Consider the following 144179-nt stretch of genomic DNA (forward strand, 5'->3'; position numbering starts at 1 on the left):
CATCACCAAGGCCAATGTCAAGGAGCTCACCACCTATTTTTTTTCTAGGAATTTTATGATTTCAGTTCCTAAATTCACGTTTTAATCCATTTTAAGTTAATTTTCATGTAAGGGGTAAATTCAGGGCCCAGTTTCATTTTTTTTGCATGTTACTGTCCAGTTTTTCCCAACACTATTTATTAAAGAGACTGTCCTTGCCCCATTGTACATTCTTGGTTCATTTGTCATAAATTAATTGAACATATATGCATGGGTTTATTTCTGGGCTCTCTATTCTTTTTCACTGATCTATGTTTCTATGCCAATATCACACTGTTTTGATTACTATAGCTTTGTAATATAGTATGAAACCAGGAAGTGTGGTGCCTTCAATTTTATTCTTTCTCAAGATTGCTTTGGCTATTCGAGGTATTTTGCAGTTTCACAGAAATTTTAGGATTGTCTCTTCTATTTCTGTGAAACTTCCATGGAATATTTGATAAGGATTGCATTGAATTTGTAGATTGCTTTGGGTAGTATGTGCACCTTAACAATAGTCATTTTGCCAATCCATTAACCCAGAATATCTTTCCACTTACTTGTTTCTTCTTCAGTTTTTTTCCAGCAATGTCTTACAGTTTTCATTATGTAGATCTTTCACCTTCTTGGTTAAATTTATTCCTAAGTTTTTTTCTTTTTATTATTTTTGATGCTATTTTAAAAGGGATTATTTCCTTAATTTCTCTTTCTGATAGTTTGTTGTTAGTGTATAGAAATGAAACTGACTTTTGTATGTTGATTTTGTATTCTGCAACTTTACTGAATTCATTTTTTAGATTTAACAGTTTTTTTGTGTGTGTGGAGTCTTCAGGGTTTTCTATATATAATGTCATTTGCAAACAGAGACAATTTTACTTATTTTCAGTTTAGATATATTTTATTTCTTTTTCTTGCCTAATTACTATGGTTAGGACTTCCAGTACTATGTTGAATAAAAGTGAGGATTGCTACCTTGTTTTGCTCCTGATCTTAGAGAAAAAGCTTTCAGCTTTTCACCATTGAGTATGGTATGAGCTATGCGCTTGTCATATACGGCTATTATGTTGAGGTATGTTCCCTTTATACCCCAATTGTTGAACATTTTTATCACAAAAGGATGTTGTATTTTGCCAAATGCCTTTTCTGCATCCATTGAGATGATATGATTTTTATCCTTCATTTTGTTGAGGTGGTGTATTACATGTATTGATTTGCAGAGGTTGAAGTATACTTGCATCCTTGGAATAAATCTCACTTGATCCTGGTGTATGATCCTTATAATGTACTGAAAGTACTGAATTCATTTTGCTAAAATTTTGCTGAGGATTTTTGCATCTATGTTCACCAAGGATATTGGCCTGTGATTTTCTTTCTTATAGTGTCTGTCTTCGGGTTTTGGTATCAGGGTAATGTTAGCTTTGTAAAATTAGTTTGGAAGTGTTCCTGCCTCGTTTAGAGTTTAAGAGCTTGAGAAGGATTGGTATTAATTATTTAAGTGTTTGATAGTATTCAACAGTGAAGCCATCTGGTGCTGGACTTTTGTTTGCTGGGAGGTTTTTGATTGCTGATTCAATCTCCTTACTAGTAATTGGTCTGTTCAGATTTTCTGTTTCTTTATGAGTCAGTCTTGGTAGGTTGTATGTTTCTAAGAATTTATCCATTTTTTTCTAGGTTTTCCAATTTGTTGGTCTAAAATTTTTCACAGTAGTCTCTTTTGATTATTTGTATATGTGCAGTATCAATTGTAATGCCTCCTCTTTCATTTATAATTTGTATTTATTAGAGTTCTCTCTCAGTTTTCTTGGTACATCTAACTAAAGATTTGTCAATTTTGTTTATCTTTTTTTTTCTTAAAAAAAACGCTCTTAAGTTTCATCGATCTTTTGAAATCAAAAGAGAAATCAAAACTATCTTGAGAAAAATACAAATGGAAACACAACATACTAAACTTACAGGATTCAGCAAAGGCAGTTCTAAGAGGGAAGTTTATAGCAATGAATGCCTACATTGAGAAAAAAGAAAGGTGTCAAGGAAACAACCTAACTTTATATCTCAATGAACTAGAAAAAGAATAACAAACTTGAAGTTAGTAGAAGGAAATAAGTAACAAGGATCAGAAAGGAAATAAAATGTATAACCTTTTAAAAATGTAAAAATTATTTTTAGCTCACAGCCTGTACACAGGCCACTGGCTAGATTTGACCCTCAGGCCATAGTTTGCTGACCCTTTTAGTTCATAAAGACTGGCTTCCTAGAGCACAGAGAGAGTCAAGTAGGGTATAGAGTGGTTCTAGAAAAGCAGATGAAAAATATCTAGACACAGTCATATTCAAAGATGGCTTATTCAAGTGAGGATCCTAACAAGAACCACACATTGCATTTAGTAGCTATGTCTCTTTATTTTATAAACTCTCCCCTCTATTTTTGATAAATACTACTGATTTTTTCTTAAACAATGCATTTTGTCCTGCAGACAAAAGATTTAATTAATTGTTTTCTTATGGTATCTTTCAATGTGTTTCTTTATCCCCTATATTTCCTATAAACTGTTAAATCTTGAAACTCAATTTGATTCAGATTCAAACTTTTAGGAAATAAAAATTCAAAGCTGGTACTATATACTTCCAATTATATCACATCGTGAGGAATATAATGTTTCTGACTATCCCACTTCTATTAATGCTAAGACTATCAGTGGGTTCAGGTGCTGTCAGCCATGTCTCCATTATTAAATTTTCTATTAAACTTATGCCTGCTGTTTTATAGTGTCCATTAATGATTATTTCCTATATCCATTATTTCATGAGATTTATAAAATGGTGGTATTTTAATTCTATAATTCCTTCTGCATTTATTAGTTGGAATTATTCTGTAAAGACTTTCATTCTCTTATTAATTTGGTTACCTTGAAATATAGAGCATATTGGAAATGCAGGATAAACACTTGATTCTTTTCCTTTATCAATTTTAACTTAATGTTCCAGCAATCCTCAGTAGCTTAAAAAAAAAAACATTATTTTGAAATTTAAAAATACATATTTATATTTATTTAAAATATATAGACAAATACATAAATTTAAAATAAAAACACATATATAGTATATAAAATCATTGCAAACATCATTCGTTGTGTTCCTTACATTACTCCTTTTTAGGCAAGTGGGCACTTTTTAATGTTAACTTCTGTGTCTTTTTTGTGTGTGGCATAAAGAAATAGAAAATTTATTCTCTTACAGTTTCTATGGCTAAAAGTCAACATGTGGGCACTGCTGCACTCTCTCCAGAGGCTCTAGGGGAAATCCTGTTCCTTCCCTTTTCCAGCTCCTGGTGGCTTTTGGCATTCTTAGGGTTTGTGGATGTGTCCTTCTAATCCCTGCCTTTATAAGGTCTTCTCCTCTATGTGTCTCTTCTCTGTGTGTCTCTTGTCATATGGACACTTGACCTTGGATTTAGGGCCCACCCAGATCATCATGTGATCTTTAACTTAGTTACATCTGCAAAGACCCTTTTTCCAAATAATATCACATTCACAGGTTCTGGGGATTAGGATGTGGACATATACTTCTGAGAGCTACCATTCAACCCACTTCAAATGTCTTTTTGTGATTTATTTTGTGATGATTGCTTGATTAATAGAAAAAAACAGTGTTTTTGAGGATTGTTTTTAATGTATTACAAACTATAATGTTGCAAATGGAGGAGCACTGATTGACATTTTCCTTTATATAAATAACAAACATAGTAAAAGTTTACTAGTGACCTAAGAAACATATCAAATCAATGGTAATAAATAACCACAACCTAGGAAAATATGTTTATGAGTGAAATTATTTTGTTTCCTACCACTCTTTTGTTCTATATTTGTATTTGTTGGGGAACAGAAGAAGGAAGTAGGACCAGAGTTAAAAAATAAAATAATGAATCAAAGGGTTTTACTCCCAATTGATAACAGGAACTTGAATAGGCTTGTCACATCTTGAAGGATTCACTTCTACTGTCTATTGTAAATTTCCTTACCCAATGGTGTCCCACCACTTTTATATAATAATAGAATGGCTTATCCATTCTGTAACAGCACAAAGAGTTGGAAGATACAGAAGCACTAGATGCATTTTCTCTGTATCTTTTGGAACAGAAAAAGTAGAGAAAATGTTAAATTTTTTGTTTGAAATCCTTATGCCTCTGTTTCAAAGAATCACCAATTCCAAGAGAGAAAATTCTTGATTGTATTACAAGCATTCAGACAAAGAGGCACTTTATGTTGTCAAAAGCTGCATTTCATCCCTCAGTATCATCATAGTGACTGCAGTGTGGGCTCCTGTGTCCTTTTGATGGCTTTCTTCCCTCCTGCCAGAGCAATACATCTCAGGCTCATCTTATACATTTCCTGCCCAACTTCTGAAATCAACAATTTCTCCCAGCAACTCTTGTTCCCGTTAGGAGGAAATGATAGCTAAAAATAGACCTACCATATGATCTAGCAATCTCACTACTGGGCATATACCCTGAGAAAACTATAATTCAAAAAGAGACATGTACCACAATGTTCATTGCAGCACTATTTACAATAGCCAGGACATGGGAGCAACCTAAGTATCCATAGACAGATGAATGGATAAAGAAGATGTGACACATATATATAATGGGATATTACTCAGCCATAAAAGGAAACGAAATTGAGTTATTTGTTGTGAGGTGGATGGACCTAGAGTCTGCCATACAGAGTTAAGTAAGTCAGAAAGAGAAAAACAAATACTGTACGCTAATGCATATATATGGAATCTAAAAAAACGGTACTGATGAACCTAGTGGCAGGGCAGGAATAAAAAAGCAGACATAGAGAATGGACTTGAGGACACGGGGCTGGAAGGGGAAGCTGGGGCAAAGTGAGAGTAGTGCTGACATATATACACTACCAAATGTAAAATGGACGGCTAGTGGGAAGCAGCAGCATAGCACAGGGAGATCAGCTCGGTGCTTTGCGATGACCTGGGGGTAGGATAGGGAGGGTGGGAGGGAGGCTCAAGAGGGAGGGGATATGGGGATATATGTAGGCATATGGCTGATTCACTTTGTTGTACAACAGAAACTAAACACAACATTATGAAGCAATTATACTCCAATAAAGATGTTTAAAAAAAAAAAAAGACTACAATATGGGTGCTAAGGATGCTCACTCTCATGTTGTCACTGTTTCTAGGCTTTATTTCCCTTAAAAGTAAGGTGTCCATTGTTTCTTTTCCATAATACTGGGTGAATTTACATCTCAGTTGGCCAGGCACAGTCTGAGTTTATGTCTATTCACTCAGCACAATTATTAATGGTGCCCCTTAAAAGTATCCCTGTTTGGATAAGTTATATGACCATCCTACTTATAAGTAGCTTAATCTATTTTTAGTGGGTGCCAAAAGGATGTTGCCAAAAGTCCTTTAGTTTCACTAAAATATGCCTTGGTGTTGATGTCTGGGTCAATTTTCTCAAATACATGGTGTCCTCTTTCAATACACAGGCTTCTTTTATTTCAGGAAAGCTATCTTGTTTTATAGTTTGTAGGACTTGTTCTCTGCCATTGCTTTGAATTTTCCTTTGGGGATTCTAACCACACATATTAGTTTCTTTGTTCATATTCTGTATCTATTGTTTTCTTTTTTATAGTTTTATTTTTCTTTCTTTTTTGATTTCTTTAGTTTCTCCCTTCTGTCCTCTATTTCTCTTATTTTCCGATCTCTCTGTTGTCTGGTTTCTCATGTTTCTTTTGGTTTAGTCTTCATGCTAAAGTGGTTTTTGGCGCTTCCCTGGTGGCGCAGTGGTTGAGAATCTGCCTGCCAATGCAGGGGACACGGATTCGAGCCCTGGTCTGGGAAGATCCCACATGCCGCGGAGCAACTGGGCCCGTGAGCCACAACTACTGAGCCTGCGTGTCTGGAGCCTGTGCTCCTCAACAAGAAAGGCCGCGATAGTGAGAGGCCCGCGCACCGCGATGAAGAGTGGCCCCCGCTCGCTGCAACTAGAGAAAGCCCTCGCACAGAAATGAAGACCCAACACAGCCATAAATAAAAATAAATAAATTAATTAAAAATAAAAATAAAGTGGTTTTCTTTTTCTTTATTTAAAAAATTTTTTTTCCTGAATGCTGACAGAACTTTTTCATATCCTTTTGGCTTTTACTCATCTAATCTCTGAGATTTTACTTCTAGGTTATATTAATTTTTCATAGCTCCTGTACTTCTTATTTTTATCTTAGCTCTCTTTTAATGTTAAGCTGTAGTTTTCATCAGCTTTGTGGTCTTATTTTGGGGGGGTGGGCAGGGAATGCCTTCAATAATGATTATTTTTCTCTTTTTTTTCATACGATGTCCTTATATGGGGTTTAACTGAAATCCTTTTCATTTTCTCTTGTTAATTTGAGATGCCACTTCTATTTTTTTAGGAGATTCCTGTGGAGTCAGGTTGGGGTGGTTTTCCTAGAGGAATGGTTCTAAGGCTCCCTCCTCTGTTGTTACCTGGACATATTGAAAATTACAGCCCAACAGTTCAACTGTCCTGTTTCCTTTAGACTCTCTTCTTTCTAAAGTTGAATCTTCTCTCTATTTTTCACCATTGTTTCTACAGTGCTCACTTCTTTTCTCTATAGCCGCAGTACATTTTTTTCTTTCCCTCAGAGTAAGTCTCTCATTCCGGAGGGAAAGATCTTGTTGGATATTTGAGCCTCTTGAGGGTATAGGCTGCCTTGGACCTTCTGATTTTCTCGTGGGTGCTTAGTATGTCTTTTTTGACTCATCTGCTCACTAGAGTCTGGGTAGCTTTCCTCCAGTTTTACCAACTGCTTTTTTCCACGTTTTCTTGCTGAGGATTCCACTCAGGTTGTGGTTCTCACTTGTTGGGAGTGAGCGTTTGATGCAGTTTCTGCGCTTCAAGTCTCTTAAGGCCATTGGAACTCTCTTTTCTCCTCTTCCACCACCTCCACAGGCCATAACCCCAACACGTGTCCTGAGCAGATTCTGCTGTGGATGGTGGTTTGGCGTTAACCACGTACACTCTGGGGCCCAGTGGAATTCCTTGTCATCTCATTTTGTTGAAGATGCTGCCTTTTTATTTTTGACTTGCTAGTCTAGTTTATCTACCCATTTTCTTTTGTTTCATGGGAAGCTCTAGGGATATTTAAATAGTATGCTGCCAAAATGATTTTGTTCTGACTGGAAATTTGAGATCACTTAAAACAACTGACCTGACATAGTTAAGTTTGGAAGCATAGAAAATAAGACAGGACCTCAAAGAATTCAACCCTGTGCCACATGGTGAAAAATTCAGCCTGAATCAGGAATTCGCTTTCCACACCAGGAATGATTGTCTGCAGCTGCCGTCAGTGCTTTAGGCAAAATAGCAAGGAGGCCAGTGTGTGCTCCGGCTGCCTTCTTCCTACCTCACTCATCTCTGCATCTGGGCCAGTGGGAACCGGGGATGTCTTCTGAGCCCCACTGATGCGGGGCTTTATGGGGCAGACCCTAGGGGGTGCAGGCCATGTGCTCAGTTAGGTCAAGTCAGGCTCAGTGAGAGCAGGTAGAGCTGGAGGAAGGCAGAGGGATATGACGTGTGAGCCCAGGTCTGGGCCAAGGAGGCCACAGGCAGAGCCAGCAATGGCTTTTGAAGGGCTAAAGAAGCGTGTGCCCAAGGTCAGAGCAGCAGGAGGGCCCCTGACAGGCAGCTGTCCAGGCTGAGGCCACTCAGGCTCCCGTTTGGTCTTGGGCTTGCCTGCTAGGTCTGCTGCATTTAAAATGTTGCTCAGCAGGGCTATATGCTTGGACAACACTGGGAAACACAATGGATCATCTCTCTACCTGGAGCCTTAAAAACTGATCTTAAGTTTTGTCCCTGTCAAAGGAGCTGCTGTTCTCATTATAATATTTATTGCAATATAATAATTATCTCACACATAACACTATTTTGATTTCAAAATTCCCATGCTCAGTATCTGAGGGCAGATGAAAACCATTCAAAACAAATACTCTTAACTACCTTCTCCTTTCCTCAAAAGGGCTCCATCTCTGCATAATCTTCATCCCTCTGGGTCAGAGGAAAAAAAGGGTCTCCTTCTCACCAAGGCTAAAAACTTCAAGTGTTCTGGAGAAAAAATGTCCAGGAGATGTTCAATGGAAAAACAACACAAATTTCTACCATTTACTAAATGCAAATAATAAATTTGCTAAGCCCCAGGCATGAGCTTCACTCATATTATCTAATTTTCACAAAAAGTTGTATGGTTGGGAGTATCAGTTAAGGTTTAGTTGTGGGTAACATAAACCACCCTTATTGTTTTAAGTAAAAGGGATTTCAAATGAGGAATTAGGCAATGACAAAATCGTGGGGGTGATAGAGGAGGAGGCTCGAAGCTAGTCCTTCAGAAATGACTCCCAGAAAACACACAGAACTGACTGTCCACCAAGGAACTGCCGACTCTGCCACAGTCAGGGACCTGCTCTGGGAACGGCTGTCTTCAGGATGCTTCTCATCGGCTGTCGTCCTGGAATCAGGAAGCTGCTGCTCTAGGAATACACCGCCTTAACTGTGACCCAGGGACCAGGGTCAGCTGCCAAATCCACACCACCAAAGCACATGCCATAGATACGCCTTGCCTCCTCCTAAAAGGGAGCCAGGGAAATGCAGTGTTTGGCTTTGCAGCTTCAGTCATACAGGCAGGCACCCTAGGAAAGCTGTGGGTCCCATTCACAGATGAGGAAAAGGAACAGAGCTTTGACTGGAAGAACTACTCATCCGACAAGAACTGGAAGAGCCAGGATTCAATCCAGATCCAACGCATGTTCTCAATCACCTCACTCTTCTGCCTGCCTAACAAGGGAACTGCGGTCAAACAGGTGTGAGAAAGGCTCCTTATAAACATGACCGGGACTTTCTCATCAACAAAAATCTTTTCCTGACTATGCCACCTAATTATTTATCAATTATTGGCTCTACCCCATTCTTTTCTCTCCCATAAACTTCTCAAATGTAGGAGGAATCTTCTAGTACCTTGTAACTTATGAAAACTACTGCCTCAGCTTTCAGTCTGCTGTACATGAACAGGTTCATACTTTGAATTATACTGGGTTGTTTCCAAAGGTGACAAATTGCTTCATTTTGTCAGGGGAAAGTAGTTATTTCCATTAGTAAAAATTAAGTTGGACTTAACACAGATTAAAATGGAAGTACTGGGTCCTTCTGTAAATGGGCTCCAGAAAGTCTAATGTATATCAAAATGCTCCCAGGCATTCATTCATTCACTTCTTCACTCGTTCACTGGGCAAATATTTACTGAGTGTTTACTACGTGCCAGGAAGACAGTGGTGTATAAATAAGCACTGTCTCTCTTCTCATGGTGCTTACAGTCTAGAAGTAAGGACCAACTCTAAATCACTTTGCTACTGAATCAGTTTTTTCTTGCCCGATGCACAGCAAGCCAAAATTCTGAGACACCAAAGTTTGCAGCAAAAAGAGGGTTTATTCACAAAACAGCCAAGCAAGGAGAAGAGGCAAACACGTCTCATATCTACCTCTCCCGAGGCCAGGTGCTCAGGGTATTTATGGGATAAAGAATAAAGAAGCAGGCAGGTCTCAGGCATGGGGAGAACCAGAAAGGTGATTGGGAAAAGGTGTGAAAATCATGGCTCTGCACAGGCATAACTAAGCTGTAGGTCTCTGCACTTACAAAGGGTCAACCCTCACTCATGCCCAGTTGAGGGGTCAGTGGTCCTATCCAGTCCTAGCTAGCTTAGCTCGAACTAGATGCAGCTGACTCCAAGTTTCTAGGAAACAACTCAGGCAAACATTGTTTAGGCTATACACCATTTGGAGGACATGCAAGTCTTAAAAAGACCTTGATTAGTGAAAGCAGGAGAAATGGATTGACTAATTACCCACGGTTTCAGCTCTGTGAAGAGGGCTAATATAGGAGAATAGTGTGATGGGAGGAACAGCAGAAGGGCGAGCACATGCCTTCCTGGAGGAGTTTCATCTAAGTGGAGACCTGAAGAGTGTGTAGAGGTTAACAAGGCAAAAAGGGAAGGGGCGAGTGTTCTAGTCAGAAGGGGGCTGCAATGCCAAAGTCCTGGAAAGGAAGGAGAGAGGATGCATTTGAGATAGTGAGTGAGGAGCAGAGTGGTTGGGGTGTCGAGCAGAGAGGAGAGTGGACCAATGTGAGCTGTAAAGATGGGCAGGAGGACATCCTGTACAGACTTGCAGGTTGATTTAACAGAAGGAGATCCCTTCACTTCATTCAGTGTGGTCATTTGAAGTTGCTACTGATTGAGCCAGGTGAAAACACATGCTGAAATAGTGAGGAATGGTCAACAGTCTCATATTAGTAAAAAGAAGCAGATGCTACTGAAACATGCATGCAATGAAAGATCTCTTTGTATTATGTATATTGTACTTCTGCAGCATAGACATAAGATTTTACAAACATGCACTCTTTGCAAAACTGTGTTTCTAATGTTCAATGAATATTCAGAGCAACAACATAGAAAATTATCTTCTTTGAAAAAAGCACTCATATTTTTCAGTATTCCAAAAATCAGGCCTCCATTGTTCAATTGTAGGTGAGAGCAATTTCCATTTTAAATAATTAAAATTTTGTCTTTCGTGTTTGTTCGATTCCCTATATTCTTCATGTAAGGTGGATTATTTCATAACATTTTATTTTTCAAATATGAATATTGTAATGGTAATATTTAACTAATACTTTCAGAGAAAAAAAGGCAATGTTTCTCATTCCCCAAAGTTTTGAGTTTCAGGATATTCTAGTGGTGGAGAAGGTGCTGGTGACTGGGAATGTGGTAAAAGCTGCCCCAATTGTAGACACTGGGACAGCTGAAGGGAGACTAGCCAGGCAGCCATGGAGGTGCAAAGCCTGTGGCCATGGGGGAGCCCTGGTCCGTAAATGATGAAAGCCTGAGATTACTTCTTTGATTATCTGGCTCCTAACAGTATGGACATGACACCAGAGCAGGTTAGGAGACTTTCAGGCCTATAATAACTTTAGTTCCACATGGGTAAGAATGGAATGAATGACAGTTGAGTGTCAGGCAGGGTCAACACACAGCAAAACCATGCTGCCTGGGAAGTTTGCTTTCGTGGTCTGTCTCTGCCTTCCAGGAATTGGGTGAACTCCTGCTTCTCTCTCTTCTGTCCCAAGTCACCATTCTCTCAAAATGTATATTATGACCTCCTACTAGGTGCCAAACTCTCTGCTAGGTATTGGACCAATAACAGGTCATTCACTCATTTGACAATGATTTATTGAATAGCCATTATGTGCCAGGTAATGTCCTGGTGACTGGTAAACAAGACAGACAAGGATTCTGCATTCATGGAGTTGACATGTTGATGGGAAAGACTGAAAATGAGCTCACCCTCAATGAATATTTGAGAGTAATTTAGAAAAGTGCTGAACAGAGAATTTAAAATTGGGTGATATGATAGTAACATGGTGGCTACTTTAGTTTGGGTGGTTGTTAAGTCTTGCTGGAGGAGGGGACCTGTGTCCTGAGATTTGAATGGCAAGAAAAGTAAGTCCTATGAAGATCAGGGAGAGGAGAATTCCACACAGGGGGGCAGCTAGTATGAAGGCTCTGTATCGGAAATGATTTTGGTGTGTTCCATGAAAAGGCAAGTCCTCGTAGCTGGAGCACAGTGAAGGGGAGAGCAGTATAAGAATGGTTGGAGAGGTGGAGAGAGATGTTTGGGCTTCATAGGCAAGGGTAAGATGCTTGAGTTTTCTAAGTGCATTGGAAAACCATTGGTGATTTTTTTTCAAAATTATCTATCTATCTTCCCTTTCTTTGTCTATATACCTCTCTCTCTCTTTCTCTCATCTATCATCTATCTATCATTTCCTTAGAAAATGTAATTGCTTTGTTTTCTGTTGCACATATGATATGTTACTGTAGATATCGTTCTGCACCTTGCTTGTTTCACTTAATTATATGCCTTGGAAATCTAACACACTGAGGCTTTTTAAGCAGGGAAATGACATAATATAATTTATGTTTAAAAAGTATGACTCTGGCAGCATGGTATGTGTCAGTTTGTTCATGCTGCTATAACAAAATACAATAGATGGGTGGCTTAAGCAACATATATTTATTTCTCATAGTTCTGGAGACTGGGAAGTTCAAGAGCAAGGTGCTGGCAGACATGGTGTCTGGTTTATAGATGGCTTTCTGCTCACTGTGGCCTCATATGTGGGAGGGGTGAGGGAGCTCTCTAGGGTCTCTGTTATAAGGGCATTAATCCCTTTCATGAGGACCCCACCTCATGACCTAACCATGCCCCAAAGGCCCCATCTCCAAATACCATCACATGGAGGATTACGTTTCAGTGTGTGAATTTTGGGGGGACACAAACACTTGGTCCACTGCAGTATGGGAGTAGGATTATGGAATGTGGGGAATGGAGAATGAGTGAGGTGGGTCCTTGCCCTCAGGAGGTCACAGTCTTTCTCTTCTCAGCATGTTCATTCGTGGTGTCAGTGTGGTTGCCTGTGCACTTGCCATTGGTCTCCCACACGGAACTGTGAGATCCCTGGGGGCCAACCCAGGGTCTGTCTTGTTCATCTAACAAGGTGCCTGACATTGTTGGATGGATGGATGGATGAACAAGGCTAGGTAGTTTTGTTAATAAATCACCTTACTCCAAATAGCATGACTTTCTTCCCATGGTTAGTCAGTGTTTGTGATGAAAAGTCCAGTGTGAGATATCTTAGGGAGACATCTTTGTGTGACAACAAAATGAAGACTAATGATTAGAGAGTTTTGTATCATCTCTTTGGTATGATAGACAGTGATCAGAGTGGTGAAGCGTCCAGAAACGAATTCATATAAAATGACTAAGAATATGAGGGGGGTTGATGTTGGAGAAGAAAAGACTCAGGGGAACATGACAGCTGCCTTCAAATATGTAAGGAACTGTCACATGTAAGGAAGAGTGTGCTTGTTTTATATCACTCCAGGGAATGAGGCAAGAGCATGCGATGTCCATCTCAAACAAAGAAAAACTATTTTCTCCAGCTACCCAGTCATAGTATAGGTTCCCTTCTGAGACAATGAGCACAGGTCCCCAGAGATATTCCAACAGAAATTAGATAATAATTTGTCAGTAATGCTGCAAAAGTGACTCCTGGATTTTATATAAAGATAACAGCAGCTACCATTTATTTAGCACTTACCCTGAGCCAGACACTCCGCCAAGGGCTTTATAAACATTATCTATTGAATGTTCATAACAACTCTATGTGGTAGGAATCATCTATGTTTAGATGGAGAACCTCAGTCTTAGAGAAGTGAAGTGATTTTCACCAGGGCATACAGTTAGTACGTGGAGTCAGGAATGGATCCAGGTCTCTCTGACTCCAAAGCCTTTGTCCTTCACCATACTGGGCTCAGACAAGCCCTGAAGATTTCTAAAATGTGGCCTCTTTCTCAGTCCTTTTCAGGGTTAGATCACAGCATTTCATTCTACTCCATCACAGAGGAGAAATGGTATTCAAAGCCAGGGACATTTACTGGCCATTGTTGGTGGGTGTTCACAGTTAGATGTAGTGGGAAGAGCACTTCTGTTTCTTCTATGAAGCCGAATGGAGAGAGTTCTGGGACAGCTCTTCCTTAGAGAAGCTCCCATCATTTCTCTCTCACTTTGGCTTCCTCTAGTCCTGCAAGACAGGTCCTAGGTTGACGTCTACAAGTCCTGCCTGAGAGGGCCAGCACTGTCTATTTCCTTTAGGGATCTTCAGGAGGGACAACTGGTTGACAGCAGGATTCAGATACTCCTGAGCCCCTAGTCCTAAATCATCCTGATCTTATTTCACAATGCTCAGCATATCCTGCACCCCCTGACAGTTGAGTTTCTTCCCATTCCAAGAGTTTGATACTCTAATACTCTTGGGGTATAAGATGACTTCAGCCAAGGATGTAGAGAAGGAAAATGACAGTGTTATGGACTGCATGTTTATGTTCCCCTCAAATTCCTATGTGCAGCCCTGTCCCTCAATGTGATGGTACTTGGAGATGTGGCCTTTGGAAGCTAACTAGGTTTAGATGAGGTCATGAGGGTGGAGTCCCTACAATGGGGTTAGTGTCCTTCCAACAAATATGTAATGAATGCCTTCCAATTATCCTAGACAGTGCTAAGTGCTACATTCATAATGAAGATTAAAAATATCTTTAGATATTTTGATTTTAGTTATCAAGCATTGAGTGAGCAGAAGATAAAAAGGTTTCCACTATTCAGTGATTTGTTCAACATGTATTCAGTAAGTTTGAAACATTTTCTGGGACATTCAGAAGAGATGATTCTGTTTTCTCCAATAGCAGCTATTTTTAAATAGACAATTGTTACTTCTCTCTTTCTTTTTCTATCTCTTGGATGCTTTAGAATGTGCACAAGTCAGCAAAACTTGGGTTGCTTTTCTTTCCTATTCTCAGAGAGGTTTTATGCTAGAGGGCAGGGCCTGGCATTCCGGGGCTGGGGTTTCTGAGTTAGCATATGTTTCTTCAGCTGGTCCTGTCACTGTGAGCCCTGAGCAGCAGAGTGCCTGGCCGCCGGAATAAAGTGTCAACTGTGTTTTAGCTGTTATCATATTTCCCATGTTCAAGTAGACTAATAAATGGAGAGAGTCTTTCAACCAGCACGGTGGGCGAATTGTGAAAACAAGAACATATGAGATGAAGGAAGTAAGGATGCTTCTACTCTGTGAGTCTGTATTTACTGAGAGTCAAGGCCTCATAGACAAGGAAACAGGTCTGTTGTGGAATTGACAGTCCTGCAGAGGAGGAAAGCCATGAACATATCATGTCATGTAAGAATACTAGCAGGGAACGATGGAGGAAAAAGTAAGGGCATATTACTCCGTTTGGACTCCTAACACTTCTGGGAGGATCTGGAATAGGATGGGGATTTTTATCACAGAGTTGTATTAATAAGTTTGATAACCACAAAACAACAACAACAATAACCTGACAGCTGTTACATATGACTTCCCAGCTCTTTGAGGATTTATTGCCACGATCAGGGGGTGGCAGATCTGGAAAGCCCTTTTACTCTCATGTCTGTCACTGAGGTATGCCTTCTGAGGTCCTGAGATTTACCTTCTGCCTGGAAACCCACAAGCCACTCAGAGTTGGCCTTCTGTCTCAGCTACTTGTTACAGGTCACACTGTAAAATCACACTCAAAAATTCCACAGGTCATGCATTGAATATACGTCATCCACAAGCTGAGAGTGTGCAAAAATGGAGTTTTTATGATCCTTTCTGATCATATCACTGAACATCTTGATCAGGCCTTCACTTCATGAACCATAAAGTACCTGCAATTTCTCATTTAAGTGAGCGGATAATATCCCCCCATCCACCCCACAGCCCACTCCCCTCATCCCCACCCCTGGCCCGGCCAAAGTCAGTTTGAATGTCATTCTTGTCATTTGTAACTGAATGAGACCTAATATGGTCTTCCTGATTTTAATTTTCTGGCCCATCTTCTATTACAAGGTTGCCAGTGTTTTCTTTCTAAACCATAAATGTAACAATATCATGGCCTTGCTTAAACCCATCTGCAGGCTTTTTGGTAACTACTGAATAAAGTCCAGACTTCCTTAGGTGTTATATAAAATCGGTTATTATCTGGTTTCAGATGATTCACCTCTTACCACTTCCTTCCACCTCTCTTAAATTCTAATTTAAATGACCCTGTACCCTTTCGTTTTGAAAAGTTCTATTTCATTCTTTTCCAAACTCATCTGTTTCAACATGCTATTATGTTCTTTCACTTGAATAGCTTGTTTTAGCCTCTAGTTCGTAATTTTGTGTTATGAGCAAAATAACACAAAATAACACTTCAGTAGGAGTGCGTTTCTCTGTGCAAGTCCTATACTCTATACTAGGTTGTAGAGGCTTCTTCAAAATGGTTTTATGTTAGCTTCTTCCAGTGTTTTATGGGATCCATGAGCCTAGGACCAGATTTTATTTTAGGCTCTTTGCTTAGGGTTCTTGCACAGTGGAGATAAGGGCAAGTTTGTGCTGCATCTATTCATGAGGCCAGAGTTGGGGTTCTTAATCTCAGGGGTGCTTCTTTTCTGCCCATATACTGTCTTGGATGGGCAGAAAGTTTCCTTTCTGCTTCCCAGAGGCTGGTGGGTGGAGTTTTATCAGTTTCCTTTTCACAGTCAGGGCAGATCTCTGAGGCTCCGGTTTTATGCAGGGGTTTCTGCTCAAGTGTCCTCTCACCTTGGGTGGCCCAGATCATGTTTTGTGTCCCTTCACAGGCATTAAAGCCCTAAACCTCAGGGTCTCGAGCCAATGCACTCATCTGATACTCCCAGGCTAGAGTAATGTCAAAGCTTCTTAAATCTCCAGCTCTGAGCTCCTTTATTAATGGCTCATGGAATTCCCTTTCTTTTTCCTTTAAGCATGCCTGTTTCTTTGAAATTTTTTTCTGGAGTTTGTATATTTAACTAATGTTTTAATTTATTTGTAGCTGGAGGAGCGTTCTCTCATATAGCACTTTTTACCTTATTCTATATCTTTAGCATGTGACATTGCTCACCAGTTTTCCTAATGTATCATTTGTACTGTCTATTCATTCATTCCACAAACATTTTTTCCTTGTGTACTTTGTGCCAGGCACTGTTGTAGGTGCTTGGGATACAGCAATGAAAAACATCAGAAAAAAATTCCTGAGCTCATGAATCTTACTTTCAGAGAGAAGGAAACAGAACTAGAATTACATAGGTTAATATGAATGGATCTCAAAAACATAAATGTATAAAAAAGTAAGCTTCAAAATAATATGTACAGTACAATATCCATTTTGTAAGGTTAAATACGTGTAACCCAGTATTATTTATGGATACATCATAGCCAGTAAATTAAACTATGCAAAGGAAGGAGAACCACCATATTCAGAAAGTGGTTACCTCTGGAAGGAAGGGAGGCTGGGCCCAGTAAGGACAACACAAGAAGCATTACCTGCTTCCCTAATGCTTTAGGTCTTTTTTAAAAAAAAATTATATATGTGAAGCAAAAGTGGCAAAATGTTAAGATTTAATAAAATTGGGTTGTGGTTACACCTATGGTTATTATATAATATGCTCTGCATTTTCTGTATGATTGAAATAATTCATAATAAATTAAAAATACTAAGTGGCTTTTAAGTGAGACTTAAGAAATAATAGTAATAATGGACCTAGAGATTGTCATACTGAATGAAGTAAGTCAGACAGAGAAAGACAAATATCATATGATATCGCTTATATGTGGAATCTAAAAAAAAATGGTACAAATGAACTTATTTACAAAATAGAAATAGAGTCACAGATGTAGAAAACAAACTTATGGTTACTGGGGGCAGGTGGAGGGATAAATTGGGAGACTGGGATTGACATATACACACTACTATATATAAAATAGATAACTAATAAGGACCTGCTGTATAGCACAGGGAACTCTACTCAATAGTCTGTAATGGCCTATATGGGAAAAGAATCTTAAAAAAGAGTGGATATATGTATATGTATAACTGATTCATTTTGCTGTACACCTGAAACTAACACAACATTGTAAATTAACTATACTCCAATAAAAATTATTTTAAAAAATGAATTATATAGTGTGTTAGAAGATGGAAGTTATATGGAAAAAAAGAAGAGAAAAAGTAGAGCAGGGTAAGGTATGTCAAGAGGGTTGGGGGTGGGGGAGAGTTTGAGGTATGGTGGTCTGGGTAGTGTCCATTGAGAAGGCACTTTTGAGGTAATTGAGAGAAAATTTGAGTGAAGACTTAAAGGAGGTGACCTCCTTCTTATCCGAGATATCATTTGCTCTGCTGGAACCAAGGTGGTGGACCTAGGAGAATCCGTGTGAGTGTGTCATACCATGAGAACTGGCAGGACTTGGCAATGAAGAAATGGGGACCGTCTGAATAGAGTGCATGTCAGGTGAGTGATGGATGTGGCCACCATTCACTGAGACAGATGTTAGGAGAAAATCAAGTTCTAGGGGAAAGATAATGAGGCCTTAAGTTCTTTAGGGGAAGCAAAATTTATCCTGGAAGTTAGAGCAAAAGAAAATTCCTCTATGTGTTCTTCAGGTAAGGAACGAATAGTTATGTGTGGGACATATCTTCAATCATATTTTTCCAATCAAATACTTTTTTTTTAATGAACTATCCTTCATGTAACTTGAAAATATAATAGAAAATGAATATCTGTGAAAGTAATTCTGCTGCAGTCGAAAACCATGTCATTAAAGTAATTAGCCTTCAACTACCTCTCTTGGTCTAGGGATAAATTTTAGAGTACTTAGGCTTTAGACCCAGGTGTATAGAGTAATTTCAGTTATGCCAGTTAATACTGCTTCCATTTCCTCCCCATCACACAACTCCCTACCTAGTTCTCTCTCCAGAGCCTCAAGGGACTAAGTATAATCCATCTTCACATAGCGGATAGATCTCAGAAGTCCCCCAAGTCTCTTCTTCTGTGTAAATGACACTGGTCCTTTAAACTGTTCTTCATATGAGCCATGGTGGGTTTTTTAGAACCACCCCCATCCCCACCATACTAGCTACCTTTTTGCGAAGCTATTTCATTGTGTCACCGTCTGTTTTAAATCCCCAGATGTGGTTTAACAGCACGAAATACAGTGATCCTATATGAATGCAGTCCAAGATTATACTGATGTTTCAATTAACATCAACATATAATTTTCACATGGACAACTACCGTGCCTGGTTTCTACCATCCTATTAACCATGGAAATGGAAATGTTAGAGCCATGAATAGACCCTTTCACCCACTACTAGACACATCCAAACATTCTTTGAATGTAGTTGTTCAATAAGCAATGCATATTCCAAACCTCACTATCATCTAGGTCACATTTGCATCTTGTTTGCAAAGAATGTAAAAGAATTTATCAAATGCTTCAGTACAGTTATGTCACCCTTAGTATATTAGAATATTTTTCATAAAGCAAATAGAACAGTTTTATGAGACTCGTTCTTGGTAATCCATGTTGACTTCACGTAAAAATCCTTGCTTTTCTTTTTTTCTAAAGGTTCACATATCACATATTTTAAAATCCAGGCTAGAAGTCGATGCAAACTGATGTCATATTTAATGATCTATGGTTTATGGAATTTATTTATTGCCTCTTTAAATTCAGAAATAAATTTTTTCCAAGTTTCAACACTATCCATTACCACTGGTGTAGGAGGAAGGGCAATGCACTGGCATCCAAGGAACCAGAGTCTTAACCAGGTTTGCTCCTAGCTAGCTGTGTAACTTTGAGCAAGTTGCTTGACTCATTTGTAAAAATTAGGGGTTTGAACTATAACCACTGAGTGCTTCTTGTTTAGTTTCTTTAATATGTTTATCCTTTTGACAATAAATTACTTATAGTCTTCTGATTTTTATGTATAAGTCTTAGACTGAATTGCTTCCTCTTGTTAATAATAGATGTGCCACCCTACAGAGTACTTCAGTATCCAGGTTGATTTGTTCCTTTTGTTCTTTCCTTAAAAAAAAATCTTTCTTGAAATATAATTCACAGACCATAAAATTCATCCATGTAAATTGTACCATTCAATGTTTTCTTGGCATATTCACAGAACTGTACAACAATTACCAAAATCTAAGTTTAGGACGTTTTCAATCCTTCCTCTTAAATGGACTTGAGCATAAGCTCACCCAGGGATCTGCACATGCTAGAGTAACAGACTAAAATTCAGGGCTCAAAACCTTCTTTTGATTGTTTCTTCTATTCCTAGGTCATGTTAGCTCATTCAGAAGCAAAGCTTGGGGGTGGTTTAAGATGATGACTTAGGAAGAGCCTGAGCTTACCTCCTCCCATGAACACAACAAATATATAGCTACATATGGATCAATTCCCTCTGAAAAGAATCTGAGAACTAGCTGAACACCTGCCCCAAAACAAAGGATAAAAAAACCACATCAAGATGGGTAAGAGAGACAGAGAAATGCTGTCACCAAAAACCCCACACCCAGCCTGGTGGCACACGTAGATCGGGATCTCATAAGATGGGCGCTTCTCCCAGAGGAAAGAGGGGTTGGTGCCCCACATCAGTCACACCAACTCCTGGGATCTACACTGAAGAGAGGAGTCCCCAAGATGCCTGGCTTAGAAAAATCAGTGGGGCTGATGTCAAAGGGTCCCAAAGTGATATAGGAAACTGAGACTCTTCTCTTGAAGGTCTCATGTGTGATCTCACTTGCCCTAAGACCCAGAGAAATAATAGCAGTTTGAAAAGTGCCAAGACTATATGTGAAGGAGAGTCATTTGAGAATCTAAAAGCATCATCTGGAGGGGTGAGGGACGGTGGAAGTGCTCCCTAGAGACAGAGGGACTGACAGATGCCACTACTGTACTCCCCGTTTAACCTGCCAGCATGAGTGTGCAAGCTTGGATGTGGGGATGAGCAACAAGATCCTACCTTCTTGCTGAAGACTGAGAGCTCTGGCAGTTTCAGCACTCCCCCACTTCCAGCTGGGGTGGGCATTCATAGATGTTCACAGCATTCTCATAGCTAAAGTCTGTGAGTGTGGGGAGGAGATTATGACACTACCCATGCCCTGGCTGGGGCTGGCAAGTACAAGCAGTCATGGTGTTATCCTTCTCCCAGCCTAAAGACAACTCGACATTCCCCTGTCCCCTGGCTGGGGCTGGCAAGCATGAGTAGTCACAGCATTCTTCTGCTCCTGGCCTAAAGCCAATGGGCACACAGATGAGGCACTCTCCTGCTGTATGGCTGAAACCTGCAGGCACAAGAAGTGAAGTCATTTTCTTGCTGCCTTTCTGAAGTGAGAGAGCAGGTCCTGTCTCCTATACGCTCCAGCTGTCTAGGTAAATCCAACAGGCACAAGTGATCCACACAGGGACACCCTTGGATTGCTTGGCCCTAGTGGCCAAAGGACTGGTGTTCCTGAGCTTCACAGAACTGTAACAATCAGCAAGACAGTGTTTGGCAGGCCAATCTCCCCCCCCACCCCACCCAGGGCATGGCACAGACATCAGACTGAAACATAACCTCAGTCTTCCTGTGAAAAAGGCCTATTTCCTTAACCTAGAACTTCATCCTGAGGGACAGGCTTTAGGTTTCCCACATGTCTTGGAAGCTAACGAGGAGCTTCCAGGGAATGAAAGCAGGGAGACACCATCCTAGCACACCCTCTTGGCCTCACTACACCTTGATAATACTCCCCAGAAAGGAGCTTATATACTCATCAGGGGCCCCAATTTATGCAACTGTCACCCAGGGAACACCTCCAGATCTGGTCAGGAGCCCAGCAGAGATTACTACTGCAGATCCACAGGACCATATATATCTGCATACTTTAAAAGCTGCTGCCTGAGTATTGGGCTTCCAATCAGCCTGAAACTAGGTGCTAAATGAGATTCCTGCCCTGGAACACTGACAGGTCTCAACACAGCCTCAACAAGAGGGGCACATTAAGAATAAATTAGATTCTAGAGACAACCAAGAGCTATGGTAGGGTTGAACAAGAAAAATCATCACCTGCACGAGGTCACTCCTTCAAGAGTGAAAGAGGAAGCAGTTTTTCTTAATACATAGAAACAAACACAGATAGCCAAGCAAGGTGAGGAAATGGAAATATGTTCCAAATAAAAGAACAAGACAAAATCTCAGAAAAAGACCTTAATGATACAAAGATAAGATATCTACCTGATAAAGAATTAAAAGTAATGGTCATAAAGATGCTTACCAAACTAGAGAGAAGAATGGATGAACACAATGAGAACTCCAACAAAGAATTGGAAAATATAAGAAAGAACCAATGAGGGCTGAAGAATACAATAACTGAAATGAAAACTATACCAGAGGGAATCAACAGCAGATTAGAAGATACAGAACAACAGATCAGAGATCTGGAAGACAAGATAGTGGAAATCACACGATCAGAATTACAAGAAGAAAGAAGAATTTTTAAAAGTTACAATAGTTTAAGGGACTTCTTGGACAACATTAAGCATACTAACATTTGCATTATAGCGGCTCTAGAAGAAGAAAAAATAGAGAAAGGGGCAGAAAACTTATTTGAAGAAATAATGACTGAAAACTTCCCTAACCTGGAGAAGGCAACATACACCCAGGTCCAAAGCACAGAGAATCTCATAGAAGGTGAACCCAAAGAGATCCACACCAAGACACATTACAATTAAAATGTTGAAAGATAAAGATAAAAAGAAAATTTTAAAAGTGGCAAGAGAAAAAAAACTTAGTTATGTATAAGACTATCACCAGATTTTTCAGCAGAAACTTTGTAGGCCAGAAGGGATGGCATGATATATTCAAAGTGCTGAAAGGGAAAGAAACTTACAAGTAAGAATTCTCTATCTGTAGGTTATCATTCAGAACTGAAGGAGAGTAAAGTGTTTCCCAGACAAGCAAAAACTAAAGGAGTTCATCACCACTCAACTGACCTTAAAATATATGTTAAAGGGACTTCTTTAAACAAAAAAAGAAAAAACCATAACTAGAAATAAAATAATATATGAAAGAAAAAATATCACTGGTAAAGCCGAATATATAGTAAAAGTAGTGGATCAACCACTTATAAAGCTAGTATTAAGGTTAAAAGACAAAAGTAGTAAAATCAGCTATAACTACAGTAAGTAGTTGAGAGATACACAAATTAAAAAGATGTAAAATATGACAGCAAAAACACAAAATGTGGGGGTGGGGGAATGTAGTGCTTTTAGAATGCATTCAAACTTAAGTGACTATCAACTTAAAATAGACTGATTTGTATATAGTTATATGTGAACCTCATGGTAACCACAAACCAAAAACCTATAATAGATACACAAGAAATAAAGAAATCCAGACATAACCATAAAGAAAATCATCAAACCACAAGGGAAGAGAACAAGATAAGAAGAAAGGAGCAGAGAAGAATTACAAAAACAATAAAAAACAATAAACAAAATGCAATAAGTACATACATATCAATAATTACTTTAAATGTCAATGCACTAAATGCTCCAATCAAAATACACAAGGTGGCTGAATGAAAAGAACAAGACCCATCTACATGTAGTCTACAGGAAACTCACTTCAGATCTAGAGACACACACAGACAGAAAGTCAAATGATGGAAAAAGATATTCCATGCAAATGGAAACCAAAAGAAAGCTGGGGTAGCAATACTTATATCAGATAAAATAGACTTTAAGATAAAGACTGTAACAAAAGACAAGAAGAACATTACATAATGATAAAGAGGTCAATCCAACAAGAAAATACAACATTTGTAAATATGAATCCAACATAGGAGCACCTAAATATAAGGCAAATATTAACAGACATAAAGGGAGAGATTGACAGATATACAATACTAGGAGGGGACTTTAATATTCCACTTACATCAGTGGATAGATCATCTAGACAGAAAATCAGTAAGAAAACATCGGTCTTAAATGACACATTAGACTGGAGAGACTTAATAGATATATATAGAACATTCCATTGCAAAACAGCAGAGTATTCTTTTCAAATGCACATGGATAATTCTCCAGCATAGATCACCTGTTAGGCCGCAAAACAAGTCTCAATAAATTTAATAAGATTGAAATCATATCAAGCATCTCTTCTGATCACAATGTTATGAAATTAGAAATTAATTAAAAGAAGAAAACTGGAAAAAACACAAACATGTGGAGACTAAACAATATGCTACTAAACAATCAATGGGTCAACAAAGAAATCAAAGAGGAAACCTAAAAATAGCTTGAGACAAATGAAAATGGAAACATAATAATTCAAAATGAATGGAACCCAGCAAAAGCAGTTCTGAGAGGAAAGTTCATAGTGATATTGGCCTACCTCAGGAAACAAGAAAAATCTCAACAATCTAACTTTACATCAAAAGGAACTAAATAAACAACAAACAAAATCCAAAGCTCATAGAAAGAAGAAAATAATAAAATCAGAAATAGAACATAATGAAGATCAGAAATAAAATAGAAACAAAAAATAAAGAAAAAAATCAATGAAACTAAGAACTAGTTCTTTGAAAAGATTAACAAAATTGATAAACCTCTAGCCAGACTCATGAAGAAAAAAAAGAAAAAGAGAGGGCCCAAATAAATAAACATAAATGAAAGAGCAGAAGTTACAACCAACACCAAAGAAATACAAAGAATCATGAGAGATCACTATACACAATTATATGCCAACAAATTTGACAACCTAGCAGAAATGGATAAATTCCTAGAAATACACAATCTTCCAAGACTGAATCATAAAGAAATAGAAAATCTGAATAGACTGATTACTAGTAATGAATTTGAATCATTAATAATTTTTAAATCTCCCAGCAAAAACTAATAAGGGACTAAATGACATCACAGTTGAATTCTACCAAACACTTAAGGAAGAGTTAATACCTATCCTTCTGAAATTATTCCAAAAAAATTGAGGAGAACGAAATTCTTCCAAACTCATTTTACCAGGACAGCATTATCCTGATACCAAACCCAGACAAAGATACCACAAGAAAAGAGGAAATAACAGATCAGTACCCCTGAAGAACATAGATACAAATATCGTTGACAAAATATTAACAAACCTAATTCAACAGTACATTAAAAGGGTCATACACCATGATAAGGTGGATTTATTCAGGGATGCAGGAACAGTTCAACGTCTGCAAAATCAATCAATGTGACACTCCACATTAACAAAAAAAGGATAATAGTATAATTATCTCAGTAGATGCGGAAAAAACATTTGACACAATTTGACATCCATTTATAATAAAAACTCTCAAAGTTTGGGAGCAGCAAGGGAGAAATAACTAGTTACACATAAGCAAAACCCCCTTAAGACTATCAGTGGAGTTTTTGGCAGAAATATATTAAAAACCATATATGACAAACACACAGCTAACATCATACTCAGTTGTGAAAAGCTGAAAGCTTTTCTTGTAAGATCAGGAACAAGACAAGGATGCCCACTTTCACCAATTTTACTCAACATAGTGTTGGAAGTCCTAGCTACAAAAAAAGGCAAGAAAAAGAAATAAAAGGCATTCAAATTGAAAAAGAAGAAGTAAAATCATCACTATTTTCAGATAACATGATATATATATATATATATATATATATATATATATATATATATTATATATATATATATAAAACATCCCTAAGGACCACCAAAAATGATTAGAATAAGTGAACTCAATAAAGTTGCAGTATACAAAATTAATATACAGAAATTGTATTTCTGTACACTAATAACAATCTATCAGAAAGAGAAAATAAGCAAACAATTCTATTTACAATCACATCAAAAAGAATAAAATACCTAGGAATAAATTTTTAACCAAGAAGTTTTACCTGTACTCTGAAAACTATAAGCTATTGATGAAAAAAACTGAAGATGACACAAATAATTGGAAAGATATACTGTGCTTATAGAATAGAAGAATTAATATTGTTAAAATGTCCATATTTTCCAAAGCAATCTAAAGATTCATTGTAATCCCTACCAAAACACCAATGGCATTTTTCACAGAACTAAAATAGATAATCCTAAAATTTGTGTGGAACCACAATAGACCCTACAAAATAATTGCAGCCAAGACAATCTTGAGAAAGAACAAAGATGGAAATATCACATGACCTAATTTCAAACTATACTACAAAGCTATAGTAATCAAAACTGTATAGTACTGGCACAAAAACAGACACATAGATAAACGGAACAAATAGACAGCCCACAAATAAACCCATGGATATATGGTCAATTAAATTATGAATAAGAAGGCAAGAATATACAATAAATTAAGGTAGTCTTTTTGATAAATGGTGTTTGGAAAACTGGACAGATACATGCAAAAGAATGAAACTGTACCACTTACACCATATACAAAAATAAATTCAAAATGGATTAAAGATTGAATGTAAGACATGAAACCATAAAACTCCTGGAAGAAAATATAAGTAGTAAGCTCTCTGACATCAGTCTAAGTGTTGCTTTTTTGGATCCGTCTCCTCAGGCAAGGGTAACAAAAGCAAAAATGAACAAGTGGGACTACGTTGAACTAAAAAACTTTTGCACAGTGAAGGAAACCATCAAAAAAAAAAAGGCAACCTATTGAATGAGAAAATATATTTACAAATCATATATCTGATAAGGGATTAATATCTAAAATATATAAAGAACTTAGATTACTTAATATAAAAAAACCCCAACCAGACAATTTGATTAAAAAATGGGCAGAGGACCTGAATAGACATTTTTCCAAATAAGATGTACAGTTGGCCAACAGGCACATGAAAAGTTTCTCAACATCACTAATAACCAGGAAAATGCAAACCACAACCACAATGAGATATCATCTCACACCTGTCAGAATGCAGTTATCAAAAAGACAACAAATAAGTGTTGGCGAGGATGTGGAGAAAAGGGAACCCTAGGACACTGTTGGTGGGAATATAAATCGGTGCAGCCACTATGGAAAACAGTACGGGGTTTCCTTAAAAAATTAAAAACAGGACTACCATACAGTCCAGCAATTAAACTTCTGACTATCCAAAGAGAATGAAAACACTAATTTGAAAGGAATATGCACTCCTATGTTCGTGGCAGCATTATTTACAATAGCTAAGATATGGAAGTAGTCTACATGTCCATCAATAGATGAATGGATAATGAAGATGTTATACACACACACAGAGTAATAAAATAAATAGGTCATGGGGTGTAAGTTACAGCATATGGAAATAGTTAATAATATTTTAATAACTCTGATGATAACAGATGGTAACCAGATCTATTGTGACCATTTCAAAATATATAATATAAATACTGAATCACTGTGAAGTGTCCCTGAAACCAATATGATATTTTATGTCAATTGTACTTCAACTAAAAAAAAAAAAAAAGAAGCACAGTTGGTACTCAGAACAGCACCAACTGGCTTAGTAGGAATGAAAGCTTTTGGAAATATCCATAGACTTTTTTCATGGTCCACTACATGCTTATTCACTATATTTTCCCAGAGTGGTAGAAATTACATGACTGTTGCAGTAGACTAAAGAAATGGAGTCTTGGTACCACAGGTACTTTCCCACATTCTTTAATCAAAACACAATTAAGTCCCTTAATTCATGAACAAGTATTTCTCAAAGCTAGTATGTGCCAGGTTCTGGAGACTGAAGGTTCTAGAGATTCTGGGGTGAATAAGACAGGCAAAGTTCAGCTGCTGTAGCACTTACAGTCTAATTGGAGGAGAGAAGCAGGAAGCCATGATTAACACTATATAATTTCAGGTAGAGATAAGCACTGTGAAGGAAGTTAAATGGGGTCATGTAATCTAGTGACTGAGGGGCATGGGATTACAGCAATCAGCAACATTTCCATAGCCCTCATCCCACTCAGTCTTCACAGCCCCTCTATGACATGGAAATGGCACGTGTTATAATCCCCATCTGAGAGATGAGAAGCTGAGGTGCAGCTGAGTGACTCCAAGAAAGTCTTATAGCGAGTGATTCGGGTCTGGTTGTCTGACTCCAAACCAGCATGTTTTCTACCATGTCATTCAGGAAATGGAAATGGTTGTGCAAATTATGGTGTGTCTCTCCCATGGAATATCATGTCATCATTATAAATGATAATTATGGAGACCGGTGATTATGATGTAACATTAGGGAAAATGCAAAATACAAAATTACATGTATACCATGTAAAAATAAGAATGACTGTGTTTACAAAGATTGGAAAGTGACATACAAAAATGAGCACAGATTTGTATTAGGAGTGTTTCTTATCCTGGTTTCCTAAATTTTAATTAAAATGAATTTGTACCCAAAATTAAGTTGACACTGAATTAAAATTATTTTGACAATTCAACTGTAGCACATACTAGTAAATAGTAGTTCCCATAAAGATTATATATATTCATATATATATTCACCATAAAATTTGCAGGAATAACAAAAACATCTGTTGAAAATGAAGTTCATAGCAGGCAAAGGACCCATCCTCAAAAACTAGAGTTTATGAAAGGCCAGCCTCCTAATGGAGAAATCACTTGGCACAAAGGAAACTCCAGAGAGCTATATTCCGCCTTGCAAACAAATAAATACGACTGGGCCTGTCTGTGCCCAGAATACACCTGTCTCTTGAGGGACACATATTTAGAGGCTATTCAGGGTGTGGAGAAACCACCAGAGAGAGTGGATTGTGCAGTGGCCTAAGGCTAGTCACAGAGAGGTGCTGTCATGCCCCCCACACTGAAGGGCCAGGAGCCTCAAGGAGAGGCGGAGAGGGCTGCCCTTCAGGAGACGTGACCTGGGCCCTCCCCAGGAGGGAGCTGAGGGATTAAATAACTTCCCTGCCAGCGTCCACTCTCTGACCAATGTTCTCTGATGGCTGAACTCAGCGGGAAGCCAGAGTGCAAGGGCGCTCTTTGGTGGGATCCTTGCCGGTTGCTCCTCCGGGGCACAGAGAAGGGTGGAGAGTGGATTTGGAGGGGCAACGGGAAGCCATCCAGTGCGTGAGGAAGTAGGGGAAGTTTCATCCTGGACCCTCCTTTCTTTACAAACTCCCCTCCCTCCTCTGGAACCCAGTTTCTACCAATTCCTACCACTAGGACTTGGAGTGGGGTAGAAGGAAAAGCAAGGGCAGCAAAAGGCTGGAGTCCATTACTCAAAGATCAAGTCTCTGAACCCTTTATGATGTAAGGGACTGAACTTCTCTGAATCTGTGGCCTTTGTGTGTTAGTAAAGAGCACAGGCTCTGGAGTTAGACTTACTTGAGTTGAAATCTTGCCTCTGCAACCTATTATGTGATTCTGTGCCACTTTCCCCCCCCCCCTTCATTTATTGTTCAATTCCATTTAAGAACAAAGTGCTTGAAGAGTACTCAATAAGTGTTAGCAATTTCTTTCTGTAAATGGGGCTTATCATACCTATTTCTAAGTGCTGTTATGAGAATTAAACAAGATAAAACATATGGAACATATGTTCCCTCCTTTCATGTCCATTAAGCAAGTGCTGATGGAGTCAGCCACTGTCCTTGGCACTAAGGTGCCAGTGAGGAACAAGTACATAAGGCCCTTGTGACCCTGGAACTCACATCCAATGGGGGCTTTCAGATGATAAGCAAACAACCAAATCCACGAGCAAGGTAATGTCAAGTGGTGACAGGTACCGCGAAGCAAATAGAACAGGCATCTGGGTTAGAGAGTGATAGTGGACATTTGGGTAAGGGAACTACTTAGTGTGGTCAGGGAGGTCTGCATGGAGGGGGAATTTGAGCAGAGATGTCAATGACAAGAAAGAGTCTAGCATGGGAAGATGGGGGGAATGTAGTGGAAGGATCTAGGCTGAGGGAACAGAAGTTCCCAGTCTCTAACACAGAAGTGAGCTTGGTGTATTCAAAGGATTGGGAGAAGGTCAGAGTGTTCGGAGGCTGGTAAGGGATGAGGCTGGAGAGGTGGGCAGGGGCTGCAATTGTAGGGTGGTAAGTAAAGCCATGCCAGGATCCAAATCTCTTCCTTAATCTTGCTTAGATGCTGTCAAGGTGAATATGAGGATTAAGGTGGTACAAGGCATCTAGCAATGTACTGAGAAGAGAGTCATCCTGAGAGCTGAGGCAATAAGGGAAATGCTTCCCAAGAAGGGACCACTGGAGCTGAGACTTGAAAAGGAGCAGACGACACATGGAGAAAGCTGGAGGCTCCTGTTCTCAGCAGGAGACGAGGAGCACTTGGACACAGAGGAGGGAACACATAGAAAGTTTTGGCAGAACAGAAGTTATCTGGTCATTAGCATTGAGGGTAGGTGCTTGGAGTTGATTCTCAGATCCAGGGAGAAGAATTGCAGGACTAAGTCTGAGAGCTGGGCCCTCGCCCAGTCTTCCAGTGCATGTGCCCATGGTGTAGTTACCCCCAGGTTTGGCCGAGATCTTAGATTCTGGGACAGAGTCCAGCTGTGTCTTTTAAGCCCACTGGGTCTTGAGTTCTCTTGCACCCTCAGTTGATCCTCAGAATGCAACAGCCACCATCCAGAAAAGGGTAGATCATCATACTTTCAAACAGTGAATGAGGATATTAGATGGTCTCACATTGTGGAAGGAGCTTGGAATTTGAACCTGGTTCTGCCCCCCTTTATTTAGCTTTTTGAACTTTTGCAAACCACTTAATGTCTCTAAGTCACAGTTTCCTCATTTGTAAAATGGAGATGACATTACCTACTCCCCAGGACTGCTGGAAGAATTCAATGCCGTGATGTATAAAGCTGTATTTCTATTCTCTCTGCTTCCACCCTTCTGTGGCCATTTACCGTCTATAAGTAGATTCTGGAGCTTTTTGGATAATCTGTGATTGTCAGTCAGAGAAGCATCACCAGAGAAGGCATCTGAGGAACAGGTTTCCTTTGGATTAAACCTGGCCAGCAAAATAAGTTCCTCAGTCCAATATCTTTCCTGTAGGTCAGATACCCAAAAGCAACATGCTTATTCTCCAAGGCAACCGCAGATGCTTATGGGTCCTTATGGTCCCTCTCCCACAGAAGGGAGAGGGTCAGACATTTGAAAATAGAAAACAAGGTCAAAAAGCTCCATTCGGCTAGTGAATAGTGACGTCTCACAAACATTTCTAAAACCCCCAAGTGTAGAACTGGCTCATTTTCATAAACTCTGCTTCAGATGCTGTTTTTCCTGTCTGGGTAACCAGGCTGAGTACCCCCGAGAACCTACAGAATGATAGAATCTGTGATCTTCGTGGAGCAAATATCCTACAACTTTAGATGAAATATTTTTAGTCTGTTAGTCTCGATTTGTATATTTGAATGGATTTCTCACTGCACAAAATGTTTCATTCCAACTCCAGCTCAGTGGGTCGCTGAGGTGAAAGTGTTCATGATTAATTCTGTTCATAAACACACTGGAAAAAAGAAGAAAAGGCCCTGGTGTATATCAGCATTTTAAATGCTGTAACTGTGATTCAATTTAATTATTTCCTCCCCATGGCTTTAAATTGAAGGGCTTCAAAATCAGGAGTTGCTCTCATAACTGTAATTACTTTCCCCTGGTAAACGAGAACACGTTCAGAAATGAAGGGCTCCCAGGTGGAGGCAACGTGAGGGGAGAGAGCGAAGAACAGAAGGGACATCCAGGGCCCTGGCTTATAGGCCTGGTCCTGTGACTGCCAATCTGCTAAATCCTTCCTCAACGCCTCAATCTCTTTGCTATTAAAATTAGGACAGATAATCTTTAAAACCCTTTCTAGCACTAAACAGTTATGTTATACAATTGTGGCAACATTATTCAGAGGTTGTCACTCACCCAGGATCCTAAGTCTGGCAGAGTTCTGGAATGCTAGAAGGAGAGGTGATTTGGTGTGTTCTCTACGTATTGACTGTGACCTTGGGGAACAGAAGGAAACTCCCTGAGCTGTGCCTTCCCACCTGAACAATATGAATCGTTGTTCACTGCCCTGGCCGCCTCTCAGAACTGCTGTGAGGTTCGGAAATCAAAAGAAGTAATGAATGCAAAACAGCTCAGCTAAGAACACTCCAGAGAGATAGGAATGTTGAGGGTCCAGATGGGAGTGTGAAGTTAGGGCCGGGGTGGAGGTGAGTTCACAAGGATGTGAGGCAAAGTAGCAAATGCTGTCCTCCCTGCTGAGGCCTCCAGGGCCTGACTCACTGTTCCCAGCATTGCCCAGAATGAGTACCTGCGTGGTCCAGAGCACAGCAGCCTCAGCCCTGCATCGCTGTGCACAGGGAAGGTGGCAGACATGTGGGCCCAGGGGAGGCTGCATGGCCAAACCATCCCTGTGCCCTGACGGCCACACAGAACAGAAGACTCACAGTAGCTCCTTCATGAGGATGTGAGTTGTCCGTATGGTCTACAAACATCTGGGACCCTTACATTCTGTCTTCAGGGCCAGTTATATTATTTGTTAGACTTCTACCTCCACTTGATAGTCTTCTCCTTTACTTCCAGGTATATCCTAGTGAGATCATGTTAACAAACATCATAGGCACCCTGCGGGTGAAAATCTCACCAGATTAAGAAGAAATGTGAAGGATGTTTGCAAAGAGAAATAGGTTCTCATTCCTTCCAGCCCTTCCCCATCTCTTCTTCTAGTTAAGAGGAGTTCTCTGCTATGTATGTCAGTCTTTTGTGGTTTAATATGAGGGTATACTGTGATTCCTTTGGAAACATGGCATACTCTTGTAAGCTACAGTAGGGGTCTCCTCTACTTCTTATTCTCTTGGGTCTGGACCACTGGGACTCTAGGCTAGCTTGAGAGCATTCCCCAGCGCAGCACTGAGACCTAACTGTCCTTCCTCACAGGGAAATTCTCCTTCTCTGCTCACTCTGGAGATTGGGGTGTTATTTGTTGTGGGAGGTGATGAATGCTTTGTGCTCTCTGATCCATCTCTCTACCCCACTATTGAGCACTTTCCTGAATCAAAATCTCATCTCCCATCAGGGTGGAGACTGGGTGGCAAGAATAAAGAAGCAGGTGAGGACCATTCTCTAATTGTCATCTATAATCATTATCATCGGGGCAGACACTATTGGTTACCTATTCAGGCTGTGGTCCCTGTTTCTTCTTTGCAGGCAGAGCCCTGATTTTGTCCTGATATCCACCTTTCTCAGGGCAGCCATGTGCCCAGGGAAGGGTGTCCTTTCTCCAGCTCAAGGATAACTCCTGAGTTGGGAAAGCTGATTTTGGTGTTCCATTCTTCCTGTCAGTGATTGGTGTATGTATGATATATAACCGAGTCCTGGCTAATAAGATAAGGGGTGGGGGTACTCCTGGGAAAGGTTTTCCTTGTTCTTCTGTTGGACTTTGTAATGTCTACACATGCTCTCTGGAACTGCAGCAGCCATCCTGTGACCACCAAGAGAACTGGCCCAAGGACAGAGCTGATATGCTGAGAATAGCAGAATGGAAAGAGGAAACAAACTTGGATCTGTAGGGTTGCAATCAAGCCCCTGAAATACCCAACCCTGAAGCCATACTAACTTGGGATTTCTTGATTTTTAAAGCTAAGAAAGTGAGGGTTTTCTTTCATTTGCAGCCAAAGGAACTGGATTTATACAGAAATTGGCACCAAGACAGGTTGTACATAACAACAGAGAAAAGGGGGATGTGGGATGTGTTACTGGGGCCAAAGGCAGTGTACTAGGTGTGTTAGATGGTGGGACTTGAGTGGATCATGGCACAGAGTGGCAAAAGAGTTAATTAAATTATCAGCTGTGGCCACCTGAAAGACAGTGTTCATGGAAGACAACCAAGTTTAGGACAACCAAGTGACAGCTAGCATACAAATTTATAGAAAGCTCAAAAGGAATCATGTTCTATAGGCCAGGATGATTGTTTCTGTTTCAGCTGGACAACTTTAAGAGGGGTCAAGTTCAAATTTCTAATTCAGGTGCTGGCCAAAAATCATGAATTATCTAAGTCTAATTATTTATGGTTGAAAGACTAAAACCAAACACCAAGTTTGATCCTGCAGATTGCTGAATTACAAGGTCACTGATATCACTGTTATACTGGGTCTCATGTGAAAGTGAGGGCATGCATCAGAAAGAGGTGAGCTCTCAGCAAAAGAGAGACCTATGGGAAGAGTTGGGTGATGCATTAGTCTGGGTTCTCCATAGAAGTATAGATATATAGATAGAAAGAAACAGAGACAGAGAAAGAGAGAGCAAGAGATTGATTTATTATAAGGAATTGGCTTACATGATTATGGAGGCTGAGAAGTCCTAAGATCTGCAATCAACAAGCTGGAGGTCCAGGAGAGCCAATGGTTCCAGCCTAAGTTCTAGTCTGACTAAGGCAGGAGAAGACAAATGTCCCAGCTCAAAGACAGGCAGAGAAAGTGAATTCTCCCATACAGAACCTTTTTATTCTATTCAGGCCTTCAACAGATTGGTGAGGCCAACACACATTAGGGAGGGCAATCTGCTTTACTCAGTCTCCCAATTAAAATCTTAATGTCATCCAGAAACACTTACAGACATACTACAGAATAATGTCTGACCAAATAACTCAGCATCCTGTGGCCCAGTCAAGTTGACACATAAAGTTAACTATCATAGATGATGTAGAGTCCTCTAAGCCCTCAATTTCCTCTGATCCTTCTTTGTTCTGCAAAGCAGCCCTTTCTCTGTCTCTGATGAAGCTGTTTTTCCCCCTACAACAGGCTTTGCAATGACCTAGCAAGGAGCCAACTCTCCTCTTTCCCAATCATACCAATGTCTCCACCCCCTGAGAGGTTCTATATCTAGGGACATATCCCAGAGTGTATCAGTGAGCCAATTACAAAGTTAAACCCAGGAGGAGATTATTTCCACACCAAATGGAATTGTAAGAACTTGCTAATTATCTCAGAAAAATCTAGTAAAGATCAATGGGAAGGAATTCTGAACATCCAAGATCAAGGAAAGAGGAACATAATTCTAAATGAGACTGAATTTGTTAATATGCATGAACCAACCAGAGAGTCTGAATTCAATATGTTGGCTCCATGTATTCTACCTATTTGCATAGTGGCATAAAACCTAGACACAACAGTGGACCATGCTACATGAAAATAAGTTGCCAGAAGTTCCTTGTTATATGGGGAAGAAGGAATTCAAAGACTGAGGACACAGCAAGGTTAGAATGGATTTATCCAGAAAGGCTTACAAACCCACACCCTAACTACATGTCCCCTGAGACAACCAGAAAACACTCCCTTCACCAAGGCATTCTACATTGATTAGGGGGGCACTTGCATCTTTTAAAAGCAGTGACCGACAGACTGTTTTCTGTAGGCCAAGGATGCTGGCTTCTATTTTCCCTGTGATGTTTGAAGTGAACTTTATACTGATACTTAAGTAGGAGAAAATATAGCAAGCAGTAGAGAGATTAGAGACTGATGTAGACACTGTGGGAAAAGAGGAAGAGAGCTGATTAGAAATATGTAGAATAGTAGAATTGTTAGAAATAATGTACCAACACTGGGAGCCTGGTTGATGTTGGAAGATATGAAATTGTAGTGTTTTGTGTGTGTGTGTGCCTTCCTAGTAGTAGCCAGCAACCTAGTTATAGGAGGTGAGAAGGAGAGTAGTTAGATTTATCTGTGGTTGAGATAAATCTATGTATAAGAAAGTGACAAGGGGATAAGGCAGTTAATGGCATTAAAAGAGTTCAAGTCTTTGTTTATGGGGAATAGGCTAGACTTGGAGGAGAGGACTGTCAGGAGGAAGTAGAAGAATGAAAACATATATCTCGATGAGGCTGAAAATTGAAGATTAGATGAGATAATAGAATGGCAGAAACTGGCTAGCTTTTTACCAAACACATTTCTTTTTCCTTCTAGACCACAAGTAGATTATTTTTTCCTGTCTTTCTTGCGAGCGTGTGTCTGAGTTCTGGTCAGTGGACTCTGGATGGAAGTGTGGTACTCTAATTCTAGGCCTGATACATAAAAATTTTCCACATGACATCTGCTATGCCCTTTCCCTTTTGTCAGCCTGTACGTCACCTGTTGAAGATGGTGAAGGCACAGGATGGAAGGAACCTGCATCCTTAAATTGCTGCTTGAATGAGATCTGCCCATTAATCAGGAGCACCCACCTTGGACTCTAAGAGGGTAAGAAATAAATTTATATTGTGGTAAAACACTGACATTTTGTGTTTCATCTGTTACAGCAGCTAGTGTTTCCTAACTAATATAGCTGTTTTTTTTAATGGTGGGAAAATTGTGATTCTCAATTAGGATATTTCAGGGGTGATACAATTCCTGTTGATAACAAGGTCCAGAGAGTAGCCATTTAGCTGAAGTGGAGAGGAGATGAATATCGCTGGAAGGAAGAGATTGAAAACCTAGGAAGTCAGGGTGTTGGATGGCAACATAGATATTAATGTCATACAAGGTGATGATAGGATCAATGGAGAAGCGTAGACTGTGAATCAGAATAATCTGACAGAAGCCAGAATTTACTGGGTGCTGAACATTTTGCCTTCATTATCTCCTTCAGTCCTTATAACCATCGAATGTGGTAGGTGTTACTATTAGCCTCTTTCATAAACAGGGAACTTGAGCCTTAGAGGGGTTAAGTAACTTGCACAAGGTTTCCCAGCTTGAACTTGAACTCAGTCTAGTTGATTTCAAAGTCCATACTCTTAAGTACTACATTAAAGTTTACCTGAACAACACGGATTTAAGCAGAAAAAAATGCATCTATGTCATAGACCAAGATGTTTCAAAACATTAGAACAAAAATCTCTGGGTCAAATATTGATGTCAAGAATCCTAAACAATGTGAATAGATTAATTTCTATACATTAATATCTACATTGGTGCAGACTCCAGAGTCTAGGTCATAGGACTCTCTGATAGTTGCCTCTGTGGTTTTGTGAAGTCTCTTCAGTATTTTACTAAAGACTCTTCATTGGATATCTTTGAATAACCACATCATCTAGTCATCTGAGCCTCACTACACTGGTCAGAGAGATGAAGAGAGATGAAGTAACTCACACCAAGCCCCAATCAAAAAAGTCAGGTCTCCGATTCCAGCTCTGTATTTTTTCTCTTTGTGAGCTACATGAAGGTTTCCATTTTTTAAAATAATCTATGAATTTTTTTCTTAAAATAAAAATGTATTCAGAAAACCAATATGTGCAATGGATAAAAACAATTTTGATATTATCCTCTACACTTGTTTATATGCCCATAATATTTCATAATAGTAAAAATGTAGATGAGTAAGGTGAGAGGGATACACACTTACTCCTACCTTCTTCCTCTAGCAGCTCTAGAGACACCCCCACCCCCCAAATCCCCCAGAGTTCTGCAGAGCACAGTTGGCAATAAATGTGGTTTTATATTTTCTAGTGACCAATGCAAAGAGAGAAACATGACTTTTTTGCAAGAGTAGCAGCACCAATGGAATAAAACCAATCCATTGATCAAGAGAAACACAGTAGAAGGCTATTCTGAATATTCTGAATACTAGTCCTTTAGAAATATACATATATATATATACACACACATACACAAACAAATACACAGAAAAATGCATGTAAATATACATATATAATGTGTATAGATAAATATTTGTTTATTTTTAACCCAGAACTTATATTCTAAAGTGTATATTCTAGAGAAAATATTTTATATGCATTATAAGAATGTCAAAAGCATTGTTGTTCTCAGTAACTCCTAAAAGGAAATTACATATCTATGACTCGTAGAAAGGATAAATAAATTGTGCTGCTTTGACACATGAATATAATATACAGCAATGAAAATGAACAAACTACAGCTATATTCAGGAACATGAATGAATCTTACATAATGAACAAAATGTACAGACACAAAAGAACATATATTGTGATTCTATGTATACACACACACACACACACACACACACACACACAGAAAGAGAGAGATTAAGAACTATATTGCTGAGAAATGCATAGGCATGTTTAAAACTATAAAGGAAAACAAGGAAGCAATTACGATAAGCATTAAGATAACAGTTACCATCCAGGGGGCAGGGAGAGGCCCAAGAAGGGAGGAAGGAGTTGGGGGGTGCTCGACCTGGATGGGGCTTCACAAGCCTATGCATTTGTAAAACTGTACTATTTTATGCACTTTTCAATATATTATACTCCCCAGTTAAAAATTTTGGTGAGGCACACACACACACATACACCCCCTGTTCTGAAGGAGAGAAATCTTTGGTGGATTCTCCTGCAGAAGATACTATGTAATGAATATCAAACACTCATCAATATCACCTTCATATTAAACACAGCACGTTCTTTCTTGAGGCTACTTCTTATACCAGTTCTGCTGGCTCCACACCAAAGTATACGCTAGTGGTTTGTTTGGTTTAAGTTAAGATAAAATTTCACAGAACCTAGAGAGAGGGAGTTGCTAGATTAATTCTTCAGAGGAATTATCTTTCTTACATGAGCTTTTGAAATGTTTCCTTACAGCAATTTCAGGATGAGCTCTCCTGATAAGTTTCTGGGGTGGGCCTGTTCTCAGGTGTTATGCATGAAAGAGGATCAACCTCCTCTTGTGAAAATTGAGGCATCCTAATAAAACATCTGGCAGAATGGAAGGCCATTTCCAGTTTTGATTGAAGAGAGATGAGAAAGTACATGAAACCAGGGTCAGGATTTCATTCAGAACGCCATTTTGTGTCTGCTGCAATTCATAGAAAAATGGAAAGTTAAGAATCCTCAATTCTTAACCATAAAGCAAGGCTATGGTTATTGGAGCCTAGAGAAAAACACCCATAAAAAGACTAGATTTGATAAATTTAGCTTCCTGGGATACTCTTCAAGACAAAGTAAATCAAAGTAAATCAAAGTCCACCAGGAAGTTTTATCTGAATCCCTTATTTGCTTCAACTTCTGAATACTCTTTTCTCCTCTGTCTACTCAAGAGTATAAAGGAAGGGCCAGGAAGCCAAGACTGGTCAAAAGCCCCTGGTTCCAGTGCTTCTCTATTTAACTGTAGTTCCCAGGTCTCATTTCCCTGAGTGTTTGAGTCTTTGGCCTATATTCCAGTTACTGGCATCTATTTCATACCCTCCTTCTTGTCATCATGAGTACAGACTCACTTTTCTGCCTTCCTAAACTGGGGTCTCCACCTCAACTAATATTTGCACTTCTTCCTGATCCTAACACTTCACCTATGCTCCCAAGGCTAGCCTGGGCCCTGTGGTTACCCGCACCACACAGGTCACTCCCATCCTGCCCCATCAGGGCAGCATAATCATACATATCTAGGGTAGCACTTATCACGGTGTTGTAAATATTTGCTCTCTGCACTTTTAGTAGACCATGAGCTTCCATATTCATCTTTGATTCTTCTAGCACAATCAATGATGCAGAGGATCAAGTACAATTTTGTAAACAGTCCTGGTCACTAAGGGAAGAACGTATGAAGAAGTTCATTTATATCATCTTTACACGCTATTTGTTCACTTATCTCATCAGTTGGCAGGGAAGGCCATTCAGGTTGACATTTCACTTACTTATTAATATTAAGTGATTATTGTATACAGAGCTCTTAGTACAATACAGGAAATGCATTTCTTTTTCCGTCTTTTACTCATTTTCTACTGACTCCAGTCTCAATTGGGGTGAAGAAGAAAAAGAAAATAGAATAAAACCCTCTTTGTGTGTGTGTGTGCACACACGTGGTCTGTGCACTAAGAGTATGCTCTATCTAACCTTCCTCCCTGAGGTCCCTTCCCTGGCCCTAGCCCCCTGCCCTGGTCCCTAACCCCCAGCCCTCTACCATCTACCTCCAACCATCTTCTCTTCAAGCCAAAGGAGACTCAATCTTTAGATGGGAGACTGGAAAAGATGACTTTTAAGGGTCCTCCCAACCAGGAGATTTTTCTAATTCCATGAATAAGTAATTTTTACCTAATCTTTCAGAGGAGCTTAAAACTACTGCCCTCCTTTACAGCAGTCATTGATAATAAAGGTTTTGGCGCTTGAGTAACACTTTCCTTAGAAGTATCTTGTCCTGAAAACTGCTGTATCTTAAAGATACACTTACAAAGCCAAGCTTGTATTGCAATGGTATCTTTGGGGGAAAAAAAAACGAAGTTAAAGGGTTTAGAGTATGCATGGTGATTTGACTTTTTAATCATTATAAGTTATTTACTAGTCATTAGTCTTCTATCTAGGTGATGAGTCTCTTGGGACAAGGGCAGGCTGAAAAGGAATTTCAAATTCTCTATCTTGTTCACTTTTCTGTTTTCTATTCTCAGTGCCATGCTTGGCACAGTGTGGGCATGAGGCAAACCTTTGTTGATAGGTATATGAGTTTTGACATCAGGGATACGATCCCTAATTAGTCAGCTAGGGAATACCACCTCTTGCTAACTTGAATTAATGAATTAATGGTGGTTATAAGAGCAGGGACTTTGGAAGGAAATACCAGCCAATAACATGTTTAGCACACATGGGCAATAGCCTATGAATAAGATTATCCTTATGAGAAATGTTACTTCTGAAGCCAAACTAGGGACATGGGTTAATCAGGAATTTTTGAGCTGCTTTCATATGCAAGATGAAACTTGCACAAGAACTTTCTCTTCCTACCATTGTACAGGAAAATGTATCTATGTGTCTGCCTATACCACCTGCATTCTGCCCCGTTACAATAGAGGAGTCATCCCCTCTTCCTATCAGAATCCAGCCCCTTCACCTATGGTTTTCATTTCCCCCAGCTTCTCAAGAAATGCATATTATTATAACGTATATTAAATTGTTGTTCTCTTTTAACTTTTAAACATGCTCAGATAGTTCCCATTTACAAAAACAAAATAAAACTTTCTCTACCCTATGATCTCCCTAATGTACTTTAATTTTGCAGCCAAATTTCTGAAAAGAGTCCTCAATACTTGGTGTTCTCACTCCACCTCTGTCCTCAGCATAATCGGGCTTCTGACTCCATCACATCAACAAACAGCTCCCGTAAAGGTCGCCATTGACCTCTCTGTGATTATCCCCAATGGATGTTTTCAGTCCTTACCTATTACCTCTCAGCATCATTCAGCACTGCTGACAACCCCTTCTCTTTCCTCTTCACTTTTGCAACTCAACATTTTCCTGATTTTCCACGGATCTCCTGGTCACTCCTTCTTTGTCTCCTTGGCAGCTTCCTCCTCCTCCACCAGGCCATTAAGTATCAAAATTCTCAACTCTTCATTCTAGCACTTCCTCATTTTCTGCTCTGTGTTTTCTGTCTAGGCCAGGGGTTCTTAAATGTGGCTGCTTCTGGGGAAACACATGGGGAGCCTTAAAAATATTGATTGCAGGGTCCACCCCCTAATATTTTTATTTAATTAAGTTTGGGGACAACCTGGCTATTGGGATTTTTTAAAGACTCCCAGAGCATTCTAAAGTGAAGCCCGAGTTGAGAATCACATCTCTTGGTTTATTTCATCCCCGCCCCCCATGGCTTTAATAATGGCCTTGATTCAGATGACTCAACAATATTTATTTCTTTCCCAGGAACCTTCTTTGGGTCCCTGACCCATAGAATCCACTGTCTGACATTTTCATTTGAGTGCCTCAAAGGAACCTTCCCTCCTTCCCAGGCTCACCTCACATCACACTGTCCCTTGCATTCATACTGATCTTTCCATGTCCCAAACTTTCTCCTGCTCTAGGACCTTTGTATATCTAGTTCTCTCTGCCTGCACTATTCATACTCTTCTTTATCTAGCTAACTCTTCTTGCAGTTCTTAGTTCTCAGGCCATTGCCTCTACCTCCAGGAAGCCTTTCCTCTCTCCCCAGATATCTCTCATGAGACCATGCACCATCCTGTCAAAGCACTAATCACAATTATAATTTTAACTTTATTTGCATGGTTATTTATTTAAATTTATCTCCCTTACTGGGCTGAAACTTCACATATTTTTTTTGTTTGTCATTTTTACCATATTTTGTAAAATCTAAGATGCTTGCTATAAGATGCATTTTTATTTTATGTATTACTAAAAAAGAAAAGTCACTAATATGTAAAATAGCCATCTATTTTAAGAAAAATATGGATTTTAGATCTTACAAAGTAAAAAAATATAATGCATCAATGAAACACCATATTATTGGAGCATCACACCGTGATTAGTCCACAATAGACACTTAAATACTTCTTTAAAAAGTAAAGAAGAATTCATGGGAGTGGAGCTTCTAGTATGTTTCAAAGGTTCATGGAGATAATAGGAAAGAATATTTGAAATTTGGGGAATCTAGTTCTTGGATGCAGTGATTGCTCAGAGGCAACTCATAATCCAAGACTGCATTTTTAAAATAGACTTTATTTTTGAGAGCAATTCTATATTCATAACACAATTGAGCAGAAAGAAGAGAAAGTTTCCATATACCCCCTGCTCCCACACATGCATATAACACCTTCCATTAGAGTGATGCATTTGTTACGATTGATGGACCTGCATTGACACATCATCATCACCCAAAGTCCTACATTATGGTGCACTCTTGGTGTTGTATATTCTATAGGTTTTGACAAATGTATAGTAACATGTATCTTCCTTTGTAGTATCATACAGAAGAGTTTTCCTGCCCTAAAAATTCTCTGTGTTTTGCCTGTTTATTTCTCCCTCCTCCCTAATCTCTGGTAACCGCTAAGCTATTTACTATCTCCATAATTTTGCCTTTTGCAGAATGACGTATAGTTGGAATCATACAGTATATAGTCTTTTCAGATTGGCCTCTTTGACTTAGTCATATGCACTTAAGTTTCCTGCATGTCTTTTCATGGCTTGATAGCTCATTTCTTTTTAGCTCTGAGAAATATTCCATTGTGTGGATACACCACAGTTTGTCCATTCATCTGCTGATGGTCATTTTGGGTGCTTCCAACTTTTGGCAATTATGAATAAAACTGCTATAAACTTTGGTGTGCAAGTTTTTGTGTGGACATAAGTTTTTAACTCCTTTGGGTAAATACCAAGGAGCGTGATTGCTGGATCATACAGTAAGAGTATATTTAGTTTTGTAAGACACTACCAAACTTTCAAAGTGGGTGTACCATTTTGCATTCCTATAGCAATTAATGAGTTCCTGTTGCTTCACATCCTCATCAGCATTTGATGCTGTCAGTGTTTTGAATTTGGCTATTCTAACCGCTGTGGAGGGGCATCTCATTGTTGTTTTAATTTGCATTTCTCTGGTGACACATGTTATTGAGCATATTTTCATATGCTTGTTTGTCATGTTTATATCTTCTTTGGTAAGGTATGTGTTTAGATCTTTTGCCTATTTTTTAATTGGTTTGTTCATGTTTTTATTTTATTTTTTGTGTTCTTTGTATATTTTGGGTAACAGTCTTTTATCAGATTTGTCTTTTGCAAATATTTTCTCCCAGTCTGTGGCTTGTCTTATTCTCTTGAGATGGCACATTTTTTTTTGGCCTCTTTATTCAAGTTCTTCAGGTGTACTTTCTGGAGGCTGCTTGAGAGAAGTGTTATCCTTGCTTTTTATTCAGGATTTCCAAGAGGAGAAACTCCCTGTTAGTTGTTTACTTGTGTCCAAGTATTATTTTCCCACTTGTAATCTGTAGGCCAATTCTCAATTTTGCATTCATATTTAAGTAAGGAAGAGACATCTTTCATGTCTGGGTCAGGAAGGGTAACCCTTCAAAGGAAGTAATTTGATACAAATGACAGTGGCCCAGGAACTCAAATCAAAATAAAGTCCCACACTTCCCTAAAAGTCCTTGCATATTCACTCAAGAAGCAGCACATTTCCAAATGCTCTGGCCAGGACTGACTGATGTCCTAAAACAGACCACCTCTGAGCTATGATTCCTTCAACTTTTTCACCCCAGGCCTCTCCTGCTCAGTTTCCCTGTAATAGCAGCCTTCTTGGTTAACATTATTACCATGTATTTCCTTTTAATTTCAAACTGTAACTTAGCAGAAATTGGAAGGAAAGGAGACTTGAGGTCATCTCTATTTTAGAACAAATGGTACCTTGTTCTTAGCAAGGTACAAGTCAAATAGAAGGCATTTTTCAAAAGATAAAAGGCAATTCTGTCTCTCAGAGACTTTGAGAAAAAAAAAAGATCTGTGAGTTAATATTGTTCCTCTGGAGAGGATCAGGGAAGAACTAAGTAGTGTGTAGGATGAGGAAGTGAGATACATCTGGGTGAAGTCTTCTGTGTTATTTCATTAGTCTAGTTGAAGTGAATTACCAGAATATTGTGCATTCACCTATTAAAATATACAAATAAAAGTGAAGTACTAGGTCAACTGTGTTTTGGACTTATATATATTTTTTTCCTTTCATGGCCCATGCTGACCCTTTCTACATAGAGGACAACAAAATGAAAGTTTCCTCTAGGATCATTGGTGAATTGACCACGTGGATAAAAAAAGCCCATGTTACTCTCTTTATACAATAAATAGTACATATAATGAGCTTTGAGGTGAACAAATGAGTACCTTCTAAATACAGATTGTGGTCTCTGACTTACCATGGTTCAACTCACGATTTTTCCACTTTATGACGGTGCGAAAGTGATAAACATTCAGTAGAAACCATGCTTCGAATTTTGAATTTTGTAATTTTCCTGGGCTAGTGGTATGTGGTGTGATCCTCTCTTATGCTGGGAGCAGCAGCAGTGACCCACAGCTCCCAGTCGGCCACGTGATCACTACGGGAAGCAACTAATACACCTACAGTCATTCTGGATCCCTACAACCATTCTGTTTTTTCACTTTAAGTACAATCCTCAATAAATTACATGAGACATTTAACTGTAAGCTAATGTAAATACTCTCAGCACGTTTAAGGTAGGCTAGGCTAAGCTATGATACTCAGTGGATTAGATGTAGTAAATGCATTTTTGACTTACGATATTTTCAATTTATGATGGGTTTATCAAGAAGTAACCCCATTGTAAGTTAAGAAGATCTGTAACTGATTCCTGTGTTTTAAAATTTTTCTCCCTCCCTCTTTCCTTCCCTCCCTCTTTTCCTTCCTTTTTTCCTTCCTTCCTTCCTTCCTTCCTCCCTTCCTTCCTTCCTTCTCTCTTTTCCTTTTTGGCCCAGAACATTATGACTTCATGTGCATATTTGGTGGGTTTCCTTTCAAATATAAAGAGAAGTATGATTTTCAAGAGCCATTTTAGACATTTCAAACATGCAGAAAAAGCAAAATCAAGAGGTAGAGACTTGAGACAGCAGGTGGGAGGACAGCGCAATTTAAGCAAGCTTCCAAGGTGCTTCATTTTAAATCAATTGTGAATAATTCTGCTTTATCTCTACTTCTTTCCTCTATCTGCTCTGAGAGAAAGAAGTTTGGCTGATCAGTGGGGTTTTTTTCCCCCCCACTAATATTCAGTTATTAATCACACTTAATTTTTTGGTGGGAGTAGGGAGTAAGTCATAGAAATTAAAGCTCATTTTCCTCAAGTATTGTCCTGTAACTGCAGGGCACTTAGTACTTGCAAAGCTCCACGTCAAAACCCTTGCTGCAGATGTCTGACTTCCCACCTGCATCAGTCCTGGGAGCTAGGTTATGCTGTGGAAACCAACAAGCCCAATCCTCAATGTCTTGATGCAGCTATGTTAGTTTATTGCTTATGGTCTATACCCATCCCAGACCACAAATGCGAATTGGTTATCATAGACACTCAGGACTAGTCCAACAGAGACTCCATCACAACACCTGTTTTCATGATAATAAAGGTGAGGAAAGGTCTGAGAGCATAGCTGTCATGACCACTCCCCTTTGTTGGTCAAAGCAAGTCATGGGAATAAGTTTGAATTTGTTGGGGTTGGGAGTTATAAATATCCCCAGGGAGGGGCAGGAAAATATATGTGAAAAACCATGTCATCCTTCATGACAACTTACAGGTAAGGAATCTGAAGCTCAGAGAGACTAAGACACTGGTTTAGTCGCCTGGGTAACTAGAAGGGAGGTGGTGTCTTCTGATCTCAGTGTTGGGTATCAGGGACTCTAAGTACCTCACCTATATTTGTTGACTTCCGCTTCCTTCTGGAAGATGCAGGGGACATTACCTGGTTCTTGAGCATCACTTATATCTTGTGGTTTATCAAACTCTTTCATTTCAAAGTTAAAATCTTAAATTTTCTTAGACTCTCTGAGGCACATAGCGGTCACGTGGGTATTTGGCTTAATGGGGACTATGCATGTGACTCCAGTGTTACGTAACTGAGTAGGCAACTGTCTAGTCTAATTTCAGAGAACTGACAAAGCTCCATGAACACTCCCCTACCCCTGCTCCTTGATGCCTGAAGCTCCACTAATAGCTACTATTATTAATAGCTTTAATGAATTGAGGTGCTTAGGTGTAAGGAATTGTCCTAAGTGCTTTACTTTTACAATCTCACTTAATCTTGCAAAGTGAGGAACATTAGTCCCCCATTTAACAGACCAGAAGTTCCTGGTTCTTTAACTTTCTCAAAGTTGTACAGTGAGTGAGAGGTTAAACACTGTTCTTTCTGACTGCCAAACCTGTGCTTTTGACTTCTGTGATTTACTGCTTCCCCAAATAGGAACAAGACGTTATGTTCCACAATCACGTAGATTTCAAAGCAGATACCCCTGGGAGAGGGGCAAGGCCTTGGTACAGCACAAATGAAGCTCAATGGAGGACAGTCCAATTTTTAAAGGGAAGATTGGAGGAAGACTAGGGGAGGAATGATGAGTGGTAGGAGGCGGAAAGAAGTTCCCTGTATCAATTTCCTATCAAAGTAACAAAGTACCACAGACTGGGTGGCTTACACAACAGAATTGTCTCACAATTCTGGGGGCTGGAAGTCTGAGATCGAAGTGCCAGCAAGGTTGGTTCCTCCAGAGGGCTGTGAGGAAGAATCTGTTCCATGCCTCTTCCCTAGCTTCCACGAGCCTCGGACGTTTGCTCCTTGGCTTGTAGGTGGTGTTCTCATTGTGTCTCTTCATATAGTCTTCCATCTTTGCATGTCTGTGTCCAAATTTCCCCTTTTTATAAGGACACCATTCATATTGGATTAGGGACGCACCCTGCTCTAGTATGGCCTCATCTTAACTAGTCACATCCACAACAACCTTCTTTACAAATAAGGTCAGGTTCTGAGGTACTGGGGGTAGGACTTCAACATTTGAGAGCAACATAATTCACCCCATATTAGTCCCCAGTGTGGGACCCTCACACCTCTACAGATCTTCCTGAATGTGTTATTTCCTGTTAAACCCATCGCTGAAAATATCATAAGTCAGAACTGCATTTAATACACTTAAGCTACCAAACACCATAGCTTAGGCTCGCCTACCTCAAACATGCTCAGAACACTTACATTAGCCTACGGTTGGTAAAAATCATCTAACACAAAGCCTATTTTATAATAAAGCATTAAATATCTCATGCAATTTGTTGAATATTGTACTGAAAGTGAAAAACAGAATAGTTGTAAGTGTATCAGTTGTTTCCCCTCCGGATTGTGCGGCTGACTAGGATCTGTGGCTCAAGGCCGCTGCCCAGCATCATGGGAAAGGATCCTACTGCATGTTGCTAGCCCCGGAAAAGAAGAAAATTCAAAGTATGGTTTCTATTGAATGTGTATCGCTTTCCCACCATCATCAAGATGAAAAGTCATAGGTTAAATCATCGTAAGTCAGGGACCATCTGAATATCACTGGAATAGGTCGCTGCTGCTAGAGCTTTCCCTGGGCTGCCTGGAAAGGCGGGTGACCCAACCCAGGAAAAGGAGGGGCTGCCGATGCCTGGAGGGGTGGCTTCTGATGAGTGACAACGTGGAATTAGAGACCTCTGACTTTGTGGCCTTGGAAGCAACACAAGTCATTGAAGAATCATATGGTTGTGAGAGCCAGGCAAGTATGTGCATCTGGAGAATAAAAGAAAATCACACAAGCTTCCCAAAGTGCCCTCAGTCACCCCACTGGGCTCCACCTCCCTTCCTGTTCACCCACAGGTGGGTTACTCTCCTGCATAAAGCGACAGCTCATCAAATTTGCCTCAGGCTCTGTTTCTATAGGAACCCAGGATCAATCGTCTGCACTGCAGGGGAAAAAGCACTTTTTCTAGAACATATTCCTATTTTTATAGCCATTTCATGTCATTTTTAAAGCCCCTCTATTTCCCCACCACCACCGTCCTTAGGCATGGTATCTCATTCCCAAAATAATTACTTTTACATTCTATTTTGGATAATTCACTGAGTGGAAAATCAAAGATACAATATTTAGGCAACACATTAGTATTCATGGAGTGTTTTTTTACTATGTTTCTCATTACTGAATACATTTTCTGCTGAAAATCTTCCACTGTGCTCCCCAAAGGTGGCATTATTTTGAAGCTACAGTGAGTAGAGATAAAGAACTGAAAAAAATCTCTGAATTGGTTTGTGCACATCCGCTTCCTTCCCAACCTTGGTCTCTCAGACCCCCTCCAAATATATAAGAAACTTAAGGACACATCATTTAAAGAGAAATGTAGTTGATCTTGGGCTCAAAGGATTTCACAGAAAAATGGTATATGCCAAAACAATTGCAGCTGTTTTCTCTGACAGGTTAAATTTGTCAAAGTGTGATGTGCATATAATGTTCATGCCCAGGTATGGGGGACAGGACGCAGCCATTCTGACTGATGTGGGTTTATAATCAATGGGCAGGTGGAGTGGGGGCTTAAGATGCCACTAATGAGATGTGACCATAGCCAACCATTTCATCTCTGGGCCTCAGGTTCTTTACCCTGTAAGAAGGGAAGGAAGAGTGTGGATGGCCTTTAAGGCACTTTCCAGTACTAACATGATGCAATTTTTCATTCATATCAACTATGAATACAGTTAAAACACACGTCTGTTGAGTGAGAATAAGCAGTCATTCCTATTTTATGCATAATTAGATCTTCAGTTCACAACTTTTCTGAGAATAGATTTGTTAAGACCAGCAGGGAAATTCTTATTGCCTAACTTGGTAGAAGCAGTCTGTTTAGCCAGAGGGGGTCCTCTTCCCAGGGATGAGGTGCCTCCTAGTTAATAAAGACTGCAGAGCTGGCTGCTTGGCCTAGTAACAAATGAGAATCACAGCCAGACCTCAGAAGAGCTGTAACATGAGAAAGAGGCCATTTCAGCTAGGGAGCTTTGCCAGGAACGTGCTGTAACTAAAAGAATAGACCCCAGGCCACATCAGTATTGGAGAGCATCTGGGTGCTTTGTACCCAGGGGGCCAGGAGCATGGCACTGGATGTGGACAGGAAAGTCACACCTCTGCCTGGAACCCAGAAGCCTTCTGAGGATGGAAAGGGGTTGGGGGGCGAGGTGGCTCTCTGAAACACTGCACCTTTTGAAAAAGCACTCAACTGTTTAGATTGAACTAAGCTTAAAACCCTCTTGACACTTATTTAACTTTCTCTTCTTTGTTTGCCATCAGATGAGGCCTGTTAATGGTGACACGATTAGCTATAGACCAAACAAAGAAACTGCATTTTCTTGGTGTATCTGAGTTGTGCTGTAAATTTTGTGAGCTCTAAACCTGAGGAAACCCACCCTATATAAAATAAATAAAGACAGGGAATGATCTGTAAGAAGCAGAGATGAATAGCTTTGACTCTGTCCCTACTAGACCCTCCAGTGACCCAGGGCACCTCTAAAGGACAAAATTTTTAAAATGCTGGTATTAAAGTATTTGTTGACACATGGTGCCTGGTGTCAATACTCTCTCCCACTTACTAGCTCTGCGGCCACAGACATGTGACCTAACCTCTCGGGCAGGATTATTGTATGGCTTATATGAGAGAATGAATGTATTTAAAGCACAAGTAGAGGGCTGCACACACAGGGGTGCTGCATAAATAAGGGGGGAATGGCAGCATCACATTGGGAATTATGGGAAATGCCATGGTTGATGCTTCTGCAAATTACATTTCATTCACCTTGGGACCTCCCCAGCTCCTAGCTGACATAACTAAAGAGCTACAACTATGAGAAAATCCATTTACTTTCAGCCACAAATCTCAGCATTTTGTCCTCAAAAATAAGTTTTCATTTCAAAAGGGAAAAATGAATCCTATGTTTAATATGTTAAATTTACTATCAGCAAATATTTCTGTAGCCTAAGCAAATGGCAAGGTTTGAAAATAATTTCCCTGCCACTTCATTTTATGCTTTATCACTTTGCAGTAGTAAATGATATGGTAATCTTGAATATCACTGTTGAAATCTAATTTCCACCTTAGCAGAATTGTTCTCACATCTTCATTACAAACTTCCTCAAGAGATTCTCAGGCTACCAGTAAAATGTTCTCACTGCTCAGGCACCATGGAGATACCTAGGTAGGTAAACAGTTGCATTTGCAAGTAATTTGCTAATACTCAAAGAGGTCACATGCTATAGTAGGCAGAACCCAAGGGTATCACCTAAGTCTTGGTCTAGCTCTTCTATTAACAAGTGGCCTTATTAGAACAAGGTCCATTCTCCTCATTTAGGAAATGGATTGTGATACCAACTTCTCAGGCATTTGTGATTTTTCAGTATCACAGGTAACATTTAAGAAAGGAAATTATATATTGTAAAGCTTTGTTAACTTTTATGACATGGGCCATGGAGATGGTATCAACATAGCATCAGCAGTGCTCAATCCCTCAACGCTATTGCCAGTTAGTATCTATAATGAATTTCTCAGTGAGTTCATATATCCCAGCAGCTTTTCCACCATTTAAAGTTCAGGCATAATTATAGGATGAGGATCAACCTTACTTATCCATCACTGCACCCGCCTGGGCCTCCCTACTTTAAGACAAGTGCAAGCAGAGGGCTTGTAGCTTTGGAGGGAGAGAGGGCTGTATACTGCCTGCCATCCTCAGCACAGCTCTTTGCAGATGGCCTGGTGACATATTTTCTAACGCTGTAACTAGGCAGAAGATGCCTTAATTAAGCTTAGTTTCTATATTGAAAGATAAGGGGGGACAGAGCATGTTTTGTCCATCACTGTATTTGCCAGCATACTCCCTAGCACAGAATAGGTATCAAAAATAAATGCCAAATGAATAAATAAAAGAAGTCCAAAAAGTTTGCAGTGTTTCAAATTGCCATTAATCAGTACACGAGACCAGCTTCGTACTTTCTTTCTTAAATAGGCTACTTCTTTCTTCTTCTGTACTTATCCTCAGTAACCCAAACACAGACTTTGGATTTGTCCAGCAACCCTCAGAGGAGACAAGACCTGCTCCAGCTGCATCTCTGTCAAAGCACCTTGTGATCTAGATGGAAACTCTATGTTTGATTTTGTTACCCGTCCATAATTGCTCACTTTAAAAAGGATCTGTTTTCTTTTTCAAGATAGCATCTTGCAAAATATTTTACTATTTTCCTCAAAATAAACAATTTTCACATTAACAAAAAAAGCCAAATATCTCTTATACATGCCACCACACTCCATGTGGCCACCTCACTGGGCGAGGGATGGGCTGCGAGAGTGAGTTAGTGCTGGACCACCAGCCCGGACCACGCTTCTGCTCACTGAGGTTAAGCTTATTAGTGTGTGTACAGTCTTCCCTCTATTTGGTGACACACAGCATGTCAGTTCTGTCAGTTGAGTTGAGTGTGCAGTTCTCTCAGGAAAGTTGATTTTAAAATGACAAAAAACATGGCTGGTGCCACAATTAATAAATTAATTGAGCATTTATTCAGAAAATCATGGGGAGAGAGTACAAGAGAAAGAAAAAGAGACAGAGTAAACCAAACCATCTCTTTTATATACTGACTTATTAGAGAAGACATGCTTTTAGGATTGTATTAGTAGATATTTTGCAGATTTCCTTTCAAACGTAGCTTCTTCTCTCCCAAAATTTCCTTTTTTTTCTTTCCTTTTTTTTTTTTTTGTGAAGTAGGATGGAGCCCAGTTGACCTGCAGACTAGGAGGAAGCTTTACGGAACTCAGGGTGCACATGGACTTGTGGAAGGAGGCAATGGGAGGTCTCTGGCTCAGATCAAAGGAGTCAGCTTTGATATAAGTATAAAAAAGTGGACTCTCTTGCCTGTTTCACAGTACCTCTTTCCCCACTCCCTGCCAGAAAAGAAGAGGAGGGAGTATAGTCAGAGTTGGTTGGCTAGGGGCAAGGATAGCTTTATTTGGGGAGATGGAAAGAGCAAGTCTGCAAGTGTGGCCCTCATTCTGATGTGCTTGGACTCAGAGGTCTTATCAGGTGATCTTATCTTTGCATTTGTGAGTTTCTAGCATCCTGAAATAGATGCCATCAACCTATTAGTACTGGAAGAATCTCTAGAGGAATTGGGGCTCTTTTGACATCTTCATACCAAGACTTTGCTTGGTTCACTATATTTCTACCCAATGCTCAACACCAAAGTATAGAAATTGTAAGAATCTTGACTTGGACTATATAATAATAATCAAATCACAAAAGGAGACCTCTTGTAAAATGCCTCTACCATGAAAGGATATACAGGATGTCACTGGATTGCAAGTAGATAGTCCAAAAACCAAAGGAGATAAAATTGTAAGCTAAGGTGAATTTGAAATAGCACCTGACCACAGACTCTCGGCCTTCTGGCTCACACTATTTCAAGCTGGTTTTCCCTCTTCCTATATGTATTGACTTCCCGCATTAGCCGATCAGATTCTCAAGAATCAGGACCATGCCTGAAACTCTATCATGTACATGTCTGTAAACTTTTGTAGTTGGGTCCCCTGACTAATCTCAGCTCCAGAGGGACTTTGTCTTTTTCATGACTGCATCTCCAGGGGCCAGCCACCTAGCTATGCTCAACATATACTTTCAAATGAATAAATCAAATGCATTGATGTCTTTTTTAATTGCAGAGTGCCTGGAATATAGCAGACCCTCAGTAAAGGTTAAACTGAACTCGGAGACAATTCTCACTCCTTTTTATGACCTGTCTCCAGTTTGTGAACCAGAGAATGAGGCTAATTGATGAAAGGACAAAGACTGAGGTGACAGTTCCTGTACTGAGCAGATCAAAGTGAAGTTTCTCCAAGACCTTCATCCCATCAATTTTTAAAAAATGTACTTTGACCTCGTCAGAGCCTCTTTTCATTTTATTCATCCAACTTATGTTAGATATGGTCACTGACTGCTTTTAAATCAATTTCCTTTCCCACACAGATGGCGCTCTCCGTTTTGTAATCAGGAGTCAGGAAGCCACAAGCCACAGGGATTACTTCTTTCTGCTCTTCAAAAGAAACAATATTCGTCACAAAAAAACAACTACCAGGTCAGTTCTGTGCTTCTCTCCTATCTTTGAAATACGTAATATGGAGCAATAACAATGCAGGCGTTTTAGGAGGCAGGATGGATTTCCCACTAAATCTTTCACTGAGAAGAGGTCGCTTTTGGATGCTATTTCCAATGATACCCCATTAGGTCTCCGGTATTTGTTCAAAGTCTGGTTCAATACCTAAAAAGAAAAAGAAAAAAAATTAGAAATCTATGATATCTCTAAGTAATCTTCATCACTTTATATCTGATTGCTTTACTTTATCTCCAGTTTGAAAGCACATGTTGAAAAATTATAGTAATCCGAGAGAATTTGAGCATAAATTTACTTGAGAATCTCCTAAACTGCTACTTATCTAAAACCTAAAGCCAGGCTTTTACTGAAAAGAGCTTTTATTAATAGCTAGAAATATGCATCTGTTGGGGCCCTGATGAGGAAAGCAATAAATGGGAAACCTTGAATATCAAAATATAATGTTGTCCTCATTTATTTTTCTGGAAAGAAAAAAAAAAAAGAATGTTGATCAAAGAGACAGCTGTCTGCTAATTAAATTTCTTAGTTCTTCAGAGAAAGAAATATATACTATAGAGTTTGAAATATAAGCTAGTGATAAAAGGTGACTTTTATCCTCTTTTGACGCAAGCATTTTTTTTTTTTTTTTTTTTTTTTTTTTTTTTTTTTTTAGTATTTAACACTAACTCTGTGGATATTATTTTGAAACACTGGAGAGACATTATTTATTTATTTATTTTTTAATTTTATAACTACTTTATTTATTTATTTATTTATTTTTTGGCTGTGTTGGGTCTTCGGTTCGTGCGAGGGCTCTCTCCAGTTGCGGCAAGCGGGGGCCACTCCTCATCGCGGTGCGGGGACCGCTCTTCATCGCGGTGCGCGGGCCTCTCACCATCGCGGCCCCTCCCGCCGCGGGGCACAGGCTCCAGGCGCGCAGGCTCAGCAGCTGTGGCTCACGGGCCCAGCCACCCCGCGGCACGTGGGATCTTCCCAGACCAGGGCTCGAACCCGCGTCCCCCGCATTAGCAGGCAGACTCCCAACCACTGCGCCACCAGGGAAGCCCGACGCAAGCATTTTATATCTAAGAAATAAAAATTTATAAAAAATGTTTTTCTCATAAAATTATCAACATCTCTTTTATTTTATCTTTCAAGGGACTCCTCAGAGCCACATGATACTTTGGTTCATTGCAGATCAAGCTTATTCATGAATCCCTTAAGGCTTCAAGCTCCAGGATGTGGGGACTGAGTATGTCTCATTTATCATTATATTCCCAGAACCAGGTAGGGCGCTTAGCACAAAGTGAGTGTAAATGGCCAAATGGATGATTTTTCATATCATTGTTCATGCTTTTCTCACTGCCTGGAATAACCTTCTTTACCCTTCTGCCAGGAAAACTTAGCCATTTCCTGACAATGCATATGTCTTCTGCAAATTTTTCCTGGGCAAAATTCTACCCTCACTCATTGTATCGTCATTATTAATTCATAGAGAACTCATTCTCTCTACCAAGTAGTGTAGGATTTGATTCTGTTTATTATCGAAACTTGTTTCCTAATTACTTTTTCTCAACTCAATCACAAGTTCTCTGAGAACCTTCATTATGTTTCTACCCCTATAGCAGGGGTCCCCAACCTTTTTGGCACCAGGCACCGGTTTCATGGAAGACAATTTTTCCACGGACCGGGGGTGGGGGGTGGGGGATGGTTTCAGGATGATTCAAGTGCATTACATTTATTGTGCACTTTATTTCTATTATGATTACATTGTAACATATAATGAAATAATTATACAACTCACCATAATGCAGAATCAGTGGGAGCCCTGAGCTTGTTTTCACTTGCCACTCACTGATAGCGTTTTGATATGAGTTTGCAAGCGATTGATTTATTATGGTCTCTGTGCAGTCAAACCTCTCTGCTAATGATGATCTCTATTTGCAGCTGCTCCGCAGCACTAGCAACACCAACTCAGCTCCACCTCAGATCATCAGGCATTAGATTCTCATAAGGAGTGTGCAACCTAGATCCATTGCAGGTGCAGTTCACAGTAGGGTTCACGCTCCTATGAGAATCTAATGCCGCCGCTGATCTGGTAGGAAGCAGAGCTCAGGTAGTAATGCGAGTGATGGGGAGCGGTTGTAAATACAGATGAAGCTTCGCTTGCTTGCCCACCGCTCACCTCCTGCTGTGCAGCCTGGTTGGGGACTGGGGGTTGGGGACCCCTGCCCTCTAGGACCTAGCACAGTGCCACTCACTTAGTAGGTATATCAGTTAGTACCTGACAATGTTAGTACCTTGCAATGTAAATGACAGCAAGTCTTAGACAAAATGTACCAACAGTGAAATCTGCTAATAAATGGGGCCCTGATCTCCTTAACAAGATCCTCTTCCTCATCCTGGCCCACAAACCACTGCTTCCTCCCTGCTTGGTCTTCTAAATCATGAGATCCCAATGTCCTAGTAATGAGAAGCTAGATACTGTTGACTTACTTTAGCTTTACCATCTTATTCATGAGGTTCATGAACCAACTGTCCAGGACATCTGCCAGATGAGCCAAAGATTGTATTAAAATTACAGAACAATAAGAACTCAACTTTAAATGCTTTATAAGATAAGCTCTGAAAGCAAAGTGCCATTTATAGGAAAGTGGTTTTATTTTGTGTGTAAATGCAAATGTTTGAATATCTGTGAGAAAACAAAATGATTCTAACCTTTCCTTGAACTTCTAAGTCCTAATGAGGAAAAAATCTGACCATGCTTAGGGACCTGAGAAAGATGGGAAGGCTTATTTTAGATGACAATTCTGGGGGTTGTCTTAGCCTGGGTTCTCTCCAAAGCAAAGCCTGACAGATGTATATGTGCAGGTAGTTGACTTAGAAAGGGATCCCAGGGAGCAGGAGGAGAGACAAGGGAGCGAAACAGGGAAGGAGAAAAGTCAATAGAAAGATCGACATTGAATCAGTCACCGTTATGCTCCATCCCGTGGGACATTCTGAGGAAACTACAATCACCCAAGAAATGGAAGGAGGTAGCAAATGTCCATTAGCTTCTATCCCCTGTCTCTCCATACTTCCAGAGAAGCTCTGGGGAAGGTAGCAAGGTTGGGAGGGCCCAAGGTAGGTGCTGTCAGCTGGAGCCTACACAAAGCTGGTTGAAGCCTGCACAAAGTGGTTGCCACATCAGGGCTGGAAGAAGAAGAGGGGCTCAGAAGATCTGAAGCTGTGGCAAAGACAACTCTACTTAGGGAACATTGCCTTTGGCGCTAACACTCCCAGTGAGTGGGAAGGCACTGATGGTACAGAGGGGCCTGGCTTCTGACATGCTGACTGCCCTTATCTTATGAAAGGCCTTCAATCAAATATAGCCCAGACACCGAAGGTTTTTGATTTTTTAATGAATTCAGTTTGTTATAACAAGCCTTTTCCACCAAAACTAAGGCAACAGCACAGCTTATAGAAGCGGTAATTCAGCATTGCTTACTAAGAAGCCTGACTCCCATGTGACTTTGACAGAACTTGTTATCACATCTCCTTGGAAACCATTACAGTGTCTGAGTGTCAGAACACCCAGGCACCCGGCATATCTCAGAGACAGGTGCTAACAAGGATAACACAGGACGGAAATCAAAGGCTGCAGTCCAAGTGACGCTATACATAATTGGCTCTCTAAATTTTTGGTATTTATTGATTTTTCCCCCTAAATTGCTGATTTGATTATATCCTTCATCTATTCAGAATCAATTAAAAAAAAATCTAGTATTTTTGCCCCTAGGAAATTCCATGACAAGTTTATAATCAATAATATTTAAAGTAAAACAAATCCATCTTCCAGGCCAGTAACTAGGAAAAGTGATCATTTTCAAATAGCATTTAGAGTTCATTATTCTTAATCACTCAAAAGTAGCCAAGTGAGCCCCAAGTGCAGATTATTAAACTTTTATGAACAGGCATTTCCTCTAACAGTTTTCATCCCCCAATTTTTGGACTATGATGTTTTTGAAATAAAATGTGAAAATCATTACTCAAAGCTGTTCCCATCCAGTGGGAGGATAATCACTTCCTCGAAGTAATTCAATCAGAATACTAATATGTGATACTAAACAGTGCAAACACTCATCTACAGCGTTTGTTTTTTAAGCTTTTCGGATGATGAGCTACAAGCTTCTTCCCAATGACATGTAGTTCCTGCTGCCCACATTGTTAGAGCTGATTTGCTCTTTGTCCTTGTTAAGATTTGGTTCTCTTGCTTTCCTTTGATTTTGTGAGTTGTCCTCACCACCACTGCCACCACCACACCACCACCACCGTGTTTTTCCAAGACGTTTTACGTTTAACCATTTTGTTGCTATTATTCACTTTTTTATGAACAAATTAGTCCATGTTTATGGGTCACTGATATTTCCTAAAGCAAACTCCAATAAAAATATTAAGAACTTTGTGTGTAAACTTAAACAGGGATAAGAAGTTTATGGAGAAGCCTGTGCTCCTAGAATATGGTCTGATTTGAAATTTAGTATGTGTTTGAAAAAATCAATTGTTTCATTTTGTTTGTTTGTTTTTTGTGTTACAAAAGAAATGCTTCTTAGCAGAAATGCTATAACACCAATCTGTTACTATATACTCCAGGTGCTGTGCTAAGGTACCGTGTTAATATTAACTGATTTAATTTTCACAATAACCCTAGCAGGTAAACCTTGTCATTGCCTTTTTTTAAAAGGCTTAATTCTTTTAGAGCAATTTGAAGTTCACAGCAAATTGATGGGAAGGTACAAAGCTTCCCCATATACTCCCTGCCCCCATCCATACATAGCTTCCCTCATTAGCAGTATCTTCCGTTAGAGTGGTACATTTGTTACAATCTTGTTACACATCATGTTAACCCAATGTCCATAGTTTACATTACAGTTCACTCTCAATGTTGTACATTCTATGGGTTTTGACAAAGGTATAATGACATATATCCATCGTTATGGTATCATACAGAGTATTTTCACTGCCCTAAAATCCTCTGTGCTCTGCTTATTCATCCCTTCTTCCATCACCCCACAACCTCTGTTAACCACTACTCATTTTATTGTCTCCATAGTTATGCCTTTTCCAGAATGCTATATAGTTGGAATCATACAGTATTTAGCCTTTTCAGATTGGCCTCTTTCATGTGCCCTTAAGGTTCCCTCATGTCTTTTCATGACTTGATAGGTCATTTCTTTTTAGCTCTGAGTAATATTCCATTGTGTGGATGTACCACAGTTTAACTATTCATCTACTGAAGGACCAAGTTTTGACAATTATAAATAAATCTGTAAACGTTGGTGTGCAGGTTTTTGTGTGAACATAAGTTTTTAACTCCTTTGGGTAAATACCAAAGAGTGTGATTGCTGGATCATATGATAAGAATATCTTCAATTTTGCAAGAAACTGCCAAACTGCCTTCCAAAGTGGCTATACCATTTTGCATTCCTACTAGCAATTGAGAGTTCCTGTTGCTACACATCTTCGTCAGCATTTGGTGTTGTCAAGTGTTTTGGATTTTGGCAATTCTAATAGGTGTGTAGTGGTGTCTCATTGTTCTTTTAATTTGCATTTCCCTGATGACATATGATACTGAACATCTTTTCATATGCTTATTTGCCATCACTATATCTTCTTTGGTGAGTTGTCCAAGTCTTTGGCCTATCATTGTTTTTTTGAAAATGACCACACTCAGGTTTACAATAGTTAAGTAACTTGATCAATAGCTTATTTTTTGCTAGAACATATGTATCTAGGATTTTGTCATTCCAAACTTTATGCTCTTTCCAAGAAATTTTTAAAAGACAGAGAAGTTTAAATAGGGACAAAGGGAAATGGCTCTGCTTTCGGAATCACCATTTGGTAGGCCTCTTTGCACAATTTTAATTAAACCAAATGCAAAACACATTTTGCCTAGAAAACTTTCCCTTTAATTTCAAGATTTACATAATTCATGAGGATTGCAATCCTCTCTAATCTGTTTACCTTAAAATCATCAAAATATCACATGCCAGAAACTACTTGGGGTCTGAGATGCCTTTTGTCTTTTTAATCCGAGGCCAAAGTTTTCCCCTAGTCCCCAAATACTTGCCAATAAGGAGAGATGTCCAAGTCCAAAAAGATGTGAACTGATTTAAAACTGTTACCTGCTTGCTGTCCTTCACATACTTATAAGGCATCAGAAATACTAGGACACAGAAGAGCCAGGTTGGGGTTGTTCCCAACTATTCCTCCTCCTTCCTACTGATCATAATACATCTTCATGGAATCAAACCCCTATCTTAAGGGAGCTCAAAAGAGTTTTATATCTTTAAAATTTTAAGACATTATTATTGTACCCATTTAACAAACAAGTCTCCTGTAGCCCAGGGATAATAAATTGTATATCTAAAGCTACTAAGAAGTGGAGTAGACTGAAACTCTTTCTATAGTATCCTTTGTTTTATTTTTCCTTTGGTCCTTCCCCTATTTTAAGACTTTAATCCATTTTCAAGGGCCCAACTTTTGGGTTGGAAGAGACGGAAAATTAGCTGGGAACACCTGTACTCAGAGTGAACAAAATTTGGCCCATGTCAATGCACTTGTATCAGTTGGGCTCTGAGAAAGTGCTGAGCATTCAGGGAACCATGAGGAGATGGCTCGGACTGCCCAGACTTCAAGGCTAGTTTCTCCTTAGCCCTAAGGAGAAACGGGAGCATGTGGTCACTGCATACCATGGTGAGCACCCAGAGGAAGGTCAGGGTGTGCTGGAACCAGAGGACCTGCTGGTGGAGGGTAGAAGGAAGGCTTTCTAGATGATGTGACATCCAAGCTAAGCATTCAGGGACAAATGGGATTTTACTAGGTGACAAAGAGAAGGGATGTGGAGGAGAGACTTTGAGGAAATTATTTCAGGAAGAGGGGAGAACATGTGTAAAGACCCAGAGATGAGAGAGAGCAAAATGAGTTCTGGAAACAAGGCAAGGACATTTAACATAGAGGGCAAGGCCCACCATCTAGGGCATGGAATCAAGAAAGATCTCAACTTACAAAAGTATCCACCATGAGCAATTTTGGCCATGGCTGGCCAAAACCCCTTCGAGGGGCCTGGCAGAATCAGTCAAAGGTGACGATGGCCCAAAGGTTCTCTCTGCAGCCCAACCAAGCCATGGTAACCCTGACCAGTGTGTACTACAACTATTTAAGGCTTGTTCTGAGGCTTGCTAATTGGCTTGAACCATTTTACTAGCCCACAGAAGAGAGATGCACTTGAAAGTACTTTTAGATGGTCAAAATGAACTGAAAGTATATTTTTAGAACCAGTAGAGATAGTCTGAACCTCGTATATCCAAAAAAGTAAAAGAGGAACAGTTTAGCTCTCTTGATTTTCTGGAAAGAATGTATCTGGGGGTCAGGGGAGGAAACATGTTTTCCAGGCCTTTTTGGGCAGTGAAGTGACTCCTTGCTAAATGCGGGCAGTGGAGTAAGGTGCTAAGTTCTTACATTGCTGCTGTAGAGGAACTCCCAGCCGGGGGAAGCCCGTGCATTCTCCTGCCAGTCTCTGATGGGTGGGCTCACGGAAGTAGAGCCCCAGCGCCATTCACCTGCCAGCACGTGTACAAGGGGCAAGGAGTGACCTGGCCATCTCGTTTGGGTAGCAGGACTCAATGTGCCCACTGAAGTTTCATGTCCCACTTAAAAACATAAACCAAGCCAGACAAGCCTATAACACAAGCAAAAAATTCTTGTATTGCAAATATTTGCTTTTTATATAAAGAGGAATTTTCCAGATTTGGTCATTTGGCCCAATTTCTCCTGATTGGCTCTTAATGGAAGTTGATTTAACTTTGACCTCTTACTCAGTGCCACATAACACAAAATAAACAAACAAACAAACCCCAAGAACTATCTTTGAGCACTTAATATACACCAGGCTCTAAGCACTTTTATCTTCATCATGTCGTTTAATCCTCATAACAATACCATGGGGTAGATATTATTCCTACAATTTTTAAAAGAGGAAACTGAGGAACAGAGAAGTCAAATGATTCCCTCTAGATCACAGCTGGAGAGAGTCAGAGGCAGGCAGGACCCAAAGCCCGTCTGATTCCAAAGCCCATGTGTTTTTTATTACATCACACTGCCTCCAGAGGGGCCAAGAGATTTGGGGGTCACGTGAAACATAATACTTTAAGAGCAGTCACTTTGGGAAGACTTATCCTTGGCCTCTGTTGGCAAACTGATAAAGTAAAGAAAAGTAGTCAATTTAAGCTCAAAAAGAGAAAAGGAAAAAACTACCTTCCTGATGAGTGAAAATTTTGTTCCAACAATACATTCCTTAAAAAAATAAATAAAATAAAATTCAAAAATTCAAAAAAGAAAAGAAAAAAGAAATGGAAACAAACCAACCCTGGAACTGAAGGTTAACTGTACTTATAACAACCAAGATGACGCTGGTCAGACCACCGATGACCAATTTCAAGATGACTGTCAGAGCTGACTGTGCTGTTTCTGCATGTAGCCCCCTCCCTTCACCTATAAAAGCTCTTATCCCTGGATTGTCACAGGAGGGGGACGGGGGAGGAGTTGGCCTTTGGACAGGCGTCCGCTGCCCCCACCCCCACCCCAGTTGCCGGCATCCAAAATAAAGCAAACTTTCCTTTCCAAAAAAAAAAAAAATACATTCCTTAAAAAAAAAAACCAACCAACAAAAAAAAGTATCTCATCCCCAAAATAGTCACAACTGATGACACACTTATTGCAAGGAATGTTTAATCTAACAACACTTCAGTGCCACAGAAGTTGGCAGTCCTCAGAGTTGGAAGCAGTGGTGCTGTGTCTGCATCAGTAGGGAGTCTGAGCCCTTTACCTGACGGAGGACAGAGTTTCAGTATTCTTCTGGGGAGAATACCTTCTGCTGGCAGGTGGGCCCAAGGCCTCTTTCTTCGTGCCAGAATGGACTGGGTCTATGCAATGTGATTCATGGCATCAGAGATTGGGCCAAAACATCTGGGAGTTTGGTCAACTCAAGGACAAAGATGGCCCACACTCATTTATTTGAAACACACTGATTAATCATTTCGGCTAAAATGGCTCATCTCAAAAGCAACGCCTAGCACAGAGTTGGAACTGGGAGGATCCATAGCACTCAGTGCCTTTAGGCCAGCTCCACCCACTCACCCAGCATATGCCTATAAAGCCGGAGTCCAGCTTTCTTTCCAACTTTCAGCTCTCCTCCTGTCCTTGGAATTCACTCTTTCTGTTCTGGGAAGTCCCCAGCTTGGAGGGGGGACCACACAGACTCTGTTAACTTGTATCCAAGCCAGATGCCTGGGATGGCAGTATGTGGTGGTCATACCTGTGTTTTCTTCTCTATCCACACTCCTAAGCAGCCAGTGGTACCACACAGTGCTTCCCCCATTACAAACACATCAAGGACAGCTCAACATTCTCTCCTCTTCAAAGAATTGTCACATTCTTTCTAAAAATAATAATCGCCTCATTTGACATGGGGCCAAATGCACAAATGTGATAATATTCAGTTTTTCCTTTTCCCTTTGGTCTTTATCCACTGACCACCTCCCCTCACCCCTCAAAATAGTTCTTTCCCATCACCATCTCCTAATTGGTTTTTGTTAGCTCTGTTGTTTAGTGTACCATCTTTATCATTTCATTAGGTTCCCACAAATTCATGACTCCACTCAGCACTTAATTTATTTTATTTGTCTATTTGTTTGTTTTTGCACCAGTACCATACTATTTTTGTAACTGGGGCTTGTAGTATGATCATAGCTGACAGGACAAGCTCTTTTTCTTCTCTTTGATCCTCTTTCTTATTCAAGTTGACTTTGCTATTTATGGAAGAATGTATTCTTCCACGTGCACTTCCCCCCATCTTTACTGAAGTATTACTGACAAATAAAAATTATATATATTTAAGTTATACAACTTGAGTTTTGATATACATATAAATTGTGTAATAATTGCCACAATAAGCTAATTAACATATCCATTACCTTGCATATTTACCATTTTCATTTTTCTGTGTGTTGTGAAAACACATACGATGTACCCTCTTAGAAATTTCAAGTATACAATATTGTTAACTATTTTCATACTGCTGTACAGTAGATCTCCAGAATTTATTCATCTTGTGTAACTGAAACTTTATACCTCTTGGCCAACATCTTCCTATTCCCCCTTCCCCCAGACCCTGGTAACCACCATTCCACTCTCTGTTATTTGAGTTTGACTATTTTAGATTTCACATATAAATGAGATGAGGCTGTGTTTGTCTTTCTGTGGCTTATTTCACTTAGCATAATGTCCTCCAGGTTCATCCATGATGTTGAAAATGGCAGAATTTCCGTCTTTTCAAAGGCTGAATAAGAGATGGATATATATATATTATATATATATATAATATATATATCACATTTTCTTTACCCATTCACCCATCTATAGACATATAGACATTTAGGTAGTTCCCATCTCTGCTATTATGAATAATGCTGCAGTGAACATGGAAGTGTAGCTATCTCTTTGAGATACTGATTTCATTTCCTTTAAATATATACCCAGAAGTGGGATTGCTGGATCATAAAGGTGGTTCTGTTTTTAATTTTTGGAGGAAACTTCATACTCTCTTCCATAGTGGCAGCACCAGTTTACATCCCTTCCAACAGTGTACAAAGGTTTCCTTTTCTCCACATCCTTGACAGCACTTATCTTTGCTTTTTTTGATAACAGCCATTCTAACAGGAGTGAGGTGACAGCTCATTGAGGTTTTGATTTACATTTCCCTGATGATTAGTGATATTGAGCACTTTTTCATATAACTGTTGGCCATCTGTATGTCTTGCTTTAAGAAATATGTATTCAAGTCTTTTGCCCATTTTTGAATTGGGTTATTTGTTTTCTTGCTATTGAGTTGTAGGAGTCCCTTATATATTTTGGATATATATTTTGGATAACCCACAATCAGATATATGGTTTGCAAATATTTTCTCCTATTCCATAGGTTGTCTTTTCTTTTTGTTGTTTCCTTTGCTATGCAGAAGCCTTTTAATTTGAGGCAATCCCCTTATTTATTTTTACTTCTGCTGCCTGTTCTTTTAGTGTTATATTTAAAATTTAAACTTTAAAATTCACTGGCCAGACCAATGTCAAGAAACTGTTTCCCTATATTTTCTTTTGGGAGTTTTATGATTTCAGGTCTTACATTTAAATCTTTAATTAATTTTGTGTTGTTTTTTGTATACAGTTGAGATAAGGGTCCAATTTCATTCTTCTGCATGTGGACCTCCATTTTCCCCAGCACCATATACTGAAGAGACTATCCTTTCCCCATTGTGTGTTTTTGGCACCCTTGTCAAAGATCAGTTGACTGTAGATTTGTGGATTTATTTCTGGGTTCCTGTTGTTCTATATGTCTGTTTTTATGTCAGTACCATATTGTTTTGATTACTGTAGCTTTGAAAATTTGAAATCAGGAACTGTGATGCCTCCAGCTTTGCTCTTCTCGATCAAGATTACTTTGACTATTTGGGGTATTTTGTGGTTCCATATAAATTTTAGAATATTTTTCCCTATTTCTGAAAAAAAAATGTCATTGGAAATTTGATAAGGATTGCATTGTATCTGTAGACCACTTTGGGTAGTATGGATGTTTTTGCAATATTAATTTTTCCAGTCCATGGGCACAGAATGTTTTTCCATTTATCTTTGTCTTCTTTAATTTCCTTCACCAATGTTTTATAATTTTCATTGTAAAAGTCTTTCACCTCTTTGATTAAGTTTATTCCTACTTATTTTATTCTTTTTAGTGCTGTTGTGAATGGAATTTTCTTAATTTCCTTTTCAAACAGTTCGTCATTCGTGTATAGATATGCAACTAACTTTTGTATGTTGATTTTATATCCTGAAACTTTACTAAATTTATTTATTAGTTCTAATAGTTTTTTTGGTGGAGTCTTTAGGGCACTTTATCTATAATAGCATGCCATCTTCAAATAGAGATAATTTTACCTCTTCCTTTCCAACCTGGATGCCTTTTACCTATTTTTCTTGTCTAATTGCTCTGGCTAGGACTTGCAGTACTATGTTGAATTGAAGGGATGAGAGTGGGCATCCTTGTTGCATGTGTGTGAGTGGTGGTGGGGCTCCTACTCCAGGGGGTGCAGAGGCATGAACTCGGAGCAGCTCTGTTAGCTGGACTCAGCATCAGACACCTCATCAGAGGTGTGCCTGGTGATGCCAAGGGCTGCTGATGTCCTCCTTCTCTCCTTTTCCCTCAAGGTGGTAGGGGATTCTTCAGGGGATTCCTCTTTTGCAGAGCTGTGCCAGGTTGGGGGATGAAATGAAACAGGTAAAATGCTTTCGACACTTTTCTATGTGGTCATCCTCAATTTTTGAGCTCCATTGTGTTGCTGCACCTTCTTAATTGTAATCTGGAACCCTCCAGAGCAATTTTCATTGGTGGATAGTTGTTACATTACTTTTGTAGGGAGGACAAAGGCTGGGACCTCCTAATCTGTCATCTCTGATATCACTCCACATGCATTGGAAAATAACTTTATTACATTCAACAAAAAAGTCTAGCTGGAATTTTAATAGGTATTGCATTAAATTTATATTAAATTTATAGATTAATTTTGGCAAGAATTGACCATTTTTTACGAAACTAAGTTATCCTGTCCAAGAGAATGAAATATCTCTCCATTTAATCAGAACATTTTCAATCCTTTAACAAATATAGTTTTAGACATTCTTTGCTAAGTACTATATATTTTATAACTTTTATCTGATTTCTGATTGTATTTTGAGTCAGTTTGCTGCTATAGAGAAATGCTATTGATGTTTTGTGTGTTGACCTTATATCTGGCAACCTTTTTGATCTCTCTAATTCATTAGGAGTCAGTTTTTAGAGGTAGATTTTCATTTCTACCAACTTCAATTAGGTTTGGTTCTACTTGCCTTTATGGTGGGAATGTTTTATAATCCAGGCTTTTTTTTTTTTTTTTTTTCTCCTAAGGCATACATTGTTGCAACTAACACTGCTCTCTGCATATATAAAAATCCAGAAGGAAGACTGGAGGGTATCTGGGCAAATGGATTACAGTTTCTTTATGGCCAAGAAATATAGAAATACTTGTGTATAAAACCCAAAGTCACACACTGATCCAGAGCTAATACTCAGAGAACAATGGTAATAATCCCTACAAACCACTGAACTCCCTTACTTTATCTGAGCATGACCTTCCTTGCTTCCTCATTTCTACAACTTTCAAGGCCACAACTTGAAGTAAAAGAAGCCAAGTCAACAAAGGTCTGAAATCAGTGTGAATACCAAGATGGAAACCCTCTCTCTCTTCCATCTCTTCCCAGGATGTCAAAGAAAGAAACACTGGGACTTGCAAACCCTAGGAGGAAACGGGGGCTTTTTATTCAGGAAATTTATCAAGCACTCCTTGAATCACTGAGTTATAAATGGTGTCTATATAGGAGGAGTAAAGGGAAGAGTTATGGAGGACACAGAAGTGTTAAGTGATTTGCTCAACTTAACAGGATAGGGGAGACCTGAACTATCATATTGGAATTTGATCTATACTGAGAGTTGGTCTAGTGGAGGCTGTGGTGTTTCTTTTCTATTTCCATAGTAGGTTTTTTAACCTGCATTATTCAGACTATTTATTTCAGTTCTTTGCTTGTACAAGTAGTCCTTTAGTTGATTTAAAAAAAAGAGAAGGGGCTTCCCTGGTGGCGCGGTGGTTGAGAATCTGCCTGCCAATGCAGGGGACACGGGTTCGAGCCCTGGTCTGGGAGGATCCCACATGACGCGGAGCAACTAGACCCTTGAGCCACAATTACTGAGCCTGCGCGTCTGGAGCCTGTGCTCCGCAACAAGAGAGGCCGCGATAGTGAGAGGCCCGCGCACCGCGATGAAGAGTGGCCCCCACTTGCCACAACTAGAGAAAGCCCTCGCACAGAAACGAAGACCCAACACAGCCATAAATAAATAAAATAAATTTTAAAATAGTGTTTAAAAATAAATAAATAAATAATAAAATAAAAAGCCAGCTTGTATATCACCTGCTCTTTAAAAAAAAAAAAGAAAGAAAACAAAAACACCTCTAATAGATGCATAAACCCATTATTCTCCTGCACTGCTATACAGGGCAACCATTAGTAAGCACATTCTCAACATTTGGATACAAGCCCTACACTCAATGCTTCCAGAAATAATTTGTTTCAGATAATTTTGCTAGTGGAGTGTGTTTCATGATAGGTGTTCTCTGACACCTCAGAAGGCCATTTCCAAATTCTTCTGGAAACTATTTTGTAAAAGAGAAACAGTCATGAGGAAGGATTACCAGGAGGAATTTTGGAAGCTGGCCACCCAATTAGGCAACTTTTCTTCCCCAAGGACCTGTAACTTGTGCTCACAGTTTCAGGATTTATATGGACACAGCCCTTGAACTCTGACATTTTTAAAAGAAATTAAGCTGTGCCAGAAATCTGGGATCAGTGACAGCCACATTGGTCTCCTTGGAAAGCAAAAGTGCCTTTAGGAAAAGACAAGGGACTCACCCCTTAATCATACTGCCAGTCACTTCTCATAAGTAAAGTTTGCAATTGGTGAGGAAAACGCAACCATTGTTCTAAATTTAGGAGATGAAGGAACACAAGGAAGAGGAGAGAGAAGGAGGATTAAGAGGGAGCAAAGGTGGGGGTGGAGAGAAGAGAAGGAGACTTCTGACTCTAAGAATTCGCGTTAGGGAGGGAAGATAGATATTGCTAAGAAGAGAGAGGTGTTAATGTAGAATCCACAGCAAAAGGACACACAGCGGAGCATCTGGCAGATAACTAGTAGAGAGAGACAATGGCTATTTTGAATCACATCTGGCATTGCCCTTAGCCATGTGAAAAGAACAGAGGCTTTAGAAGTAGAAAGAGTTGAGTTCAAATTCTGACTCCACTTTGCAGCTGAGTAAACTAGGGCTTGTTACTTCACCTTTTTGGACCTCAGTTTCCTCATATGTAAAATGAGGTTAATGCTACCTACCTTGCAGTCCTGTTAGCAGGATTCAAAATAATGTTTATAAAAATCACATTATTGCACATTATAGCTCCTATAGTATGATGTCCTGTTTGAAGACAAACCCTTGCTCTTTCTTTAGACTGATTAACCTGGATGTACTGAGGCTGAACTGCTGTGTTCTTATTGAATTTGTCTTGATGGACACCACACCCCTGTGATTGGGGGTAGAGCTTTGCCTGAGGGGAAGGATCATCACAGCTGACATCTTTTCTTGGATGAGGTCAAGGTCAGTCCTGGGACAGGAAGCCAAGACAGTGGAGGTAGGCAGGGATAAGAAGGGACCACTTCCTCTATGGAGGTGGGGAGGCCTATGATGGTTGGGCTTGGACTTTTCTTCAGGAGACATGCTGGTAGGGCATTCTCCCTAGAGATAAGAAAAAGATCTCGTCCAGATGGTGGTCATCGAGAACAAGTCAGGAAGAGCCTCCTCAGGACCTCCTAGGTCTAGCAGCTCTGAGCGAGTCTAGTGAAGGATGAAGGGGTAGAAGGGAGAGTAACAGAGACCAGAGAGAAGCCTGTCTCCAAGTGCAGGATAGCAGATAAATGCATAGGAGGGGAGGGGCAGCATTCCAGAGCCAGAGCTGCAAAGGACAAGCAGGAAGATTGTAAAGGACATGTTTGCCTGATCCAGGCCACCCAAAAAGGTGGGCAGGACATTTTGATAAAAGTGGGACTTTATGTAGCCAAGTGGGGTGGGACATTTTAAAAGGAAGGAAGTATAAGCTCTTTTTAATGACTATATTTCCCAATTATTATTACCAGCATCAGTTTAGAATCAAGATGTTAGTTAATTGTTTTCCAGCAAAAGAATTTTAAAAAATATTTTACCGTCGTTATTTATGTAAGAAACTTCCGGCCATAGTGGTCAGCTTCTCGTGAGCACCATAAAAGAGAACTCATCTGTGAGATCTCTGAGGGACTCATGTAGATTGGTGAGGGCTTCCAGATTTCTGCCTGGAGCTTTGCATGGGGACGTGTGTGGGGGAACACAATACCTTCTTTAGGACTGAGGCACCTCTCTGAACTCCTGACCTCTGTCCAGAAAACCTTCCTTGACCCTATTACCTGGATGTAACCTCTCTCTGTTTCAACTCACCAGAGCTTGACCTGCCTCTCAAACAGTTCACACCTTACACTGCTTTAGGATTTTTAGGACTAGCACCTATATAGACTCCATTGGCTGACACAGTTCACAAAGCAGGAATCTGTTCCCTAGGTCAGGGCTTTGCTTACAGCAAATGTTCAGCAGTATTTGTTCATTTGAATTAAATTCTATTCAATTAGATTGTGCCCCTTTGTGGCCAACTCCTCCTAGAACGTGGCGGGGGAAATCAAGGTCATTCCATAGAGCAGAATCCATCCCTCCTGCCCTGCACCTCCGCAGCACCCTGGCATGGCCTGCAGCAAATGCCAGTGTAAACTGGCCCTCACCCTTTGAACTAGCTCTTGAAGTTCTCCTGGACACAGACTAGAGCTCATTCTCCTGTTCCATTGTGTTCTTAGAAATGCCTTTAACCTCCCACTGTAGCTCCTGGCTACCCTTTCAAATTCTGTGTGCTGGAGGCCCTTCCCTCCACCTTGGCTTTCCCTGAAGGGATGGAGCTCCTCACCAGGAGCTTCTGAAGGGGAAGAAAAGCCACCTGGCTTTCTGAAGAAAAGGTGAGAAATGCCAAGGAAATCAACAGAGGCTCTCAGGTTGGCAAATACCCTTTCTTTCCTTTCAGAATTACAATACCTAGTTTGGTGAGACAGGAGGTTTTATGTGCTGCTTGAAGGAGGGTAAGTTGTTCCATCCCTTCTGGAAGGCGATTTGGCTAAGTGTCCAGCATCTGTAAGATGTTCACATCCTTTAACCCAGCAATTTTGCTTAGAGCAAGTTTCCTGCAATTCACAGAAAAAAAAAAAACAAAAAGGAAAGGAAGAAATTTAAAAAGGCATTCAACCTCATGAGGAATAAAGAAAACGCAAATCAAAACACCAAGATATTTTTACCCACCAGATTGGTAAAAGTGTAAAAGTTTGATCAGGTGGTAAACTTGTGGGGATATGGCCACGCCAGTTTACAGACAAGTAGTAAGTAAAAGTGGCCATTTACTTACTGCTTGTTTGTGAATTGGCCCAGTATCAGTAACAACTCCCCAAATCTATAAACATACACACTTGTTTGTGGGAAATGGCTTAATAAATTATGCTATATAAATATTATGGAATTTATACAGTTATTTTATATTTTTAAAAAATTTTGCAGTAATTTATTATTGCAACAATAATTGTATATTTATACTTCAACTGAACGACAGAATTTTAATAGATAAAGTGTATAAGAAGACCCTTATTGCCAATTGCACCTAGAATGCACATCTATACAGTTATTTAAAAAATAATTAGATCTGTATGTTTATGTCTGGAAAGTTGCTTGAGATTTCTTAAGGGAAAATAAGTAACAAGTTCAGAGAAGCATGTATGGTTAAGACTCCATTTTATTAAAATAAAACCATATTCACCTATTTATTTATTTTTCAACAACTGATTTTTAAGGTCTAGCTGGCTTTGTGCTAGGCACTGGAGATATATAATGGTGAAAAACACATGATTCCTCCTGCCTTTCTGTATGCTATTTTAGCATAGAAAACACATGGGAAGGAAATATACCTCAAAAAATCATAGAAGGGAGAGAAAAGAATAAAGATTTTGTTTTACTTTCATGTATTATTTGAATTTTTTCAATAGCCTGCATTACTTTTATAAATAAATAAAAATTTTTACATGAACACACAAACAAAAAAGTTATCCTAATGAAATAATTAGAGGGACACCTGGGGATTTATGTACAAGGACATGTTGTCACACAGTGATGATGAGCTTGGTTTTGGAGTCAGACAGACCCAAGTGTGGCTCCACCTTTATCGTTGACCAGCTGTGTGATCCTAAATAAGTCATTCGACTTTTCTTTCTCAGTTTCCCTCTCAATAGAATGGAAATCATAATAACACTCAGCTTGAAATGTGAGTGTGAGGATGAAATGAGTTGATGTGTATAAAGCATTTAGCCTAGCATCTGGCATATAGTAAATGCTTAACAAATAGTAGCCATAAAAACGAGAAGGATGTTTATCCTAGTATTGTTTACAGTTGCAACAATTTAAATGTCCAACAATAGCTATATAGATAATGGACATTCTATGATGGAGTATTATGAAGTCATTAAAATCACAATTTCAAAGAATTTTTTATGAAATGAGCAAATATAATTTTGTAGTGAGCACAAAGCTCTATATTCACTGCAATGCCCATTTTGATAAAATACGTATCTGTGTGTGTGTGTGTGTGTGTGTGTGTATGAAAAAGCACTGGAAGAAAATGTCTAGAATATTAACAAGTTTGCTGGAGCTTTTGTAACTTCCCCTTATCTGTCTTCCAAGTGATGAGCAGTGAAATCTCTTAAAGGGAAAAGGGCTTACGTGTTCACCTCTAAGCTTAGAATATGGGGAAGGACAGGTTGTTCAATTTCCGTTCTCCTTCATTTGATATAGGAGGAGAATCCCAAGTGATCACAGGGATTACTCCATTGTTAAACTGTGAAGGAAGACTGACTGACTCTCGGAAATCAGAAGCCAGCCTAGGCCAGAGACGTAGGGGTTATGGGGGACTCAGAGGATTTTATATGAGAAAGTGGAGATTCTGATTTAGGAATTGGAATTTTAGAGCTGGAAGGGAATTTTGGAGATCATCTAATTCCTTGCTTTTCAAAGTGTGGTGTGTGGATCACTCAGGCACTTGTGAGATGCAAAATCTCCAGCCTTATTCCAGATCTACTAAATCAGAATCTACATTTTAACAAGATCCCCAGGTGATTCTTTTGCACACTGTAGCTTGAGAAAAAAATGACATTCCCATGATTTTTAAAATGAAGAACCTCAAATTTTCAAGAGGTGAAATGATATGTTCAAGGTTACATGGGGATCTTAGTGGCAGAGACAGAACCAGAAACAGGTCTCTTGACTCCTGTTCCATCATTTTCTCATATCTTGCTGCCCCTCACTGTGTTAACCAGCTATTCATCCTGATTTGTATACATTATCCAATTCCCAGTCTCCCAAGTCTTTTCTATTCTAGTAAATTTTAGAGGTATGGTGTTTTATTTATTAGGTCTATATTGCACTGAGACAAATTATTCTTTCTCTATGGCAGTGAGTGAGTTCAAGGTCAGCTTCAATTACCAGCATATTGAAAGTGTCTAACTCCTTGGAACCTTCTTAAATGTCCATGGAGATTGGTCTTTAGTTCCTTGTAAATTTGCTGTCACCAGATCCAAGTGAAATCACATTCTAAAGGACAACTGAGAGGCTCAGAATTTCTGACCACAGACTTAAGATACAAACATCTTCCCCACCCTGCCCTTCCCTTTGTTCTCTGTGTCCTACCTTGGTTCTGCTCTCATTCTCTTTTACTTTCATCAAGGGTTTAATTATGCTCCTGGATTCTGATCACAGGTTTATTAAATGCTTAAGTTTATGTCCCTTGAATGATGGTTTCCCAGTAATAGAGGCGCATTCAGAAGGAGAATAGCAGGTCAAGCACGGGTGTAATTTGGAAGAGCTTGACACCAGCCATTTCATCTCTGACAGGGTTAATCACTACTCTGGTTTTTCAAGCTCTGGGCTTGCTGGACTGTGCCTGCCAAGGTCAGCTGGGGGCCCCAAATTAATTTTAAAGACATACGGCTGCTTGGAGTTCACTAAGTTATCAGCTCATAATATTTAAAGAGTTATTTATTTTATTTCCCCTCAAATTATGAACCAAAATATAAATTACCTTGAAATAGCTAGAAAATAATACACCATTGTATTAGAAGAATAAAATCACTAAAGATTGCTGCATTTACAAGCCAAGGCAAATTCCTAGAGAGGATCAACCTTTTTGAAGACAACATACAGGACATATTGGAAGAATTGCTGAGTATTGAGTTAGTCCTATTCCATAAAGATTTAACAGGTGCCTCTTCTGCATATGACACCATTTTAGATGCTGTAGGGGTTGGAGAGAGGGTCCAAAATTGACTCCTTGATGGAGTTGTAACGGTAAGGATGGGAAAAATGGTCAACGTCTGTCATCCTAGGGAGAACGTCAGAATCATAAGAGAGGTAGACGTACTATGGGAGTTTGCAGAGGGAGCCCTTCTGTATGTGGAGATCAGGAAAGGCAAGAAATGGAAGTATTTGAGATGGCCTTTAAAATGTAGAATTTTTTAAATCTTTCTATTTTATTAGCAAACCTAAAAAATTACAAAAATGTGTGGGTTTTCTAAGAAATTAAGTCATTCGGAGGTATGTAAAGAAAATACTGTCTACACTTTCCCCTCCCGAATCCCACTTCCTCTGCTCCCAAAGTAATCAGTGCAATCAATGTTAACAGTTGGGTATATCCTTACTTACCTACATGTATCTATGCATAGATAGACAGCTGTCTAAAACCTTGCTTTTTATTATTATTTTTTTTACAAAACAGAATAATACATAGATATATTATTTGCAACATTTTTAATTTAATAAAATCCTGAATATTTTCTCAGCTAACTCATAGTGATCCAATTCATTCCTTTTTAATAGATGCACAGTGTTCTGTAGAATCACTGTTCCAGAATTTCACCTACCATTGCCAGAGTGATAGACATTCAGGTTGTTTCCAGGATTTTGTTATTTATACAATGTTGAATTTTGACAGGAAGAGATGGCATCAAAGAGTCAAAGACACAAGAAACACAACTTTGGGCCCAATAATTTCTGTCCATAGGCCTTGCATTGTTAGCAGCTTTGTTTTTAGCACAGCTAATTCTCTTCTTGGTCCCCTCTGGTTTCTGGGCTCTTCAGTTATCACTGACGATGGTACTCACTTGCTGTATTTCATGCTACACCAGAGATTCAATCCTTTCCTCTTTCAGCGATGCCTTCCTAGTTCCCACACCCTGTTCAGCATCTGCCCATACCTCTTTCTCAGAAAGCAGAGATCAATGAGGCAAGTCACTTGTCTCAGTGGTCACCACTGATTGAATTGTAGTGAACATGTGATTCAAGCTGGGCCAATCAGATTCTGTTCTCTGAGAATTTAGAACTGGGACCTAGAGACATGCTGAGATGCTTAAACTGAGAAGTGAAGTACAGCTGAGATAGGGGGTCATATATGAGCCAAGTACTTGCCAAAACAGAGAAGGTCAAATGCACGGAGGGGGCAAAGATGAAGCAGATGTGTCAATAGAGTGAGGGGAAGAGAGAGCGAGAGAAGAGAGTCCTTCTTTACTTCCCACTGACTCTTCAGTTCCTGGCTCCCATCCCTTATGAGGACTGATTGCACTTTCTGCCCTTGGGTTCCATAAAACACCTCTGCTTTCTTCTAATAATAAGTTCCTTCTGTCTGAGCAAGTTTGAGTGATAGTGATTTTTTTAACTTACAAACAAGTGATGCCTAACTGAGACTGGGGCCAGGAATGGTATTAAGTGTAAATATTCCTCCCCACCAAACTGAAGCTAAAAGAATGCTGTCATAGTTATCTTACTGGAAGATGTGATAGCCTGCTTCCTTCCAGTGTAGAAAGAGATACAGATTGTGTTATTTATTAATACAGAATGTTAGGTGAAGATTAGTGATTATCTGTTTTCAATAAATGAAGTACTTGAAAAAATAAAAATCTCACAATGTTCCATTTAGTGAACCTATTTGAGGAAGCACCTCTGGTGGGAACTAGGCCATCAGAAGACTCAGGACTCCCAGTCTGGTATCATGGAAAAAGTATGGATTTAGCATCAGAGATGACTGGCTTGGGTTCTGCCACGACCTAGTTGTGGGACCTTGGAAACTGAAACATGATCTTCTCTTCTGGAAGCTGAAGGCAATATTAAGGTTATTCAGGGGATTCAATGAAACAATGTATGTAATGCCTGACATCATACCTGGCACATGATAAGCCCTCAACAGTATTAGTGCCATTTGTTGCTCTCCTCCCCGTGGCCCTAGCTCTTCCTCCCATCACTATTTAGGAATCAGCTTCCTTTGATCCCCATCTTCTCTAAGGTTGAAGCTGCCCCACCTTCTCCTCCCTGCTCCATGATGGAGCAAGGTACAGAGAGAAGCCCACAAGAGACCACGGCACCCCAGCCAGAGAGAAAGATACTAGGGGAAGGTGACAGAGCCCTGGAGGGGTGGGGGAGGGGGAAAGGGCTGTATGTGTAACAAAAATCCTTGTGTATATTGCTGAAATTAAAAGCTATCAGGCAAAACAACTTTAGAACCCACCACTGAGCTCTTTTACTTCTACAAAGACCAACACCACCAAATAATTTCAATGCAGGGTGTTCAGAGACACAGCCATAGATAATGTCATGTGGCTGATCATTAGCTAATGGCTGTTCCCTAAGCAGTTTTCTAAGCTGACAGCTACAGGCACTTATGATTTAGTGTTGATTGAATATGGCCATATGGTGGAATTATAGAAATATGTTATAAAGATCGACCAGTCTTTTCTCTGAAGAGCTTACAAACTAGAAGGAGTGTATAAAAAGATACACACACATACATCTAAAGGATAATAAAAGAAAGCAATTTTTAAAAATTAGGCCATGAAAAAAAATAAAAATAAAAAATTAGGCCATGAATAAAATTGCTGATTCACATGAAACGATTAGGAAATTCTTAGCACCACTGGTCTCTGTGTAGTACAGATGAGAGACTTTATTTTTAATTTTAAGAATTTCCATCTTAAAAAGTACAAAAAGCCTTCAGGAAGGACAAATACAGGCTAGGCTTGTCTAGGTAGGAGGTAGGAATACATAAGAGATATTTACCACACTCACATGTCCTGCTGGGTTGAGCCATCCTTCATAATACAGTTGATTGACTGACATTGATTTCTTTATTAATGCATACGACAGCTTTGTATACCTACTATGTACCAGGCACTGGAAATACAAAGAGTAAGATGCCATCAGGCTGCTTGCCTGTAGAAGCTCTCAGACTAAAGACAGATAAGTTGCACTAAAATTTTGAGTTATGGTAGAAATGTAACTATGCTCCAAGGGAACCTATAAGGAAGATCTGTTCAGTCTGCTTGCGTAATTGGCAGACTTCATAAAGGTGGCATAAGAGCTACCCATATCATTTTACATGCCTGGAATGACACATATGTGTGTATGTGTAAAGGTGTACGAATATGCATACATGTACACATATACATACACACACAACGTATGTGAGGATGTGCCCTTTTCCTCACCCCTACTGCATGTACTAATACTTATGAGAAATAGAGTCCTTTGGGGGAGACATAAAAATAAAAACCTCAAGTATATCTACAACTGGGGTTGAGACACAGATTGTCTGGGAAACCACACACATGGTGGATTTTCCCTGAAGTTAAATTTTAGAGCAATAATAGGATCCTGGAGAGAGGGGTCACCAGAAGGAAAAGAGCCGGGCATGGCCAGCCAGACTCTGTGATAACCCTAAGGGTCAGAGGGGACTGAATGGTGGTTCCAGGCGGCTGCCTGGAAATGTGTCCCGGTCTGGTTATTTTGGAGACGTGAGCACACGGAGAAAAAGAGATGTGTGTGGACAGAACAAGCTGCCCTACTAAATTCGTAACACATCAAGTGACCATGCTTTGGAGCCCACTTAATGTTTTGTAACAGAGGGAGAGAGCTTTCTACTTCTCACTTCACATAGAGCACACACACACAAACACACACACACACAAGACTGAGCTGTCATAGAACCATAAGGCGAGAGCATTGATGTCCAGCAGAGATCAACAAAACCTTTCACTGTAGGGCTCCTTTACAATACAAGAGTCTCAACTGCATCCAAGTAAAGCTTCATGTATTCAGTCGTCTGATAAATATGTCTCAAGTCCTGTTATGTGTCAGTGACACTCAGTGTTTAAAAACACATCTGTTGGCCACTCATTCCTTCCCTCCTTGGTCTAAGCAAAGGGCCTTTCTGAAATGAAGGACACGTGGTGGCTAAAATAGCCCAGTTTGGTTCCTTCCTCATTAAATGAGGTAGAGCAGGCTTGGAATGGGGAAGAAAATGATTTCTGTGGGGAAAGATGTGAAATCACTGTAAATGGAACACTGGATGAGAACCACTCCTTCTCATGCGCCTGGAGCAATTAGACAGATAGATCAGGCAGGAATAGGGGGACCCTGAAGAAAGCGGTGCAGAGGGCTGTGTAGTTCAGTGGTTGAAAGCAACACTTCTGGTGTCAGACAGCCTGGCTCTGAATTCCAGCCCTACCGCTTACCTTGGGCGGGTTACTTGCCTTAACTCTGCCCCAATCTCCTCATCTCTAAAATGAAGATATAAATTGTTTTACTTAAAGTGTTTTATAAGGATGAAATGAGTGTAGGCTAGTAGTTATCCAATGTTTTTAGGGCCAGGCAACCTCTTTTTTACATCTTCCAGCCCCAAGTTTTTAATACAAAAATCTCAAGTTTATGAGTGTAGTGCTGCATCACCCAGATCCCCCATTCAGGACTAAAAGGTTTATTCTCCCAGCTGCCAGGCGTTGTCTCCACTACCTTGGCCAAGGTCAGGCCTCCTTCCCAAGGCAGCCCACACCCAATGACTGTTTGACACCCAGGGTTGGAAGCAAAGGGAATATGGCCGTGCCCCTTCACCCTAACAGGGACCCCTGGCAAGGGCCATTACAGCTCCAAACCCCCAGAGGATCAGCTCAGCTGAGTCCTTGTATGTGCAACGCAGTCTAACATCTTCCCCTGCTCAATCCCTCTCCTTCCCCCTCCCCTCACAGGATTGATCCTGAGAGCTTCCCCAAGAAACTTCCTGCATGCTAATCACCACCTCAGTCAGCTTCCTGGAGAACTCAACTGGCAGCAAAAGAAAAGTTGAACGAACAAGACAATAAAATCTCACAGGCCCTCCACTTATGTTCAACAATTCTTAAAATTTCGCCCAAGTTGTTGCTTCCTCTCTCTCAATCTCCTTCCTTCCCCTCCTCCTCTCTTGATGAATCATTTTAAAAGTAAATTACAAAGAGCATGACACTTCACCCCTAAATACTTGGACATTTATTTCCTAAGAATAAGAACATTTTCCTCAAAAATCACAATGCCATTATCATAACTAAGGAAATTAACAATAATTTTCTGATATCCAGTATTATTCATATTTTCCCAGTTGTCCAAAAATATGTTTTATAGCTGTTTATTTTCAAACCAGGATTCAATCAAGGTTCATAAACTGTGTTTGGCCTTTATGGGTTTCTAGTCTCTTTTAATCTAAAATTTTTAAATTTTTTATTGACATTGAGTGTTTGAAGAGTCAGCACAGTTTTCTTACAGAATGGCCCATGCTCTGGACTTTTCTGAATGCTTCCTATGTGTCATTTAACCTTTTCTTGTATCTCCTATGTTTCCTATAGCGAGAGCATTTTCTGGAGGCTTGATTAGATTCAGAACAAACATTTTTGACAAGAATGCCTCGTAGATGCTGCTTCATATTCCGCATTGCATACCATCAGTGTGTACCATCAGTGGGCACATGCTGCCAGGCTGCCTACTGTAAAGTATGCCATGCTTGCTCCTTTGGTTAAAGTAGTGGCTACCAGATCATTCCATTGTAAAGGCCTATTTTCCTTTTTGTAATTAGTAATTGAAATTGGGTTGATATTTTCGTAATGGCCAAATATTCTGCTGCCCAACAATCTTCTATGCCACGATTTTAATGTCCATGTTCTTTGCCTGAAACAATAATCATATTGAGTGCTGTAAAATAGTAATTTTCTAACTATCATTCATTCCACTTTTCTTAATTGGCATTCTTCTGTAAAGGAGGGCTTTCTTCCCCATCCCATGACCCTCTTTCTCTCTTTTCCTTTGTGTTGAATATTACTACGGACACATGGATTTTTAAAAAGACTTTGATTTGGCCAATATGAGCCCTTTCCAGCTGGTTTCTGTATCTCTTTGGCATGAGCCCATTACTCTGTGAGCACTTCTTTACTCTCTGGTACAAGTAGATTTCACACACTCCCAGGTCAGCTTGTGCTCACGTCCCCAGCCCTTTTTTTTTTTTTTTTTTTAATGAGCTCTGATTCCTGTTAGTGGAAAATGATATTTAAAATCTGAGATACAGGGACTGGGTATGCTCATTGCTACTGACAAGAAAGGACCTTTTAAACAAAGAAATCTTACTCAAAAGCCCAAAAAGTAAAACATAAAGAAATGTGGGGCTTCCCTGGTGCAGTGGTTGAGAATCTGCCTGCTAATGCAGGGGACATGGGTTCGAGCCCTGGTCTGGGAAGATCTCACATGCCGCGGAGCAACTAGGCCCGTGAGCCACAACTACTGAGCCTGCGCGTCTGGAGCCTGTGCTCCGCAACAAGAGAGGCTGCGATAGTGAGAGGCCCGCGCACCGCGATGAAGAGTGGCCCCCGCTTGCTGCAAGTAAAGCCCTCACAGAAACGAAGACCAAACACAGCCAAAAATAAATAAATAAATAAATTAATTAATTTAAAAAAAAAGTTAAGCATGCTAATATAACAAAACAAAACAAAAAAAAAAGAAAGAAATGTGGGTTTTGGTTATAATTGGAAGCTCCATCCCTAGGAATCCAGCAGAGAAGAGGCAACCTTTAAGGAACAACTTCTGCTTCTTAAATTGCAACCTTTTCTTTTTCAGTAAAGATATCAACGTCCCATAATCTGAAAATGAGTGGTTCACTATTGTGCTCAAGGGATCAGAGAAGTTTTGCTTTCATCTGAAATAAAAAGCATTTATTATCATCAAAATTGATGAATAACAACTTGAACAGAAGAGAGATTTCAATTAAGAAGTTTCTGAATCTGGACAATTCTTCTGAATTTGAAAAACTCAAAGACATCAACTGTTGAATTTTACCTTTGTTTTAATATTGATTTTTCTTTCTTTTGCCAAGGGAAGTTTGGATATGCAGAAGAGAATTCAATATTGATTTTTATACACAATCTTTTTTTGCATGGAGATACAAAAAGAAATATAACAGCAAGAAGAATGTTGTTCCTTCCCTGGTAGTTGGACCTCCTTAAATATGAGAAATGATACCCTGTTCTCTTGTGATGAGAAACAGGGCATCAGGGCTCCCCTTGTTGGTTCACTTAGAAGCATCAAGGCATATGAATGGACTCTTTGAGACAATTAAGCTATGAGACTATTATGGAGGAAGAGAAAGACAGGAGAGTATAGAGCATACAAGTGGCTCCCTCTGAACCATTCAAATCCTTTGCAGTGGCATTCTAGAAAGTGCCCAGAGTCATCTGTGGGGAGAGCTTGTCACAATTTTAAAGGCTGCTTGAAATACATGGGGTTATCTTATCTTAAAGGAGAGGAAGACAAGACCTTGGCTGAGACTGTGGTTGATGAGGAAGCAGCAGTCACCCACGTTGGCCAGGATGGGGGGACACTTGGTCATTTCTGTTGGCTGGACAATGTTCATGTTTTAGCTGTGTTCAGACACGGTTAGGGAGGAGGCTTGTTTTGTCTTGATCCATCCTGGTCACAGAGTGGCCTTGTCTGATGCTGACATTCTGTGAAATTATTTTTGTGTGTCAGGAGAACACCAAAGCCTAGCTGTGAGTGTCAGGCAAGGGGTTTTGTGCTTGCATTTGACCCATTGTGGCACAGGCAGGACCCACTGGTCCAACTCCTGCTGCAGCATTCCGAATGCCAGTGGCTGTTTCATACTTCTCTCCCTTTCTGCTTCTTTGTGTACAGACCAAATAGAATCACTCTTCATCTTTCAAATGTATATATCCTCAATTCAAGTGAGAGCCAGATATTAACTAGGGTCTCTGAATCCTAACTCTAAACTCTCTGGAGAGTAAACACGATTCACCTGTCTAGATGAGGTGGCTGCACCTTTCTGATAACTTTTGACTAGAAGGGAAGGATTGTGCAAGAGAAATATTATTCCACAGGCCCACTCTGAAGGAGAGCCGTCCTTAGAGAAGGAAGTTATGTGCGGGCATTGCCTAGTACAGGGACAATCTACCCTCAACAATAGGGTAGAATGACAACAAAGCTAATGCCTTGCATGACTTTAGTGCTTTACAGAAGCAAAGCATTTCCATCAACATTTTTAACCCTTCGAACCACCCTGTGAAATGGGTATAATTTATTTCAACTTAAAAGGGAGGAAGGTGAATGTTAGCAGAATTTAGAGATTTTTCCCAAGCCTATACAGCCTGTTAATCTAGAACACAGACTTCATGATTCTCAGGACAGCTCTCCCTCTGTTATGAGAGTGAGACTGCTTTCCCCAGACCCTGAAAGCACACCGATGAGGGATCTGCGGGAATTTGCTCAAGGTGAGAGAGCGAGTAGAGGCTGGAGGCAGGTTTTAACCTCTGCTGTCTGATTCTGAGCTCAGGGTGGGAGTGATGCAATATTAGCAGACTGGGAGGCTTGGGTAAGTCGTGTAGGGAATGGAATTGTCTTTCCTCCAGAAGGGGAGAGAGGTGGTGGAAAAAGGAAGAACGAGACCTAAGACTTAATGCAGCTTTTCTGATATGTGGAGGGTTTTGATAAAGCACAGGAACTCTCAGTGAGAACAGAGAAACAATCAAATAAACTCACTTGGAAGCCTGGGGGCCTGTGGATAGGAACGGTATGGAAGAGCACAGAACGGCTGTGTCATGTGGACCGTGCAACCTCTTCTCTTACCATTTTGTCTTTTACACAAAGATTAAAGTGACGTTCTTACTTAGGGGGGTAGGGAGAATAATGGCAGGATGGCTGAAATTCCCTCCAGCCCTCCAGCTCTATGATCTATGATTTTAATAAGCTCCACAATGCCAGGAGACCCTATAAAATTGTCCCTGGAGCTGTACTCTCTCCAGTTCCCTGTGGTGACAGCAATTTTGCGTTGAACTATTTTGCATTTTATAGATTTGGTTCTTTCTTACTTAATTAGGCTATTCTTGGGCAGAACGCTGTAATAACCCAGCACATCCCGCAGAGCCCGGCACTGCAGCCATTGGCATGTGGATATCACAGGGGCTCACGGTGTCATCGACAAGTCTCTAACCAGATGTAGGCTTTGACGTGGGCACAGGGAGGATTTTTCAACCCCCTGGGTCATCTCCCAGTGGGTGTTCAGAGGATTGACGAGCCAGTTAGGTGATGCCCAGGTTTAGAGCAGGTGGAATTCAAAAGTGTATCAAAGCATTTGAGGAAGTTTATACAAGAAGGTAAGGGCCCCCAGTAAGATGAAGATCAAATGTAGTGTGCTCAGGGCATTTATTTTTTCTCTTCATGTTTCCATTAAAAATAAAAAAGGAAACAATTTGTTATTTTCTGGTTTCTCACTCTGACAGCTGGAGCTGATTTTAAAGGATTAGTAAATTAATCGGTTCAGTTCTGGCCTTTGTCGCAGGGGGACAGATGTTCCCTCGCTGCAGGGGGAGAGCCTCTGGCTTGCTTGGTGGGAGTATTCCAGTCTTCAGACAAAGCCCCATAACCCCCTCTGTTGTTTGAAAGTGTTGGGGGAGTGTTTCCGACCCCCCAGGGTGTCTGCTGGGGACAGGGACTGTCCTTGCTGGGGAGGGCAGAGAAGCGCATCCCAGAGAGTCTGTGGTCTGGGTTTGCAGCGCCCGTGACGCAGCGCGTGGTTAATAAATGAAGGAAAAACTCCACCGAATGACCCCCCTTCCCGCCCATGGTGTTCTCATGCAAAATATTGAAGCCTGTTAAATGTGTCTCCAGTGCCCACACCATCACCCTCAGCATCCCCCTGGTGGCCCAACAGGCACTGTGCAATCGCCCGAGCCCAGCCCTCCCTGCCCACATCCACAGCCAGGCACTGTTGCCCCGACTGCCATTTCCTCCCAGTTCCAGTGTTCTCTGTGAGCCACTCAAACACCACAGTGGGCTTAGGCAGGCAGGAACGGAAGCCCCGTCCTGGCTGCTCAGCTGCATTTGATCTTGCGCCCCTGACCTGGAGTCAGACCCCTGAGTGCTTCGTCCACCAAGACCTGCACTGTCTTACCTTTTTCTGCTGTGACCCCATGGTTTGCAGGCCATTCAGCTTTTCCTCTCTCCTATCACAAATCCCTGGGCTTAGTCCGTATGTCAGAGGTCAAAGGCCAAGTTTCCATGGTGTGAGGAAACTCCTCAGCCTCACACTATTGTGTAACCTTCTGATTCCCAGGCTGTAGCTCACTGCCATCCCAGGCAAAGAGAAGAACTTGAATCCTACCAAGCTCCCATCTGGATGTCAGCCCAACTTCTTCCTGCCCTGGCTCCAAACTAACGAACCTGAAAACTTTGCTGCAGGTCTCCTGGCCCGACCCTCTCCCTGGTGCCTTGTGCCACTGCTGACTGATCCAGGACTTAGGGACAGGCCCTGGGGAGGGGCTGGACCACAGGTGAGCACCTATACTCACATTCATCCATGGAGCAATCGTATTTATTTCTGGAATCCTTTCCCACAGCCCTCAGAAGAGCTGCTTCCTAAATAGGACTGCAATTTTCCTCTCAAAGGAATTTAAAATTAGATGTCTTTGTTCTCCTATCTCATTTCTTGCCTCACGATTGCAATGATATAGATGGAACTTGTCACATTCTCCATCCTGCGTTGGCTATAGAAACAATATTTGCCTCATTAATTTTTCTTTTAGTACATGGAATAAAACATATCTGTTTCCATCAACATTTCTGGTTTTAGGTTTCTGCAGATTTACAATGAGCAGATGTGCTACAGCCTATGAAAAGAACAGGCTTAGCAGCAGTATATATGTGTGTCCTTATTCTCCTGCCACTGCCATGAAACTTATTCTGAAATTGTGAAAGGAAAGGCCAGGGTTTTCAGAGCACAGAAAGATAACCTTGTCTGGTTCTGTCTCGTGGCCCTCAAGATAATTCAGATTGTGCTTATTTAGTTGTACTGACTGAAGGAGATGAAGGGTAGGGGCTACAGCATAGGGGCTCCTCTGAGATCATCGAGAGTGGATACTTGGTGTCGAGACTCTGGACACTTCTGCTGTCCTGACCATTGAAAAGGTTTTTAGACCTGAACTTTAGGATCACATCCTGGTGTCCCATTATTTTTCCCTCACCCCAAATTCTTCAAAGATGGTCAGGTATTCAACATATCAACTGAATGCCAAATTTATGAGGGAGTAGAGGGCAGAAGTTATTTTAATTGTCAGGCTAAGGAAATCTGAGGGTACAATCTACTCTCAGCCAGATCAGTTTTAGGGGTGGCTCTTCCTTGCTTTACTCATCTTGTTGGTAACCATGTTTTTCTAATTCTCATCTAACAGTTCTTTAAATCTGCCACCTGAGATTATCCCTCAAAACGTGCTCTGTGTTTTCAGATGAATATCCTGTCTTTTTTCATATTCTAGGTAGGTACTGCCTTCTCTTTAGCTAGAATCCAGCAGTATCGATCATTTGTTTGAAGGAATGAAAACCCTAAAGTGTAAAGCCTGGAGTCCATGTGGGCAAAGGTGGTTCATAGATGGTCCCAGTGAAGCAAGAGTGAGCCTGAATGGCACACATTTCATCAGTGCGGTGGCCCTGAGGACTGAACTCAGAGCAGTTGTACCTTGAAACAGCCACCGTAAATATGCAGTGAGCTGATAACTGAGGAAGGACTGGTGGAGAACAGAGGCAGTAAATTCTACTCTAAGGCATGGGAGAAATATTTTTCTTGGTTGAAAGAATTTATGAGTACTGTAAGGGTGGGGAGTGTAGGAGTAGAGGGGGTGAGGAGGGAAGGACTGAGCTCATGATTTGTTCTGATACTTATTTTCAGGACTTGAATTGACTCCAGATTATTTTTTGTCCACTCCAGCATTTTGAAATATATATATATAATAAAATCATCAGCCCTGCTCTTATTATGAAAACAAAATACAATTTCACAAATTCCTCAGCCCTGGTTATATTTCAAGGTTTGATTAATTTTTGGCTTTTCATCATTCTCTTTTTTGAGTAATCACCGCAAAGATTATCCACTTCAACATTTTCCTTCCCAGGGCAAGATGCAATTTTGCAAAAACCTGGGAAGGTGAGTTGGTGGACCAAGAAGCGACTGAGCACTAACCCCACCCAGTAGATAGGCAGAGTCCCTTGTGCTGATGCCAAACTGCTAAGCCCTGGAGTCGTGCTTACAGATGCTGACTCGGGCGAACTAGTTTAGTTTAACATCGCATGATTCAACAGTTAGCCATGGGGGGGGTTCCCTGGTGGCGCAGTGGTTGAGAATCTGCCTGCAGGGGACACGGGTTCGAGCCCTGGTCTGGGAAGACCCCACATGCCGCGGAGCAACTGGGCCCGTGAGCCACAATTACTGAGCCTGCGCGCCTGGAGCCTGTGCTCTGCAACAAGAGAGGCCGCGATAGTGAGAGGCCCGCGCACCGCGATGAAGAGTGGCCCCCGCTCGCTGCAACTAGAGAAAGCCCTCGCACAGAAACGAAGACCCAACACAGCCAAAAATAAATAAATAAATTTATATATATATATATAAAAAACAGTTAGCCATGAAACTCTAGACAAAGTCAGGGCTACCCATCACTCTGCATTCCCTGAAAGATATCTTTAGCTTGTCTGGTGAACATCAACCTGAGTCAGAACCTGTCCGAGTAGCCCAATGTTTCCCAAGTGTGTTCAAGAGAATCCATGCCCCACAAGACGTCTTGAAACAGAGGGCTTCTGTATCATGAGGATGAGAAATGCTGTGTATGGTAACCCTTTTGGGAGACTTTCCATGTGGGAAAACATACTAAAGACTCTGAGATGTCCTGCAGCAAAAAAGTTGGTCCAATTTTATTTAACCCAGAATTTTCCAAACCAATTTGGCCACTAACTCTTATTAACCATTTCCTGCCACTCGGCAACAAGCCGGCCCGTTCTGGCCTCACCTAACTCTGGATAATTCCATGAAGAAATTCTCATCTCTCGAACTTCGTGCTGCTGCTCATAGCGCTTGCCTGCTTGGTAGGAGTCTCCCCTCCTCCTCTACCCTCTCACCGGCCTTGCTAACTCCCACTATTTCTGTAAGGTTCAGTGTGAGGGTCACCCTCTCTGGGAAGTCTTCCTATCCCTGGTCTGATGGAAATCCTCTCTTTTGGGGCTCCCAGGGCATATTGTGCATTTCTCTCCCAGGACACGGGACACTCTATTATAATTATATACCTGTAACTATATGCCTTCCTCTGAAGTTTCTTGAGGGCAGGGGGCATATCTTATTCCTCTTTGTTTTCTCAGAATCTAGCATAGCATTGGGGTGAAAGTACACAGTAATGGAGTGTGTAAATGAGAATTAATGCGCTAACATGTGTGAAGCAATGGAGCCCACCTTCCCGGTGCCCCCTCCCCTTGGAAAGGCAGGGATTGCACCAGTCACCTGGGGATCCACCATCTTTCCACAGGTCTACCCAAATACCTCTTCTCTACCTGGGGTGTGTAAGCATTTATGGAGAGGCCTGCATGAGAAGACTTATGTCACCTCTTGTCAACTAAAGCTCCTGGGGTCAGAAACTCTATCTATTGACCAACTGACCAACCACAACAGAACTTACATGTTTAAATGAGATCCTTAGATGATTTGCTTGTAATCAAAGACTGAGAAATACTGCTTTTAGGCAGAGCAGGACTGGATAAGTCGTTATGAGATAGGGCCTACCTCCAAAGACTTCAAAAGAACAACCATGGTGGTCGTTAAAAAGAAACACCTAAGAAAATAGGTTAAGTGAATTGGTAGGTAGTAAAAATAATTAACATGCCTTGTTTTTATTCTCCCAGGCATTGTTCTAGGTGCTCTTACATGTATTAACTAAGTTAATTCTCCTAACAACTACCTAAACGTCAACAATGGAACATGTAGGGAAATAACTCCATTTTGAATTTGACTCATTTAAAAAAAAATTCTTTTAATTTAGGGACTTCACTGGTGATACAGTGGTTAAGAATCTGCCTGCCAATGCAGGGGACACGGTTTCGAGCCCTGATCCGGGAAGATCCCACGTGCCGTGGAGCAACTAAACCCATGCGCCACAACTACTAAAGCCCGTGAGCCTAGAGCCCGTGCTCCGCAACAAGAGAAGTCACCGCAGTGAGAAGCCTGTGCACCGCAATGAACAGTAGCCCCCGCTCGCCGCAACCAGAGAAAGCCCGCAGCGACGAAGACCCAACAGAGCCAAAAAACAAACAAATACATAAATAAATTTATTTTTAAAAATTCTTTTAATTTGAAATAATTATAGATTCACAAAAAGTTCCAAAAATAGTGCAGAGAGGTCCCGTGTACCCTCTACCAGGCTTCCCCCAGTGGTAGCATTTTACAAAACTTTAGTACAATATCAAAACCATTGGTACAATCTATAGACATTATTCAGGCATCACCAGTGTGTGTGTGTGTGTGTGTGTGTGTGTGTGTGTGTGTGCATGTGTTAGCCCTATGCAAGTGTTCACATGTAAAGAGTCCTATAACCACCACCGCACACATACAGAACTGTTCAGCACCACAAAGGAACTCCCAGTGTGATTGACTCAGTTTTGGAAAGACAGCTGGCAGCTGCAGCAGAGCCTCAGGTTAGCTACTGATACTCATCGTATCGACCGGACGTGACCTGCAGTATTGCACAGCCATCAGCGGGGCTTCAGGATACAGTTAGTGGCAAAAGTTAGCACTACCTCCCAAAGTATGTCTACTGAGCATCATAGTGTGAACAAAAGGGACAAATATCAAAAACCCAGGGTAGCACCTCTGGTGGTGCTGCAAGTAGCCAGACTCCCTCCCTCTGATCCTTCCACCTGGGTACCCTCATACTGCTAACATCCCGGGATTCCAAAGAAAAACATCCCATCTTGGTCAAAAGTTTTTCTGCGTGAACAGTTTGTGAGGAGAATCCGCTGTGTCCAGGAAATAATCCAACCCTGGATTCTACGGAGTCACCTGTTTCCACCCATTGTTGCTCAGATAATTGCCATCCTCACTTGTTCAGATCAGCAACTGAAGAATGAAAAGGAAGAGCCAGTCCCTGAGGCTCGAGGGAGGTGTGCCTGACTCACGGTAATCATGGTAATCGCTTCGCTTAACTGATCCCTTTCCGTATGTCAGGTATTGTGTCAAGCATCTGATTCATTATCCCACTGAATCCTCAAATCCGGGCTGTCTCAGTCTAAGTGTTCCTTCACCACTCTCTCTCCTACCACGCCAGTCACCTGATGATTGGGAACTCTTGTCATCACAGCCATCAAGTATATTGTGTTAGTAATCCTGATCTTCTCTCTTCCCCTTTCAGGATCACCTTCTGGGCACGTCCTATCATCCTCCGCAGTTGTTACCATTTCTGAACCGCATTTGTATTTGCTTTTTAGTCCTTATAGAAGATGAAGATCACAGGTCAGTCTTGAGCATCTTTCTTCTACTGTTCACATTAGCTAGTTACAATTTCTGATACTTACATAAACTGTCTTAAGATAGCATTAATGCATTTCACCTAGTTAACAACCTTAAGAGAGAGGGAGCAGATGAGTAGAGAAGTTGTGTATTTAATTTATCATCTAGACTGAGACACTTTTGAGGATAAAAGGAGGCCCTGTCAATGATTACCTCAGGGCAGAGGCACAAGTCTGGGCTGTCCCTGAGCAAGCTGGGACACGTGAACACCTACACACGTGGAAGTCAAGACTCAGAGAGTTTAGGTAATGTGTCCTGAGTCACATAGCTGCTAAATGGTGGCATGTGGATTTAGACCACAGAGCAAGAACTTGACCTGCTATGCTGGGCTTTATGACCTCTCTGTTGAATGGCAGATTTGGAAATCTCCAACCTCTTAGCTCCTAGCTATCAGTAGAGATCAGGTCTTTCATGGAAAGAGGTCGGATTTCACAGAAAGTCATTCAGGGGCCATGAAGTACCTTGGCATCAACCCCACGGTGTACCCTAGTCTGCTGGCTTTGGAGGGGGCTGAAGTCAGGGGGCTCCCTTGTTCACACACTCTCCTCAAATCTCTCTCCACACAGCACCACTATTTAGGAAGTGTTGAATAATGTAAAGATTTTTTAAAACTTCTTTGTAAAGCACAATAATTTTCCCTACCTTTTAAGTGAAACAGTCTGTACAGGAGCACTTTTGTGAACTGTCAACTGTTATACAGATCATTCATTCATTAATTGTTCATTCATTTATTTATCCTTTGTGGTCCATTGGTTCCCTCGACAGCGTAGGGAGTCTGAGGTCCCTGTTCCTTGGACCACTCATTATCACTCCTCTACCTTGCCCTGCTGAACTCTTGCTCTTTCTCCCTTGCTACCTTAGCATATGCTGTATTTTGCCCAAAGAAACTCCTTTCTACAGCATTCCACTTAGCCTGGAAAACTATTCATCTTTAAACTCAAATGTAATTTCCTCCCAAAAGACTTCCCTGACCTCTCTAGACAGAATTAAGCTTTTTTTTTTTTTTTTTCTCACTTACCCTTCTAACACAGCCCTAACTATTTATTCTTAAGTCTGCTTTATCCACTAGACCATGAGACTTGGAGGGCAGGGACCGGAGGTCTGATTGCCTTGGCATCCCCAGACATAGCACACAAAGGATGCTTGAAGAGTGTGTGTTGAATGAATGAACATCATGCCCAATGGCATTACCTGGACTTACCATCATGCTGTTTAAATTCCTCACAGGCAATAGGTACCATAATCAAATTCTGAACGCATGGGAGACCAAATTATTTAAACCTGGCCTTCATATCTAAAGGGAGGAGGAAACTTATTTATTGAGTGTTGAATGTGCACGTACCTGGTGAGAACTCATTAAATGCTCATCTCATGAATGAATAATCTGTACACCAGTTTTGGGAGGTAGATGGTAGTAATACCATTTACAGATGACAGAGGTTCAGAAAAATTTAGTAACCTCTTACGGTCAAAATGGTGGTAAGCAGTAGAGCTAGATTTGAACTCAGATCTGTCCGGCCCCAAAGCCTGCAAGCTTTGTCCAAGCCTGAAGAAAAAGAAGGCAGTGCTTGCAATAGCCCTCGTGGCTGAGGTAGGAGGCTCTGGCCACCCATCAGCAGCCTCTCTGCTATCCCTTGGCTTTTTTCTGCAGGAGCCTCTCAGTGGGATCTGGGGACTCCTGAGGACAGGCAGAGTTTCCCTTTGGAAGCTCTCAGCTCCTTCTCCTGTACCCTTTGGCCAGGCTGACTTGCTTCTCTTTGCCTGCTCTCCTGAGCCCTCCTCAAAGCTACACTTTCTGTGGCCTAGCTCTTCAGACTTTGCGTTCTAAGATGTAATCTGAAAGGCTGGCCTCTGTTGACTGAATAATAGATGTCCCCACTTTTCTCACCGTGAAACACCTGTATAAGGCTTTCTCCCCTGGAGACTGAGAATTCATGCAGAATAGACATAATGATGGGAATTTCAGACCCTGTGACAGGTTGGGGTAGAGGAAGACAAGAAAGAGTCTATGACAGGGGACCTTAAAAACTCACCACACCTGACCTACCATGGTAGTGACTCTCTCTCTCTCTCTGCTTGGAGCCAACATCACTTTTCTGGGTCTTTGTTCTATCCCTGCCAACCCAAGGACTCAGGAGGCAGAGGGATAAGGAAAGATGATAAGTTTACAAAAATAGGAGAAAGCTCTGCGAACATCCAAACCTTCACAGTAACAATCTGGAAATGAACAAAATAATATGTAATCAAGGACAATTGTGTTTGAAGGAAGGAGGGTACCTGTGAGTGGGAGTGATCTGGGGTAACCTTATAATAACCATGGGCCAGCACTTACCAAGTGCTTACTGTGTGCTGGGGACTTCACAGCTCATTTAATCCTCACAGTGACCACGAGGTGGGCTTTGCTCATGTACCCACTCTATAGATGAGAACACTGAGGCCCAGAGAAGTTAAGTAGTTTTTCCCAACAAATAAATGGTTTGTGACCTAGAACACCTCACCATCCAAAATTGTTCCTGGCTACCTGCCACCCCTCAATTATATCATGTTGTTTTTATTTATACTTGCTCTATTTAAAATGATGGTGTTTATCATTTGCTTTATCAGTCCCTCCCCTCCCTTCCGTTCCTACTCCACTATAGAGTGTAAACTCAGTGATGACAGGGGTCTTACCTGTCTTGTTTGCTGCTGTGGCATCCCTAGATCAATGCTTGGTGCACAGCAGTAGGCTCTCAGGAAAGATTTAAACGAAAGAAATGGTGGAGTTGAGATTTGAGAACAAGTCTGGGTTGCTCCAAGGTCCTTCTCCACTGTTCGCTACTCTGCAAAATGGAGATAATGACCCCCACCTTTCATGGCAGTGATGGTGTCTGTAAATGCCCTAATGTCTTGCCTGGCACACTGTCATTACCCACTAAGTGACAGTCATGGTTTTGGCCCCTCTTTTTTGGACATGTGCTCCATCTGGCAATGCAGCCTTATGTAGAGCAAGACTGGCAATGACTGATTCTGTCTGAAATAGGTCATTCTGAAAGGAATTTTCATTAAGAAATGAAAGCATGGGATTTCTGTCAAGCTCTGGGAATACCCAGGATTCTACAAACTTATTAGAGTTCAGGCCAAGTGTGGGGTTTGGGTCTGGGTTTTAGAGTTAGGGACCTGCCTGTTCTCAGCAACCAGTGTATGAATGGGGCCCAGGAGGGAGCTGCAACCAAAATGCCTCTCTCACCACCCACCAGTCTTCTCTGTGACCAGACGGAGTGGCCTTACCTGGACCCCCACCTCCATCAGTCTGCTCTTCCTCAGCCCACAGGCGCATTTGTTCCCAATAGTCAGACTCTGTATGCCAGGCTTCAAAGTTATCAGGATTGAGTCCTGTTTGTGTCCCTAAGTCACCAACTCAACTCATTTTTTTAAAAAAACATTCTGTTTGCCAACATTCTTTCTTTGCACTGCACTCGACTGGATTTAACAGCATTTTCTGATTTAAGGGTGAATTATCTTTACTAACTTTGGCTTTGTGGAAATTGGACCCTTCCAAGAGGTGTTTTAAGTCTTTGAGGCCACAGATCTTTAAGTGTTCAGTAGCTCTATTGCTCATGCAGACGATGCCAGACCACCCAGACCATAGTCAGAGCTCTACTCCCAGGCCAGCCCAGAGTGTCTAGAAAGGGAGAGGGGAAGAAGCTCTCAGGGTAAGGGAGACAAGAGTGTGCACACACAGTCTAGTTATGAGTTTGGGGAATTAAGACTTGAGACCATGTCTGAGGATGTAGCTTTAGCCTCAAGGAGCACCAGTCTAGCTGGTGGGTCATTTTGAGAACAACAAAACCGACAACAAGACAACGTCAGTGTGGGTCCCATGAATCCACAGATGTTGAGAGGGATGTCAGAGTGCACAGGAATGACTGAAGAAGCCTTCGTGGAGGGAGCGGGTCTTAGGAGAAGCACTGGAGGCTGAACAGATTTTGGATAAATAAAGAGGAGTGAAGACAATTCAGATGGGAAGGCCGGCATAAGCAAAGGCTCTAAGATTGAAGGGTGGGGGTGAGGAGGAGGTGGAAAACAGAGTGTGTAATTGGGGAGGGTGGGGAGACTTGGCCAAAGCCAAAGTTTCCTGTGGAATAGTGGTGAGCAATAGGGTTGGAGAAGGACACAGCTGTTTGGCCTAGGACTCAATAACATTTACTTAACCTAGTTTTTTGCCCCTTGAAGGAGAGATGGAATGTTCTGCATCCTGAAATCTTATTCAGGTCACAAGAGAGGGATTTTGAAACTACACTTAAGTTCAAGGAAGGAAAAATGTTCTCCTTTGCTAGGCATTCTTTTGCCTGCCCCTTAAGTATTAGTGTTTCCCAGGAATCAACCCTTCCTTGTCGTCTTCTCTCTCTGAACATTCCCCCAAAGCAGTTGCAACTCCTTCCATGCCTTCATCCACCACCCAGATGCTGCACCTCCCAAGTCTACATCTTTGCGCTTGGTCTTTCTCTTGAGCTCCAGACCCTAAACCTGTGTCTGCTAATCAGCTCAATATCTCTTAAACAGAACATTATCTTCCTGCCAAGACCTCCTTTTCTCTTGCATTCCCTACCTCTCTTAAAGCCTCTTTCCCCTTTCCTTCCTCCTTTCCTTTCTCCCTCCCTCCCTTTCTCCTTTCCTTCCTTCCTCTCTTTATTCCTTCCTAAAGCATTAATTGAATACTTGTGAGGCACGAGGTACCATGTGAAATGTTCTTTTGCCTTTGAGGATCTCATAGTATAGTGGAACAGGTAGATGAAGCCAATAATTTGTTTTCATTTATTTAAAAACTATTTATTAAAAAAAACTATTTATGAAACACTGGGATACATAGAGGTAGACAAACAGTTCTTGAGGAATCCATAAAACTCTTACCTAGGATGCTAGGCTCAAGAGTCTTTCTTGGTTAGATGAAATCTGAGCTAAGTCTTAAATCTTGAGGAATTAACTAGACAAAGAAGGGAAGACAGGAGGAACACTATGAGAGGACACAAAAGAGAGAGAGTGAGAAAGAAATGTTTGAAAAAGGGTGACCATAATAATAAAAGTAACAGCTAACATTTATTTAACACTCGCCATGTACAGTTACCCTGCTAAGCACCTTACATGTTTGTCTAATTGTCTGTTTTTGATCCTCATGATAATCTCAGAAATAGGTCATCGTAGCTTACCCATTTTGCAGTTGATGACACTGAGCTGCAGGTGAGCAAACCTGCCCTTGAACTCTTGTGAATAAGCAGTTGAGCTGGGAACCTAAGCCTCTTTGACTGAGGAGCCTGGAAAATGGAGAGGTTCAGGAAGGATGGTTAGCAGAAGCGAGATCCTAAAAAGGGCCTTACGTGCCTCAGGAAATGGTTTGGGTTTTATCTCAAAAGACATGAGGAACTGTTCCAGGCGTCTAAGCAAAAATGTTACCTGAGGCAGATCTCCAGATGAGCTTTATGACATCCCGGAGAAAGAAACAGAATGGACAGACCTTGTCACAACTTGGATGTGGGGAGAGAGGGTGGGTGAAGAACAGTGCTCAGGATTTGAGGAATAATTTACTTTTTCAATAATAACCATTCATTGGATGATTGAGTCAACAAATATTATTGCGTATCTGCCTTGTCCCATGGACCATTCTAGATCCCGGGGATAAAATTGTTATGCAAGATATACCCTCTGACCTCAAGGAGCCCATACTCTAAAGATGGAGATAAATAAAAACCATCACAGGTAATCACTGTGAGAGACATGCACAGGCATATCACCCTGAGCTTGGGGAGGCTGAACCATAGGTGGGCTTCCCAGAGGGGGAGATGCCCTGGTGTCTTCCTTGACCTGTAGACTCCCTTTTCCAACTCTCGACCAGTCACCTATGTGGGCTGTCCCTCAGACATTTCTAACCCGCTGTGTCCAAAATTAAAATCGAACTCATGCTCTCACCTCCCACATACATGCCTGTTCTACGTACCATGTTTCATGTCCTGAGCAACTTATTCATTCAATAAATACATTCTTTGAGTACCCATAAAGTGCCAGATAGTGTATTGGGCATAAAGCTCAGGGAATTCCTAAGACAAGTTAATATTTTCACTTTGGTTTAAATGAGAAACTGAGTCCATGGGCATCTAAATGATGTATTCAGAGACAACAGGACAAGACTAAATCCAAGTGACATTAAGAGCACCAGCTTTTGCATTTTTGCATCTATAGCACTTATGAAAACTGTCACCCTCCTTGGGACCAAATGGATGAACAGGACTCTGAGGCAGGTTTTTCCGAGTGGGGAAGCAGAAACACCACGCCCTGCTGCCATGGCAAAGGGCTCTGTGAGGACAGAGTGACATTGCTTGCCCCCAACACCCCCCTGCCCAGGTCTAATCCCAATGGAAGGAACAGGCAGGGGGTGTCAGACAAGCCGCAGGCTGCTGCCACTGTTCACTCTGGCTAGTGGCACCCGAGGAGAACAGCTTGGAATGTTCTCACTGATAAAGACTGAAAGATTTAAAGGAAGCTTTCTGCTGAGCACAGCTCAGAACATTTCACACAGCTCTGCCATCCTCCAGGGTGCTCAATCTTTGTGGAAAGGCTCAGTTCTCAGCAGAAGCTTGGAGATTAACCAAAGAGGGGGAAATGTAGTGGTAAAGCAGATTCTAGGGATAATTGGGAGGCCGAGAGAGAGGTGTCTCCCACAGAACCTACCCCTGAGCCTTGTACCTAATCTGCTCTCCGCTGCAGCACCCATTAGCTTTTCAATAAGGTGGTTTCAACGACACACCGCTTTATCTGGCTCACAGGTGTTTTAAATGCCTGAAGATCCTAGGGAAGGAGAAAGAACAGAGGCTGACAAGTCAGAATTGGCCCCGTTAGATTCTGAGATCAGCGTTCTGGGGAATTTCTGCCAAATCTGCACTCCACGCGTCACCGTGCGAGGGCAGAGCAGCTGCAGATTTCTACAGAGAATTCTTCCCGTGGATCCAAACTTCAGAGCGCACATTGCCAGTGTCGTGGTAGAGAAAGAGGTGACAGGCAGGCAATTTCCAAACACAAGATCCCATACAGATGTTTCCAGACAGCTCTCCCCGAACCCCAACCTTGCTGCCCACAGTGCATAATAGGCCCTGAAAAAGCAGAACCAGTGCACTGAAAGTTCAGGCCCAATTCAAAAAAGAAACTCATTTCTACATCTACTGAGTTGTGTGATCTCTATAGCACTCATCTAACCATTAAATTAAGCCCAACTGGAAATGTTTACCGAAACCTTTTAATGTCTCTTCATTCTCTGGTTGAGTCTGTAGCCAAAAGTCAGAGCACAAGCTTGCCCTTGGAAAGTGAATTCTTGATTCTGAAGCTCATTCTGAAAGAGAAAGCACTTTTCTCTCCTGAGGGATCTTGTTCTCACAAGTTAGATAATTTAGATAAATCTCTGGGGTTTGGAAAAATCTGGAGAACACTCTGCCGTCCAAGGCCATTGAACAAACTGAACTGTTTGACCTTGTCAAGTTTTCACAATTCTCACCACAAGCCCAGTTGGAAAGTGGGAGCTTAACTTGCAGATGAAAATGTTCTTGAGTCGGGGCCCAGAGCTGAGGGGGATTTGGGGGTGTGGTGGGAGTGAGAAAGGGCTTGGAGGCATGAGCAGGCCTGGAAAACATTTCAGTTGGGAAGATATGAGTGCTGACAGGAAGGTCACCGTGAAAGGTTACAACTGAAAAAGATGGGGGAAAACGTAACCACCTAAATCTCATGAACGTGTCTGAGGCCACCGGTCATTTCACTGCTTTGGGGAGCCCTGTGTCTAGGGACTGTCTTGGTAGGGGGTCTGAATGGTTACAATGGGGTGGCCTGCATGTTCGTTGGGATGAAAGAGTCAGCTAGCCATTTCCTCCTGGCCCGTCTCGCTGGACCTCTGCTGGACCCTAGGCAAGAGGCTCCAAGAGGCTCTTTTGCCCCTGCTATTTAACAAGCAGCCTTGGGCAGAGGACTGGGTGAGAGTCCCGGCATCCCCTGGATCACCTGGTCCTCAGGAAGGATCCAGGCTTACACACAGGTTTGAATCATCAGGACATTTTCCTCTTTTTGTCTCTTAATAAGTGATTTTAATTCATCTCTCTTAAATTGGGTGCTATTACTTAATTGTTACTACATTTGCTCTTACTGAAGTTTGATAGAACTTTTAACTCCTAATATAGTGTTTTAGAATATAGAATATATTCATAATATATTCATAAGGGTGTTGATATAATTCTTAGGAATATATTATTTTCACCTCATTGGACTCTACAGAATTAGACAGTATCAGTACAGTATTTTGACTGAAAAAGAGGTCCACTGTTACTGAAGCCATCATTAAAGTTTGACGTGACCACAAGGAGACTTTTAAAACAATGAAGACCATTTTCATGTGTTAGGAGTTGTTATTAGAAATCTGTCAAAATAATGTAATATTTACTTCAATAAAATTTGATTGGTTTTTAAAATAACACATGCGCATGCACACACACACACAAACCTAAACAGCAATAACAGTATCCCAAGCCAAACTCAGCAAAGTTTTGTGAGATTAGCCCTAACCTCATAGATCATTTTAGGGGAGTTGACACTTTATAACCATTTGTTTTTGTTTTGTAATCTCCTTGTAACATTTGTTATTTTGTTTAGGACATTATCATTTAAATGTTTCTAAATTTTGTGCAGTCAAATAAAAATTTTCCCTTTATGGAAAATAAATTGTTAGTTTTCACTCAGTGTTCCTAGTTGTTCTGCATCATCTGATTTTGGGAGGATGCAAAGTGTAACATTTAACCAGAAATAGAAGATTGCTATTTGATTTTTCACAACTCTGTCCATTTAATACTTTATTAAATAAAAAAAAATTAAATCTACAGAAACTTTTAAAGGAAGCAGGTGAGAAGGTTGGCAGAGAGACAGCAGGGGCAAAGTCATGAAAGTGTGAACAGCCAAGAGCCAACTACTGAGCCCTCAGCACTGTTAGAGCATAAAGTATGAGGCGCTGAGGGGGAGCTGGGGAAGTGAGCGCTGCACGCATCATTTGTAGGTCACGTTAATTGAATTTGGGTCTCTGTGTGATTGAGTTCTATTTAAGGGGCTGAGGAAGAAGTGTGTTTCAGGAAGAGCATTCTGCCTGGAGAAGGGAGACTACCTGGGAGGGGGCAGGTCTGGAGGACAGGAGACCTATTAGGAGGTGGTGCTCTAACCCAGATGCGAGAAAATTGTCCTTAACTAGGGCATAAACACAGAGTAAGTACAGGGAAAGGGCCGGAATCCAAATCATTAACAGGTTAGGAGAAAGGGCAGAAACACTTAATAGGTAAAATCATTGGAACTTAGCATGAAGTCAAAAACGTTCCCTGGCTTCTCCTGCCAGTAATTGGATGCCTGAGGTGTCACAGAACTGGGAGCTCCTGAGAGTGGAGGGCAAGGTTCAAGAGGGCGATGGATGAGTTATGTTTTGAACGTGTTTAACATAATAAGATTATTTTGGACACTTTAAGCTTACTTTGCAGACTTCAAAGGACTATACGTCTCCTGCTTGTGACTTGGGCCTGGCCTCTTAACTCTGAACATTGTTTTATTACAGGGAATTCATTGGTGGTTGCAGCTTCTGAGTATGTCTTGCCCTGGGCGGGTAATTGGTTGCAATGATGCCTTCCTTGCTTTGTGTTTCTCTCTGGGCCCCAGTGGAAATCCCACCTGCACACATTGGGAGACACCACTGTCAAGCAGATTGCCCAGGTAGTTCTGAGCTGATTCTTTTGAAAGGAATTTGGGAAAGGAGAGAATTTCTCTGACTGTTGTACTGGGAGATTGGGGGCTCCCTGGTCGTCCTGTGAAAATCATGCCATTGTCTTTTTAGTAAACATAGAACAAGTGCCTACTCAGCACTGGGAACTGGAAATTCAGCCCCTGCTTTCCTGTAGTCTCACAGGTTAGTGAGAATAGAGACAAACAAATTTACGTAGAAGAATAAACTCTCCTCCCCTTTCTCTGGGGTTTGCTCTGTATAGGGTAGATAAATTCTATACCAGAAGCCTTCCTTGTGTATGGAATTGATGAGAAGCGTGCTGTGCCTAAGAATTTGCTCTAACCCAAGATACACACAACAAAACAAAACTTTAGTTTTAAAGTTTCAATTTCTCCTAGGTGTTTCCATGGCTAAAGATGGTTGACTGGGGTGGGGAGTGCATTGCTAGGTGGGACTTTGTACAGGGATGGGAAGCCCTTGTGGGTGGATGGTTTATGAAAGGACACAGAGGCCTGTTACTACTCCTCTGGGTGCTCTCTTCAGGTGGGCTGGGGTGGGGGAGGAGTATCTTCCAGGTGCTGTTGTGCTTCTCTTTCCTAGAGATTAGTATACTCAGTACACTCAGATTCCTGAGTATGTCAGTGTGTGTGAGCGTGTGTGGCTGGTGTCAACGTGTACATATTCCCTCTGGAGATACCCAAGAAACCCAGAATACTGCAGGGAGAATGGGAGGGAGTCTCTTCCCTTTGAGGTGATGTCGAGACCTCCGAGGGGTCTCTACTGAGGACTTTCCTGTTGGAGCACACGTTCCCCGACTCCACACCCCTCACCCCAATTTCCATAGGTTTTTAGCAGGTGAATAACTCAAACCGTGAGATACGTATTGCTCACGATTATGTTGTCCTGTGGATGGCCCCAGGGATAAGAGAAAGGAGAGATTCTCCTTTCCAAGCTGAGCTGAACTGAATACTTTCAGGAAAAGCAGCAGTGCCACAGCAAGCTTCTTCTGCTCATCTGGCAGCATCCCCTGAGAGCCAGAGCTAAAATGTTATCAGAGACAAAACAGAACCCACTGCCCTTCCCTCCTGAAACACAGAGCAAACCACTTGCTGTTCCTGGGGAAGTCTCTTTTGTGACAATTTTCTGCTTCAAAGCATCCCCAACCCCCAGTAATAGTCACCAACAAAAATTCATTTTTAGGGGAAGGGAGGAGGAATGAAAGAGAACATTGGTCATCATCAAAGAAGGAGAAGGGAAGAGACTTCTCGTGCAGAAGGACGTGGACTTGGGAAATAATACTGACCTAATGGAGACTCCTGATGGGAAACACTTGCCTGGAAATCTGCTGCCGCCCCTGAAAGCCTGGGTGGGGTAGTGCTGCCTTCAGGGCCCTGCCGGGATCTCTGAGACACGGCACCCCCTGTAGAAGTTAGGGAACAGCTGTGTGATCTTAGGCAAGCTATTTAACCTCAATGTGCTTCAGTTCCTCATTGGTAAAATGGGAATAATAAAATTACCTACCTCGTAGAGTTCTTAAGAAGATGGATGCAATGAGCTAATGTTGTTAAGTGCTTGGAACAAACAGCACCCGGAGTCTGCAAGAGTGTTTGTTCAAAAGTGGGCTGAAGTCACTCCCAAGCAAAGCTGCCTGCTACAGTAGAGGGCAGCTGAGTTGGATGTTCAGAACCCCCAGATCGGACCGTGGCCAGGACTATCTGATACAATGAGCCATTGGGCAGTGTGTGATGATGAAGAGGATGTCAAATGAAAGATTTGTGTCCTCTTGCTACAGAACATGATGTAGGTAAGTGGTTAGAGGGCTACACAGCTCATTACTCAGTTTGTAGGACTGAGAACTGAAGATGTGAAAGACCCAGGCAGATATGTCCCTCCAGCTCCCAGGTCACCTCCTGGTCCCTGAGGTACTCCTGAAGCAAGCTTGAGCCACCATTTTTGCCTCCAGAGGAGAGCAGTTCTATTCTCTTTCAGTCCCATAAATATTCCTCTGGCTTTGCAGCCACTTTCTTTGCCAACCAAATAGGTGCCAATAAGTACTTGCCGAATAACTGGTTCCTGCTATGAGAATCCTGGTTGACTGCTATCTGTTCGTTATATCTCTTTGGTATAGAAGCTGTTGTTCAGATGAAATCATTTTGGGAACCATCTTAGTTCCCCTTTCCACATATTCTGCAGAGCCCCATCTTCTGCCTGCCACTTTCTCCCACTCTCTATTCCATTAGCAGGGATGGCCGACAAAAGGCATCCTTTGGCAGCTGCTTCCCACTGCTGCCCTGACAAGATCTCGAAGACGCTTCTGCTTTTCTTTACTGGGCTCATGATTTAGCCTCAGTAATCTTATTCAGCACAGCCAATCGTATTCCCAACACTATTCTCCTTGAATACTTTTACCTCCTTCTTCAACATCACATTCTATATCTGTACCTATTTATAATTTCCCTGTTTACCATTTAGCAGTGACCATAACTGATATCCACTGAAGCCTTAAAGTGGTAATCCCACAACAGTTATGTTTTAACAAAAATAGCTCTTATTCCCAGGCTGGGCATGTGGAATAGAGTACGTGATCTGTAAATTCTGAACAAATGACTGATGGAATCAAAACCACTCATTTTCAAACACTTATTGAAGAGTGGGATTATTCTGGTACCCAGACTCCATCTGTTCCAGAAGTTAAAAATAAAATGAGAATTCAATTAAAGGTATGCACACAATCCACCCAGAGTCGTGCCAGATCATATGATAGGACCCTACATTCCAGCCTATCAGATACTGAAGTCTGTGTATGCCAATAAAGAAAAACAGCTTAGAATGTCAAATTACTTTAATTATGTAACCGATACATCAGTGTATATGCAAAACAGCAAAGATTTTTTAAAAGAGCATATCTTACCTTTAAGCTTTCTGGCCTTATTTTTCTGCAGAGGGAAGAGCTCCAAAGGATGTAAGGAACTTAACTACCTAGTACCTTCTGCTCTGCTTGTCTCCTTTGAGGATGGTCAAGGTCAGTGCCTGAGGGCTCAGCGGTCACTTTGCTTTCTATCTGTAGTACTCATCTCAAGGTTCAGTAAACCAGGGCCCATCGAGGAGCTGATTCCAGAGCTTGATTTATTTTTGTCTGCAGAGAAACCTCTAAGGGGTGTGTGTGCTAAAGTTCAGTGTTCCCCTTCTAATCTCAGTTTTGCTGAGGATTCAGAGGAAACATTTTTCTTGCTATGGAAAGCTTTTACATGTCTCCACTAAATAGTTTTTAACATATATTTAGTTCTGTTCAAAGTCTGTGACTAAAGGAGTCCATTAAGTTAGTTGATCCATTAATCCCAATACTCTGTAACTTCTCATTTTTAAGATCCAGATTCGAAGAATTGATGATATAAATAAGATGATGATAGCTTCTAATAGTAGGGCTCATCTCCTTTTTGTTAACATTCCTGGGACAGAAGAATAGAAAACAAGCCCACCCCTGCAAATGCCCTAAAAGTTAAGTAACCACCTGAGAGTGCTGGGGGACAGGGGTGAGGGAGAATATCAGAAAGGAAATCTAAGCATCCCCAGAGAAGTTATCAGATGACCTCTGAATTTCTTCCAAACCCAACGTTCTAAGTGATTCTCTAAGTTATTCCTTCAAATACTCAACACATCCAACAATAATTTATTGAGCATCTACTCTATGCCAGAAAGAAAACTAGACACTTTGGGTATTCATAGAATAAGACACAATCCCTACTCCTAGACTAGTGAAAGAATCATGTGCAATAATAATGTTCAAAGATGAATTCACCACCTTTCCCTCCAAATTGTTCTGCCTTCATAGTCTTTCTCAATCATCACACCCAATTTCCCATCAAAAATATGGAAAACATCAGTGATGCTTTTTCTTCATCCTCCATAGCCAACAGATCCCTAAATCCTACCCATTCTTTTTTATTAATGTTCCTCCTTCTTTCTTCTTCACCCCCACTTCCATCGCTGTGGTTTAAGCCTTTCTTATTTCCTGCCTGAATTTCTGCAACAGTCTCCCAGTCTCCTACTTTCTCTCCTATGACCCTTCCCGTTCACAGGAGTCATCTCCAACATCCAAATCGGTTCCATCTCTGCTAAAAATCCTTCAGTGATTTTCCATTGTCTTCAACACAAGGCCAAACAACTTAGCTTAGCCCAGAGGTCCTTTGGGATCCAACCACTAGTGACTTCTCATTTCATTCCTCTCCATGACTGCTTCACACCCTGTATCCTAGCCACATGGACTTCCCTGAAGAGGTTGAGGACATGGGTTCTGATGCCAGACCTTCTGCATTTGATTCCCAGATTCACTTCTTACTGGATGGTTGGCTCGTACTGCATGGCACGGCCTTGTGAATGGCCTCCCCAGAACTCTGCGATATGGCCACCCCATGTGACCTTAAGCGACTTAACTTCTGGCTGCCTCAGTTCCCTTATCTATAAAAAGGTCACAAATATTGACTCCCTCACAGGGTTTCCTTGAGGATTAAATAAACTACACATATAAAGTGTTTCAGCTCAAGCATTATCTCTGCTGGAAGTCTTTCACTGAATTCAATCCCTCCCCAGACTAGATTGACTTTGCTCTTTCTTTAAGTCCTACTCTCTGCACAGCTCCCCTAGGACATTTAGGACTTTGAAATTATTCTGGAACATTTTACCTTGAAAATTTTCAAATGTACAGAAAATTTGAAAGAAGGGTACAATGAGCACCACCTAGATTCAACGAGTGGTTAACATTTTGCCAATTTGTGCTCTCTCTCTACACACACACACGTATATTTATTTACATCTTTTATTGAACTATTTGATGGCAAGTTGCAGACATCAAGATATCTCTTCTAAAAGGAATAAGGACATTCTCAAACATAAAGATTTTTGTGGTTGTTTCCATTTTTTCCTCTTTTTGTCATAGGAAGTTTATATATACTTATTCATAGCCAAAAATGAAATAATCAAGAATATATTTCATGCCAAACTCTCAATAAGAACAATTGTGCAGCACTTGCTCAAAACACAAAGAGGTTTTTTTCAGCTTCAGTCATGACAACATAGCTCTCACTCTTCATTAGGACTAACTTTTTATCTTAAAGAGCCAGCATCTAAACAGGCAAAATGGCTCTTAATAGTCCTGCGGTAACTGGATCTTACACCACACACAAAAATCAACTCAAAATGGATTAAAGACTTGAACATAAGACCTGAAACCATAAAACTTCTGGAAGAAAACATAGGGGGTAAGCTCCTTGACATCAGTCTTGGCAATGATTTGGCACCAAAAGCACAAGGCAACCAAAGCAAAATTAAGCAAATGGGAATACATCAAGCTAAAAATCTTTCTCATAACAAAGAAAACCATCCACAAAATGAAAAGACAACCTACAAAATGGGAGAAAATATTTACAAATAATATATCTGATAAGGGGTTAATACCCAAAATATGTAAAGAACTCCTACAGCTCAGTAGCAAAAAGAACCAATTCAATTAAAAAATGGGCAGAGGAACTGAATAGACATTTTTCCAAAGAATGTATACAAATGGCCAACAGTTACATGAGAGGTTGCTCAACATGACTAATAATCAGGGAAATGCAAACCAAAACCACAGTGAGATATCACGTCACACCTGTCAGAATGGCTACCCTCAAAAAGATAAGAAATAACAAGTGTTGGCGAGGATGTGGAGAAAAGGGAACCTTAGTGCACTGTTGGTGGGAATGTAAATTGATACAACCATTATGAAAAATGGTACTGAGTTTCCTCAAAAACTTAAAAATAGAACTACTTATTATATGCTCCAGCAACTCCCCTTCTGGGTATGTATTCGAAGGAAGAATATCACTGTCTTGAAGAAATACCTGCACTCCCATGTTCATTGCAGCATTATTTAAAATAGTCAACATATGGAAACAACCTAAATGTCCATCTATGGAGGAATGGATAAAAAAAGATGTTTTACACACATACACACACACACACACACACACACAATGGAATTATTCACCATAAAAATGAAGGAAATCCTGCCATTTGTGATAAATGGATGGACTTTGACAGAATTATGCTAAGTGAAATAGATCAAACAGAAATAAATCAGAGAAAGGCAAATACTATATGATCTCACTTACATATAGAATCTAAAAAACAGAACTCATAGAAATAGAGAGCAGATTGGTGGTTGCCAGAGGGGGTGTTGTGGGGTAAGTAAAATGGGTGAAGGGGGTCAAAAGGTACAAACTTGCAGTTATAAGATAAATAAGTCCTGGGGATTAATGTACAGCATGGTGACTATAGTTGACAATACTGCATTGTATATTTGAAAGTTGCTAGCCAAATAGATCTTATCACAAGAAAGTTCTTATCACAAGAAAAAAATAGTAACTGTGTGAGGTGATGGATGTTAACTAAACTTATTGTGTTGATCATTTCACAATGTATACCAAATACGCCATATATTTTTGAATATAACAAATCCTTGTATTGTACACCTTAAACTAATACATGCTATATGTCAATTATATCTCAAGAAAACTTGCAGAAAAAAATGACAGGTGCAGAAGCGACTAAACTGTTCTCCAATAATCATTCTCCCTTTATTCCTCTTAGTAACAGAAACTCCAACATTTTTGAGGGTCAATGGCTACTCACCTAGAGACTACATTTCCCAGCCACCTTTGCAGTGAAGAGTGAGGTCAGAGTAAGTTCAGACCAATGGGATGTGAGAGAAAGCCATTCCTGCAATTTCTGGGTTGTGCCCTTAAACAAAATCTTCTAGTTAGCTATGATAGTTATTATTATCTCTACTTCTGGCACTCTGAGGGAAAATGTTCTCTCTCCCTGACCCCCAGGCTGAGGGCATATATACATACTATCATATCACCTACTTCACTTTGTTCTAAGACCCTTCCTTTACCTTCCAGGCTCACTGTAGAACTCACTGAGTTCTTCGTCATATTTGCCTCCCCAGCACTGAATAGCAGTCCTTGTCCTGCCACATTAGAGGGTTCCCATAAATGTTTGCTAAATAAATGAAGGAACTGAGGAATACCTTGTACTATGTTGGGTTTCTCATGTCCAGTACGGTGAACTTACAACATATTGCAAGGATCACAGAAAGCATCTTATTTGTTTTTGCTAGTAACTCAAAATAGTTGATAGCAATTGGTTGTATTTCAATAGTTAACCCCTCCTTTAATCTCACCCGCCCTATACATATTGAGAATGCATCTATGCCTTCAGGTTTCCACCATTCACTAAGTGTTCAAATATCTAGCCAAAAGTGACAAATTTTATTTTCAGTACACATTTTTTAGTGCATTACTACGTTATTTGGCCAATGTTAAATGCCACTTTCTGAGAATTTGGTAGCTACTTTCTAGGAAATTCAGCTTTAAAAAGAGGCTGATCAGATATGTTCCTTTAAGCAAAGTTGGTTGGTTTGTGACTGGAGGAGGACCTCGCCTTGTGGAATTGTCATGACAATAAAGTAACATTTTGGAGTAAAAAAAAAACAACACAATAGTTCTGTGGTAAAAATGTTTATAGTTTGACTGAACATTCACTTGGATGCTATGAAGGCAAAAGAGGAATTTCTTGCCTTCCTTCTCTTTTTCCTTCCAATCGGTGTATTATTTTCTAAAAAATCTTGTATTTTCCAAGTGGAATACATCTGCTGGTACAAGCTGGGCTCCAACATCTGAGGTAAATTAAGTGACTGGCATTCATCTTTCACACCTTAATAAAAAACAGGCAAATTTGATTCAAGTTGGAGAGAAAAGCAATGTTCCTACTCTCTCCTATGCCATAGCACTGAAGTGCACATTCTTTAGACATACAACTTTTAATCAATCCTCACAGAGATGAACATTTCATGCTAACAGCTGTTAGGCAACTTGAAATGTAGACATTAAACTGGTCATCATTATTCATCAAAAAGCAAGTTAGACCATTCAGCAGCCAGCACAGAATCTTCAATATAGAAGCTGATAAATCTGCATGAACCAATGAGTAGTATTATAGGATAGCAATTATTTTAGGGCTGTAAGGAACCATTGCAACCATCTAGTATATCTGGACACTGCAGCATAGAAAGATCACAAACCAGCAACCAGAACTTGAACCCAAGGTTTCTAAAACCAGCACCAGAACTTGAACCCAAGGTTTCTAAGCCCAAGTTGTTTCTGCTACACGATGCTCTTCAGCAAATTCTAGAGACTAGAACCTAGCAGCATCAGAAACAATAATAATAAGCCAACTAAATGCCTCAGAAAATGAAAACCGTCAGGGAAGTCAGTCATCTGACTAGTTTCATCCATGGATACCTTACCCAAGGAGAAGTGAGCACGGCCATCTGGAATAACACACGTTTTGCATTTACCAGGAATGAATAGTGCAGACCAACCAGAGAGGTCTGTTTAGGTCAGTTCAGTTTTCCTTTGCTTTTTCATAGAATGCCATAAATTCTGAATGTCTGTATATGAGTGAAACACATATAGTGTCTCATGAAATTTTACATTCACAATGAATTCAGATAGCTTAAGGGAAAAAGTAGTCATAGGGATTGAAAGCTGCCAAAAGAGACGACAAATTGAGTGTAGGCTGAGGTTTCCCAGGATCCAGCTCTCAAGATACTCACAAAGGGGGAGAAGGCAGTGCTGTCAAGATTCCCATATGTGGTGCCACACAGAGAGGTGGCACAGAGAAAGAGGTGCATCTGAGGACAGACCGACATACCTAAAGGTATGTTGAGCATAAAAAAGAGCATTTAAAAAACTCTCTTGAGAACGTGTTTACTTATAAATAATGAAAGAAGGATTTAAAAACACTAATAATAACAATACTAACTATAAATAACACCTTAATATGGCTTATGGTCACCTACTCAACTCTGTATAATTGGTTCCTATGCTGGTCTCCTAGCTTCTCTTTGTTCCAGCCAACTTTCTTTTAATCCTTTGACTATGCCCTGACTCTAATCATTGGCACACGTTTCTTCCTCTGCAGGGAACATGGTCTCCTATTTCACCTAACTGCTTATTCCTTGGACCTCATAGGAGACAACAGTTCTTCATGGAACCTTTCCCTGATTCCCTGAGGATAATTGGGATCTGCCTGTTTTTTGTTCTCATAGCAACTTACAGGGTTTTTTTAAATAGCAATTATGGTAATTTTAATGCTTGTTCAATGCATCTTCTATGAGACTCTCAATTCCAAGAGGCCAGGGACCATGTCTGTGTTCCCAGCTCCCAGCACAGTGCCTGGTACAAAGGTACTCAGTTGATCCAATTACTATAAAAAAAAAATAACATCGGAATGGTATTTCCTGGTGAGTAAATATGTTCACTTCATAGGGAAATTGGGATAACATTTAGTAGCTCCGTGAAATTACCAGAAATTACATACGTCAAATTCTCATTTATCTCAGGATAAATCACGGAATTGGAAGTTAAATTCTCCAGATAGTCTTATTGTAACCCTGTTTATATATAATTGTTTTTATTTTATATATAATCATTCTAGCCCCCTTTTCCCCCTCAAGACTCTTTCATACCAGAATTTTTAATAAACTGGCAGAAAGCAGTTAATTAACTCTTTTTGTTTCCTCTCTTTGTTCAATCATTGATCCATTGGTTTAAGCATTGATTCATATGTTCACTCACATGTTCTGTCATGACAGGTGTGGAAGGTCTCTGCTTGTCTTTGCTACCCTCTAGCCTCAGTAAAAATGATGTTGGAATAATTCAAAGCATAAGGCAGACTATGGAAGCAAGGAATCTGCAATAGCCACAGTCTGTAAAATCAACTTATTGACTAAAAGTCTGATGGCTTGGAGAGCACTGGGCTTTGTATCCTCCAAGTTTTCCCCACATGACCCATTCCAAGGCTGGTCCCAAGCAAAAATTCCTCACTCAGGTACCTTTCCACTTGGAAGGCCCTTGACTCAGGCCACACAGGGGATTGTGTCCCCTGAGGCCATCAGGTCCTAGAGCAATCCCACAGCTAAGCTGGAACCTTCCAAGATAGGATCTCCATAGCCTTATGGAGTGAAAGAATGAGGATGTATATGTATATAAAACTACAGAAACAAATAAATTAATCATCATTGTCTGAAGGAAAGTTGGATTTTTTGTGTGTTTCTACTTCCTAAACTATCATTAACATGATTACTTTTTTTTTAAATTTTTTTTAATTAGGATAAAATGAAATGTCCCCACAGAAGCCCCATGGTGAATGCCTTGTTGAGATCAAAGCTCTTCAGTACTCTGCCAATGGGAGCCAAGTGGCCATGGATGGAGAGAGAGGTAACTATAAGAATAGGTGGTTCCCAAGAAAAATGTCCACAGACCTCACAATACCTGATAGTATCCATTGTTTGGTAGATATTTTTTCAACAGACAGGATTAGTGGATGAGTACCACGTGAAGTATGTTTTGTAGTAAAACATGGAATGTTTTCTAGCCAAGCAAACTTTTCTTCTAGAGATAATTATTCTCTCCTCTAAAATCTAGATTCCTTTGGTTAATACACAATTTCTCAAGGACATGCTTCTCCCTCCTAGCTTCCATAGACCATAGCCTCCTAGGGATGGGAGGAGGTTTCTATATTAATTTAATCCACAATGTTGGTATTAGTTAGTTTTATGTTTCTACCAATTCACACAAATAAGAATCTCCCTGCTTGTGTGCACCCCATTTGTTGATAAGGATGACCCACATCTGATGTCTAAGAATGACTTTGGGAACTTTATGGAGGTTTACTTTTGTGTGAGATTATCACTTAATCTATATTATTAAATCTCACAAGGGCTAGTGGGTGAGGTAGGGAAAAGTCAGGCAAAGGGAAGGCTAAAGAGGGTGGCTTTTGAAGCTTTCTGGGCAAGGTAATGGTCACATCTAGTGAATGAGGAAGACCACTTCCTAGCTGGACAGAATCCATACCCCTCCACCTGCAAACTGACAGCTTTGTGGGGCTAGCACTATAGAGCTTTACTCCTATGTCCAGTGTAATGTGCTTTGTAAACTTTTCTGCCCACAGGCTCCTCAAAAAGAATGCCAAATAAATAACTTTTTGGCATGGATTTTTAATCTTTCTTATGTTTCATATCTTTGGAAAAATAAAATAAACATGCCAGTGGATTGTGCTTAGCTCTTAACAGTGAGGTGAAATGTCACTTCTGCATTAACCCAGATCAATGAGCTATTACATAGGAAATTGACTAAATGGCACCGAAGCCATCAATGTCATTAATACAGCAAAAAGAATAAGTTCCTATCTGCTTTAGGCACTCAGCTAAGGTTATGTGTAGAAGAAATACAAGTGAAATGGTTTCCATATTTTGGGTGCTATAATAGATTGACTACACAAGGGGCCCCTATTCTCTATCCACTCTCCAAATCCACACCTTACATAATATGACTTTGCATCAGCTCCCAGTAAGAGAATCTATTTTCCTACTCCTTGAATATGGCCCAGCCATGTGCTTGCTTTAGTCAATGCAATGCAACACAAATAAAATTGTGCCATTTCTGAGTCCAGGTTTCAAGTGGCCTTGTTCTCATCTCTCTCTCTCGGTCTCCTGCTGTGGTATAAGAACAATCTGGATAAAGCTGTTGGAGGACGAGAGACAATATGAAGCAGTAAAGATTGGTTGTCCCAAATGAAGCCAACCTAGACTAGTCAACTTCCCGCTAACCCATCATCTGAACACAGGTTCATGAGAGTCCAGTTGAGATCAGTCTAGACCTGCATGCAAATGCCCTGTTAATGCATAGGCTCATGAGAAATAACACATGTTTATTCATGTATACCACTGAGGTCTTGTGGTTATTTGTTACACAGCCATTATTAGAACAAGAGATAACTAATATGGTTCAATATTTATAGGAAGAGAACTCATTTTTAATTACTGGTCACCTTTTTCACTTAATCTATGAATTGTTTCTTTTTTTCAAATAAATGTGTATATACATAATTAACTTAATTATATATCTAGCAATATAAAGTTTGTATATGGATAAAATCTAATTTATAAAAAGACTAAATAATTTCTATAAAGCTACATAGATATATAGTAGTCATCAAATCAAGAGCTTCTGATTCTAAATTCTGGGCTCTGGGAAGAATACACTTGAAAGAAAAGGTGATAATGATGATGATGATGATGGAGAAGGAGGAGCAAGAGAAAAAGAAGAAACAGTAGAGAGAATATTGGTGATAACAAGGGTGTGGTAGTGATGATGATGATTTTTTTAATAGTTATTGAGCACCTATATGTCAGATACTATGTTAAGAGCTTTATATGCAATGCTATTTAATTCTCATAATATTCCTATGAAATAGTAATAATTTTTATCTCCACTTTATGGATGAGAAAGCAAACTCAGAGTGGTGAAGGAACTTGACTAAGATCACACAGGTGGTAAATGGTAGAGCTGGTATTCAAATTTCTGTATGTCTGATTCCACAGATTCTTAAATCTGCATTGTAATGCCTTCTCTCTCTATAAGAACATATCATAGACTTATCCAATATGTCAAGAAGAAAAGTTAAAGAAGTCAAAAATAACACTATGGTGATAAAATCAATAAATCATAACCAGGACGTGGTTGTTTAGTTCCATTCCTCCCATAAAAAAATAGAATCTACTTCTCTACCTTTTGTGTGTGACTTACTTTTGGCCAATGGGATGTTAACAATTGTAACATTTGTGCTTGTGCAATGGGGCTTTCCTGCTTATCGCTCCTGGAATCCTTTGACCATCTTTCAAATAAGCCTGGGATGGGAGACTATGTATAGAGAGGCCCCAGTCATCCTAGCTGTCCCAGGGAAAGCTATCATATATCAGCCAGCCTCAGCTGACCTACTGCTAGCCCATGAGTAAACCCACTTGCTACCAGCCAAGCCTGGCCTAGACAAGAACACTAAGTGAGCACAGTCTGCAGAATGGTGAGCTAAACAAATAGCGGTTGTGTCAAGACACTGAATTTTAGGATGGCTTGTTCCCCAGAAATAGCTAACCAATACAGAGGGCATAGATGCAGCATCATCAGCCATGTCAATCTTCAGGGATTGGTGCTTTAAGATCCAGAGAAGAGAAGAGCTTCAACAGTACAGTTATCATGTAGTACCTTTCGCAGATGACACTTGAGACTGCTGCTGGAGGCGGCTGTTTTCCTAGCTTTCCAACAGTAGGATTTGTTGTACTGCTATGTTTTTCACAGTTAGATAAACTGAAGCTATGAATATTTAATGCTCTGGCTGCACTTCCCTCCTGTGTACTCTGATCAAGTCACAACATTGTTTTATCATTTCCTCTCCCCTGCTGGGCCCTGGGAGCCATTTGTGGCTAAATGGATGATTACTTCATCACCTCTACCCGGGTCTGTAGCATACTATGCATATGTCAAAATCATCTTAGGCTGCATTTCATATAGCTTTTCCAGAAATTGTTCATTCTCCATAATAACTATTGATGCTCCTGATCAATGCCATAATTTAAATTACCTATACATAAGTCCATCTGTCCCAATCACGGGTAAATTCTTCAAAATCAGAGACTATACCTTATTCATCTTTGAAATTTCCATGCTTAATGCAGAGCCTAACACATAACAACTTATCAGTATGCAATACGAGTGAATGAATCAATCAATGAACCATGGGCTTTGGACAGGCACAGGGTCATACTGATTCACTGATGGGACCATAATGTGATAGTGTTGCATTCTTTTTTGAACAACAGATTTCTGCATTTTGAGCGTCTTTGAAACATCAGGGGTTTCCTTTGGCTTACATGATTTTGCCTTCTGGCTCACTTTGGTTTGCAGAATCTTAATTTACATGTAATAAAATCCAATGTAGAACTTTATTTATTCACTATTTCTACAAAAATAAAGATTAAAGAGGAAGGAAAATAATTTGAGAGAAACATCGGAAGACCTCTAGGCCTAGATAAAGGAAAAGCTGTGGTTATTATAAGGAGTCTTTCCTGAGATGTTACCTCCTCCATGAAGCCAATACTTCATGACCTCACTTACAATAGCAACCATCCATGCCAACTCCAAACAGTTCAAATCCTACATATTCTGCTCTATTTTTTAAAAGGCATTTATTGCCTTTAAATATACCATAATAATGCTTAGCAGGTAGTAGGAGCTCAGAAAATACTTGTTCTATAAATGAATATATCCACAGCTATTGTGGCAGACAGAATTCGAAGATGAACTCCAAGATTCTCACTTTCTGATTGCACATCCTGCATAATCACCTCCACTTGAGTATGTGCAGGACCTGTGACTATGACGGGACAACACTCCCGACCCTCATGATTAGGTTATGCTTTATGGTAAAGGTGAAGGAATTTTACAGATGTGATGAAGATTTCTAAAATAATCAAAAGACAAAGATTGGATCAAGATGGTGGAGTAGAAGGACATGTGCTCACTCCCTCTTGTGAGAGCATGGGAATCACAACTAACTGCTGAACAATCATCAACAGGAAGACACTGGAACTCACCAAAAAAGATACCTCACATCCAAAGACAAAGGAGAAGCCACAAGGAGATGGTAGGCAGAATCACAATAAAATCAAATCCCATAACCGCTGGGTGGGTGACTCACAAACTGGAGAACAATTATACCACAGGAGTCTGTCCACTGGAGTGAAGGTTCTGAGCCCCATGTCAGGCTTCCAAACCTGGGGGTCCAGCAATGGGAGGAGGAATTCCCAGATAATCAGACTTTGAAACCTTGTGGGATTTGATTGCAGGACTTTGACAGGACTGGGTGAAATAGAGACTCCACTCTCAGAGGGCACACACAAAGTAGTCTGCACATCAGGGCCTGGGGCAAGGAGCAGTGACCCCATAGGAGACTGAACCAGACCTACCTGCTAGTGTTGGAGGGTCTCCTGAAGAGGTGGGGGATGGCTGTGGATCACCGCGGGGATAAGGACACGGGCAGCAGAAGTTCTGAGAAGTACTCCTTGACATGAGCCCTCCTGGAGTCCATCATTAGCCCCAACAAAGAGATTGTAGCCTCCAGTGCTGAGTCGTCTCAGGACAAACAACCAACAGGGAGGGAACACAGCCCCATCCATCAGCAGACAAGAAGATTAAAGTTTTACTGAGCTCCACCCACCAGAGCAACACCCAGCTCTACCCACCACCAATCCCTCCCATCAGGAAGTTGCACAAGCCTCTTACATAGCCTCATCCACCAGAGAGGAGACAGCTGAAGCAAGAAGAACTACAATCCTGCAGCCTATGGAATGAAAACCGCATTCACAGAAAGATAGACAAAATGAAAAAGCAGAAGACTATGTACCAAATGAAGCAACAAGATAAAACCCCAGAAAAACAACTAAATGAAGTGGAGATAGGCAACCTTCTAGAAAAAGAATTCAGAATAATGATAGTGACCTTGGAAAAAGAATGAGGCAAAGATCAAGAAGATGCAAGAAATGTTTAACAAAACTTAGAAGAATTAAAGAACAAACACCTAGAAGAATTAAGAACAAACAAAGATGAACAATACAGTAATTGAAATGAAAAATAAACTAGGAGGAGCCAATAGCGGAATAACTGAGGCAGAAGAACAGAGAAGTGACCTGGAAGAGAGAATGGTGGAATTCACTGCTGCCAAACAGAATAAAGAAAAAGAATGAAAAGAAATGAAGACAGCCTAAGAGACCTCTGGGACAACATTAAATGAATCAACATTTGCATTATAGTGGTCCCAAAAGGAGAAGAGAGAAAGGGCCTGAGAAAATATTTGAAGAGATTATAGTCAAAAATTTCCCTAACATGGGAAAGGAAATAGTCACCCAAGTTCAGGAAGTGCAGAGAGTCCCAGGCAGGATAAACCCAAGGAGAAACATGCTGAGAAACATAGTAATCAAAGTGGCAAAAATTAAAGACAAAGAAAAATTATTAAAATGAACAAGGGAAAAACCACACATAACATACAAGGGAACTCCCATAAGGTTAACAGCAGATTTCTCAGCAGAAACTCTACAAGCCAGAAGAGAGTGGCACAATATATTTAAAGTGATGAAAGGGAAGAGCCTACAACCAATATTACTCTACCTGGCAAGGATCTCATTCAGATTTGATGGAGAAATCAGAAGCTTTACAGACAAGCAAAAGCTGAGAGAATTCAGCACCACCAAACCAGCTTTACAACAAATGCTAAAGGAACTTCTCTAAGTGAGAAACACAGGAGAAGAAAAGGACCTACAAAAAAAACCCAAAACAATTAAGAAAATGGTAATAGGAACATACATATTGATAATAACCTTGAATGTAAATGGATTAAATGCTCCAACCAAAAGAAACAGGCTTGCTGAATGGATACAAAAACAAGACCCATATATGTGCTGTCTACAAGAGACCCACTTCAGACCTAGGGACACATACAGACTGAAAGTGAGGGGATGGAAAAAGATATTCCATGAAAATGGAAATCAAAAGAAAGCTGGAGTAGCAATACTCATATCAAATAAAATAGACTTTAAAATAAAGAATGTTATAAGAGACAAGGAAGGACACTGCATAATGATCAAGGGATCAATCCAAGAAGAAGATATAACAATTATAAATATATATGCACCCAACATAGGATCACCTCAATACATAAGGCAAATGCTAACAGTATAAAAGGGGAAATGGACAGTAACACAATAATATGGGAGACTTTAACAACTCACTTACACCAATGGACAGATAATCCAGACAGAAAATTAATAAGCAAACACAAGCTTTAAATGACACAGTAGAGCAGAGAGATTTAATTGACATTTATAGAACATTCCATCTGAAAACAGCAGATTACACTTTCTTCGCAAGTGCACATGGAACATTCTCCAGGATAGATCAAATCTTGGGTCACAAATCAAGCCTCAGTAAATTTAAGAGAATTGAAATCATATCAAGCTCCTTTTCTGACCACAACGTTATGAGATTAGAAATCAACTACAGGGAAAAAAAACCTAATAAACACAAACACATGGAGGCTAAACAGTACATTACTAAATAACCAAGAGATCACTGAAGAAATCAAAGAGGAAATCAAAAAATAGCTAGAGAGAAATGACAATGAAAACACGACGATCCAAAACCTATGGGATGCAGCAAAAGCAGTTCTAAGAGGGAAGTTTATAGCAATACAATCCTACTTCAAGAAAGAAGAAAAATTTCAAATAAACAATCTAACCTTACTCCTAAAGGAACTAGAGAAAGAAGAACAAACAAAACCCAAAGTTAGCAGAAGGAAAGAAATCATAATGATAAGAGAAGAAATAAATCAAATAGAAACAAAGAAAACAATAGCAAAGATCAATAAAACTAAAAGCTGGTTGTTTGAGAAGATAAACTAAATTGATAAACCTTTAGCCAAACTCATCAAGAAAAAGAGGGAGAGGACTCAAATCAATAAAATTAGAAATGAAAAAGGAGAAGTTACAGGGGACACTGCAGATATACAAAACATGCTAAGAGTCTACTACAAGCAGCTGTTTGCCAATAAAATGGACAACCTGGAAGAAATGGAAAAATTCTTAGAAAGGTATAACCTTCCAACCCTGAACCAGGAAGAAAGAGAAAATAAGAACAGGCCAATGACAAGTAATGAAATTGAAGCTGTGATTTAAAATATTCCAACAAACAAAAGTCCAGGACCAAATGGCTTCACAGGTGAATTCTATCAAACATTTAGAGAAAAGCTAATACCCACCTTTCTCAAACTATTCCAAAAAATTGCAAAGGGAGGAACACTCCCAAACTCATTCTATGAGGCCACCATCACCCTGATACCAAAACCAGACAAAGATACTACAAAAAGAGAAAATTACAGACCAATATCACTGATGAATATAGATGCCAAAATCCTCAACAAAATACTAGCAAACAGAATCCAACAGCACATTAAAAGGATCATACGCCATGATCAAGTGGGATTTATCCCAGGGATGCAAGGACTCTTCAATATATGCAAATCAATCAATGTGATACATCACATTAACAAATTAAGGAATAAAAACCGTATGATCATCTCAATAGATAAAGAAAAATCTTTAGACAAAATTCAACACCATTTATGACAAAAACTCTCCAGAAAGTGGGCATAGAGGGAACCTACCTCAACATAATAAAGGCCGTATATGACAAACCCACAGCAAACATTATTCTCAATGGTGACAAACTGAATGCATTTCCTCTAAGATCAGGAACAAGACAAGGATGTCCACTCTTGCCACTATTATTCAACATAGTTTTGGAAGGCCTAGACACGGCAATTAGAGAAGAAAAAGAAATAAAAGGAATACAAATTGGAAAAGAAGAAGTAAAACTGTCACTCTTTGCAGATGACATGATACTATACATAGAGAATCCTAAAGGTGATACCAGAAATCTGCTAGAGCTAATCAATGAATTTGGTAAAGTTGCAGGATACAAAATTAATGCACAGAAATCTCTTGCATTCCTATACACTAATGATGAAAAATCTGAAAGAGAAATTAAGGAAACACTCCCATTTACCATTGCAACAAAAAGAATAAAATACTTAGGAATAAACCTACCTAGGGAGACAAAAGACCTGTATGCAGAAAACTATAAGACACTGATGAAAGAAATTAAAGATGATACCAACAGATGAGAGATATACCATGTTCTTGGATTGGAAGAATCAATATTGTGAAAATGACTATATTACCCAAAGTAATTTACAGATTCAGTACAATCGTTATCAAATTGCCAATGGCATTTTTTTACAGTACTAGAACAAAAAATCTTAAAATTTGTGTGGAGGTGCAAAGAAGACTCCTTGACTTCAGACTATACTACAAAGCTGCAGTAAGCAAGACAATATGGTACTGGCACAAAAACAGAAATATAGATCAATGGAAAAGGATAGAAAGTCCAGAGATAAACCCATGCACCTATGGTCAACTAGTTTATGACAAAGGAGGCAAGGTTATGCAATGGAGAAAATACAGTCTCTTCAATAAGTGGTGCTGGGAAAACTGGACAGCTACATGTAAAAGAATAAAATTAGAACACTCCTTAACACCGTACACAAAAATAAACTCAAAATGGATTAAAGACCTAAATGTAAGGCCAGACCCTATAAAACTCTTAGAGGAAAACATAGGAAGAGCACTCTTTGACATAAATCACAGCAAGACCTTCTTTAACCACCTCCTAAAGTAATGGAAATAAAAACAAAAATAAACAAATGGGACCTAATGAAACTTAAAAGCTTTTGCACAGCAGAGGAAACTATAAACAAGATGAAAAGACAGCCCTTAGAATCGGAGAAAATATTTGCCAATGAAGGAACTGACAAAGGATTAATCTCCAAAATATATAAACAGCACATGCTGTTTGTTTTATTAATATATGTTTTATTAATAAAGCAAAACACCCAATCCAAAAATGGGCAGAAGGCTTGAATAGACATTTCTCCAAAGAAGACATACAGATGGCCAAGAGGCACATGAAAATCTGCTCAACATCACTAATTATTAGAGAAATGCAAATCAAAACTACAACAAGGTATCACCTCACCCTGGTTAGAATGGGCATCATCAGAAAAATCTACAAACAACAAATGCTGCAGAGGGTGTGGAGAAAAGGGAACCCTCTTGCACTGTTGGTGGGAATGTATGTTTATACAGCCACTATGGAGAACAGTATGGAGGTTCCTTAAAAAACTAAAAATAGAATTACCATATGATCCAGCAATCCCACTACTGGGCATATACCCAGAGAAAACCATAATTCAAAAAGACACATGCACCCCAATGTTCATTGCAGCACTATTTACAATAGCCAAGTGGTAGAAGCCATCTAAATGCCCATCGACAGATGAACGGATAAAGAAGATGTGGTACATATATACAATGGAATATTACACAGCCATAAAAAGGAATGAAATTGGGTCATTTGTTGAGACGTGGATGGACCTTGAGTCTGTCATACAGAGTGAAGTAAGTCAGAAAGAGTAAAACAAATATCGTATATTAACACATATATGTGGAATCCAGAAAAATGGTACAGATGAACTGGTTTTCAAGGCAGAAATAGAGACACAGATGTAGAGAACAAATGTATGGACACCAAGGGGAGAAAGTGGGGTTGGGGGTAGCGATGGTGGGATGAATTAGGAGATTGGGATTGACATATATACACTAATATGTATAAAATAGATAACTAATAAGAACATGCTGTAAAAATAAATAAATAAAATAAAATTCAAAAAAAAAGAAATTAAGCCAAAAAAGATGCAAGAAAGGAGAGGAAAGGAGGCATGCAACAGGTGTGGTATCTGTGTCCCCCCCAAAAGCTATGTTGAAGTCTTAACTCCTGCTACCTGTGAATATGATGTATGAAGTAGCATGGGTCCTAATCTAATACCACTGGTGTCCTTATAAGAGGAAAAAAGACCCAGACACAGAGATAACAAGGCTGTGTGACAACAGAGGCAGAGATTGAAGTGATGCAGCCACAAACCAAGAAATGCTAAGGATCAACAGCTGCCACAAGAAGTTAGGAAGAGTCAAGGGAGGATTCTACCCAAAATCTCAGAGGGAGCGTGCCAACACCTTGATCTTGGACTTCTGGCTTCCAGAAATGTGAGACAATAAATTTCTATTGTTTTAAGTCAAAAAAAAAAAAAAAAAAAGAAAAGAATAATCAAAAGGGATTATCCCGGATGGGCCTGACCTAATCAAGAACTGGATTCTGCTCTACCCAGTGAGCTCAGAAGAGAAGCTGTAGTCTCAAATCAGACTGCTGCCTCAGCTGCCACCTTGACTGTTGCCTTGTGAGACCCTGAGTAGGGGATCAGTTAAACTGCGCCCAGACTCCTGACCCACAGGAACTGTTAGATGATAAATTTATGTTGAGCTATTAAATTGGTGGTAATTTGTTATTCAGCAATAGAACACTCATTTAGCTTTGAACTCACCTGATGTTGAAAAAAATGTAAGGAGGAACCAAGCAACTCACGGGACTTTTCTCCCTGGTAGGAAACCTCCACTTGGCCTCTGATATGTCCTCTAATAGCCTCACATTTCCTGGGCCCTCTGTAACCGTGATCTCCCCTCCACCTCTGCAGCCTTCTTGGACATCAGCATAGTCCTTTTCTAAAAATTTAAATTTGGATAGCTCAGATGACAAGGTTTTCCTACCTTCAGAAATGTATGTAAATTTGGTGGGAATTCCAACATCCCTTCGTGACTGATTCTTCCTCCCTCCCCATGGTCCCTGACAGTTTCTACCTTATTTCTTCTCAGTTCCCTCAGTCTCTTTCCTGCATTACTTACAATGACTGTTTGTAACCCTGGCTAAAAAATAGCATCCCTGAGGAACTACTCAGAAACACTGAGCCATAAGTTTTCCCCCAGAGATTCTGACTTAATTGGTCTATGATGGGGTCCATGCATAGACATTTTATTAAAAGCTCCCTGGGATGTTCTAAAGTGCATCCAAGTAGAGCATCTGTGACTTAGGGCATTTAGGTTTTGCCTCTTCTTTGGCCTTTACAAGAAATCAAGCCTGCTAGACATGCTCTAATAATGGTAGATTTAGGGCAGGTTTGTGGAGGTCACAAGGAGGGAATTACGTTGAGAAGTGTGGGGCTGCTCACCATCTCACCTCTCCTTTTCCTTTCAAAGCTGCCCTGTCCCACTCATGCTCATGGTCCCCGTGGAACCCTACATGTATGGTCAAGTTCTCTAAAAAGTATAACCCAGCCAGCCAGCCCCACCCCATCTCCAGATCACTGGGTAATGGGGAGCAATCACATCAGGCTTTCTGAGGCTCCCTGGGCATGTCTGTGTCTAGGTATGTTTGGCCATCATTCTCTCTATCCACAACCTCTGAGCTTTCTGCCTCTCTCCCTTACTCCCTCCACTTAACCAATATTTTATCCTCACTGACATCTCTCCCTGGTCTCCCAATCCATCAGCTCCCACAAGGAATTACTCAGCATCCTCCCCAGAGTGGTTGATTTCTTTAATGACATTCTCACTGGGACCTTCAATCCCTTCATCCCCTTGTCTTATGGCACCACCCAACAAGCTACCAATTTTGGTGTTTCTGGTGAAATTCAAGCAGCATAGACTGGTGGAACTCCAAAGGTCTGGTTGGTAACTTGTACTAGACATTTGCTAATATTGTACTTTTAATAGTTAATATTGAACCCACCTTACATCAAGAACTTTGCATTGTGTCATTTAATACTCACAACTGCATATGATAAATAGTATCAGTCCCATTTTGCAGATGTCAGAAATGAGACCTGCGAAACATCGCCCATCTGTTGATAAGTTTTGAGCCTGGGTCTGTCGGATATCAGAGTCCTAACTCTGAGATACTGTAATTTTCTAGCCTCACTGGGTAAGCTCTTGGGTTTACTGACTCCATTTTCAGGCTTACTAGTGATAACACAATTCTTCCCCCTTCTTTCCTGTCTCAAAGTATAGGTCACCTCTGTTTCCCCCTGGTTAATTGCTCCTCTGGTGGACTATTTCTTAATTCTCCCATCCCCTCTAGGGTCATTTCAGTTCAGCAATTCCCTTTCTTTGGGTCTTTAATCTGGTCCTCGCTACTATTTATAGGTCTTCAACCTATAAATAGACCCCAAACTCAAGAAATCAGCAGGCTACTAGACACAGATCCTCCTGAATGCCCTTGTAGGCAACCTGTCCAAAATAGACAAGTTACTCACCAGATGTTGTTCCTCACCCCACATCTACCTCCCACAAATCTGTTCTACTGCTATACACTCTCTACTAACATGTAGACATACTTAATTTAAAAACTTTTTCCCATAAGCAAAAGTTCATAAAAATGACTCAATTTTCACTATTATTAATATCAAAATAACACTTTTTCTATTAATGGAAAAGTAAGCTCCAACATCAAGCCGGTGATATTGACAATACAAATTTTATTATGTAGATAACTATAAACCCTGCAATTACACTAATCAAATATAAAATTTCTGAGGTGACTAGAAACTTGGAAAGAGCTCAGGCATCACCTCACTACACCTTGCTAGTCCTTGGTTATTATGAAAGTTATCTCAACCTGGTAGTAACACTCATCATGTTTTTAAAAACCGATATGATATGAATGGAGATTATTAAAAATAAAAATGTACTGTGATGTAATAAAATAGTACATCAAGGCACACTGAGCACAAGCATATAAAATTGGTCCATATCTCCTAGGATATGTGCTTTGTGAAAGCAAGATGGTTATATATTTTGCTCTGTACTACATCCTCAGCATTTAATATAGTGGCAAGAGCTTAAATAATATTCAATACATATTTATTAAATTAATAAATCAATGGTAAAACTTGGTGTAATAAGATAGAGTAACCTCTGTAAAAAATAAATCCCAATTGATGCTTATTTTTTATCATATAACAATACTGAGCAGGCAAAAAGCCTCTTTTGCATAGTCACTCAAGGACCCAGACTATTGCAGCCTCTGCCACCTTCACCTTGAAGCTTTGATTAATGCCCTGGAGGTTGCTTCCATCACAAGCAGCCAGAGGAGGAAACAGAGCATTCAAGAATGCCTCATGAAGTTTACGGGTCAATCTTGAAATCAGTGCATGTCACTTCTGCTCACATCCCAGTGGCTAGAACTCAACCACAGGGCCACAGCCTACTCTAGAGGAAGCCAGGACATGTAGTCCAGCTGTATGCCCGGAAAGAAGAAGTGATCATGAATTTTGGAAATAGTCTCTGTCACGCGTGATGTCCTACGTCTTTGAGCAGGCTGGAACCAGACCTCATCTTGCTTTCTTGAAGCAAAATACCTTTGCCCACATTAAAAAAATAAAAATATGTGTATACTTTTTCTTCTGCTTGTATAAGCAAAAACATGTAAAGAGAACTCATGTAAAACAAGGAATGAGTCTATTTTCCACATCAATTCACGGTGCTGTCGTTTACCCTCCCTTTGAAACGAAAACCTTGGTGCCTTCACCAAGACCTCCCTCTATCTCATCCCAACATCCTTACATCTGATCTGTCACCCAGTGTATCCTATTCCACCTCAGCAATAAAACTTAAATCCAACTTCTTCTCCTTAACTCTATTGTTTATCTCTTCTTCCAGTACCAAATCATTAACTTTAAGAGATGCAATGGCTTATGAAATGGTCTTCTTGCCACCAGCAACTCCTTAGTGCAATTGATTAAACATCTTTCTTTTATTAAATTTATATTACTAAAAGAAAGCCACTGGGTCCCATCCTAGGTTAATAAAGCAAAACAAACAAAACATCAAAACTCTTCTTAGCCTTCCTGGAATTTATAGATGAAAACCAAATTTTCTTGCCTGCATCAACACTGTCACGTTAAGTGCCTTTCTAGACTCACTCCCTACTATCACTCTATCCTATAGCTTAAGTTCCTGCTACCATAATCTTTTTTTTTAACATCTTTATTAGAGTATAATTGCTTTACAATGGTGTGTTAGTTTCTGCTGTATAACAAAGAGAATCAGCAATACGTATACATATATCCCCATATCTCCTTCCTCTTCTCCCTCTTGCATCTCCCTCCCACCCTCCATATACCACTCCTCTAGTTGGACACAAAACATGGAGCTGATCTCCCTGTGCTATGCGGCTGCTTCCCACTAGCTATCTATTTTACATTTGGTAGTGTATATATGTCCATGCCACTCTCTCACTTCGTCCCAGCTTACCCTTCCCCCTCCTTGTGTCTTCAAGTCCATTCTCTACGTCTGCGTCTTTATTCCTGTCCTGCCCCTAGATTCTTCAAAACCTTTTTTTTTTTTTTAGATTCCATACATATGTGTTAGCATATGATATATGTTTTACTCTTTCTGACTTAATTCACTCTGTATGACAGTCTCTAGGTGCATCCACCTCACTACAAATAACTCAATTTCATTTCTTTTTATGACTGAGTAATATTCCATTGTATATGTGTGCCACATCTTCTTTATCCATTCATCTGTCGATGAACACATAGGTTGCTTCCATGTCCTGGCTATTATAAGTAGAACTGCAAAGAACATTGTGGTTCATGACTTTTTTTGAATTATGGTTTTCTCAGGGTATATGCCCAGTAGTGGGATTGCTGGGTCATATGGTAGTTCTATGTTTAGTTTTTTATGGAACCTCCATACTGTTCTCCATAGTGGCTGTATCAATTTACATCCCCACCAACAGTATAAAAGGGTTCCCTTTTCTCTACACCCTCTCTAGCATTTGTTGTTTGTACATTTTTTGATGATGGCCATTCTGACTGGTGTGAGGTGATACCACACTGTAGTTTTGATTTGCATTTCACTAATAATTAGTGATGTTGAGCATCTTTTCATGTGTTTGTTGGCGAACTGTATATCTTCTCTGAAGAAATGTCTATTTAGGTCTTCTGCCCATTTTTGGATTGGGTTGTTTGTTTTTTTTTGATATTGAGCTGCTTGAGCCACTTGTATATTTTTGAGATTAAACCTTTGTCAGTTGCTTGATTTGCAAATATATTCTCCCATTCAAAGGGTTGTCTTTTCGTCTTGTTTATGGTCTCCTTTGCTGTACAAAAGCTTCTAAGTTTCATTAGGTCCGATTTGTTTACTTTTGTTTTTATTTCAATTTCTCTAGGAGGTGGGTCCTAAAGGTCTTGCTATGATTTATGTCAGAGAGTGTTCTGCCTATGTTTTCCTCTAACAGTTTGATAGTGCCTGGCCTTACATTTAGGTCGTTAATCCATTTAGAGTTTATTTTTCTATGTAGTGTTAGGGAGTGTTCTAATTTCATTCTTTTACATGTAGCAGTCCAGTTTTCCCAGCACCACTTATTGAAGAGGTTGTCTTTCTCCATTGTATATTCTTGCCTCCTTTATCAAAGATAGGGTGGCCATATGTGTGTGGGTTTATCTCTGGGCTTTCTATCCTTTTCCATTGATCTATATTTCTGTTTTTGTACCAGTACCATACTGTCTTGATTACTATAGCTTTGTAGTATAGTCTGAAGTCTGGGAGCCTGATTCCTCCAGCTCCGTTTTTCTTTCTCAAGATTGCTTTGGCTATTTGGGGTCTTTTGTGTTTCCATACAAATTGTGAAATATTTTGTTCTAGTTCTGTGAAAAATGCCAGTGGTACTTTGAAAGGGATTGCATTGAATCTGTAGATTGCTTTGGGTAGTGTAGTCATTTTCACAATATTGATCCTTCCAATTCAAGCACATTTTATATCTCTGCATCTGTTTGTATCATCTTTAATTTCTTTCATCAGTGTCTTATAGTTTTCTGCATACATGACTTTTGCCTCCTTAGGACGGTTTATTCCTACATATTTAATCATTTTGTTGCAGTGATAAATGGGAATATTACCTTAATTTCTCTTTCAGATTTTTCATCATTAGTGTATAGGAATGCAAGAGATTTCTGTGTATTAATTTTGTATCCTGCTACTTTGCCAAATTCATTGATTAGCTCTAGTATTTTTCTGATAGCATCTTTAGGATTCTCTATGTATAGTATCATGTCATCTGCAAACAGTGACAGCTTTACTTCTCCTTTTCCAATTTGGATTCCTTTTATTTCTTTGTCTTCTCTGATTCCTGTGGCTAGGACTTCCAAAACTATGTTGAACAAAAGTGGTGAGAGTGGGCAACCTTGACTTGTTCCTGACCTTAGTGGAAATGTTTTCAGTTTTTCACCACTGAGAACAATGTTGGCTGTGGGTTTTTCTTATATGGCCTTTATTATGTTGAGGTAAGTTCCATCTATGCCCACGTTCTGGAGGGTTTTTATCATAAATGGGTGTTGAATTTTGTCAAAAACTTTTTCTGCATCTATTGAGATGATCATATGGTTTTTATTCCTTAATTTTTTAATGTGGTGTATCACATTGATTGATTTGCATATATTGAAGAATCATTGCATCCCTGGGATAAATCCCACTTGATCATGCTGTATGATCCTTTTAATGTACAGTTGGATTCTGTTTGCTAGTATTTTGCAGAGGATTTTTGCATCTGTATTCATCAGTGATATTGGCCTGTAATTTTCTTTTTTTCTGACATCTTTGTCTGGTTTTGGTATCAGGGTGATGGTGGCCTCGTAGAATGAGTTTGGGAGTGTTCCTCCCTCTGCTATATTTTGGAAGATTTTGAGAAGGATAGGTGTTAGCTCTTCTCTAAATGTTTGATAGCATTCGTCTGTGAAGCCATCTGGTCCTGGACTTTTTTTTTTTTTTTAATTATATATTTATTTATTTATTATTTATGGCTGGGTTGGGTCTTCGTTTCTGTGTGAGGGCTTTCTCTAGTTGCGGCAAATGGGGACCACTCTTCATCGCGGTGCGCAGGCCTCTCACTATCGCGGCCTCTCTTGTTGCAGAGCACAGGCTCCGGACGCGCAGGCTCAGTAACTGTGGCTCACGGGCTCAGTTGCTCCGCGGCATGTGGGATCTTCCCAGACCAGGCTGCGAACCCGTGTCCCCTGCATTGGCAGGCAGATTCTCAACCACTGCGCCACCAGGGAAGCCCCTGGTCCTGGACTTTTGATTTTTGGAAGATTTTTAATCACAGTCTCAATTTCAGTGCTTGTAATTGGTCTGTTTATATTTTCTTTTTCTTCCTGGTTCAATCTGAGAAGGTTGTGCATTTCTAAGAATTTGCCCATTTCTTCCAGGTTGTCCATTTTATTGGCATATAGTTTCTTGTAGTAATCTCTCATGATCCTTTGTATTTCTGCAGTGTCACTTATTACTTCTCCTTTTTCATTTCTAATTCTATTGATTTGAGTCTTCTCCCTTTTTTTCTTGATGAGTCTGGCTAATGGTTTATCAATTGTGTTTATCACCTCAAAGAACCAGCTTTTAGTTTTATTGATCTTTGTTATCATTTCTTTCATTTCTTTTTCATTTATTTCTGATCTGATCTTTATGATTTCTTTCCTTTTGCTACCTTTGGGTTTTTTTGTTCTTCTTTCTCTAATTGCCTTAGGTGTAAGGTTAGGTGTTTTTTTGAGATGTTTGTTTGTTGTTTCTTGAGGTAGGATTGTATTGCTATAAACTTCCCTCTTAGAACTGCTTTTGCTGCACCCCATAGGTTTTGGGTCATCGTGTTTTCATTGTCATTTGTTTCTAGGTATTTTTTTATTTCCTCTTTGATTTCTTCAGTGATCTCTTGGTTATTTAGTAGTGTATTGTTTAGCCTCCATGTGTTTGTATTTTTAACAGATTTTTTTCCTGTAATGATATCTAGTCTCATAGCGTTGTGGTCAGAAAATATACTTGATATGATTTCAATTTTCTTAAATTTACCAATGCTTGATTTGTGACCCAAGATATGATCTATCCTGGAGAATGTTCCATGAGCACTTGAGAAGAAGACAGTCTACCTGAAAAAGAATTCAGAGTAACAATAGTAAAGATGATCCAAAACCTTGGAAATAGAATGGAGAAAATACAAGAAACGTTTAACAAGGACCTAGAAAACTAAAGAGCAAACAAACAGTGATGAACAACACAATAAATGATATTAAAAATTCTCTAGAAGGAATCGATAGCAGAATAACTGAGGCAGAAGAACGGATAGGTGACCTGGAAGATAAAATAGTGGAAATAACTACCACGGAGCAGAATAAAGAAAAAAAAAAAGAATGAAAAGAATTGAGGCGAGTCTCAGAGACTTCTGGGACAGCATTAAGTGCACCAACGTTCAAATTATAGGGGTCCCAGAAGAAGAAGAGAAAAAGAAAGGGACTGAGAAATTATTTGAAGAGATTATAGTTGAAAACTTGCCTAATATGGGAAAAGAAATAGTCAATCGAGTCCAGGAAACACACACCAAGACTCATATTAATCAAACTATCAAAAATTAAATTCAAAGAAAAAATATTAAAAGCAGCAAGGGAAAAACAAAAAATAACATACAACGGAATCCCCATAAGGTTAATAACTGATTTTTCAGCAGAAACTGTGAAAGCCAGAAGGGAGTGGTAGGACATATTTAAAGTGAAGAAAGGGAAAAATCTACAGCCAACATTACTCTACCCAGAAAGGATCTCATTCAGATTTGATGGAGAAATTAAAACCTTTACAGACAAGCCAAAGCTAAGAGAATTCAGCACCACCAAACCAGCTTTACAACAAATGCTAAAGGAACTACTCTAGGCAGGAAACACAAGAGAAGGAAAAGACCTACAATAACAAACACAAAACAATTAAGAAAATGGTAATGGGAACATACATATCAATAATTACCTTAAATGTAAATGGACTAAATGCTCCAACCAAAAGACATAGACTTGCTGAATGGATATAAAAACAAGACTTGTATATATGCTGTCCAAAGAGACCCACTTCAGACCAAGGGACACATTCAGACTGAAAGTGAGGCGATGGAAAAAGACATTCCACTCAAATGGAAATTAAAAGAAAGCTGGAGTAGCAATTCTCCTATCAGACAACATAGATTTTAAAATAAAGACTATTACAAGAGACAAAGAAGTACACTACATAATGATCAAGGGATCAATCCAAGAAGAAGATATAACAATTATAAATATTTATGCACCCAACATAGGAGAACCTCAATACATAAGGCAAATGCCAGCACCAGTCTTATTGTCAACTTCCCTTCACATTAGGGCCATGATTCTATGCCATATTCATATTCTGACAGTATTTTTTCTTGGCACATTTTGTGCCTAACTAAAATCTCTCCGCTCTTCTCTTTGTAAATTACCTTCATTTTAAGAAACCAGCTGAAGTATTACCTCTTCTATGAAGATTTTTCTTAATTATCACAGGCCGAGCTGACTGACCCATCATTTTTGATGTACAGCACTTGGCTCAAATTTCTGTAATGGTACCAACCCTATTGGATTGTACCATGGTCTGCCTACAGCTTTTAACCTCATAAGACTGTCAACTCAATCTAGCAACAGCTGTGTCTTACTTGATTTTGTATCTTGAACACCTGAAATAGCCTGTATTATATCGTTGGGGCCCACTTATTTTTTTCAGAAGAATAAAAATTCAAAGTGAGATAATTATCTAGGTAAAGATTTCTCTTGGCAGTATAGGAGTATACCAAAATTTGGAGCAAGAATATGGATATATTTTCTAGAACCTGAATGCATTCTGTTTCCTTGTGATTCTCAAGAAGTTATCATCACCACCATCATCATCATCCAGCTAGTTTTAACCCACCCTCCCCAACATATATCGCAGTACTCTCTTTGTTTGCCTTGTCTCAGGAATTCAGCCACTAGACAACCCAATTTTACAAGATTATCTTATTTCTCAAGTTTACTGAGTGTTCCAAAGCCTCCTGCTAGAGCTACAAATGCTTCATCCTTGGGCCTTTTAGCTCATTTGGTCACTACTTAAAACCACAAATGAGTCTTGCTGAGATTTCTCTAAGCCAGACAAGGTCAAGATGTCACAGAGCTCAAGAGTAATGTTGCTGCATTATAGTGGTACGTGTCCCTGGTGAGTAATAATAATTCTAAATGCTGATATTCAGCTCTGACTCAGAAACAAGGGCTCTGATCTGGGGATAGGAGTGAGACATGGGGGCTTATTTTTCATAAACATTCCCTACTCTTTGTACATCAGATGAGTTGTTCATTATGTGTTTGGACTATCTGAATGTCTCATTTCTGCTTTTCCTCCCCCTGAGCCCTTGAACCCTTCCCGATTCATGAGGCCAACAGCCCTTCTGAAACCCAAGACTCTTTTAGTCTATAAATCATAGTTCTAAAACTTTTTAGTGAAACACAGATGATTTTATTTAAGGAAGTGACTTTGGGAGTGTTAAACCACCTTATGTTTTACTACTTTTCGGTATATAATGAAGCATGCATTGACTCTTTACACATTTCATTTCTAAACTTAACATCTTCAGCATCAGTACTATAATTTACTTTTACAAATGAGGAAACTAAGGCTGGAAAGTCTCGTTCTTTTTTTTTTTTAAATTTATTTATTTTTGGCTGTGTTGGGTCTTCGTTTTTGTGTGAGGGCTTTCTCTAGTTGCGGCGAGCAGGGGCCACCCTTCATCGCGGTGCACGGGCCCCTCACTGTCGTGGCCTCTCTTGCTGCGGAGCACAGGCTCCAGACGTGCAGGCTCAGTAGTTGTGGTTCACGGGCCCAGTTGCCCCATGGCATGTGGGATCTTCCCAGACCAGGGCTCGAACCCGTGTCCCCTGCATTGGCAGGCAGATTCTCAACCACTGCGCCACCAGGGAAGCCCTGGAAAGTCTCATTCTTAAAGGCCACACAGCTAAATGATAAGTAAGGAACTGAGCATGGAATCCAAACCCAGCTCTAGAGAACTAAAAGCCTTGACAGTCTTGCTGGAGAGAGTGTGGAGAAAAGGGAACCCTCCTACACTGTTTGTGGGAATGTAAATTTGTGCAGTCACTATGGAGAACAGTATGGAGATTCCTTAAAAAACTAAAAATCCAGAAATCCCACTCCTGGGCATATATCTGGAAAAGACAAAAACTCTAATTCAAAAAAGATACATGTACCCAAATGCTCACAGCAGCATTATTTACAAAAACCAAGACATGGAAACAACCAAAATGCCCATAAACAGATGACTGGTATAAGAAGATATGGTACATATATACAATGAAATATAACTCAGTGATAAAAAAGAATGAAATATTGCCATTTGCAGCAACATGGATGGACCAAGAGAATATCACACTAAGTGAAATAAATCAGACAGAGAAAGACAAGTACTATATGTATTACTTATATGTGGAATCTAAAAAATAATACATATGAATCAAATCTATATGCAAAACAGAAACAGACTCACAGACATAGAAAAAAAAACTTACGGTTGCCAAAGGGGAAAGGGAGGATGGGAAGGGATAAATTAGGAGAATGGGATTAACAGATACAAACTACTATACAAAAATTGGTAAGTAACAAGGATTTGCTGTACAATTCATTAAATGATTACTGAATCATTTGCTGTACACCTGAAACTAACAATATTGTAAATCAACTATACCTCAATTTAAAAAAAAAAAAAAAGCCTTGGGACACAGCAAAAGCAGTTCTAAGAGGGAAGTTTATAGCAATACAATCTTACCTTAGGAAACAAGAAAAATCTCAAATAAAGAACCTAACCTGACACCTAAAGCAACTAGAGAAAGAAGAACAAACAAAACCCGAAGTTAGTAGAAGGAAAGAAATCATAATGATCAGAGCAGAAATATATGAAATAGAGATGAAGAAAATAATAGCAAAGATCAATGTAACTAAAAGGTGGTCCTTTGAGAAGATAAACAAAATTGATAAACCTTTAGCAAGACTCCTCAAGAAAAAAAAGGGAGAGGACTTAAATCAATAAAATTAGTAATGTACAAGAAGTTACAACTGACATTACAGAAATACAGAGGATCATAAGAGACTATTACAAGAAACTTTATGCCAATAAAATGGACAGCTTAGAAGAAATGGACAAATTCTTAGAAAGGTACAACCTTCCAAGACTGAAATAGAAAATATGAACAGACAATTCACGAGTACTGAAATTGAAACTATGATTTAAAAATTTCCAACAAAAAAAGTCCAGGACCAGATGGCTTCACAGGCAAATTATATCAAATATTTAGAGAAAAGCTGACACCTATCCTTCTCAAAATCTTCCAAAAAATTGCAGAGGAAGGAACACTACCAAGCTCATTCTACAAGGCCACCATCATCCTGATACCAAAACCAGACACAGATATCACAAAAAAGAAAATTACAGGCCAGTATCACTGATGAACATAGACACAAAAATCCTCAACAAAATACTAGCAAACTAAATCCAACAACACATTAAAAGGATCATACACCATGATCAAGTGAGATTTATCCCAGGGATGCAAAGATTTTTCAGTATCTGTAAATCAATCACTGTGATACACCACATCAACAAATTGAAGAATAAAAACCAAATGATCATTTCAATAGATGCAGAAAAAGATTCTGACAAAATTCAACACCCATTTATGATAAAAACTCTCCAGAAAGTGGGCATAGAGGGAACCTACCTCAAATAATAAAAGCCATATATGACAAACCCACAGCAAACATCATCTCATTGGTGAAAAACTGAAAGCATTTTCTCCAATTTCAGGAAAACAGACAGGGGTGTCCACTCTCAGCACTATTATTCAACATAGTTTTGGAAGTCCTAGCCACGGCAATCAGAGAAGAAAAAGAAATATAAGGAATCCAAGTTGGAAAAGAAGAAGTAAAACTGTCACTGTCTGCAGATGACACGATTCTATGCATAGAAAATCTTAAGGATGCCACCAGAAAACTACTAGAGCTAATCAATGAATTTGCTAAAGTTTCAGGATAGAAAATTAATATGCAGAAATCTCTTGCATTCCTATATACTAACAACAAAAGGGCAGAAAGAGAAATTAAGGAAACAATCACATTTACCATTACAACAAAAAGAATAAAATACCTAGGAATAAACCTACCTAACGAGGGAAAACTGTACTCAGAAAACTGTAAAACACCAATGAAATAAATCAAAGATGATATAAACAGATGGAGAGATATACCATGTTCTTGGATTGGAAGAATCAATATTGTGAAAATAATTTACTACCCAAAGCAATCTACAGATTCAATGAAATCCCTATCAAATTACCAATGTCCTTTTTCACAGAATTAGAACAAAAAGTTTTACAATTTGTATGGAAACACAAAAGACCATGGATAGCCAAAACGATCTTGAGAAGGAAAAATGGAGCTGCAGGAATCAGGCTCCCTGGTTTCAGACTATATTACAAAGCTACAGTAATCAAGACAGTATGGTACTGGCACAACTACAGAAATATAGATCAATAGAACAAGATAGAAAGTCCAGAGATAAACCCATGCACCTATGATCATTTAATCTATGACAAAGGAGGCAAGAATATACAGTGGAGAAAAGATCATCTCTTCAATAAGTGATGCTGGGAAAACTGGACAGCTACATATAAAAGAATGAAATTACAACATTCTCTAACACCATACACAAACATAAACTCAAAATGGATTAAAGACCTAAATGTAAGACCAGATACTATAAAACTCTTAGAGGAAAACATAGGCAGAACACTCCCTGACATAAATCACAGAAGATCTTTTTTGATCCACCTTCTAGAGTAAAGAAAATAAAAGCAAAAATAAACAAATGAGACCTAATTAAACTTAAAAGCTTTTTCACAGCAAAGGAAACCATAAACAAAATGGCAGCCCTCAGAATGGGAGAAAATATTTGTTAATAAAGCAAGCAACAAGGGATTAATCCCCAAAATATACAAACAGCCCATGCAGCTCAATATCAAAAAAACAAACAACCCAATCAAAAAATGGAAGAAGGTCTAAATAAACATTTCTCCAAAGAAGACATACAGATGGCTAAAAAGCACATGAAAAGATGCTCAACATCACTAATTATTAGAGATATGTAAATCAAAACTACAATGAGGTATCACCTCACACTGCTCAGAATGGCCATCATCAAATGGCCAAAAATCTTCAAACAATAAATGCTGGAGAGGGTATGGAGAAAAGGGAACCATCCTACACTGTTGGTGGGAATGTAAATTGGTACAGCTACTATGGAGAACAATATGGAGGCTCCTTAAAAAACTAAAAATAGAGCTACCATATGACCCAGCAATCCCACTCCTGCTCATATATTCAGAGAAAACCATAATTTGATAAGACACATGCACCGCAGTGTTCATTGCAGCACTATTTACAATAGCCAGGACATGGAAGCAACCTAAATATCCATCAACAGAGGAATGAATAAAGAAGATATGGTACATATATACAATGAAATATTACTCAGCTATAAAAAAGGACAAAATAATGCCACTTGCAGCAACATGGACAGACCTAGAGATTGTCATACTGAGTGAAGTAAGTCAGAAACAGAAGGACAAACATCATATGATATGGCTTATATGTGGAACAAAAAAATAGTGTACAAATAAACTTATCTACAAAACAGAAATAGAGTTGCTGCTGTAGAAAACACACTTATGATTACCAGGGGGTAAGCAGGGGATGGATAAATTGGGAGATTGGGATTGACCTATACCATATATAAAATAGATAACTAATAAGCACCTACTGTATAGCACAGGGAACTCTACTCAGTACTCTGTAATGGCCTATATGGGAAAATAATCTAAAAAAGAATGGATATATGTATATGTATAACTGATCACTTTTCTGTACACCTGAAACTAACACAACATTGTAAATCAACTATACTCCAATAAAAATTTTTAAAAAATAAAAATAAAAAAATTTTTTAAAGTCTTGGCATTCTCCAAAGGGCTTATACTATTTTGGCATTGCCATTTTGATGCCAGGGACATTTGGATAGGACTCATAGGCTGAGGAACAAGGCTAGGTTTAGGCATAAGGTAGGGGATACATTGGGGATTTCTTCTGAGAACATTACTAAGTAATAAAAAGCAGTATTTTGATAATTTGATATGCCATTTTAACATGCCCCCATCAAAATGTTCTGCATTGTTCTGGTAATCCCGTACCATCCAAATCATAGGGCACACACAATACTAGAGCTGGAAGGTCCCATTTGAAAATGATTTATTTCAGACCCTTCCTGCTACTGCTGAGAAGAGTAGGAAAGGGGTCAGCCAAAGGTCACTAGTGCAGTTGGTCAAAGAGCTGGACGAGAACTGGCTTCCTGACACATGCGCTCAGGACTCAACACATCCCACCTCATATACAAAGCTTGCCCAGCTTAGCCCACACTGGCCTCTGCCTTCTGAATTGTTCACTATTGCCTGAAGCATGTTCTGGAACTCAAGTTCCACACGGCCCTTTTTCCTTGTTTATTCAAGAGTCGATGTTTAAAGTCTTACAAAGGCCTAAAATTTAACCACATTTAATTGCCTTTATTAAAAGAATCAAATTAAATGAAGTTGGAGACGGTTGAAAAGAGTAAAAATAAAGCAAACTCAAAAAAATTAAAAGTGGAAAGTAAAAATATTCTTAAAAGTTCAATTAAAAGATAGTAAAAATAAATTTAAATGAATAATAAGTAAGAAGTATTAAGGATAATGATTTTAAAACATTAAAAATATTAAGAAGATGAACGAATGTGAAATTATTTTTGTGAAGGGGACAAATTAATAACAAATACAATAAGAAACTAAAGGAATAAAAAAATATGGAAAATAGGTAGTTAGATAATTCCTGAGCTAAAAATCCTGGGATAAGAACAAACTTGGCCAACATGCTTTAGGCAGAAAGCTAAGGGGCACAGAAAAGAAGTCCCTTGTTTCTATATACCAGGAATTCTGGAAGCTACCAAAAATCCAGTGCAGTTCCTGGCCACACCTGACTCTGGAAGTCAGTGCTATGCAGCTGGATACTTGGTGATCCCTTTGCTTTATAGTGCTCCCCAATCACCTCAGGAATCATTGGCCTGTTCTCCTAACACCTGATGTAATCATAGATTTGAATTAGGAAAGGGCACTGGAGTTTGTCTGTCTAGGTTCTAATTATTTATGGCTTATCCTTGTCCTGCCCCAGTTGTTTCCTGAATAAAATGGTCATAAAAAGAGTGCCCCACTCATTGGGGTGGGTGGTTGTGAACACCAAAGGAGATCATTTCAGCAAACGCTTAGTATAACACCTGTTACATAGGCAGTGCTTGGTGATTTAGCTGTTTAGTTGTATAGATTGAATGAATGAGACTGAAAATTCCCTGCAGACACCAATCCTATATATTTTGTTCACCATTGTGAATACCAAACACCATGCTAGATACATAGTGGGAGTGCAAATATTTATTAAATAAATTAATATAATGATCTTCCCATTATTTCTCATTTTCTTTTTCTTCCTTGTCTCATTAAAAAAACAAAAAAAACCCCAAAAAAAACTACATCTGTTTAGCAACCACTATAGGACAGACAATCTAGGGATGAGAAATAAAAAATATAACAAGGATTTTAAGCAGGAGTATGACTTGGTCATGTGTGTTTTAGGTGACCTTGAGGGCAATGTAGAGAATAGGTAAGAAGGCAGGAAACTTGGGCTCAAGTGAGTAACAAAGATGACCCTGACCAAAGTAATGATCATGAACTTAAAGAGGGAAGAACTAAAAAACAGGTTTATGAGGTTTCACAGTGGGATCCCAGGGATGGATTAAATATGGGGAATGAGAGAGTAGGGGTCTCCTTTCTCAATTACCCTACAACTCACTTGCTGTATGATTGACAATACTTTGTGAAACTGCCTCCATCTTTTACATTGGTTTTGCTTTTACCTCAACATCCTATTACTGTATTCTTCCTTTGCATCAACTATTATACTTCACATTTTAACAGGTATGAAATAGTTTTATTAAATTAAATGGAGTAGAATGGAAAGCTAACCAGTGTTATGTGCACAGAGGTGTTTTCGTTTTGGGATTTTAAACAAAAGACGAATTGCATCTACTCTCTCAAAAACAATAGAAAAAGAAAGAAGGAAAACCAGAAGAAAAGAAGGCAGAATAGCAAAAGGAAGAGAGTGAACCTTAAAGTACCCTCTAAAATGGGTTGTACTTGATAAGCCAATGGCATCATGTCTATTTCCCTTTAAGAAGAAGTCACTTGGATTAAAAAATCAAATACATATTTGACTATATTATTTATATTTGGCAATTACAGTCAGTTAACAAAAAGAATATTTGCAAAGAGAGAAAGTCAGGGTAAATTCCTCCCCTCTGGCATAATGAAAAAAGTAAATATATATGAAAAATGGAAAGTATATTAAGAATGTACAAAATTGTTATTCAAATTTTAAAATTGTCTTTACTTAAATAATTAACTTTCTGTTGATCCTAAGCACTTGTTGAAAATTTGCACAAAATATTACCTGTTTATTCATGCACATTTTACATTAATGAAGCTGCCTCATATTAAGCAGTTTGAAGCTTACAGTCAACATACTGGGACTGTGTTCTTCCACTGTGCTGCTTCTATTTTTTCCAAGTTCGGAAGTTTCAAGGAAGAGGTTACAATTGATGAGTAAAAGAAAGATCTACATTCCTCTTAAAAGTATATAAATCTGTATCTTCATGTAAATTCTTGAAATGTGTCCATAAAGAATCTCCCAAATTTGAATACCCAATTCAAAGCCTTTTATTAAAGTATGAGGATTATAAATTATATTTTTAATTGATTTTTATATTAAACATTAATCTGAATTCCATTACCATGTAAGCAATTGTATACTGATTTTTAAAAATCCTTATTTTGAATTGTAGTCAAATAGTGAACATGGGGATCAAATTCAATACATGTAAATCCATTATAATAAAGGCAAAGAGATGTTACCTTCAATGTGCTGACAAAAGTAACATTTTGCTAAACTATTAAAAACAAGGGAGACATTTTCATTCAAAGAAAAAAACTGAGTTTGTCATAAGAGAGATTCTTGCTAGAGGAACTCCTAAAGGCTGAGGAAGAAATTTCAACCATAAGGACAAAAGTGAAATACTAGGAAGAATAGAAAGCAGTAGAACCAGTCAAAATATAAAAATATCTACATAGATATTGACTGTATAAAACCATAAAAATGACAGTGCCCAATTTGGTGGTATAAAAATGATACAATAGAGTAGAGTTACTGGGGTTGTAATTTTTAAGTTCTTTGTATTTTTCTGTCAAAAGGGTAAAGACCATTAACTAAGGGTAATTTTTAAGGAAATAAAATGTATAGCTTCAAAATCGGTAGAAGAAAAAATTAACTAAAAAAAGCTTATCAATCCAAATGAAATTAGAAGGGGATAAAAATATACAAAACAAGATGAATATAAGCACGGAATAACATGATAGAGATGAATTAAAATATCTCAGTAATCACAGTCAATGTAGATAAAATAAACCTTTGTTGGAAAAAACCTCAGTTTAGAATTTTAAAAAATCAGCTATAGCATGTTTATAAGAAACATACTTTAAATATGAGGACACAGGTTGAAAGCACAACAGTAAGTGACACCAAAGAGTCATGAATCAAAAGGAAGCACCACTGCTACATTAACTTCAGAAAAAACTAGATTCTAAGGAAAAAATAATTATAAGTGATGAAGAAAAGTTATGACCTAATGACAAGTAGAATAATTTACCAGGAAGACACAGTAATTATAGACATATATATGCATTTAACAACATACCCTCAAAATGTATAGAACAAAACATAGGTTATGAAGCTTGATTCCCTAGAATATTTAATATATTAGATTAATAATATTTTATTAATGTATTATATATAATATAAATATATTAATATATAATACATACAACATATGATGTTATATATATAATAATATTTAGCAATATATTTTATATTATATTAATAATTATTATAATATATTATATTATATATAATATATTATAATTATATATAATATAATATATAATGATATATGGGATATATTACATATTATATTATTATATATATTATAATATATTATATATTATAAATTAACATTAATATATATTAAATAATATTATATATATTATTATATATGTTATATTTTGTATCATGAAATGTTATATATGATATATAATATATATTATAATACTATATATATTATATTTTACATAATGTAATATTATATATAATAAATAATATATATTATACATAATATAATGTATCTAACATATATAACATATATTATATTATATATAATAGATATTTAATACATACATTATATAATACATATTATATATTACATAATAAAATATATAATATAATTGTTATAATAATATTTTATATTATTATTTTAATATTTAATTATATATTTTATTATATCATATATTATATATAACTATAATTATATATAATTTTATATTATATATGTTTTATTATAAAATATATATAATATATATTACATATAATATGTATTATATGTAATAGATATTTCATATATGAATGTATATACATATTAATATATATAAATATATAGTTATATACATATTAAAATATATGAAATAAATATTATATGCAGAGTATATTAATGATTAAACATATTTATTAAAATAATTAATTAATAATTCATATAATATATTTAATACTTCTATTATGTTATAAATATATTATAAAATATATTTAAAATATATTATACATAGCATTTATTAAATAAATATAATATAAATGTAGTATAAATTAAATATATTATATTTTTTCTCTTATTATACTGTATATTATACTAATTATAATTATAATTATATATGTAATATATAGAATATATATCATATATTAGCTAATGGAAAATATTATGATAATTATAATATGTTATATGATATTTATCATAATATATTGTATTAGCTATTATATAATATATTCATATTTATAATATATATCATATATAGTTTATATATAAGGTATACTATATTATATATAGCTATAGTATACATTATATTAAATATATTTACATCAAATAGAAATGTATTCTAATAATATATAATATATATTATATTTAATATAATTGATTATATTAATTACAATTTTAATATAATTGATTATAATTTTAATATAATATTATAATATATGATTATATATAATTATAATATATAATAAATAAATATAATAACACATATCTAATATATAATTAAACAATTATATAGCATATAATATGTAATATTAATATATGGCATATACAATGTATATTCTGTATATCATATATAATAATATTATATATTATATAATATATAATACAATATATTTTTTATATTTTATGTGTATAGTATATTATATATAATATATATCATATGTATAATATACATTTTTATATATTATATGTTATATTCGATATATATCATGTATATTATATATCATATTATTTTATATATATTAAATAGATATATATATTATATATACATATATGTATTATGATATGCTTGATATGTATTGTAAATATGTATTATATATAATGCATGCATTATATATAATATATGTAGTATATTATATATGATTATAATTAATTATTTATAATAATTATCAATTATAATTTATTTTTATTGTTTATAATAATATTATAAATATATATTATAGTAATATATAATTATGTATATATAATTATACCTAACCTACAAATATAATACATTATATATTATATGTGTAATATATGTATACATATAATATCTACATATACACAGATACACAGAGACAAACATACATATATAATTCCAGTTAGTTTTTTTAAGTTCAACAGAAAATTTCAAGCATCAAATTATGAAAGCAATTCTTGGTCCTAGAACTCATAGTGATACCCCAATGTATTTCAACATTTTTACTCCTAAAGTCACATATGATATAAAATCAATTTAAAATTTATTTGCAAAGTCAGACAGTATATCACAAGAAAAGAAAACTACACCTATGTCCCTCATGGACATACACACACCCACAAAAACTATTTGTCTGTAATCATTCTTTTTCATACAGAATTAAGTTCAACAAATCAGAGTATATATCATTTGAGAAATGAAATATTGTTGAAATTTTCTCTTCATTAAAATAATTATTTGACTATTAAAAATATTGCCAAAATATTTTCTTTCTTATAATTAACTATTTCAGGAATAACAAAAAAGTTAATAATGTAATGAATAACCAATTTCCTGCACCAGACCTTTAGAATTTATAGCATAGATCTAAAATGTCTATTTTTAATTTAAAATAACTGTTTAATATATGATATACCATGTAAAAATGGTAAAATAATTGTTAAAATTCCAAATGGGTTTTCAAGATTTTTCTATAAAAGGAGTTGACAAGTAAGAAAACATTGGGAAATATTCTCTTACATCATTGGCTAAAGTCATAAAGTCCTTTTTAATTATGACACCTGACACCAAATTTCTTGCCAGAACTGCTCATTCATATTCATCTACGAAGCTCAACAAAAAGCAAAGAGTAAATAAGTCTTGAATATTGTTTTTAGTTCTTTACACAGCAAACAGCACAAAAACTTTCCTCCAGTATTCTCTACACTCTGCCACTTTGTGTTGTCATTACAGAGCCAGGAGCTAGGTGAGAAGCAGTAAGAAGCAATTAGCCTTTGCTAGACCCATATCAGACACATTATATACCTTAGTTTGTTTAATTCTTGTAACCGTCACTTGAAATATGCGTTACTGTGGTTGCCATTTTGCACATGAGGAAACCAAGGGCTAAAGAGGTTATGGGACTTGCCCAAGGCCACCAAGGTTGGAGCCGCCACTAAAACTTATGTGAGTCTGACTCCAAAGCCCATGGGGTATATTGTCTGTATCAGTGTGCTAGGGAACTTCAAATTTTAGAACAAATAGCAGCATATGATAAAATATCATGAATAAAAACACATTATGTCCACCTCATCAAGATAAGTAAAGTCCATCTTTTCTAAGCTTCTGTGGCCAAGTCAAACTCAAGCAGGAGCTCCTAGAATACTCACAAGTTTCCTGTCTTATTCTTTCCCTAGTAAATCTGGGAGCACTGGGCCTCAGCAGCTGCTGATCTCCTCCATTCCTAGAGACAAAAGGGAAGACTCAACCACCAAGGCAACTTGTGGACTAGGAAACACGTATTGAGAACATACCAGATCCTCTTTGCTTGGTTGACAGGGCCCCTGTATTAATGGATGACCAAAACCCCAGTGTGTTTCTGAAATAATTTGCCTACTTGATAATTTCCACTGTGAGTCCAAGTACACTTCATCTGCATTCCCATTCTCGTCTCCCTCATGTCTCCCCTGTGGAACTCCTCCACTCTCATTCAACTCAAACAAATGCAAAATTCAATGTATATACCTTTGTCACTTTAGGAAGAGAAGAAGAAGGAGGAGGAAGAGGGAAAGAGGATAATAAGAGAAGAAGAAGAAGAAAAAGGAGTAGAAATAAGAGAGAAAGTAAAAGGACACAACCTCTTCGAGTTTCATTTTGCTGATGTATTAAATGAGGGTATGAGACCAAGTCAATTCTTAATCTTTTCTGAATGTTAAAATTTATGAAGAAAGCTATGGACCCTTTTTTAAGGGACACGCACATACAATATTCCAAAGAATTCATGGATTTTAGGCCAGATCTCTATGATTTCTTCTAACTCTATGGGAGCAATCCCACTATAAATTGAAGTCGAGCCTCTTTTATTACTATCAAATTCTGGTTCTAATTCACGAGGGTGATGGAAAAATAATAATGTTGATAATTGTTTTGCCTAGCAACCTGCAAGTGAGAATCTAAATAATGTCAAATGGATGGTACTAAGGATATCATGATTATTCCAAGTATTTTAATATACCGCAGGTAAATCTTAACTCCTCAAGCACCAACACTCCAGTGTAGAAGTCTGACAACATGTTAAGCTGCTGCAGCAGTTCTTGGCCTGATTCCTCTTTCCCATCCCACCCCCACACCAACTCTCAAAGAAACTGCTGGGAGTTTTCTTTGTTCTAAATAAAAAGGCTGAATGGAAAGATGAAATGGGCAATGAAATTTTCTGGGTGTTTTTCCTATTCTATTTTCTATTCTATTCTTTTATAGTCTGAATGATAATGACAGAGGAAGTTCCCTTGGCAGTGTTGTGTTTCCATGGTGATAAAAGAGTTCAAGGTTAACAAACCCGGGTGCTGGGAACCTTCTGCTGCAGCATAGATGCAAGGGAAGAGCTGGCAGTCAAAGTGTCACCAGGGGACCCACTTTCACGGCCTCTTCCTTTGAATGGCCACAGAGCCTGACTTGTGCCTTTCTGAATGGACAAACCAGGGATGTCTTGAAAGTAATAATAGCCCCATCACTTCCCCCTATGCAGAAATGTGCTGTGCCCTTCCTCTCAAAGGCCAGGAACTGATGCTTCTCACTAACAACAATCCACAGATTGTTGGAATATGTATGTGTTCTTTGTATTGGCACCAGTAGCTCAGAGATGCCAAGTTTTAGAATCCAAATGTACTTTAGAAAAGCAATTTGATCTTTGAGAACAAGCGATCCTAATAAGTTTTGACCATGTCAGGGCAGGCTAAAAGATGAATTAATTAAAAGGAGAGTAGAAAGAATACAGTTTAAATTAAATATCAGTTGATCCAAATAATTTCCCTTAAAACATAACTCAGTTATTTTGCCTGAAACCAAATGATCTGATTTTACTATTTTTGGATTCTCCTCAATATTCAAGCCTTAATGTCATGAAATTTGTACAGCTTATTTTAGACCAGAACTAAAAACGAAGAATGATGGAATCAAGGTAAGCTCTAAAGGTATTAAAGTAATTGATCCAAAATCTGTGATTTCTTTGAGAGGAGACAAAGGATTCTATATATGATGAAAGGCATGAATGCTCTTAGGATCCCAGATATGGGACGGAATAGCTTTTAGTACATTATAGGGTTGTGGTAAAAAGATTGAGAAATGGGACAGTTCTTCCCATTTTAAATAGTACTAAAGGACCTTAGAAGTTCTTCTACTAAAAAGACTTAAGCATTTCTTACATGCTCTGTCTCCCATGACCATCTGTATGCTAATGACTCTCTAATCTCAGAGTCCCAGATCCATATACTCAGTTACCTATCAGATTTTCTGTTTGAATGTCCGTCAGACACACTAAACTCAACAAGAACAAAACTGAACTCCTTGTTTTCACCCCTTCATCTGCTGCTCCTCTCTACCTCAGTGCCCTCAATCAGTAAAGAGCCAGTAACCACTAGCCCAGCCAGAAATCGGGGAATTATCCTTGCCACCCCATCTTCCTCACCCTGAACAGTTACAAAGTCTTGTCTATATTCCTGTCAAATCCATTCCCATCTTTCTGTCGCCATCTCTACTCTCCTTGTTTAGGCCTCCAAGACTTCTCTTGATGATTATCCCATCCTCCTGCACTGGGTTTCCTGCCTCCAACTTGCCCACATCCACCAACCCATTCTCCACTCTATGGTCAGAGTAATTTTTCTGAGATTCAAATATGATTATGATCATTGGTCTGCTTAAAAATAGTCAATGGTCTTCTAATGCCTTCAGGATAAATCACAAATTCTGTTCTGAGCATTACATGGCTTGGTAGGATCTGGCCCCTACCTACTCTCCAGCTTCATCTATATATATCCAACCCTCCCACCTGCTCCTCACCCCCACCCTTCTGTCTGCACACACCATGTATGTATAAATTCCAGCTGGGGTGAACTACCTGGTTTCCTGAATGCAATTATTTCTCTTGACTCTGGGTCTTTGCTTAGAACTCTGTTCATACTCGCAAACACTCTCCCTGTTCCCTGGCCACTTGTTTTGTTGGGCTAGGTCCTGCTTATGTTTTAGATGTGAACTTAGCTGTAATTTCTTCAAAGGTGTGTATCTTGCCCTCAAATTTTACCCTGTATGGTCTCATAACACCTGTGCTTCCTCCATCAAAGCATTTTACACTATAATTATGCCATATTAGATTATTATAATTGCTTATTTACATTTTGTATCTGTCTTTTAGATGTAAGTTCCATGAGGGCAGGGACTGAGTCTGTGTTCACCAGTAAATCCACAGTACCCAACACAGTACTCAAAACTATTTGTGGAATGTTCTTAAAGAATCTCTGTCTATAAATAAGCACCTGAAGTAATAGTGAAATGTAGATTACGTAAACTCCTAAGTCCTCATACTTTTTTGACTAGCTGTGAAGTCTCAGATACTTCATAATACATTTTTAGTATTTAGCATGGTTTAATGTTCTCCTTTTCTTACATTCTATGACTACAACTTGCATTCACCTACCATATATTCCCACCAGAATTATGCTGGAAGAACACTCTGGCAGTATCTCTTTTCTAAGAAAATTCCTGTGGGTTAAAATTTGGCTGACGTAGGAACTAAGAAACCGGCCCTTCCAAAAAAATATGGGTGGAGTACATTTTCCCAAACATTTTTGACATTTTTTTCCAAGACAGGGAATAATTTGAATGGGAGAG

The sequence above is a fragment of the Balaenoptera ricei genome, chromosome 8 (genome assembly GCF_028023285.1).
Source record: "Balaenoptera ricei isolate mBalRic1 chromosome 8, mBalRic1.hap2, whole genome shotgun sequence".
Classification (NCBI taxonomy): Eukaryota; Metazoa; Chordata; class Mammalia; order Artiodactyla; family Balaenopteridae; genus Balaenoptera; species Balaenoptera ricei.